The sequence below is a fragment of the Caloenas nicobarica genome, chromosome 10 (genome assembly GCF_036013445.1).
Source record: "Caloenas nicobarica isolate bCalNic1 chromosome 10, bCalNic1.hap1, whole genome shotgun sequence".
NCBI classification, from domain to species: Eukaryota; Metazoa; Chordata; class Aves; order Columbiformes; family Columbidae; genus Caloenas; species Caloenas nicobarica.
The window spans coordinates 14,448,101-14,592,279 of NC_088254.1; the positions used below are offsets into that span (position 1 = coordinate 14,448,101).

The following is a 144,179-nucleotide window of genomic DNA, read 5'->3' on the forward strand; positions in this document are numbered from 1 at the left end:
AGAGTTTTTTTTTTTGAATTGGTGAAAGGTTCTATGTAAAGATCGAATAGCAATTGTGGATACTCTTTTAAATTGGTTATCAAATTCACTTGCTTTTCAGCAAAACCCAGTACAGTACTGTCTGTTTTAATAGCTTCTTGTAAAGTCATGGTCCTTCCAACTACAAATTGTCTTCAAGTAGTAGTGAGATTTCTGAGATGTCAGGACTCAGAAGAGAGAGCCTCTTTTGGGATAGTACTTTCAGATCTCTTTGTGGAAAAATTCTGCTCTAGAGGTAGATGCCATCGTGAATTTTCAGCCCTGGACAGTGTACAAAAGACTTCTTTCAGTTTTAGATAAGGTTTTCAGCTGCAATCACCAGCCTACCAAAATGCTTCTTATTTAAATTTTCTGCACTTTTCCTGACTAAACAGTGTACGTGAATGTTTTGCTGTAGTGTTCTGTACTCTAGGCTTCCAAATTCTTATGCTGTTTTCTTTTTTTCAGGAATATATAGTGTGATGACATACTTAGAGATTGTGAAAAGAACATTTCAGGACTAACTTGTTGCTGCTACACAACCAACATTAAGAGTACTAATCCTCTCATTGAACATACAGATGGTTCACCATGCAGGGCATGTGCAAGGAAAAAGCACAAGTCAGTCTATGTTTGCAGACTAGCTCTATCTTTTGTAGCATGTTCAGCTTTGACACTGTTCTCTGATGATTTGGTTCTAGGGAATGAAAACTCTACAGAGCTAGCTACATGCTCAAACTATCACTGAAATTTCCTGCTCTATCTGGAATGTCATAGAGTCTTTTTGAAGCCTTTGTGTTAGAAAGTTAGACATGTTTCCTGATAGCTGATATCCTGTGTTTTGGACAAAGTCATGGAAGAAGTGTCACACTGAGAAATTGCCCAATGGATATTTACACCCATTTAATCATCCATTGGAGAAGTGAGGTGATATGAATGCTGTGTGTTGGCTTTCCAGCTCTACTGGATGTAGCATAATTGTATATCTAGGTTAATAAAACCAAAATATAAACTGCTCTGTTCTCTGGAAGAGGTTTCTTTTTTCCCCCCTCTACTTCTCTTTTTCTTTCCACCCTGTTTTTTGATTTCTCTGGCTCTGATAAAATGATAAAATAGAATGGAAGCCAGTTAAATCACTTTATTAGGGAATGCTGTATCTGACTGTCTTTGGGTTATGATTGCAAACAGAAGCATCTTGTCTAGAAGCATGGATTTCACTAAAATTTTGTGTAAAATCTATTCATTTAAACCAATGTAACCTGTTTAAATGTATGTTCTTGTAGATGCAGTAAAGCCAGCTGATAAATATTTTAGGACAAATCATGCGGTTACTAGATCAAAGTAAATTGCTAAAAGAAGTTTTACCATAGTTTACAGTTTTGTGATTGACCAGCACAAGCTGCATGCCTGTAAGCCATCTAAACACAATCTGCACCTTCAACATTTTTGAGGCTCTCTTCCATCGAAACCAAGCTATATAACAGTATTCTTTGTGGTGCACTCTGTACATAAATAATACTGTTGCTGCTGAAGCAGTCCATTAGACTGATTTTGTGAGCACACAAAAGATATAAGCACTTTCTAGTTAGTAATTGTATATTGGACGTAATTGCACTATGTTTGCAATCCTTTCAATTAATGTCACTTGAAACTAAAGTCTAATTCCTCTTTCTCAGTCGTCGAGATCAGCTGATCGGGACCAGCTCGGCCGGAGCCGTTCAGAGCGATCTCGAGGTAAGGAGAAGCGTGGGGGTGGGTTTCGGTTTCGGGACCCGGCAGCCCCCGGCAGCCCTTGCGAGAGCGGCTGACGTGGCGTGGGCGTTACCACGGGGACGGCGATCACACCCCCGCCCCTCGCCTTGAAAAAGCCTCAGGGAGGGCAGCGACGCGTCGCTGCCCACCAGGCGCTGGGAGAGGCAACCAGCTTGTGACGCGGTGAGTATCACCCACACTGTGCTGCAGCGGCAGGTGGAGCAGCTCGTGCAGTAGGGCGCAGAGACTATCACTACTCGCTTGTTAGACCTTCTTACCTACTGCCAGTGTCCCTGACTGTTGCCAAACATGGTCTCCTCCAGGAAGAGGGCTTGCTTAAAGAAGGCTGTGTCGACTCAGACGGAGCTACTGCCTCGAACCGTGGCTGTCCAGGTGTCCGGCTGCAGGGAGTGCCAGAGCCTGCTGCTGCCGGGGGAGGGAGATGAGCATTCAGCCTGTGTGAGGTGCGAGCAGGTGCAAGATCTGCTCGTCATGGTTGCAAAGCTTAAGGAGGAGATCGAGACACTGAGGTCCATCAGGGAGTGTGAAAGGGAGATCGACTGGTGGAGTAACTCCCTGGCGTGCCAGGCAGAAAGGCCCCAAGGAGGTACCCCCCAAAAGGTGATGGACCCCCTGCCCTGTCGGGCAGAGAGGGAGGATTTGAGAGAGCCCCTGCCCTGTCGCTGTCGGGCAGAAGTAGGGGGCCAAACAGCTGAGGAGGGTTGGAAGCGAGTTCCAGTTAGGCGTCGCGGGCAACCCCCCTCCCTACCTGCTTTGCTTCCCCGGGTGCCCCTCCGTAATAGGTTTGAGGCCCTGGATATTGAAGATGTAGGTGGGGATGTGGTGCAAGGGCCACCTACGAAGTCACTTAGGAAGAGGCGATCGACTCCACGCCTCAAGACTGCCTCCGATAAAAAAGAAAGAAGGGTAATTGTGGTAGGCAATTCCCTTCTGAGAGGGACGGAGGGCCCGATATGCAGAGCTGACCCTCAGCATCGGGAAGTTTGTAGCCTACCTGGAGCTCGGATCAGGGACATCGCCAAGGCGCTCCCCAAACTGGTGCGCCCAACGGACTATTACCCCCTACTGATCTTTCAGACAGATGGGGAGGAAGCGGCATCCCGTAGTCTGAGGGGAATGAAGAGAGACTTCAAGGCCTTGGGACAAATGGTGAAAGAGTCTGGGGCTCAAGTTATCTTCTCTTCCCTCCTTCCATTTTCGGATGATGATGTGGGACGGAATAGAAAAATTGAGTCCGTAAATGATTGGCTTCGGGACTGGTGCTACAGGCAGGGCTTTGGGTTCTTTGATAACGGCTGGTTTTATAAGACACCAGTCCGGTCAGTGATATGTGGGAAAGGTTTATCCCACAGGGGTAAAAAGATGCTGGGACAGGAATTAGCAGGGCTCATTTGCAGGGCTTTAAACTAGATTTGAAGGGGGGTGGGGTTGTAGCTGGGCTTGCATCAGTGGGGCAGCACGCTGGAATCAATAAAGACCGGGAGGCCCCTCAGGCCCCCAGGGTGAAATCGGTGTACTCGGCTCGCTCCCTGAAATGCCTGTACACCAATGCACGCAGCATGGGGAATAAGCAGGAGGAGTTAGAAACCTGCGTTCGGTCAGGAGATTATGATCTGGTGGCAATTACAGAGACATGGTGGGACAGCTCACATGACTGGAATGTGGTCATGGATGGCTATGCCCTTTTCAGGAAAGACAGGCCAGCCAGGCGAGGTGGTGGAGTTGCTCTTTATGTGAGAGAGCAACTGCAATGTATAGAGTACTGTCCAGGTGCGGTTGAGGAGCGAGTTGAGAGTCTGTGGGTGAGAATTAAGGGGCAGGCTGGCAGGGGTGACACTGTTGTGGGAGTCTATTACAGGCCACCAGATCAGGGTGAGGAAGTTGATGAGGCCTTCTATGGGCAGCTGAGCGTGGCCTCACAGTCACAGGCTCTGGTTGTTATGGGGGATTTTAACTACCCTGATGTTTGCTGGAAGGACTACTCAGCCAGCCAGCCTCAGTCTAGGAGGTTCCTCCAGTGCATTGACGATAACTTTCTGATGCAAATGGTGGAGGAGCCGACTAGAAGAGGTGCGCTGCTGGATCTCGTCCTCGCTAACAAGGAGGGTCTGGTCGAAGCAGTAAAGGTGGGGGGCTGCCTTGGTTGCAGTGACCATGAGATGGTGGAGTTCAGGATCTCCTGTGGTGGGAGCAGAATACCGAGCAGAATTGCAACCCTGGACTTCAGCAGGGCCGACTTTGGCCTTTTCAAACAGTTGCTGGAGGAAATCCCGTGGGCAAGGCTGCTTGAAGGTAAAGGCGCCCAAGATAGTTGGTTAACATTCAGGGACTGCTTCTACCAAGCTCAAGATCAGTGCATCCCGACGCGCAGGAAGTCAAGGAAGGGAGCCAGGAGACCTGCGTGGTTAAACAGGGAACTGCTGGGCAAACTCAAGTGGAAGAGGAGGGTTTACAAATCATGGAAGGAGGGGCTGGCCACTTGGGAAGAATATAAGGCTGTTGTCAGAGGATGTAGGGAGGCAACTAGGAAAGCTAAGGCCTCCTTAGAGTTAAACCTGGCGAGAGGGGTCAAGGACAACAGGAAGAGCTTCTTCAAATACATGGCAGATAAAACTAACACCAGAGGCAACGTAGGCCCACTGATGAATGGGGTGGGTGCCCTGGTGACAGAAGATACAGAGAAGGCAGAATTACTGAATGCCTTCTTTGTCTCTGTCTACTCTGCCAGAGGCTGTCCTGAGGAGCCCCGTACCCCTGAGGCCCCAGAGGAAGGCAGGGCAATGGAGGAGTCTGCCTCAGTTGATGAGGACTGGGTTAGGGAGCAATTAAGCAATCTGGACATCCATAAATCCATGGGTCCAGATGGGATGCACCCGCGGGTGCTGAGGGAGCTGGCTGAAGTCATTGCTGGACCGCTCTCCATCATCTTTGCCAAGTCTTGGGAAACGGGAGAGGTGCCTGAGGACTGGAGGAAAGCAAATGTCACTCCGGTCTTCAAAAAGGGCAAGAAGGAGGACCCGGGCAACTATAGACCGGTCAGCCTCACCTCCATCCCTGGGAAAGTGATGGAACACCTTATCCTTGGTGCCATCTTAAGACATATCAAGGATAAGAGGGTCATCAGGGACAGTCAGCATGGCTTCACCAAGGGGAAGTCGTGTTTGACCAACCTCATAGCCTTTTATGAAGACGTAACAAGGTGGATTGACGATGGCAGAACAGTGGATGTGGTCTACCTTGACTTCAGCAAAGCATTTGACACCGTCTCCCACAGCATCCTCACGGCAAAACTGAGGAAGTGTGGACTGGATGATCGGGTAGTGAGGTGGACTGCAAACTGGCTGAAGGAGAGAAGCCAGAGAGTTGTGATCAATGGGGCGGAGTCTGGTTGGAGGCCTGTATCTAGTGGAGTGCCTCAAGGGTCAGTTCTGGGACCAATACTGTTCAATATATTCATCAATGACTTGGATGAGGGAATTGAGTGTACTATCAGCAAGTTTGCTGATGACACCAAGCTGGGAGGAGTGGCTGACACGCCAGAAGGCTGTGCTGCCATCCAGCGAGATCTGGACAGGCTAGAGAGTTGGGCGGGGAAAAATTTAATGAAATATAACAAAGGGAAATGTAGAGTCTTGCATCTGGGCAGGAACAACCCCAGGTTCCAGTACAGGTTGGGGAATGACCTATTAGAGAGCAGTGTAGGGGAAAGAGACCTGGGGGTCCTGGTGGACAGCAGGATGACCATGAGCCAGCACTGTGCCCTTGTGGCCAAGAAGGCCAATGGCATCCTGGGGTGTATTAGAAGGGGGGTGGTTAGTAGGTCGAGAGAGGTTCTCCTTCCCCTCTACTCTGCCCTGGTGAGACCTCATCTGGAATATTGTGTCCAGTTCTGGGCCCCTCAGTTCAAGAAGGACAGGGAACTGCTGGAGAGAGTCCAGCGCAGGGCCACAAAGATGATTAAGGGAGTGGAGCATCTCCCTTATGAGGAAAGGCTGAGGGAGCTGGGTCTCTTTAGCTTGCAGAAGAGGAGACTGAGGGGTGACCTCATTAATGTTTATAAATATATAAAGGGTGGGTGTCACAAGGATGGAGCTAGGCTCTTCTCAGTGACAACCAACAGTAAGACAAGGGGTAATGGGTTCAAGCTGGAACACAAGAGGTTCCACTTAAATGTGAGAAGAAACTTCTTCTCAGTGAGGGTGACAGAGCACTGGAACAGGCTGCCCAGGGGGGTTGTGGATTCTCCTTCTCTGGAGACATTCAAAACCCGCCTGGACGCCTTCCTGTGTAACCTCACCTAAGTTTTCCTGCTCTGGCAGGGGGATTGGACTAGATGATCTTTTGAGGTCCCTTCCAATCCCTAACATTCTGTGATTCTGTGATTCCCCTCACTCAGTGCAGGATAATTGTAAAGCAAAACCCCTGTAACTGTGATTTCATCTTAATACGTGTTATGCCACTGAGTAGCCTGGTTTAATGTTGCTAATCAGTAGCCAGCTTGTCTGCAGAGAAACAATAAAGGAAGAAAATAATTTGCTGTTTGTGCACAGGAGTGCAACACTGGGGATTTCAGCAGGGTTACTGTAAATAAAAAACTCATTACACAAATAACCGCTTCTGAGGTACCTAAGGACATTTCATTCTCAAGCATGAGTTAAGTTTGCTTCTAGTAATTCATGAAAGTTAAGATGTCTATAACTATGTAAGTTGGTTCGGTTTCTGTGATGTGCACAAGTTCACAAAGTCAATTTAGAAGTTGCTTTGGGGGCAAGCAAGAGTCAATAGATGAGAGCAAAGAGGGTGGTTGGCAGTGCAGAGGAGACCTTCAGCTCTATTTTCTGAGAGGTGTTTGTATGTAGACATGGATTTGTCTATCTGTGCTTCAGAGGCAGGTTGGGCTAAATGGGTACGGCCAAGTACAGGGACTGAGGCGATACAAGATTGGTGAGGAACAAAGCAAAAAAATAAGTAAAAAGACTCAGAACTGGATCTAGACCAGCCTTCTTTTGTAGTTTGCTGGGGGAATTAACTCTCTCCAGTACATTTCATTTTACATCATCTCTGTCTTTTCAGAAGTCTGCCTCTGTCACCCACCTTGGGTATTAAAATAGCCTTTCTTAGTTGTTCCTCATCTTGGCAGTTTTCAGCAGGGCTGTCAGGAAAGCTAAAGACCTCTTCTTTAGTCTTCGAAAGCATAATCAGGGAGCTAAGAGGCCAGGATTACTCTTGTTAATAAATGTGTGCAAGAGAATTCCTTTTGGGGTTTCTGTTTTTCTAGCTATTTGCTTTGAAGGATTATGAGTTTCTACTGTCCTCATGTGAGTCAGTTGGAGTGTGCTTCATCCTCCGGTGTATTGTGAAGGGGAAGAGAAATTACCCAACCAGTCTGCTCCTGGATTTTCTGAAAGACCTTTTTTCCACTATTTTGGCTGTTGCAATTTTTTCTTTCTATGGGCACTACTGAGACACCCACCATCCCCTGAGGAACTGTGGTCAGTACTATTCGTTTTCTCCTAGGAATAACAACAGGGACGGTAGCTCTGGTCAAATTAATGTGGGTTAGGGTCACCATCCCTTGGGCTGGCTGGCTTGCCTTGAAGAAAGGGTGAGGTTCCCTAGGTAAACAAAAATCCCTTGTGATATTGAACTGACATTCACACACATCCAGAAACCTAATTTTAAGTTGCTTTATGCCATGTAAGAACATGTCTCAACATATCTTTGTCCAGTCTCAGCTAGTACACTGGAAAATGAGCAGACACTTGAGCAGGTCTGGAATTTCCGCCCAGGGAGAGAGAAGCTGCACACCAGCCCATCGTGAAGGACATTAGCCTCTGCTAAAACCAGAGGACTGGATTCAGGCTGATCAATGACTTCGTGGTGGCTGAAGTCACTGATTACTCTGAGACCATTCATAAATTATGGTTTAAACAGTAACCTTTTTCAAGAGCTTGAAGTAATTAGGTGCGTAGATTAAAATAAAGCACTGTCATGGTAGTTTTACCTTGCATATCTTGAGTATATGATATTTTGTCTTTGCTGGTAGAAGCCTCCATCTGTACAAACATTACAACTGATACCGTTCTGAAAGAAATTTGATGAGTGGCGGAAGAGAAATTAGTTATTTAATTAGTGATTTGGTTGCACATATGGACATGTAATCCCTAGCCAGATGCATTTGGACATTTTTTAATTTAAGCAGCATGGTAGGTTTTTAGATATCCAGTTACAGGCCTCCACAATAAAGTTAGTATTGCCAAGACCCTATTTCAAAGGTCTTTTTATTTGTTGTTGTTTGTTTGTTTGTTAGGGGGTTTTTTTGTTTGTTTATCTGTATGTACAGCATCCCTCTCCTCCTCTTGTGTCTCCGTTTTTGTGTTTTCATTTTAGTAACAATCACTTCAGCAAAGGCCTTTTGGTTTGCTTTGATAAAAACATTCAAAAACATCAAAGAGAAAGTGAGACTCAGCTGGTGGCCTTTCCCTTTAAAGCAGTGGCTTTTAGGCCACATCTACACTACAGATGTTTGCTGGCAGGGCTGTGTCAAGCCGGGTGGGATAAGGAGTTTGATCCCTGTCAGGCAGATTTGTGTAAGGAGAAGCCCTCAAAGCAGATCCAATTTTTCTGGCTGTGCTATGTGTACTTGCTTGGCAGGAGCGAGCAATAAATGGACCTGAATATGCTCAGAGGCGCAAGCGCGGTTTTGCCGGGTTAAAAGGCATTGGCACACAGGAGGCCTTGACTCGCCCCTGCAGCGCGTCGCTACCACTACGTTAGCCTGTGCTTAAAAGTTCTCACCAATGTGCCTGTGCTGGACTGGAAGCAAAACAACTATGCCTAAAACTGAGATAGTTCTATTGGCAAAGACCCTGAAAGAAATGTGGTAAAATAACTCTCTGGTGTTGAACTATCTTCTGTTTTAGCAACTGGTTTAGCCTATACTGGCACAGAAACTCTTGCTGAGGCAGGCCTTTTTTTCAGCTGTAATGGGTTTGTCATCCATAGTTTAATTCTATCTCATTTACTAGAAAATCTTTATATAAAAGCAAGACATCAGTTTCTCCCCCATAGTTGAGATGTAGTCAGTAGAAACCCTTCTGTGGAGATCAAGAGAGATGGACCTCTAAAATGTGCCTGGCCTTGGAGGACTTTCCATTTTCGGTGGAAATTCAGCACTTTAGTGTTTGCCAAAATGAATCGTAATTCCACTGTTCAAAGGAACGTTTCCTCTTGGTAATGACTTGAGCATGGCAGTAATTTAGGCACTTAAGAAAAGGAGAATTCCTTTCATTGTCAGGATGTTGTGTTTGTAGTGCCAAGGAGGAGACGTATTTTGGGGAAAGCAGCCTCCAGCTTAAACCCTAAAACACTGAAATGGAATTATGGGCTGCTGAGACTGTATTTGACAGTGGTACTGGTCAGGATGCGCATCTGCAGCTGGAATCAATATTCAGAACTACGCCCTCTGGAACAGAGAAAGAAATGGCTCTAATTTTTGCAATGAGAGCTGCTCTAGGCTTGCTTATTTTAAATGAAATTTAGGGCATAACGTTCTCTCTTGCCACAATCTAGACTAAATTTGTTTTCCTTTAAATTAATTTCTTACTGCGTTTGTTTTTTTCTTGTATAGGCACTAAAGATAGCATGGAATCAACATTCTGTACCATCTTTAATGCATGTTACGGAACTCTAGTATTGTGAAATCAGTTAAGTGTTCTTTAAGCACAGGGTTGGTTTGGGATGTTTCATAAGAAAAATTACCTTTATTGAAAACCAATCATTTATGAATGTTATTGCCTAATGCCTGCATCTATTTGAATGAATCTGGAATTTACCCCTTTCTTGGACTTTTTCCTTTGTTTTGTTTTTATTTTACCTGAGGTTTTAAGGCTTACAATGTTGCTAGGTTTACTAGGCTTCCAGTAAAGGATCTTTTTTTTAAACAATGATTTGAAGGTGTGCAGGTTTTTTTCTCATGTTATAGTTCTACTTTCTTTTTTTAAGTATGATCTTCAAGCCTGTTTTTGCAACAACCTACTCACTTAGGAGACTGATCCAAAGCTCTCTGAAATCAATGGAAAACATCCAGCAGGCTTCATGAGCTTTGGTTAAGGCCTTTTTTGAGAGCCTAAGAACGAAGGCTTTTTCAGTTTTCACTGTTGCATTCTTAAATCTGAGTAAGTAGAAAATTGGATTTATTATCCATAGAAGTGGCTCTACAGTAACAAAGGACCCGTAGTTCTCTACTGTAAAGGATATAGTTTGGAAAGATGTACAGCAGGTAACTCTTGTGATGTGAAAAATGTAGACAACCGGAATTAACTGTAACCAAATGTACCCTGGAACCAAGGCTGTAATTTATAATACAGTCAAGAATGCATTGCAGACTCCTCAATCGATAAGCTAATGAGAAAAAGGTCTGAAATTAATTACAAATCAACAGGGTCAATATCCTGTAGATGAAATATATGAAATTACTAACATTTGGATGAAACCTCTTTGCCAAGTATATTTATAAACCTCATATAAAATATGATATTTATAAAAAGAATAAAAGCTGCTTTCACCATTCAAAGGCAACACCACAAATGCTTGATTTTCTTTTGCTGTGAAAATTCAACTGACTTTATTTCAACAAGTTTCCTTCTCTGTATAAAATAACTGAAATAATCTTTTACTTTTAATTTGAGACCTTACAATGAAGCATAAGAGCTATAAATAGGACTCTCATGGTGCTGCTACCTATGACTTAATGGTCAAAACATCTAAAAATATTGAAAGTTTGCAGCCAAATGATTCTCCTAGTAGACTGCAGGACCTGAAGCATTCTAATTGGTGAACTTGGCCATCTAACACCTTGTCATGTTGATAGAAATAGTCCCAAAAAGGGCAGCTGGGGAGTAAGGACGTGGGCTAATGCTGGTGCTTCAAAGCAACACGTTGTCTGCATGGGTCTCCAACTACAAACAACTCTGTGCCTTTATAACTTGCAAAACTGGGAGTGCCACTCACCCTAAATCCTTTTCATCTGGCAGTGATGATTTTTTTCATATACATTTTATAATACTTCTGGTTTTTATTAAAAAGTCAGAGGATAGTCAATTCAAAGGAGGAAACAGTAGTGTTAAACATGTGAATCTGCTTTTTTGTAAGAGAAGTTTTATTACCTTGCCGCACACTTTTTACTGTCCTTTTTGTGGAGGCAATGAAAATCAGAGGAATATATTGTAATTATATGCAACATTAAGAAGACTTCAACTGAATAATAACTATTCTTAAACCGTAACACATTCACTGATATTGGAAATTTTTTTTCGAGCAGATGGACAAAATGCCCTAAAGGACATTGAGAATAAACAAAAAGGTTAGGGCTTTATGACTTAGTTTCCTCCCTGTATCTTCACTTTAGATGCTGCTGGATTGAATTTTTGTCATCACAGGATTTCCCAGAAATGTTACTAGGCTTCTCGGGTTGTCTGAGTTTCCTAGAGTTGCTTGTTCACATTAAAAATGTACCAGTCCTGTTTGTTGTTGTAGAGAACAACAATTTATTTGGATACACAAACAAGGAAATCAAACTCTGCCCACACAATGTTCCTGGTTTTGTCATGGAAATCCAAACCACAGTAGCCATGGGAGTTGCTGAGACATGATGTGTGAACAGGATCTCTTTGTTTTCTTCATCTTTCAGGGCAGACTGAGGCTGCACTTTTCAAGTTAGTGGAAGAAAATATGAAAATGTGGAAAGAGAGAATCTGGAAGAGCATGTGGAAGTCACTGAGCACTGACCCACTGAAAGAGGGTCTTTTCTCTACAAGGGGCAAGCGTCTGCAATAACTCTTAGAAGCAGGTACAGGAATAAGAGTCTTTACTAACTTTTTTAGGCTTTCCAAGTTCAAAAGTGTGTTGTTGCTCAATTTTTCTTTGCCACTGCTTTATTAACTTTTATTTTTTTTTAAGAAAGCCCCTGCAGCCCCTTTTTATTGAATGATAAAATACTAATAAATCAAGGTCTTTTCATTTATATTAAAATTCTGGTATTCATCATATAGACTATTGACTGCAGGTTTAGAACACCAGAATGTTTGATACAAAAATGTACTAAGTCTTGAGAATTTTCTTATACATTGGGAAGGATATGTAGTAAGAAAATATATCTAAGGTATGTAGTGTCACGTGGTTTTAGAGAAAAATGTCTGTTTGACAGCTTGCATCATAAGAAATGACGGGGCAATATTTGACTCCTGTTACTGTCTTCAATTGCAGCTCTAGCTTAGTGCTTTTTCTCTCTGACTTCAATGCAACTATCATCACACCTGAAGTCAAGAATTTTGCGCCTACATTTGAGGAGCACTGAGTTGTTTCTTTTCCACCTCATGTATCTTGAGGTTTAAAACATCTTTCTTTTTTCCTCTCCTTTCCAGGTTGTAATGGTTAAGGCACAGCGTCCCCACCTCCCCAAGCCTTCGAAGCCATATGAGTAGTCCCATGAGGGCAGCAGTGAAGGAACCCTTCTTGGAGTCTTGGCTGCTGTGTGGGTTTCCTAAGACTTCCATGAAACCTCTTCAATCTCAGCTGTGGTTTTCTTTTCAAGTAGCACATTGCTGAGCTAGGCTAGCTCTGTTGAGGCTGGAAGTATTAAATCATGACCAACGTTGGAAGTTCTTAGGTGAGGGAAGCACGGTCTGTCTCTACGTGAACGATGTCCTCGGCTCAAAAAACACGGTCGTTACTTGGAACAAGACTGGGATCTGTTTCCAGTGGTCTTTGCTCTTTCTTGCTAGCCTCTTCCAACAAAATCTTGGGGGTTTTTGTAATGTATAATAAAATGTAGGTATGATAGTGTATTGTAATGTGTCCATTAGCCTAAAGGTAGGAAGAAAACCATAATGACTGTTCATGATTACATCAAAGAAAACCCTTTTTGGAGTGGAAAATGTGTGTCATGATGGTTGTGTGTTATCAGATCAACTAGAATTTCCTGTATGATTTAACTGTCTCAGTATATGTTATTAATATATACAGCCAAGAAGTTGTCCTGCCATATATTTTTCACTTGCAGACTTCTAGTACTTCTGTCTTGGTCATTTCCTCTCTCTAAAGATTCAGTTCTGATTTGAGTTGCTATTTCTCACTTGCAGTGAGAAATATAGTCACTCGCACTTGGAAGAGCGATTTATTATATAAATGTCCAAGCATCAGCTGTTTAAAAAAAAAACATGCAGAAAAGTAAAAGAAACATTCCCATTTGAGCAACAAATAAATGAATGAATTATTCTATTTTAATAAAAGAGATAATATTAACACAACACTGGCAAATATATTATTGTTTAGTCAAAATGTGAATGGCATCACTGGTGGTGATAGACACCTGCAGATTACCAGAGAAATTACCTACATTTCACATGTATAGAATTAGCACTGCAGAGCTGAGACTGCTTGTATTTCAAACACATTCCACCTGTGCAGGATGTTGCAGAGAGATTAGAAATGTCTATGAAATCTGTCCAGCAAGAAATTCTGTTACAGTACCACTAGCTGATTTCCATTCAAGCTGGAGAAGCACAATCATTTTTTTGTCGGCATTTTCCTCATTAGATATTCAAATGAAATTTAAACACATGAAATCTGCATTACTGTGAATATATTTTTTCATTAAGCTACAGAAACTAATTGGCACTGAAATTAGATTTCACATACAATTCATGAAGTCTTTTGAAAAACTGAAACCTAAACCAACACAAGAAAGCACAATCAAACAAAACCTGCTAGCATTTTTACATAGAGATATCTGCATTTTTAGTCAACTAAAGAATGCTGCCTCCGCAACTCCATTGTAGGCCACATTCCATTTCTTTTGACTTTCTCCTCCATTAGTCATTGCGTTTCCTAAGTGTAAATGCATTATGATAATAATAAGGTTTCAATTTAAATGCATTCCTTAGTTTATCAATTGAAGCCGTCTTCCATCTTTCTGATATGTTTTTTTGAGGAAAGTAAGGGTAACATCATAGATTTTTTTTTTCTGTCTTTGTCATTGTTTATTTAATTATTCTGTTAGGGACAGACTGTAAAACTTTTACATTCATCAGCATGATAAGTCTTTTGGCATTGATTGGTCTCGTGGTGCAAATGGGAGAAGAAAAGGGTCTCAGTATCACCTTTATAACAAATTTTTAAGTGAGGCAGCACAGATGAGTTGAGAGACCTGGAACGGGGAGACATCTTGAAATATGAAGCTAGAGGTAATTTTTTGTCTTATATACTGCTATTTCTAGAGTTGGCAGTGGTCAGTTGTTATTTTCTTTTTTTAAATTTTTTTTTTTAAGAAAAAGGAAAAAAAATACAGCAGTATTATAGGTTTCTTGTACTTTTTTGTTTTAACGACTAACATTCTGAGACATACTACAGTGTGACCATTTAATAGCTGAACAGATGACAGAAAAACAGTCAAAGCAGCCTCCTTAGTGGGGTTCTCTCTCACCATATAGGCATATTCTTCCATCTAAATTTCAGAAGTAATGCAACATTTTCTTCTTTTAAAAATGAAAAAAAAAAAAAAAAGGAAAAAGAAAAAAAGCTCTGTGGTATATATTGCCCCTTTGCAGTTGCATGTTCATCATTTCCAGCAAGGGCGGTGACTTTTGTGTTGGCAGATGATGTTAAGCAATAAGTAACGCTCTGGACAGCAATGAGCTCTAAGGAACATCTGCTGTATGGGAAAGGCATCCAGCAAAGAGTGTGTCATATGTGTGCTGCTTATATCCGGTGGGCTTAGTTAAAATAAATAGTGAGATAAGATTTCTTGCTTTGATTTTCAAGTCTGCTGTTATTTTTTTTCCCCTCGCCTTGGTCAATTCAGTTCAGTTTACCTAGTTGTAAAATGTGTTCCATAATATTTACTTGACTTACTGTGATTAAATTTTCTGTTATTAGTTTAGGTCCCCTTTGTTCTGGTTATTGTATACATTTATAAAAAATCAAAGTCTCTGCTTCAGGGAAAGTATTACGTTCATAAATAACGTAGGCAGAGGTAGCAAGAAATTCTAGGATGTATAAAGGGAAGTTGGGCAGCTGGGAACACAGCTATAAAAATCACCATTTTTGCAAAGAAAGTCAGGAGGTGTTTGGTATTTAACCAACATCTAGTAATTCATGAATAAGTATGCTATCTGCTCTTTCTTATAAAGGGGTTAATTTAAATTTTTTGACAATTCGTTAAAGGATTTTCTGAAATCCTTGAAAGCTTCCCAAAGTAATTATATAAACCAAATATGTTTTTAATGTGGACCATGCAAAGTAAGCCGTATAAAACAATATCTGTTAGAAGTGGGCTTTTTTAAGCATGTATTTTATCAAATTGACAAATGGAGAAATGTGTACTTTTAAAATTGAAGCAACTACGAATTTTTCACTAATTTTAATATAAACTAACTTTTTCCTCCTTTCATGCCTCATGGAATTTCTGGAACTGGTGTCAGCAGCTATGTAGGTTTATTTAAATTCTGTATCTGGAGTCAAATACTCCTTCTGATATAGTTTTTAAGTTAAAAATACACATTTGTGGCTCATACAGAAATCAGCCTATAACAAAGCTCAGCTTTGTTACTTAGTTCTTAGGAGGTAACAGTGTAACAATGTTATACGTGGGTTACTTGAAACTAACTAAAAATATAGAGCACTCTCCTGGATTTTTAAAATCTATTTGAGTGTCCTGACACTGTGTCTCTTTGCTATAAAGTGCTGCTAACAGTAAATAAAAATTAAGTGTGTCCCCAGCCTGTTTTGTGAAATTATGGCACAACATTTTGAAATTATGCCAGTTTAAGATACAAGCAAAAGTGCTGCTGGCTCTGGCTTGCTACTGTAAATGTAAAACACTAAAATGATGACTAATAAGAAATTGATGGAAATTCAAAGACCTAACAGGAAAAGGAGATAGTAATATGTGCCATGGCTCTGGGACCTGGTTTGTTTTCTTGAAACTTGATTCTCCTCTGCCTGAAATCTGCTGGAATTTAGCGAAGATCAATAGAATTTGATGGCGTGCCCTAGGAAGGAAGGGATTGCTCTAGATGGTGGTGAGTGGTAATTTGATTTTGGCACTGGTTTTCCTCCCCTCTCTTTTCCCATCTGCCAAATTCACTTTACTTTGGCATTGTTTGGTCTGTGACCTTTTGATCTAACTTGCTTCTGGAGGTTGTTAGTTATTTTCCTTCATTACCCTCATCATCTAATCTGAGTGCTTGCCACTGCTTATACACCCTTCTCCAAAAGTAGGGATCATTATCCAAATCCATGAGAAAATGCTTGGCCAGCATAAAGAGCTAAACATTAGCTAGTGGGTTAAAATTAAGTAGACTGAAGAGTTGATCAACACCAGCTTTTTTCCAGATTTTGAACATGGTTAAGTGACAGTTTGGAGAGCCCTCATGTCCCAGGGAAACGTAAGAAGAACAAGAAAAAAAAAAAAAAAGTCGTCTGTTGGGAGTTTCATTTCACTGTCTGAAAAACTGTGCTTATTCTTTTCTTGTACTGATTTCATCCTTCTTCTAAAGGTTTCTGTGGCTGCCTCTCACCTTCTTCAGCTGTAAAATAGCACTAGCAAGCATGCCTAGCTGCTGCTCAGGTGAGTGAACATGTTTTCAAATTCCATTCAACCCAGAAAGAGTTATTACATATCTGTTGTTATTTTCCTGGTGAGATTCCACTATAGGCATTTGTTTTAATTGCTCAGTATATCCTCTCTTCCCTCTAGTCTGGGAATGTGGATGGATATGAATGATGTACAAGCAAAATCTGACTTGGGATATACTGATATGCATAGAAGATATATTGATATGTTCTTTTAATGCTATATTTATATGACAGGCGAAGTCAAGAGAACAGTCATGTTATTTATGCAGAAGACTCTTAAAAAAAAGGTATTCACTGACACTACTAGAATTATCCACAACTTCTTTCTGATCACATTTAGGTAACTTGGTACTTTTGTAACCAGTACTTTTTGGTTTGTGATTGTGTAGCAAAATTGAAAAGAAATAAGTAATATATTTGAGGTGAATTTCACATTGCTAAGTTGAAATGTATCATTTCCTTAAAAAAGTTAATGTGGCAAGAGATTTAAAATGTTTGTTAATTAATAGATACAAATTACTGTAATCACATTGAGATATAAATTACTGTAATCGTGTCCACTGAAATCTTTCAGTGATTATAATGCCATCATTGCAGTGTCATGCTTCTAACAAGATATTAACTTCATGTTGCAAGTAGTTTTGGAATTGATGTAGCTGTGTATCTTAAAGCCCATTGCTCTTGGGGGAGATGAATGTCACTTTTAGTCAGGAAAAAAAAAAAGAAAATTCATAAAGGCAAGAGAAATTACTGTAGGTGGATGTGCAAATCAGATAACTGAGTCCACACTGACCTAACTGTTGGTGTGCTGTGCCATTGCTACGTCTTCTGGGAAACCAGTTGTGGTGGTTACACAAGGAAACTAGAATCCAAGGAGGAATCCAATGCTAACATTGCTATGACAATGAAAAGGGCTGCTATTTTCTACAAATTTAAGGATGAACTGCTATCCTATCTAGCTCCTGCTTTCATCAAAATTAATACGGACTTTTGTAAGGCAAAACAAGGGAGAGGATTCTGCTTTGTAACATTTTTCCAAGCGTTACTTTTCCCATTGTGGCCACGGGGGAAGGAAGTGTTTTGCACAGGAGGCTTCTGCACTGTAGTCATAGGAGAGGTTTCACAAGTTATAAATGTTTACTGTATCAATGTTTTTGTTTTTTCCTTTTAGGGCAATTTTTTAAAAATAAGTGTTTAAAATATATTTTTTAAAAAGCGCTCCCTTAAGCCTAAACTGATTTCCAAACTTCTGATTTACTTTTAGTGAACTCCGTGCTTGATAACATCTTTGACTATCTGTAATTTAAATAATTGTACTTTTGAGAAATGTATTGTCCAGTGAAAGCTTCTCCTTATTTCCTCTTAATGACTGGCTCTGTTCATTGAGAAGGAACATGTAAACAGTGTTATTACCAGGGAAGAGAACTAATAGCCTTTAGTGGCTTAAATTCTGTGAACAATCATGCCCGTGAGGAACTCCTTACACAAATAGTCCTGGTAAACTCAACAGGATTTTTCATATGGTAAAATTACTTGTACAAGTAAGTGTTTGAGAGCAAAATGTCAGTATTCCTCTCCCACATTCCTCCTGTTCCTCCATGAAAGAAAACCAGCACATGAACATTAGAAGACATTTTTAGTGTAATATGTCCCAAGTAAGGATTTAATCTAGACTAAACAACCGTTTTGAATACTTTCTGTAACTATTAATGGTTGTAAATGTTTTGATTTTTTTCTATTACTTTCCTAGCTTTTACTTCTTGATTTAAATCATTTGTAGTGTTCCTACTTATTGTGTTCACTCAGTATTTAATGTTTCTTATCTGTTTATTACAATTTAACAATCTCTACAGTCAGCTGCATTTTACTTAAACTGAATTGATTACTCTAAAAAGGTTCTGGAATTAGTGATTTATCAAAGAAGTAAAAATAGCTCAAGCTTACGTCCTGCTAACAAGGCACTGCATATTTGTTTAATTGTGAATGCATATTCAAAGCATATACAATAAGCCATCAAAGACATACTGCCTGTAAAAAGCTATTATTTTTGTCTGACATGAGGTTACTCCAAAAGTTGCAATTTCCCTTGCAGGTACTGAAATTATTGTGTTACACTTCTTATTTGTTTATTACAAGTAGTGCATTCTTGGTACAGCTCTTTCATGGATATATTTTTTAATTAATTGATAAAACAGCTATTTTTCTGAACCAGTTAGCAAAACAGATCACAATGGACATGTGAGATTTTGGAAGTAAATATGCAAAATTTCCCATAGTGTAGTGGCTTGTGGGGGTTGTTTGGTTTGGTTTTGGTTGTTTGTTTTTTGGGGGTTTTTTTGTTGGTTTTGGGGGCAGGGGGAGGGCACCTGGTGTTTTGGATTTTTTGTTGTTGTTGTTCACTGTATTATCCTTGACCTAATGGCAAAATTAAAAACTAATTTCATTTAATTTAGGCTGATTGTGAGTCAGCTCTGTATCGGATCTACAGCTGCTGAGGAAGTTAACTCACCCCGTAATTAGGTCTCTGCAGCACCTTACTCCTACATAAATGGGCAGATGGATTCCTGGTTGTTTTCCTGTGGTCACCAATGCAACCAAGGGACCCATTGAAGTGACAGGTACTTAAATTAATTTGGAATTTTTAATCATGGCTTAACACTTGTCAGCTTCAAACTATACACTGTTGGGGAATTAGTGTCACATTATGTGATATAGCAGTTGTAAGTCTGCAAAGAAAACAGATTGTTTGATTTTTTTTTTTAATTTTATTTTTTTTTCCCCCTATTGCCAAGTTTAACTGTCTGGACACCTGTGAGTCAAGCCTTCAAGACACGCTGCTTTAACTGATTGGTCTCAGTCTTGATCTGGCACATGAAAGGACATGTGAGGAAGTTTCAAGCAGAGATCATTTTGCAAGTCCAAAGATGAGGGTAAGGTCAAGTTTGCTTGCATTTTCACAGTATCTCATTTTAAATATAAAGCAAAGTGCCATGCAGACAATATGAGATTTAGTTTCACCCTCAGGAGATACACATTGCTGGAGTATTTTTCATGTTCTGTTTACCAGCATCAAAGAAAAATACCACAATAAAGAAAGAGCAGTTATATTTTTTTAAAGGTGATTCTTCCTTCTAGGGAACAAACATGTGGTGACTCTAAGTTTTGATGTTCAACTTGCACAGGTGTTGCCAACATCTCATGGGGCTGCAGGGTAATGTTAGCATTTACATAAGGAGAAAGTTGTCATTATTCATGTGACATGAACTTAGTCCACAATTTTACTTTCCTTCTGTAGGAAACTACTACTGCTTCCATGCATTCTGTGGAGGTTACTGCAGTGGTCTATGAGATGGAAAACTATTTTTTTTTTTTAACAGTGTACCTTATGGTTATTGTGAGCTATCTGTGAAACTTAAGAATTTTAGCCTGCAGAGTGGAAGGACACCTTTCTAAATCCTTTCGGGATCACTGTTCAGAGAGGTAATCGTAACAGTGCAAACTATAACGTAAAAGTGAAATTAAACTGAAGTGGATGACGTGTTGCTAGAAAAAACTTGAAAAGACAGAGCACTAATCTGTTAGAAGTTAGCTATGGTTTTATTTTATTCTAAATTTGCAAATTCTCCAATGTTTCAGTCTGTTTGGGATTTGGAGAGGGGTGGGTGTGGTGGTTCTTTTGTCTTCAGAAAAGCATGGTTTATAATCAAAAAAGCACAGTTTTGGGATGCTCTGGTCACTTGGGTGGTTATTAGGGAGAGCTGTGCACAAGCTGGAAATAAACTAAACCCTCGGTTCAAATCCCCACTGTGCTCTGAGAGGAGAACAATACTAAAAGGACCATGATATGTCCTCGTATCTCCCTTCCTTGCCTTAATAGATGCAGGGAGGATTCTGTGGGCAATAATACATCCATGTTCAGCTGTCATAGAGAAATCAATACAGATCTGCTCTCATGTTAGGTGAGGGCAGAGTAAGTTTGAAAGTCGTGATGGCTAAACGTGTTATGGCAATTCCTGTATAATTTTTATTCACTTCCTTTACAAGTCCCTTCATTTACAAATACTGAGAGCCCAAAAGAATTCCTCTGCTTTTTCTGTGCTGTTTTGATCATTTTTTCATAATACCATGAAACCATGTTTAACTTAATGTAGCACTTTCTTCCAGGGAGAGCCGATCTTCACACAAATTTATCCTGATCAATCTGTGTTCAATCTGTTACTGGCTTCATCAGATAGAAATGGATGATATCAGTGAAGCTGGCATATTGCTCCTAACCCTTGCGGATGGTATATTCGATATTTGAAAATACCAAAGGTCTAAATTTAAAGGAAGTTCTGTAAAATCATTGTCCCCTTTCCAAGAGAAAGGGGCAAGTGTTGTAGTACATATCTCATCTCTCTGAAAGTCTTAGTTTGAAATCACTTTTTGCTGCTGTTTGTTTTTTATTCCCATTTTACTTCTAGGGTATGCTATAGTCTACTAAGACACAGCCTTGGCTTTCAACTTTTCCTAATTATTTTTCAGGTTTTTATGAGTAAACCTAGAGAGCATCTGCCTTTAAGCAGACCTGTTTTTCCTTCCAAAGCAGTGTCTTTCATTATTAACTTCCAAAGAGCAAATCAATCTCACTAAGCTGCCACACTTTTAATCCTAATTATTTTTCCATTTACTGTGAGTGTTTCTTATTCCACATCTGCATTAATATAATTTTGATCTTCTCCCTTTTAAAAATAATATTAATATTCATTTATGTCACTTCATTTTCCAGTTCTATTAAGATATTATTTACTCTCACCTTTGTGAATGTTTGCCCTTGAAGTTTTTAGTATTTGTGATAAACATGCACTTTTGCTGCTATCATTAGCTGGCATTAGCCATAAATTAACTACTTCAGCTCAAATTCAGCTCCTGGTTCTCCTCAGGTACCATCAAGAATCCTGCTCCTAGCCAGCCTTACACCCAAGGAGCTGGGAGACAAATTTCAACAATTTAAGACCTCTGCCTCAGTACATTCCTGTTTATAGGCAAGAATATCTCCTCCTTAAGTATTTTCTTAGTCTTTCTTGGCTAACGGAAAACCTCTGGATAATTCTGATAGTGTTTTCCCCCTGTACTGTCCGTGCTAAAACATCCAGACATTCCAAGACAGGAGTATTATGAGCCAGAATCATAACTGTAGTAAGTTTTTGTGTGTTACAGCCTTTTTCGTTCTTTGTGGCAGATCATATATTTAATACATGCAGACTCTCCTCTGTTGTCATGTCTGTGACTGTGCATGAAAAGAATAGCTGCCCAGTAACATAATACATTTTAGTGATTTATACTTGTGGCTTTTCTATTTCTGAGGTGTGTTTACTGACTACAAGAGGAATCTGGCAAGGTACAGGTTCTTATTTTTGTCTTTGGAAAAAAATGTCATGCCTTCCATAAGCATGTGATGGACTGTATGAAAGACAATATTGTTTGTGTTTGTCTGATAATCTGTATTTTAGCTTATTCAGTCAATTGTTCAGTTTGAAAAGCAAAGACAAAACCAAAAAAAGATTTGTTTTGGAGAGAAGCGATAGCCAATCTGTGATACTAGTCAAGGAAACTTCAGGGGTCTCATGAGTCAATTGTAAGGAGTTAAAAAAAAATTCTAACAAGGTTGCCCTGTTAACAAAGTTTATATTTTACAAATTCTGTATACTTTGTTGTTGATTTGTAATTGATATTATACACACATACATATATTTTTACCAGGTGAACAACACAGGTTGTTTAGGTCTCCTGGCAAAGCCCATTTGTACACCATGTACAATAACTTGACCTCACTATAGTTCAGCCTTTTCATTCCTCTCCTCTCCAGTTCATCTGGATTCCTTGTGTGCTGATATTTGTGCTCATGATTTGTAACTTTGTCTAAGGTTTTAGAAAACTAGTATTAGCATCTTCTTACTGCAACAGGGAAGACATCTGTCTGGGTAACAACAGGTTGAGAAGACAATCTGAAGACATCTGTCTGGGTAACAACAGGTTGAGAAGACAATCTAAAAGCTGCAGAACTAGATTTTTAAATGTTGAGAGAAGCTAGAGCAGTATCAAGTGATCCTAGAACATTTGACTTCTGCTGCAAAAAGACATGCTAGACTCAAATACATTGGAAAACTACATATTAATATGCTTTTATAGGGTCAGTCTGTGGGGAGTTGCTGCACTGTATAGGCTGGTAGAATCTGTCTCTGAACATAGGCTGCCTAAGAAACCCAAATGTTTTGTTGCCTGATTTTTTTTTTTCATTCTACCCAATGTGTTGATTCCTTTGCTAAAGTTATTCTCTAATTTACTCATAACTCTGCCAGCCCCTTTCTGTTCCTGTCTATCTTAGAAGTATAATGAGAAATTAATTTTTTCCTCACTTTCCAGTAGAACACAATAACAATTAATTTTTAAGTAGAAAATAAACTCCTGCTAGGGGTCTTGCATTTTGATATTCAACATTTAAAAAAACAAAGACTGATGGTCTGTTGTACTCAAAATTCCTTGTTGTTATAATGCAATTTGAATTATTCTCAGTTGGTTTGGAATAACTCTCTTTCTAGGTGTAAGCCAATATTTTTTCCCCCCTAGCTTACATGGAAATACTGACTAGATAATATAATAGCTGAGGCATAATTTTTTGCTTACACTGAGATGACTCTTAAATATACATACCTGTACACGTTGCAAGCTAACAGTAAGAAATCCGAATACAACCTATCCTTGACAGTCATATAGATTCTTCAGGTATCTTTAGTGTATAAAATTAAATTACCCTTATACAATTAATAATGATGACAGGAAAAGTTCTTAGGATGCAACTTTCCTAGCAAATACCTCCTCCAATATTTCAATATATGCTACAGTTAATGCCATTAGGAAGGTTGCAGTAAAGTTCTCCCTACACTGACTGTAGGAAAAGAGATGTCTGTGGTGTGAGGGCTGCTACGCATACATATCTGTTCTCCTGGAAACTTAAAAGTAAATGCTTCTCTTAGGCTCATTTAGGTGTATGTGGACTTTCAGGAGGAACATTCACATGCGTTTCATATTCATTGGTAAGGAATGGACATAATGAGTGGAGAGGTGTTAGGAGAAAATGCTTACCATATGCCTCTAAGCCAGTTAAGCAGTAGGTGGTACTTCAGCAGCCTTGGGCAGGACTGCTTTCTGTGTGGGGTGAGGATGTCTTCAGTGACAACATAAATGAATGTCAGGAAAATGAATTCACTGTATTGTCGTCTAAGGCTTTGTTTCATCTCTGGAGGAACACGGAGGAAATGCATGGAGGAAAAACCCACCAAGGGATATTTAACAAAAAGACAACGTCTGACTTGAAGTCCATGAGCCAGAAATTGCTGGAAGCTGAGAGGGGACCCCTGGGAAAGTATTGCTTATTCTCCTATTACAGTCTTCTGCATTGTGTCATCTATGACACAGGATAATTTGGCTTAATGTAGTGCAGCTGTGCTTATGTCTTGCACTCAGATTTCTATGGATTTATTGATACATATTGGATATTTACATGTCCATTTTGGCTAATATGTGGTAGAGTTCTTCCTAAATCCCCTGTAGAGCCAATAGGAGGTGCAAAATATTCCTGCAGAAAGTGTTTCAGAGAAAAAGCCTAGCTTGTATTCTCTTTTTCCAGGTAATCCCCTATCCAGTGATAGCGGAGGGAGATAAAACAGCTGAGCTACACTGAATGTACCTGCTTAATATAGAACATGCATAAACTGTGGCAAGTCCTGTGTAACCAAAATCTGTGTTGTGCCGTATCAAAATACCACATCAGATTTAACAGAGAATAACAATCATCATGCAATTACTCCATTTCATAGCCACAAGGAGAACAAGGCACAAAGGGACTTTTTGTTGGGTGTGTGTGTTTTTTTATCGCTATTAAGCTGCAGTGTAAAACCGCCTGTATCTCTCAAGCCCCCAGGGGACATCTCTTGACCCTTCTGACTGCTGCTCAGCATGGTGGATTGGGCAGCTCAGTGTCTCTCTGAATAGCTGTCATTCTGCTGGTGTTCTGTTTGCTGCCAGCACAGCTGCAAGCCGGGAGCTCGACAGAGAACCAGCCTGCAAAGATTTGCCCTTGCAGAGGGGAACTGTGGTACACGGGGTGACACTACCTCAGTTTGGAGTCACTCGTGTGTTGGTGATGGAACTTGCCCCTTTCGCTGTGCTGGAGCTGCTTTGGCTTCTTGTTCCACCGGCCTCCAGCCCTGCCTGTGTTTTCTCACTTTGCATGAGAGAACCAGCAGAATAACAAGACTGTTCCTAGCACACTTCACTGAGGTTTGGTTGGTGTTTTGGGGGATGTTTGTTTGTTGGTTTGGTTTGAGTTTGTTTGGGTTTTTTTTGGGGGGGGGCGGAATTGATTTTTTGTTTGTTTTGGTTGTTTGGTTTGGGGGTTTTTCCACTTCTTTGTCTTGGATTATTCTGAAAATAGCTTAAACCTTAGTGCCCTGTTCTGATCTGGAAATAGGTGTCTGATCTTGGCACAACTGTCCCTGCAGCTCCAGCTCAGCAGACATTGGAGGCCAATTGCTTGATGTTAGAAAATCATTTGAGAACACAGATATTTTAATTTGTAATCAGCTTTAAAGCCTTCAGCATTTGCTCTGATCAGAAACAGGAGTTTAGGCAGAAATTAGTCTGCCTTATTTATAAAAAACATTTTTTTTTCTCCCTTGGCAGAAACGGTAGGCTTGATCTTAAGTCCACTGAAATTAAAGGGATAAACTCTTATCAGCTCTGGCCCAGCCCTCCACACAGTAAGTCCTTGGGCCAGTAGAGCTGCTGAAGCTGAAAGAGGCATAATACTACCAGATCTTCAAGGGACAAATACTAATTAAGGATAATTTGTAGAAAATGTTACTTTTTGGGGCATAATTAACATAGGTAATACTGGTAAGATATAATTCTACAATTCCTTTCTATTGGGAGGCTTTTTGATGCTACTAAACCAAATTTGGTTAGTGTACATACCTCTAGACAGATGTATGTAATGCATATTAGGTATATCTCTTACACTTGCATAGCTGCATGAATAAGTTCATTCATTGCTTATAGGCTGCCACCTCTGGGCTGGAAGGCAGCAGTTGTCCTGGAGCATGCAGCAGCCTCAAGGTGTATTCAGAAACTCTGCATCCAGTCTGCATTGTAGGGTGATTCCATCCAAAGGGAGATAGGAACCCCTTCTTTATAAAAATGTTGCGGGTTTTTTTAATTTCTAAAATCATCTTAAAATCGTATTTTTTACTGAGCACCATTCAAAAAAATTCTAATAAATTATTTGATTTTAAGGCACTGATACACCCAAAGTATTTTAAATGTTACTAGATCTTGTAACACTAAATGTAGTGAAAAAAAGGTTATGAATTAGTTTTCACAGTACTGGCTTTTCTAAACTGTGGCTGTTTGGTTATGTTTCAAGCAGTTAATATTCTGCAAACTGAGAGTCGTGCAACTGCAAATAAACATTCTCTACTGACAAAACTATTTGTTGATAAATTTAGATGGGAATTGTTGAGAGACTGATGGGCAGATTAACACTAGAGGCCTTTCTAGCAAAAGGTTTATCAACACATTAAGCAACAAAAGAGGTATGTATAGTATTTTCCTGGAATATGCTTTTTCCAGCTCTCTATTGCCATCTTGAGTCTCATGCCTTCTTCAGCAGAAAATCCAAGTTGTGGCATAACACATATAAAGACAAAGGAAAAATAGCTTTCCAATCCCGATGACTAGAGCCTTTTCCAGACATCAGGTGCAAGTCACCAAGTACAAGAGAAACAACATTATTTAGTTAAATTGAGGTTATACAGATCGTGACAAACTATAGCAGGAGTTGAAGTGGAATGCCAGGGCAGTGTGATGTTAGTGGAAATTTGTTGTAAGGGGTGGCAGAATAAGGTTCCTGGAAAGCACCTGAGATCAGGTCCAATGTGGAATTCTTGGATATGTGTATCATGCAGACACCACCACCAGCAGCTGTCAGAGGAACTAATGAGAGTTCAGAATATATTTCCAGGGGGACAGAGAAATACTGAAAGCACTCTTTCCTGTTATGCAGATGTTTCAATACCATTCGCTTTGTCCTAGGATTGCCCTTCACAATTTTTTCACCTTCCTCTGAAAATCAATAAGAGAGGACAGATTGTGTACTGTCATTTCTATGATCCTACCTACCTGCTAAAGAAAATCTACAAATTTCCGAGTCCCTTGGGATAGATGGCATTAAAAGTAGAAGCCTGAGGCCTGGGCATTTCTCCAACACCTTCTGCTTTCTACTTTGTAATGTTAAGATTTCTTTTTATAGCTTTATAACTTTAATAAGTCTTTTTCTTATTATTCTCTCTCACTGCCTTATTTCACACTTGATGACGGTATTTTCAGTCAGTATTCAGAACTCAGTATTTTATGAGTAATCAGTGTTCCAGGCAGCAGGAATATGATTGTGAGATCATTGTTACTAATTGAATACTTGGTGGGGGATCTTTTCCCCGCCACTGGGTGCTTGACATATGCTAAAAATAAATTGCTAAAATTTGATTCTAATGAAATCTACTGTCCATTGCCCATTTTAGAGTCTGAGCATATTTGGGCATAATATTAGCAATCCCAAGTACTTTCCTCTTCCAAACAGAGGGTAGTGGTTTAAGGTACCATTTACACTCCTTTCTAATAAATCTTGTAGTAGTAGCTGACACTAACACATTTTAAACTGTGCTAGCACAGGGTTAAATTAAACCCCGATGGAAACAGCCTAAGCTGGATTTTCCACCCTGCTTTCTGCTGCTGCTCTACTGCAGCAAATATTGATCCTCTCTCTTAGCTTGTTGACCTGGGAATTTCCGCAGTGTGTGCCAAGCCAGTACAACCAGCTTCTAGACCCTCCCGACCAGTGCAGGGGACATGCTGCGCTGAGTTGCAGAGAGGTCATTCATTAATGTCCAAATGCAAGTAAAACTTTGAAAGTGTTAGGCCTGAAGAACATTACTTTGTAGAATAACTGGCACAAAGGAAAAATGTATGCTCTGCGGCCGCCACAGCTGAACAAATAGGTGTTTCCCCAGTCCTCTAGAAACCTAAATACATACTTTTTTCTTTTTTTTTTTTTTGTGGTTTCGTACTCATTTCTGTACTCATCTTGCCTTCCTAGGATTTGGGTGGTTCTTCAGATGCTGGTTATGTATCAACCTTAGCATTTCTTTAAAAGAATAGGCTAATTTATTGAATCCTACCTTCCTTAATATGAAGGCTGGTAATGGTCTTCCAAAGAGCTACTCAGGTATGTGTTAGATGCACCCATCTTAGGCTCTCAGAATTCATAGAGCTGATTATTTTTAATAACGTTCCTGGGAATAATCTTTGCATGGTGAGTATTTATATTTGATGTTACCACACTGCTGTAGTGCTGCCTTCAATGCTGCTTTTTTGGTATTTCCTGCAAGTGCCACATTAAATGATCACTGGATTCTTGGAAAAACAACAGGAAATGATATAATCGTGCCCACAAGTTCTGTGTATTGACTTTTCCACAGACCTGGTAGTCTCTGAGCCTAAAAATTGTTGGCAAAATAAAGGTATTTGAGCTTATTCTCTATTCTTGATTCTTGTTGCTAGAAGCCCTGACCTTTTGCTGCTTTATTGGGGAGGGAAGGCAGTGCGGGGAGAGAGAAAAACAGCTAATTATAGGTATTATTGCATTTTTTTATTACGGGGAGAGTTTAATTTTGTTGCTTTGCATTCCCAAGGAAATATTACCAGGAATTCATATGGACACACTCTGTTACCTGCAAGTAAGTTACAGGTTGCATTGAGATGCAGAAGAAACATCTGTATAATGGAATCAGAGCACTGCTATAAAATTGGTATGACATGGAATAAGTCATTGCTTTTTAAGCCTACCTCAGTGCATTCAAACCTTAAAGGATAACACATAAAAATGGAGGAAAGCTACAGGGGAAGCTGTTGTTGGTGGCATTGTTCCTTGGTAGCCTTACAGGGGTCATGAGCTGTGGAGAACAAGACAAAGATTTCAGTGGAAAATTATAGAAAATCACTCGATGCCAACATCACAGAAACAAGAATAGCTGGAAGGTCTGTGCTTTTGGCCATGTCTAATGGTATCTCAAAGTGCTTCTTGGAAGGTTTTGAATATTTATAGCTGAGAATTCAAAATCCTTGTCTTTCTGTTGGCCTGAAAATAGCTTTGCTTTTGAAGATATGATGACTCTTTCTGGTTTATTGTGGTGAATTTAACAAATAACTTTCTTATGGGTTTAGTTTCCATCTGAGGGATAATTTATCCCCTCGATGCTAGCAATAAACAGACCTATTACACAGCTTAGAGCCTTCCAGCCTCATTTGGATAATTCCTTCAGTAAATTCCCTCCTCATCCGGGATGATTCCTCAATAAATTCCCCAGGCCAACTTGGGTTTTCACCACATTCTCTTAAAGTCTCGTCACTGGATGAGTCCCAGTAGATGTATTAGTCTGGCAAAGTATCGAGCTGGTGAAACTGCACCCTTGCCTGCCAGGCAAAGTGCTGTCTCTTCCCTTGTGCCCTGCTCTTGGCAGTGGCTTGCTGGGGGCCTTTGTCAATGCTCCTACCTTGTGCATTCCCCATATATGTTTCTTTAGAAGATATGAATATAGTTTAAACCAATAGTCACAAAACTCAGGAAATGAAAAGACCAGTCTGACTTCTCTGAAACCTGCAATGAAGTCCTTCATTGTGTTAAAATGACTCTGGTACCAGGAACAGCCTAACCTCACCAGGATGAGGTCCAAAAGTGCTATTTTACCCTAAAGCAGGATATTTTACGCAAGCAGTAGATGAAATAAATCTTTCCAGATCTCTCCGTTGTGACTGCTGGATGGCTTCCAAGACTCAAGCAGGCCTGTGTAGCATTAGCTTGAGGACTTCAGGATGCCTGTTGTCCAAAAAAAGACATATCCTATATAAACGCTGCTTTGGCTCTTCATTCATGGCACAGGCAGCTCTGTAATGAGGCAGAGGACAGAACGCAGTGGCAGATCTCGGCAGTGGCATTTTCTGAGCCTCTCAGAAGGGCTCAAACCAAGAGCAATTGCCCTGGTTATAGTTCTATCAGTCCCAGACTTTACCCTCTCTAGAACAGAGACCCTGACAGTTGTCCTAAATTGTTAAGTACCTTCATGATGACTTAAAAAAAACAAAACAAAACAAACAAACCTATAATTAAAAAAAAAAATTAAAACACCCCCCCACACACGAAACCACAACCACTTGGGGTGCAAGTACTATGCTTTGCCTTCACTTTCCTGTAAAAGATGTAAGCTCTGGCCTACAAATATTAACATTTTTTTTTCCCTTTGAAAAATCTAGTCTTCTTCCCCCACCCCTCTCTTTATTTTTTTCTTTCCCCTTGAGAATTGTCCTATTGATGGTGACTGACTGATTATGTAAAGGTCATCCTGGATTACTGGTGTTTTACATACAAAGTAGTAACAGTAACAGTGGGGTCACAATTCACTGCAGAATTTATCCCCACCTTTGACTTGTTTTTTTTATAATTTCAGTTGTACAGGCTTCTCATCACATATTTTATTTTGAGGGGACACTGATGTCACTTAGATGGTTTAGCTATTTAATTACTACCATTGCCATACTATATCATTTCCTTACTAGGCTGATTTTACTATATTGCAATGATAAAAATTAAAACACATCTTTGGTTTTTGTAGGACATTTTAACTCCACCAGCACATCATTCTCAGACCCACTGTGATTCCCAGGTTTCTACTTCACAACTAACTGAAACAGAATATGGATTTGTATTTTCTGAATGAGAATAGCCCCTCCTCAGCATTTATTTTGTTAAGATAGACAACGTGCAACATAAATTCTGACTAAAACTGACATCAGCTCAATGTTGTAATACACTGAACAGAAAGTTTACAGAAAAATTATTTTTTCCCTCTCCAGAAAAACAAATGCTGTATAACTGTGCTACATAAGCTATTTGCTTTCTACTGCTTGAGAGTTTAGACTGTTTGGAAAGTCTGCAAATGAAAACAAAAAGTATTTGAAACCTAAAAAAAATATCGCTCTTATTTAGATGTTCACTTAAAACTTTTGTCGCAGCAGATTTTTGTAGCCATGTTATATTACTATCAAAAAGATTTGACATAACCGAGAAGGTAAAGGAGACCAATGTGTTTGTCAAAATTGAGAATGAAGAAAAATGAAGCCCCTTTCCATTGTGAATACTTGTTGGGTAGTGCAAAAATTTGCTTTGGGATAAGTGTTTACAGTGGAAACACTGACTATTCTTTAAGTAGTCGTAAAGTTCTAAATGTTGTTGCTAAAACTTAGTTACTCTTCTTTGTTTTCTGACAGACTGTACGAAATGACAGATAATATGCATGAACCATCATGACACTTTATTATTTTAACCAGTGTGAAAGGAATTATTTAGTTCACTATCCAATTACGTTTCTGAGTATTCTTATTTTAATAGGCTGAGTACCTGAGAACAAGTAGGGCTGATTGTATGCTGAATGTTGTGTGTACTAATCTACACATGCACCCATAAAGGTCAGGATTTTCACTGGTTAATGCAACTTCCTTAGCAGGACTTAAATACCAGAAATAAAAATAAATGCAATGATAATAAAGTCAGTTTATCATGTAATTAAATTGTTCTTGCGCTGTTTTAGAGAGATATTCTTGAGCAAGGTGAATAATTGTATGTATTTTCATTGTAGTGGCTGTTACTGTAAATGGATTCATGTATCTTGCCTGGAATGGAACATGGTTTTCTGAAAATTTACCACCTGGCAGGATGCAGGAAAGGTGAGATTAACTTATAGCACTATCACAAATTTGTTCAGCAAATATCTGCAAATTTTATATCTAAATCAAGGATTAGTTTTGTTAGGATCCATTCCCTGCACCATATTAAATGCCTGAAAAACATTGCTCATCATTCTTATCTAACATAAAATAATCCTTATTATTCATTTATGGGAATTTTGGATATTATTGACTTCTACAGCATTATCTCTCTAGCTAAATATTTATTAGAAATAAGCCTGAGCTATTAAATGAAGGAGGGGGTTTTTTATATGTCTAAAATTTGTTGATGTTTTTATTTGAACCTGCCATTAAGATAGTACTAAGAAGGAGGTTTCTAATTAGCCTCCGATCGTACTGCTAAATAGAACTAGTCTCAAAACTAATCTGTTTTGCTATATGATTAGGTGCTTTCATAAAACCTTGAATATTAATTTCACTACAAATGGCCGTGCTTGGACATGACAATAATGTTCTGTTTCCTGTCGGGCTATTCTTAGATGTAGAAAACTAAGCTTCCCAGACCTCCCTGGAAATAGACTTATTCCCAAAAAGAAAAGCTAACAAGAAGGATTATTAACATACCGAAAAGCTAACTCCTACTCTGCAAGATAAATAGAAATATTTCAACCATCTGCAATAGCGTCAGTAGAGTTAAACAGCTTATATAATAACTGGAGTCAAGAAGAAAAGATAAAGAAATAATTAAAAGTCATCCTATAGGCAATATAATACTTTGGCAGCTACAATATTTAGGAAGGTACATATAGACTAAACATAGTTTTGATGTCACTACAGGACACCTCCGAGAGAAATTATATAATTTTAACAGAACTCTTTTAACTGTGATGAAATGTCTGGTTTGATCCCCTCTCAGAGAACCACATCTTCGTGTTCCAGGATGATATACTTGTTGCTCAGCGCTTTTTTTTTCTTGTTCCCAGTTATGCAGTGAGACTTGACTGACAAACAGCAAATGTCATATGCCTCCTCCTCACCCTGCAACCAGAAGGTTGGGGTTAAAAGTGGGAAGGAAGAACAGGAGAGGAATAAATGAGAGCACAAGAAATTTGGCAGCATCAGAAATCTGTATGTACAGTGAAGTGCTGAATGACGCATTAAGGCGAACCACCTTAATTATAAATTACATGCGGTAAATTACAAAATGAAAGTATTTTAGAAACTAAATCCATCCCATACTGGTATGTTCCTTATCCTGAAGTGATCCTGGGCAGCCAAATGTTCTTGCAGTGTGTCCTTGGCTCCTTTTATGTTATACGGGTTACTTAGACAAATTTGCTAAGTTACACATCTGAGCTGTAAATAAAGATTCCCAAAGCCTACTGTGTTCTCCTTGTTCTAAGATTGCGTTCACAGTGTGGCCCCAATTGAATTAAGTACTTATTAAGTACTTAAGTCCCACTTAAATCAATGAGATTTAAACATTTGCTTAAATGCTTTGCTAAATCATGGCCTATTAAACTGTGTTGGAGATCACATTGCAATTTATATTACTATGATTTTTTTTTTTCCTAGTGTTAACATGAGACCCCAAACTAGATATTTCCGTAGTTTTGCTTGAACCAAAGCTGGAACTGCTTACTGGGAATGTGTGCAAGACCTGTATTCATCAAGTGCAAGAAATAGGTTTTAATTATTTTGGGCGTCGACTACTGTGAACTCGTATTCCTGATAAACTATACCAAATGTTTTTAAAGCACCATCATTTTCAAGATTAGTAATGTGAAATTTTCCTTTTTGAGTAATGATTGCACCCCCTGGTAAATGTGGGAGCACATAGTTTTTATAGGATACAGATACATGAAAATATTTGAGGATGAAGCGAGTTAAGTTTTTTTATTTGGCTGATTTGTTGGCAATCTTGTCTCCACTGTTTTTTTCCGCAAATGCAACTAGGATTGACAGGAAATCAGCCTTTTGTAGCAGAGGAGTTGGCAAGAGAAGAAGTTGCCAAAAGGGCCATCAAGAATCCCCAAGTAATTTGATGTGTACAGAAAAATATATCTAAAATATTGCAACTGTATATGCTATACATTTTTTAGAAGAGAGTCACAAGTCCCACGCTGCCTAGGGTGCCCAAAGATATTATTCTGGCCTTATCACTGTTTCTTTGGAAAAGAGTGAGGAGAGACAGTGGGAAAGTGAGGACTCTTCTTGACTTCTATAATGCAGGCTCTCTGCTTGTAGTGGCAATCAGCCAAAAGAAGACAGCTCGTATGCCAAGAAAGCCCAAGTTAAGAGATGAGTCAAAAATACCAAATGCTTAAATTTGTCTTGGATTTTCTCAAAGCTGCTAATACAGTTTTTTTTGCTTAATTAGCCAAAAAAAGGATGGTCTGTGCTTCTTTCATGTACGGCTATTTCTTGGATGATATAATAACAAGTTAGCCACCTCTAGGGCACTGCTGTCCATGTAAGAGGAAGAGCTAGATGTTGGTTAGTTAAATAACACTAATAGGAGATAATTGCTGCAGAGTGCATCCCATTCTCCTCACACCCACAACACAGCTGCCCTGCCAGAATTGCCCCAAGACTGGAATTCCTGAGACAACTCGTTGTCTAGAAGTTAGTTTAGGTTTCTATCCTGGGAAGAAACTACTCTCAATGGATACATTTTTCCCAACTAGACAAGATTTATTTCTAGTCAGTGTTGAGTCTTTTGTTCATAGCTTAGTTTTCTTTCAAGCAGCTAGGCTTTCCCGAGGGATCTTAGTATTTTGGCTATAACCTCCAGGGTGTGGATGGAAAAATAACTCTACCTCTCTTGGACGTGAAGCCACCTTTCCATAAGGGATGTTTTTCGTTGACATCTGTAAGCGTTCCTGAGTGGTTTCATACCTCCTGAAAGGTGAGAATAAGTCAAACATACATTAAGGTTGTTTAAACGTGCAGAATCATTAATTTAATCCTACTTCAGAATGTAAAACATTCAAAATATTAGAGTTCATCTCTGATTGACAATGCTTTTTATGTATTAATTGATATATGTTATTAAAGTGTTTCTTAACAGGATTTTTTAACATTTCTAGTGAGCTATAACAGCACTTCTGTGAAAGGAGGAAAATAGTAATCTGTTGAGCAGCGAAAGTAAATCTTTTCTCATACTTCATCTGATTATCTGATTTCTTCATCTTTATGTGTTCATGAGGAATCTTCCTTTTATAACTTCCTTTGTTCCCAAGCCTAGATAAAAATTATCACTTCTTGAAAAAATTTTATAATATTGCAGTGCACTTTATTTCACCTCAAAGGCTGATTTGTGAATTGTACACAGAAGTGTTCCATGTTTTCATGTTGTTTTTGAAGATTTAATATTTCCCCAAATATTTACTGCTACCCACTCTTTCCTCACAACTATGACGTCTGGATACAAAAAAGATGTCCCTTCCCAATTTCACACCCTTTATCACATATCAAAGTAAATTAGAAGGGAAAATGGAAAAGCAATTAAATTGCAATTATATTATTATCTTCAAATTATCATAATTTGATTGAATTTCAAATAAAATATTAATAAAATATTAATTTTTCTTGGTGGGAAATTCCATTAATGGAACAATTTCCCAGAGAAACAGAAACAAAGTGAGTAACTGTCCTTTCTGCTTTAATAATGAGATATTTCTAAAATAAATTGTTTTGGCTGGTTTAGTATTTGTCTCTCATGTATTTATGCAGAGCCCTAAGACCTCAGCCTACACATGGCACGTTGTGGACCTTATTTTGAGTGTCTCTCAACTCTCCGTCTGTTGTAATTCTCACACCTTTTAGAGGTTGTAAATTGCAAAAAGGCTACAAGAGAGTCTCCTTCAGAATCTACAACAAGAAATACAGAAAAATCATACACATCTAATTACAGTGACACAATGACTGAAAGTGTTTTTAAATACAAATGAGAAATATGTCCAAATGCAAATTCTCATGAAAAGCTTCAGAGTTTCAAAATTAGGTAATTTTCATGTGCTCTTATGGTTGTTTTTCAGTTAGAAAATTAAACTCCAGAAATGTCCCCCTAGCTAGATGAGGTTTCTGAAATGTTGAGATTAATCAATCAACTCTTCAATAAGAGTCAAGCCTCAAATCCACAAGCATGAAACAACAGCTAGTAATGGCTATGTAAATTGATTTCAGAAGGTTAAACATTCAGGGTTCAGAGAACAAAGTCTATATGGCCTTATCCAAATGGTATCTGTGTGACTCACATTACTTTGCATGCACTGTAATCAGGAAAATTAGGGACTGGGTTTAGCTGGGGCGATCAAGATTGATTCATGTTGGCAAGTTGGATCAGGGTTTTTTTCTGATGAACTTGGTCCATGGAGGTCTGACATTGAATCAGTTAGTTTGCTGCTGGGACAGGAATAGGTATTTTAAAAAATATATATATTAAAAAATTAACTATGTGTGTAAGGGTAGAAATTTTTGGCTGATGGTTGGGCACATTTAAAGGATAACAATAGGATTTCTCATTAGACCTAGATGACAATGAAATTTGGCAACTGTAGCTGGCTTCCATGCTAAGGTTGTACCTGAGTTTGGCATCAGTGCTTTGACTAAACTTTAGAAGAACAGTCTGAAAAATGGGTGTATGATAAGAAGGGCTTGTTAATCTGTAAGTAGTCATTCCTAAAGTCTGATTAGGTAAAAATAGGTTTTTGATTTAATGTTTAGCCAAAAATTTGCTCCAATATAACAATTTTAAACGGATTTGAATAAGCATAAGAATTTTGAATTGCAGAGAAACCCGATAAGAACTAGATTTCAACTATGAAAGGGAAAGAGATGCATTTTGGAGAAGTCTTCTGTAGGTTTTCTCTGTGGGACTTTCCAAACTAAGGCTTAAATTGAATACAGGATAAAAAAGGGACCTTTGGCTGTGGTGACATTTAGTATCTGTTACGGAAGAGGTTCCCAGGCTAAAATCAATGTTATGTCCTTCAGACCTCAGAAAATTACAATTAGGGTGGATAAGGGCATGCAGATCTCCCTGGACTAAAGTTTTAGTGTTACCCATGCTAAAAATGTTCAGGGTAAGACGAGGTAGGATTTGGATTGCAGCTGTTCACAGGAAGACAGAATGAGTTGAGTCCTCAGCTTGGATTTCTGTTTAGGTGGTGTTGATCTTTTCAGGGCAAGGTTTCCAGGGCTGGATAACTGGCCGAGATTTTCTTAACCTTATGTTAGGCTTTGTGCTTTACTTGTGTTCCTTGTCTGAATTTAGAGCTTAAGACCCGCAGTCAGTGTCAAGCTAGGGCACGGAATGGGCAATTATCACAATACAAAATGCAAATGGATAGGTGGGTATAGTGACCAGGCATGGTGAACAGTAATAAGAACAGCTGAATGACAGCTGAACACAAGAAGAAAGACGACAAGTTTGACAATCAGAGTAATCAACACAAAAAGCCTCATTGCAAAGGACAGAAAAGTAATGACTTCAAAAGATCTTCCAGAAAACATTTATTTCAAAAAAAGCAGAAAGAAAAAAATAATCTGATTTTGATGATTTGAAACATGTGCTTATGTAGCATATAATAACTTAAAACTGAACGAGAAGAACAAAAAGAAAAACAGGAAGGAAAAAACACAAACTCATAACAGGGGGAATTGTTTAATTTTAAAAGTTCATCCTTTTTAATAAGGTTTTGAAAAAATCTCACAAGGACTTTCATTTTTGAAAGAAGCAACTTTCTGGAGCGCCCATGTGCATTCGAGGCACTTAGAGCCCCGTGACTGAGGTTCTGCGCTGTCAGCGATCACGCCACAGCCTCGGCAGCCACCTCGCGGGGACTCGGTGCGTGTTGCAGCAGAGCCCGGGACGCTCCTGCACTCAGCAGCACGCAGCCTTGTGGGGAAGGCTGAACTCTAAGCTTTACTTTCTTGTCACAGCGATTTTTTTACTGGGTCAGAGGGAGCAGAGTCCTGTGGCATTAGCCAGTGAGTAGTGGCTGTAGATAGTGGCAGACAATTTCTTCTCTACATTTAAATTGCGTTTTGTGTGTGTGTCCTCCCCACCCCACCCCCGGTCTCCTTAGACTTACTATAAGAGTAAATATGCAGAGTTTGGGGCACTGGCTGCTGAAGCTAAATCTGTCGTGTCATGGCACAGCAATCGTCAGCATTGCTGTTGACTTCCCGAAGGAGCCTTGGAAGGATTCACTGTGTTTGACAGCAGTACCCATAGGCTCAAAGTCTGAATGGGCCATTTTCTGTTTCCTCCTGCCATCTTACTGTTTTCCCACTTATACCCTTATTGATCCCATCCTGCCAACTCAACCAGTCAAATTCAACTTGGGGACAGCGTTTCCTTTCTTTCCATAACTGCTTTACTGTCTCCCCCTCTGTGTCTTCTTGGCAGTTCTTTGTGCATCAGTGAAACGAAGGGTGTTCACTTCACTAGAAACAGTCATTATTTTCCTGAGGGTTTCGTGGGTTCAGCTTATAGGAAGGCAGAGACCTTCAGAAACAGATTAGTTCTGACAGGAGCAAGTGATGGAGGTACAAGTCACAGGTTCACTAATTCTTCTCTAAGGACTCCTGGTGCCTTTTCACGATGCTTATCCCTGTGTCCTGCTGTACTGCTGCCAGCACTCAGCCTTGTGCCACAGCATGTGCTGTTAGGGATTCCAGTCGAAGGTTCTCTTTTTGCAGTTCATTGGTGGTTTGGGTCAGAAAGGCTGTTAACACAGTCAGGTAGAAATACATTCATAACACTGAATATAATTTTTCTTTGAATTCCATAGGGGAAATTCCTGAAGATCTCTAGCAAGCTGGGCTACCACCACCATCCCCCTGCCATGTGAGCTGGCCGTGTTTAACTGTTCACTTGCCGATAGGAGGATTCCAGGCCTCAGGTTTGTCTCCTAGTGAACTTGTTTCCTTGATATGGTGGGCAGTATAGAAATAATTTATTGTTGATGGCTCCTGCCTTTGTTCGAAGCATATACATGGTTTATCATGGGTAAATTTCTGAACTGTAAACCAAGATTATCTGTGCACCGTTTTGGGAGGCCATGGCAAAAGGCTGCCATGAGAAGCTCATGTCAAAGCTTTGTGAAGAGCAGAGAAGTTGGAGAGGCTGTGGCCTCTGCTTCCTCCTGAGGTTCCTCTGGTTTTGGTCCACTGTCCACCACTGAAGGTAGCTCTGTCAACTGTGCTCTCGAAATGTGTACACAGAAAATTATTAAAAAGAAAATAAATTTTCTTGCTGTTTAATCAGGGAGTTGCAGTTCATTGCAGCACTCATTTAAATGCTCGCAGACTATGATTACCAACAGATGAACTTGCAACGAAAAGGATTAAACAGCCAAATCATCTACATTTGGGTAAAAAAAAGCAACATAAATTGATTAAGCCATTGTCAACCAGATCTGAGATGTGAGAGCTAAATCAAAGTGTAATCACCAATAGTGTAATAATTATTGACATGGCGATCCAGGTTTTGAAAGATGTTTGTTACTAAAGGAAAATCTTCAGACGTCTCAGCATTTCCCCTGTAAGTTCTGTTCCTAGGAATCTCTAAAGAATTTGTCCTAACCTGATAATGCATTCCCATGTCACTCTATGTATGTGCTGAAGCATGGATAGTTCATGAACTATCAGTGAAACCCATTGTGAATTGATCATTTACATATTCTGAGATCCAGACTTTGTGGCATGTTTAGAGATGACAACATGCTGTTTATCACACCAGTCTCACAGAGGAATTCCTTTGGGATTGGGTTTGGGTGTGGTACGAGTCACAGCATCCTGAATAACTAGGCTCCAGCATCAGGCCTGATGCAACCTGTTCCCCTCCAATTTTTCCTGTTGTTGTCTGGTACCTGCTGCATTGCTACATTTCTCACTTCTATAAAATTGTGTCTTGCGGACACTTCCCCTAATCAGGAGACAAACGCTTTAGGCATTGCTTTTAAGCCTTTTCTATCCATTATGGAATTTCCTGCTAGGTGCTGCAATGGCTAGAGTGAAAATATTACCACCAAGAATGGTGCATGAGAATTTTCACTTTTTAAAACACATATTTGTGATCCAGTGACTTGAACCTTTCCCTTTCAGGTATTCTCAGTTCCTAATTGGTCTATCGCAAGTCACAAGAGTGTTAAATGTTCCAGGAAATTGGTCCATGTCATCTCAAATGGTAGAATCTTGTTTAGCTATGTTCATCTCAGTTTACAGTTGTTTGGTCTCTGTGTCTGTGGATTTATTCTGTTGTTTTGGTTTTGGTTTTTTTTTCTCCTCAGAGAAGTGCAGTTTCCAAATCTCATTGATCTGGTCTCTTCATATTAGATCATGTTACAAATTTCAAATCAGGTTACAAGAAAATCAGATTAGTTTCTCCTTCTTAAACAGAACAGCTTAAATGTCTGGACCTGGTACTTAAAAGCTTGTATTTTGGAGAATTTGTCTACTTTGAGTGTGCAGAAGTAGTAGAGCATTCAGTATTGAATGCATCATCCCCTTAATTTTATTTCAAGGAATCTTTCTGTAGTTAGTAAGCAGCAGACTAAACTAATAGCCTGAGAAAGCGTTTTTCAGGAGAACACTCTGGCAGTTGAAATGTCACTGCTGTTACCACTGTAAGTTTCCTTTACCTTCTTCAAAAACTCCTGTGAACAGGGTCTATGACATGGTCGGCACTCCAAGCTCGTTTTATGATCTGGCACTTGCAATATATTGATTTTATTATTCATCATTACAAGAAGAAAGAAATTTCATCTATGAAAGTTAGACAATAGAGTCACATTTCTAGGAAGCACATTACTCATCTGAATCAGACGTGTCTCTCTTTTGTATCGAAACATTCAATTACTTGGGAGAGCTTCACCTTTCAGTGGAAGGTGTTGTTTCTGTAAATGCATGAATTTGTTCTAGGCCAGAGAATGTTGGGATCAGAAGAAAGCTGTATTGCATACTCATATTTTCAGCTGCTAAATGGTGGGCAATTAATTGAAGGTGCAGTCCTGATACCGAAGAAAGGATATTTTCAAGGTCTTTATGGGTGGAATCCTTGGTCCCACTAAAGCATTTTCAAAGCCCTCGGAAAGCACTGGAATTGAATCAGAGCTAAATATTCCTTCATTTAGTTTTCCTGTTGATAAATGTTAATAATAATAATACTCATTTCTCTAGTTATCTGCAGATATTAAGCATTTAACGTGGCATTGAATATTTACTCTATACTGAAGAAGTAGTGCTTAAAAATTTCACTGAAGACTTAAGCAAAAAGGATAAAGTAAAAATATGCTGTTCTTAATATTTCTGATATTAAAATTAACAAAAAAAAAAAAAACCCAAACCCCAAAACAACAGCAAAATGACAAGCCTAGATGAAGAAGCCATACAGTCCATACATCTCAGAGTGGAAAAAAGGAGGATAATAAAAGTACCTTGCTGTTACATAGGTTCTCTTTTTGTTCCTAATTAATTGCTCACTATTTCTTAATAACAAATGCAAAGAACTGTTTTTGAGTTTTAAACTCTGCTCTGGATTTCAAATGGGGATTTAATTGTTTCTAGAGTTCCATATCGATTTCCTGTGACTTTAGTATTCTTGCACTTATCTCAGCTTCCTAGTGCCATCTTATGCTGTGTAATTAAACTGGATACACACAACTGTATCCAGAGTTGGTTTTCAGCTAGACGTGTCTTGTCACAAGTGTACTGCAAGTAAGTTAGTGGAAAGAACAAGAAAGGGGAATAATAATAATAGGTTTTTTTAAATGGTATGGGTCAGCATTATTGATATTTGAATGGACCATACATTACAAGTCCAAAATTGTACCAATTACTAGTTTAAGTACTGTCATGGTGGCAGAGTTGTTAATCAAACGGCCAAGGAAAACATTTCAAGTCTTCTAAATGAAACCGTGATTGGTGAAAATAAATATTTGGGTCAGAATATGTCCTAATAAACTATCTAACCTTTTTCTTGTTTAGCTGAAAACATCTTCTTTTCAGTGTTTTGTTTGCTTTTGCAAGAGTCAGTCTGGATTTTATTGAAGATAAAACACTTTTACCAAAGGAACCTGTTAATTCTGACAGCAAGCAATAGACAAGGAGGCAACTTGGCCACACGGTGGAGCTTTCTGCTTTCTGCAGGACAAAACGTTCAAAAGGAGTCTGACTGCTAGAGTCCTCCAGCAAAGGGAGAGCTGTGAAGTCCTGCAAGTTCTCCTAGAAATGGTGATTTATGCTTCTATGTGTAACAAGGGATGTGGATGGCTTGTTTTCTGTTGTGGTTTTGTTGTTGTTTGTTTGTCTTGTAGGGTGTGTTTTTTTGCTTGGTGGGCAGAGGGTGCTGTGGGGTGTTTTCTTTGTTTGTTTGGGGTTTTTGTTTGTCTGGGGTTTGTTTGTTTGTTTTTCCCCAGGCCTGGAAGTTGCATCTAATGGTGAAATTAATTATCAATGCATTTAATTCAGGCCAGCAAACTCCAGTTTACTTCCAGCATTACGGTTGCACTCTTAACCTACTGTCACAGGTATACAGAGGGGTCCTCAGCCCTCAGCCCCATCATCCCTAGGTGCATCAAATTCATCATACATACACATTTCTTTTACAAATAAAAACAGTAACCTATCCTCACTCTCTTTCCTCACTGGATTTCTGCCTACAAGAAGTTCATTGTATGTTTTGCCTTGCTCCAGGTTCGTCTTGTGTCGTACTTGACTTGGATCAAGTTGAAAGGAAAAGCTAAGGACCAGCAGCAGATGCAGGAACGTTACTTAATAAATTGCTAATCTATCCTCATTAACAAAGAAGTCCTTCCAGAGTGGGTATTAAGAGAAAAAGGTTTTGGCATTTGTGCAGATTTAAGAGAACATTTGTGTTTGTGATGGCAGCGGATTCATTGTGTGATAATAGAAATGAAGCCTCAAAGAAAAATCCTTTTGCTTATAAAAGTAAGACTTTTTACAAGAACTATCTTTTTCTTTTTGCTGATTTTTTACTTGTTCTCTTTTCTTTCCTATTGGTAGACATGTTATCCCTTTAGAAATGAGTGTTCATCTTGAAAGAACTAATTAGATCATACACTAATACTTTTCGGTGGTTCTGTTCTCTCACTAACTTTTCTGTGCTTTGAATTAGAATACGAACTTAAAGGTCTGTCTGTACATACAAATGCTTAGGCTGAATTAAATAATTTCCTAACTTGGAGCTGGTTCAGTTTAATTCTTTAGGCATTTAAACCAGTTACCCAATTAAACAAATCAGTATTAGTTACGGCTAAGATGATTTGCGAGTATACAAAGGGAGTGCGCTCGTTTAATTAAACCTACAAAAAAACTGTTTAATTCCATTGATATAATTTCTGCATTTAGGTTTCACCTCAGAAACATTTTTTAAATTGTGAAAAGAGCCACACATCTTAAAAGTTTGAGAACATATGTTTTTAAAAAAATATGTGAAAATTATATTTTGGGACTAGAAAATAACTCCGCGATTACACCACAGGCAGGAAAAGACAAAAAAGGGGTCAAAATGAAGCTGATCAGTCTAATTTTGTTGTGCAATGTTAATGAAAAACTAAATACTAATGACAGGTCGTGAGCCACAATCCTATTATCAAGACTGAAACTGCTGTGCATGAGCTGAGCTGAGCTGTAGAGGCTGTCCATATGCATCTTCGTAGCACATCTCAGATCTTAGAGGAGTTAATTTGGCTAAGCCCATGCTGTCTACTATAGTGCTTTTTCAAAGCATTCCACCTATGCAGCATATAAAAAAAAAAATCATGAGACTAGTGAACACAATAGAGGAACTTAGAAAAAGTAGCATGTGTTTAATGTGTGCTGGCAGGAAGGAGAAGATCATTTCCACAGTATCTGCTTACATAATATGAGGTTTTTCTTCTAACTTCCGGGCTCAAACACTTGACCTCCATGGCTTCAATGATAACATTTAATTCTGCAGCAGAATAAGGCTTATGTATTTGCAGCATATGAGGCCCTTGGAGCTAAGGATTGTTTTAAATATATATAATATTACGATTTTGTTAGCATTTACTTGATGTTTGTAAGCCATATTTTGCATTTTTTGCATTGTTTTTATGATCCTTTTGCACTGAGGATAGCACACACAAAAGCCCCAAAATCCAAACAAGCAAAAAATCCAAGATCTTTACTCTGCACAAATGGGTTAAGAAACGATCTTCCCTTGAAGATGTGTGTTTTGTGCTCTCTTCTAAAAACTAGGCTAGAAACATTTAATGGAAAGACTATGGGTCTGACTTACCATCCACTGAAGTCAGGGGTAAAAAAGTGATTTTATTCATCACTGTAGTGCTCCTTCTGTTCAGCTGAATCACATCAATTCAGAATGCTCAAAAGCTCTATAACTTTCTCTTTTCTTTTTGAGACTAAAAAGCTATTATGAGAAAATTTGTTATGTTGAAAAAGTGAGGGTGCTAATGGATTATTAAACATCTGGACCAACCTTACTAGAGAGGTTTTCCTTGGGATAAATCAATTTAATAGAGTATAATAGAATTTTCTAGTATATGTTGAAGTCCAAGTGTTGATGTGTAAAAGCAAAGAATGAAAGTCCCTTTGAGAAATCTACTTGATTATTTGAAATTGCTGTAACCTTATAACTCCTTATTCCACTGATGAGATAGTGATATAATTTCGAAGTGAGTGGCTTAGTGTGATATATGTTTCATTTAGATTCTTCCTAATAGGTGACATTTATTGAAAGATGACTTTTGAACTGTGTTCTGTGCCTTGTGCTATCTATCTGCCTTGGAGCTGTTGGACATTGTAATTACATTTTGCTTCATTTCTTGTATAATTTATGTGGAAACCCTTCCATGGTAGGAAAGTACAAAGTCCGGATAATGAGAACATGCCAACATATAAGATTTAAGACGGTTTTTTAGACTGCAGCTTGAACTGCCCATGGCTCATGCACTTCCAAGGTCATCCAGCACGTGGTGCGCTTAGGCAGCACAGCACTTCCGAGAGTGTGTAAAATAAAAACATTTTGCTATTTTTAATAAACATCAATCTTAACATCATTATTTATAGAAACAGAGGTGTGTCTTATGGGTAGAGTAAGAAGAAATGCCAAATCTTATTGTGTTGAGTTACTGTGGCATTTAGCCACTAGCACACCGTGTGACGAATATTAAGAATAGTTTTGTGCCAGGGCATAATGTTTTGAAGTCTCCAAAGCTTTGCTGATTTGTTTTGTTACACTTTCCAAGTTTCTCCCTTGGCAGTTTCTTGATAGTACTCGATGGGGGTTTTTAATTAATGTGTTTCTTAATGCCTTTCCACGCCGCCCCCCTCGCCTCCCCCGCCTTTAGAAAACTCTTGTAGCTAAATCATGATGCTGCCAGTTCCTCTCATCACCAGTCTGGTCTAAATTACATCCAGAGATAATAAGCTGGATTTGTTTTCCATGGTAAGGATATTGTATATCTTCATTATGCATTGTTGGCTCCAAGAGTTTGTGGAATTTGTCTAGGCAGAATTTCTGAATCCTGTTTTAATACTGCAAACTCCGTGTATGCTTGGATGACTTTTTTTGCATTCTTACCATATATTTCATGTGCTAAGAAACAGAAATGGGCCACAAGACAACTGCCAGTGAGCATGTTGGCCACTGAAAGTGACGTTTCGTTCGCTTTGCCTCCTTGGTCTACTGAGAAAGTTTGCTCCAAATTCCCTGTAGGAAAACTAAAGAGAGCAACTTTCCCCAGAGAACAGAGGGTTGGATTTGAGTAGAGCCTTTAAAGTCTGATCTTGAGAAGACTAAAGGAGTTTTAGAGCCAAATAAGGAAATGAGAAGTTAAGTTTAACCAAGGAAGCAGATACATTTCCAGGGAAGGGAGGAGGGGACCAGCCAGAGCTTGAAGGAAATATCCTGTAAAAGGTACAAGCGGTAAATGAAAACTAATCTGGGAACTGGGGAGAGGCAGGTCATTGCCAGAAGTATTACACAGAGGTTCTGAATTCTACTGATCCTGTAGCCACAGCCTGGTATGTGTAGCTTTTCTAAGTACTGTGGTGATGCAGTTCTGGAGAGCAAGTGAAACAAGTGCATCTCTTTGCAGACAATAATTTGAATAGCTGTGTTTGGGGTTTTTCCTTGGACAAATGATGATTGTTATTTGCTAATAAGTTAACTGTTGTGTATCTAAACAATCTCCTAGGTGATGTAGTAATAGAATTAATAACATTCCTTATGCAATGAATTAAGATGATTGGCATTTCCTGTCCATTTGTTGAGAATATCTGGTTTGCGAAGAAGGTAGACAATAAACACAGATGAACTAATGTTTGTATTTCAATGCAGAAGGCCCTCTAAAATTGGGATGCAATTTCAGGCTGCAAAATTGAGTGGATGTTACAGAAAGCAAAACTAGAACGTAGATTTTTATGGCTATCTGCTCCAGCCACACCCCATCTCTCCTAGGCGTTTGACTTGTAAGACTTTCCCAAGTATCATCACTCCGGAAATTCGTAGTCCATCAGAACTGTTTCTTGTATTTGAAATATGCTTTACATTAAGTGAGAGCGTCACTTCTTTATTTTCACTCTTTACCTTTAACTAGTTGATATAGCCAAAGCATTCTTCTAGAAGAGGAAAAGCATGATTTTCTGAACCCCTTTAGTTTGAGGCACAGACAGAATTCAGGTCTTACACTTCCTCAGTGTATGCTTTCAAGACTAGGATACTGGACAAAATTATCATCATCTTTTTCATATTCCTTTAAATGAAGGTGGTTGTGGTAACTCTGTGTGTGGAGCTCAATCATATTGTTCCATGCTAGGCATATGGGAGAAAACCCTGCAGGGACTTAGGCATGGCATAAACGTGTAGCACCTCAACTCTCACAGATGGTAGAAGACCTGGGGAAGAGCGAGGACTGACTGAAGGGCTTGACCAATGCAAAATCAAGCTCTCAGAGGTCAGGAGGAAGTTTAGAACCTTGACTGTCAGTGCTCAGAAGCCCTTGCCGTGGCTGAAAAACCTGCTGACTGCTCCGTTTCAGTTCTCCTTAGCTGAAGAACTTTATCACATACATTTCAAAGTGGCTCTAGGCTCTCACTGAAGGTATGTTTTTGGTGGATATTAGAAAAGGTGCAAAACAACATTCTAATGTTTGGAGGACAATGAAAACAAACTTGAATTGAAGCAGAGTCAAACTTTTTGCATTTCAAATGTTGACAGTTCTTTGCTTTCTCATCCTGGGACAAAATGAGACAATCTTATGGAAGAATGTGTTCCCAAAAGACCCCTAAAAGCAGTTGTACAAATTCAAGGTTTTCATCTCTGGCAAAAATTCAAAACCAAGCCTTGACTATATTCATTTACTTTCTGCGATTGTAAATTCCTTGAACTCTTCTTCTTTTCTTCTAAAATATGAAATTTCTTTTTATTATTATTTATTTGTGAAATGTTCTAAAATTACCTTCTTCATTTTCACTGAATCCTAGGTCTGGCTTGTAATGACTCACATAAGTCTGGAAAATAATTTGGTTACAGTGCCTTCAGAAAGGTCTCTGGTGAATTGAGTATGTCTGTGGGATGCACGTCATACTGCTGGATAGAAAAAGCAGCACAAAATACAGATTCTCTTGTAGGGGAAGTAGCTACAGCCTATGATACCTGAAAAATAAGTTTTCTTATGGTGCCTAATTACTTTCTTGCCACCTGAAAGTAAAGAGCTGCAAGTCCCAGGGACAGTATGTCACAGCAAACCAGGGCAGTGCTGCAAACCGGGTGCATCAGTGTTGTAAGAGCTGTTGGGGCCTCTTCTGCCCCACTGTGGATACCTGGTTTGGCATGCGGCTGCTTCTGTTTGTCCCTAGCCTCTCTCTGCTCCCCTTTTTTTTTGTCCTTAGTCACTGTCTTAGCATCAGACTTTAAAACGCTCTTGACAATCTTCTGAATTTGAAAGATTCTGTTGTGAATTGTATTGTCACAGAAATGTATATTTTAATAGTCATGATACTCATCTATGAATAAAAATAGTCAGAATGATCTAAGATCAGTTAACTGCACAGGAGGAGCTTTTTAATGGAATATTTTTTATATGGAATGTGAATTCGCAAAGAAAATTGAACCACAATGGGAGTATTCCCCTTGATGCAAGTCTGATAAATGTCAGCAAGAATTATGAACGTGCTGAAATTGAAGAGCAAAACGTAGTGTATGAAATTAAACTGTCCAAACAGTCTTGTGGGGAGACAATGATTTAACAGAGATCAGTAGATCAATTTTACTCTCAGTTAAGTGAAGACAATGGCTTTGGCATTGTTACCCTGGAAATTCCCTAACTGCTCTTACCTCCAGCTGCACATCTATGATATCTCTGGGGACTAAACAGGTGAACTGAGGTTGTAATTTGAGAATGGAATGTCTTTCAAGTCCAACTGGGTTGTCTTTGATCCTAGTTCTTTCAGCTCGAAAAGTAAATGTCCTCAAACTAAGAGGAGTTTCAGTGTTTTCACATGAACTTGGATGCTATACAGCATCATTACCTATCACTGGTTTCTATGGGGTTGAATGTTTTTAGCACTACTGATAATTAGTTCACTTAAAGATGCACAAGTCTCCTTTTTCAGTGCTTCCAAATACTTTATTTCTCACCTGTTTTATGTACTTAAGGATCTGGAAGAATAATATTCCCTTGTTACAGAAATGACTGGAAAACTTGGTCCTTTCTGAATTTTTACCTTGGAATTGGGATCAGCAGTGTAGTGAACCTCCCAAGCAGGGAGATTTTGAAAAGGTCCCAGAGTTTAACTGCAGTGCTGGAAAAATGGGTAAAATTTAAACTGAAAGTCCATGGGAATGGACCAGCATGGAGAATATAGCCTGCTGTTTGCCTGAATTTTCACTAAGCAGAGTTCACCAACCCAGCTTTTTACTGGATAAGTGTTTGAAAATGCAAAATGATCCTATGGATTAAATTTGAGGCTTCCTGTTACACACAGAGAGCTGCCACTAAGTTTTGCAATAAAAGGTTAATGTCCTGGTTTACATTCGGTTAATGGCAATTGAAATCAAATCTATAACCCTTGTTGTATTCATTCAGAGTGAAACAAACCCCAGTAGGTTTCTGGATTCAATAGAGCATATTGAAATGGGCAGCTGGGTGTTCTGGCTGCTAAACTGCTGAGCTGAAAGGCAAAACCAAAACCCTCTTTGTGATTCGAGTGAACGCTTCAGTTCTTTAAAGAGGGGTCATGGGCGACGGAGGATGGCACCAACTTCAGGGATGAGCTCTTGAAGGCTGCTTTTTGTTTTCTCTTGAAAAACGCTGTGCATCCTTCTGTCAGGTGGGCTCTGAATCCATGAGTCTCTTGCTGCTCGTTGTGCTTTTAGTGTTTGGTAGTAACTTCAGATTATGTATGTGGTTCCAGTACTGGCAGTATTAGAGCTATATAAATATCAGGCTCAAATTGTCACTTTGTTTTTTAGACTTCAGGCTTCCTTCTAACAAATGGAAACAAAATTCATCTTCCTTGTTGACATGTTAAGATATACTCTCTTAATTAAATCTATGTAAATCATAAATGTTAGCATTTTAATGGGTTTGGTAGTGCTATGGTACCATCATATTAAAGGATACTGCTTTATCTGTGAAATGTAGTAATCTGTGGGAGCTACCAATGATGATAAGTCTTAATCTCTCCAGTGTGGTTCCTTCGAAAGAAAACTAAGGTATCCAAAAGCCCAGGAGGAAGTAGGAATGGTAATACAGAGGCAGAAATAGCTGAGTTTCTCTCCTGTAGTTTTAAGAGATCTAGCTTATGTTCTCTGAGGGATTCAGGATGTTACTCTGTCAAAACCTACCTTCCGGGTGTACAGAAGTTTTCCTTAGATGTCTATCTGCAGCGTGAGTTCAACATTTCTGCGCGTAGCTGGAATAAGCAGGCAGCTAATGGACTTTAGTAGATTGGCCTGACTAGAGGAGCTCTTATTCTCACGAGTTAAGGCAGCAGAATCTGGCCCCAAGTGCTTTGCCGCTGGCTGAGGTGCCAAGGAACAATTACAATCAAGGAAATATATCTGAACTGACGTTGTTGTTTCTCAATTGTAAAATGGAAAGCATATCTTGCAGCAGGTCAAAAAAAATGGTGATGTGGGCATATTTGCAGTACGCTCTGAGCATCAAAACTCTAAGGGGCATTTCTGGCATTCGGAATAGCTGCTCTGTTGGTTTTTTTTTTTCCAGCTGGAAAGAGATGATAAGCCTTTTTAGTGGAGACATGTTTCTGCGCTGATACCTATTCCTTTTGGCTGTTTGCTTTTACTTGATGAAGGGTCTGACGCCCTGAGAGGACGGTAGGATGCTTCTTCCATCCTGTGATCTAGAAGCCAAACAGGAAAACCTTTCCAATGCTGGTGGATTTACGTATGGTGCAGACAGTTTGATCAGTTTGATATGTCAAAGCTCTAACAGCCTCTATTTTACAGATTTCACTATGAAAAATAACAAAATGCATCACAGAAAAAAAGTAAAATTTATTATGGCCCATCCTTCTTGGGAAGCTGGAAATTGGAGCCCAAACCCTTTAGTCTCTGTTGTGGCTAAAGGAGCTGTGTACAAGAGATGCTCAGAATGGAGCTGAGACTAGCAAGTTCGGTTTCTGGAAGAACCCATGTAGTAAGTAGAACGTGGCTAATTGGTATTTCCACCAATGGCTTTTATTAGGTTTAAAAGTCATGCACATGTGACAAAAGGAGGGGTGAAACGGGTGGTGCAGAATACAGCTGCCTGGTTTTACTGAATGCTGAATAGGGGCATTAGGGGCATTTCTTTACCATTTTGATGCTCCTCTGCCTTGTGCTAATGGAACTCCCAGATTTCTGGGGAAGCCTCAAACAAGATACACCTGGGGCTCTGGGATTTACTGTTGGCTACATTTTGGAAATGCACAGTAATTTTTATATGGTCCTTCCTTGTCACCTAAAAAGTGTGGAGTGAATTACATGAAATGGACTTACTCTTTCAAAACTGTAAAACTATGTAAGCGACTCTCAGACTATAAATAATGAGGCTTGTTACTACTTAGTCCTGTAGTTATTTAAATAAGTATGCTACAACGGGAAGAACCATGATTATGGAGGAGTAACATTTCTCACTAAGTGGCAATATTTTACACTAACTCAAGGCAGAGGGAAAAAGCAGCCTGTGCTATTCTCTACAGGAAATTTAGCAGAGAGAACTTAATGTTCTTTCTTGTCAGAGGCTGCAAATAAAAGTTAACTACAACAGACCGTTGATTTATGTAACTGAAACCCTTGCTGCATTGTGCACAGAGCTATTAAGGAGAGAAAATACCAAGTTAGGAACAAGTAAAGACTCTCTGTAAAATTTTCCTTTCTCTCCCATGTTCTGAGAGTCAAATTATGGCCAGAGAAACTATTCATATCAAGTTTTCTTGGTCTGTTTTAACAATGCGACCCAGAATACCCACAACAGAATGGGAAATGAGGCCTGAAAGTGCAAGAATTTGCCCCACAACATGCAGAGAGGCAGAGCAGTTATTTAAGATAGGGTTCTCAAGCTCAAAGCACTGTCCATTTGTTGTCTTTTAAAGTGATTCTCTGTTAAATACACTTTTAGTATCTATTAAATTAATTTTGTAATAAAATTAATTAAGTAATAGAGCTGAAGAAATGGAAAATGCGCATCGGATGGTAATGTTTTCCAGTGTTTTAGCTCTAGGAATTGCCATTAGTATGATCAATAATCCAGGCAATGCTTATTTTAAGTGTTAAAGATGATACAGTAATTAATGGAATCGAGCATAATTAAGATATAGCTATTGGAAAAAAGTGAATTGCTTGGCAATCCGTAGTCGTCTGACTAGCAGGTATTTTGATACTTCCAAAATAAAAGCCGTAAATTTAGGTACAACAAATGGAGGTTGTGGAGAGGTTGGAGCCGGGGCCCAGGAAAGCAGCAGCCGCATGTTCTGTCAGGGTTGTTCCCTGGGAGAGGATCTGGAAGTCCTGCAAGAGAAGGACATTGCATTTTTTCTGTTAGTAAAGGGCAAAATGCAAACTATCTTGCTTTACCCAAACAAGAACGTTCTTCTCGAGCACATGAAGTGAAGACATCAACAGTATATCCAGTGCATTCATAGGAAACACCACCCAGAGCAGTCCAGCGCGATACAGGGGGATGGCGCTTTGAGGGAAAACACCTCATCTATGGCAAGGCAAATTTGGCTGTGAATTATAACTCACAGCTGGCCAACCCTTGGACTCTGCTCCCTACCTCACTTCTGGGCATCTCACCCCAAAGTTGCCTGGCAGGGGCTGCTGTGCACTGCAGCTTGAAGGCAGTGCCAGGCAGCAGGTCCTGTCTGTCTGCTGGGGCAGCAGCTCCTGTCTGCTGGAGCAGCAGGCAGCGATGCAGGCAGCAAACCTCTGCTCCGCAGGACTCGCCGTTGCTCGCTGCTGTCAACTTAATAACATTTGGCTGCTAGCGAGACATCTGACCGGCGAGCTAAAGGCTTCCTTCTAGCGCGGCAGAGCTCCACCTGCTGCGGGCGGCAGCTGCCAGCATGGCAGCAGCGACGGGCTCTCCTGCCGCAAAAACGGCCAAGACCTGCAAAAAGTATCGCACGATGAAGCGGCACGCTGGCATCTACACCTACCAGGAGCCACCCCACAGGTAAGAGACCCTTCTCTCTCCTGAAGGGCAAATCTGCCTTACCCAGCACAGAAGGGGGGTCTTGTCTTTGCACTTTGATTTAGACAGAGCGTGGTAAACACGGAGTGTGAGAAACGTCACTCTTCTCTCCATATTTAGATGTATTTCAAACCTCTTTTTTTGTGTTTTGTTTGTGGTTTTTTGTTTGTTTGTGGGGGTTTTGTTGTTTTTGTTTTCATAAAAGCCGTGTTTCATACTGCAACATAAACACTGAACTTAAACAGTGTAACTCCAGTGAGGTCAAGGGTATAGCAGAGTAAGAAATCTCTCTATACTTTTCCTGTGTAATTACATGTTTCCCTTGGATGTCCCCTGTGACTGAGGGGACAGGACTGTGGACCGATGGATCAGTGGTCTGATGAAGTATGTCCTTTGAATGTTATCACAAGGCATGGTTTAGATTATGATTTATTTCTAAATGATTAAAAGGTGTTGCTCTTTCAGTGAAGTTGCAGGGAACTTTCCCAACAAGTACATAGCAATATAATTAGAAAACTTCCTAGCTGGTGGTTGCTGCAGTACATCAGATCCCTTCATTTAATTCAGGGGGAAACAGTCACCACAGGTTTTAGACCTAAGCCTCTACAAGAGTGAATATTGCTGCTGTTTCTTATACAGTACCCTGTTTCAAACGAGGAATTGCAAGAGCTGTAGCTTAGCAAATGTGCTGACAGCATCAGAAAAGATGATTTAATAATCATTCACAGAAATTTGCATCAAAGCACATTAATCTTTTTCAAGGACAAGTAATTCTTGGTGTGCGAAGTCCCATGCTCCTGTCTCTCTCAGAAAGGAACAGGAACAAAGAGCGACCACAATCTGAGCATCTGGTCCCCCCATTCTTGCAAGAAAATATTTTATCATTACTACAATCAAAATAAAAGGCCAACAATATGTGGTGAATAAATGAATGTTAAGTGCACTTGCTGGAAATGTTTAGATAGTACTTTGCTCCAGAAAATATACAGAGTGTCTTGCTAGCATGATGTACAAGTTGTATGGCTGGAAATGCTCAGAGAAGAAAGACTGAGATTTGTCATGGGGAGTGGTGATGATTTATGACTGAGCAGCAAGCAGGGGAGAGGAAAAGAGGCACATTCTGGAGACGAGGAAATCATCAGAATTACTCGTCAACTTTTAAACGATAAGGTCATGTGTGCTCCCAAGCTCACTGCTGTTACATTGCTCTAATAGGCTGGACCCTGTGCAAGTCAACAGTTTGCTGGGGATCTGAATGGGAATAATTTGTCTTGGTTTTCTTCTCGTGGGCTGTGTGCTGGGCTGCCAGCAACTCAGACGATGATACCGGTGAAGAAAAGGCTGAGAGCCATGACCCAGAGCAGATCTTTCAGAACATCCAGTACCAGAAGGAGATTATATCCAACATCCGCTGCCGGCCGTGGCCGATGAGGCAGAAGCTGAGGGCGCTCAGGTAAAGGTGTTTGCGTGAAAGTTTTCAGGCTCAGTGACTGTGACGCTGCTTCCAGCCAGAGAGGTTTTTCAGTGTAAACTGGAAGGGCTCATGCACAGAAATGATGAAGAGCTGCTGGGAAAGCATGCCGTGAGGATGCTCCGACGTGATCTCAGAGCTGGCTGCAGGCAGCAACCTCAGGGTGGAAAGTCTGCAGGTGAAGTTGTCTGCTGAAATCACACTGTGGCTATTACCTATTGAAACAGTGTGTCAGCTATTAAGTGATCTAAGGAAAAGCTGTTGATAATGCTTAGTGATAAGTTTTTTAGATAAATTGTTTCACTCTGTCCCAAAAAGGAAAAAATATCTGTCCTTTGCAAGATAATTGCACGTGGCGATTACATGGTATGAGAACAGAAGCTGGTCACAATCTTCAGGTAATATATTATAAATGGCAGTAAATACTGGAAACTTGTAGGTTTAAAAGATACATCCAGTGTAGTAATAACATGTTTCACAGCTTGAGGCTGCAAATATTATATTAATCCAAATTTACAATGAGAGAGTGCGTGCTTTTTGGGCCACCTGCCTAATTTGTGTCAGGTCTTTCACAGCATGATCTGTTTGGGGCTTGCTTTATTTTGCTTTTTGTCTGGCATCCTTCCTGTCTGATGCTAGGATGGCATTTGAATCATGAGGATCCTTACCAGCAGTAGAACTTTTGTGTAATCTTGGAAGCAAAGAGAGATTTCTCTCTTGTAGGCAGATGCTGTGACTTGCTGCCTGTTGATGCGATTTTGGTGGACCCCATCCACCTTCTGCCAAGGTCAAAGACTGTGTATGACCAGATGAATATGCACCTCTCTGCATCTTACAAGAGCGTTACAACCGATTTGCAGAAGAGGTGTTAGCATCCACTTGAGACTAACTAGGCTGTAATGAGGATCTTTTTATATTATGCATTTGGGTTGCAGCATTTTAAAAGACTTTGAACCAAAAGGACAGAGGAAACAAACAAACAAACCCAAACAAACAAAAAACCAAAACCAAACAGAGGAATAGAAAACTCTCCCTGCAGTCAGACTTTCAAATGCAGTCTTCTCAGACAAAATGCTCAGTGATTTTAAGGTGTCAGTAAAAACTTCAATAGGAAAAGAAAAAGGCTTTGCCTGGGAAAGGATTTTATGGTGAGACAGTCCACAATTGTATTTCAGAGCTTTTCACAACTTTGCTAGTCGCTACTTGTGCAGAATGAGGGGCTCTGAGTAACATGATCAATGTAGAACAAACTTCTCCCTTCTTGTGCAGACAGGCAAAGGAGATTGTGCTGAAGTATGAAGGGAGGCTCACGAGAACAAGAGGTTATCAAGCTGCTGGTGCAGAGGTACAGCTATGTTTTCTTAAACTATAGCTCTTTTCTATACCAACAGTCATCTGCAGTTTTTCATTCCCAGAAGCACAGGTTTGCTATGCAGTCTTGCTCTCCAACTCGAGAACTTTGTAGAGGGAGGAAAATGCAGTTAAAGGCATCTATTTTTTTTTCTATTGTGAATTTAGTAATTGCATTTTTGCAGACTAATTTGATGTGTTGAGGGATGGATGTTCCTCTACCAACGCAGTATAAGCTTCCTTCTCAAATAATCTACAAATATTGGTGCCTGCTAGAGAAGGTGATGGGAATGGGATACCAACAGCATGATGCCAGTATTCTCTGAAGGACTATTTCAGCAGACTCTGGGGCCACAGTTCAATAGTTCAGTATGAAAAATGTGTCTAGCTTTTAGTTTGGAAGACAATCCTACAATAGCTTATGGTAAATACATTATTAGAAAAGGTTTTAGCTTGCATAATACTCAAAGAATTTGAATCTAATCTTAGCAAATCTATTTACACCACTGAAAACAGACCTTGGCCCTCATTTCTGGAAATTAATAACATGTAGGAAATTTCATAGATATTATTGATATTTCATCGAATGTCCTGAGTTGGAAGGGACCCACAAGGATCATCGAGTCCAAGTCCTGTCCCTGCATATGACAACTCCACAGTCCCTAATATGCAACCAACAGCGAAAAAATCTTCAGTCATCTAAGCAGTCAACAATATTTTTGTCATCATAATGAGTAGACCTTTAATGACTAACTTATCTTAATTAAAAAGACAAGATTGTAACAGTAAAATAGAAGACCATTAATTTTATCTACATGAACAAGCGAAAGGCTGCATATTTATCTGTTGTTATGTTATGCTGGCCCACAGCAAAGGTTAAAATTACTGATTTCCAAGGTAGGAAAGAGTAATTTTTTCCTGTTCTGCCTTTGCATGTGTGGCAAATGCAGTGGAAGTAAAAAAATCTTGTTAAAATAAATACTGGGTTTTGCCTTTGAGTGGAACTAGGATGTTACTTAGAAAGACGAGTGCTAAGGGTCTGCAATATATCAGTAAATCAGAGACTGGGCTCATTACTTGTTCATATTCCCCTTCCCATAAAAAACCTGAGGCTTTCATCTTAGAGCTCACAATGAATAAAAGTTGGTATCTAATCTAATTGCCTCTATTGTGTATATTTGCTGGAAGACATTCAGCACAGGGATATAATTCAGCAGTTAATTAGCAGTACTCATTATGAGTAGGGGAACTGTATTCTTTTTTCCTAGCACAAATTAGGGAATATAGCCTTTACATCAGGCTAAATTCAGCAAATGCAACAGTATGAGCTGCTTTTTTTTTTTTTTTAATCAGAAGGGCTTCATTTTCATGTATTTTCTCAGAAAATAGTATGGTGACCAAGAAGATAAAAACTGTAGCACAGCAAAACAAGCACTACATCATTAATACTGCTCCCACAGGGATACCTTTGTATGCTTTATAAATCTCCAGCACAAGCTGCTCAATTCCTTCCTTACCTTCGTGAACCCTGTTTTCAGCTGAAAGTATCAATCCCAGCAACTCCCATGCAATTCACAGCATACTTCCAGTTCATGCTATAAAATACCTATACCACCATAAATATTAATTAACTTCAGCCAAAGAGATTGATGATACATTCAGTAATTAAAATGTTATTTACTTCTCTTTGGTTTTTAGGAAATTACATTATATAATATTGACACTGCTGCTGCCTAAAATATAGGGTTTTAAAAAATATCTAGCCTTACTAAAAATGCGTTATATAATGCATGACATACAAGTATTATTGTTCTGTTGATACTGTAAAGTTATAGATCTAATTCAACACATCAAAAACTGCATTCAATTTTGCACATGCAGATTTTTTTCTTATCTCCCCTGCACACCACACTGTGTGCAGGAAGATGCTTTCCTCTGACCATGCAAAAAATGGAGGTTGAATAAAGAATCTACAAAATATAACCACAGGTTTCTGCAGGTGTCAGCTGTAATACACAGAGCTGAGAATATAGTAGTTGAATTTGTTGCTGTTGAATACAAAAGCTTACTTTTTCTCTCTGAAAATGTCCCCTAAGATATCATGTTTCTCTTAAACTTCAGGTTAGTTGTCTGTTCATTTGCTTGTCCTAGAAATCAAATTTATTGCATGTAGTGTAGCGGGATTCCCTCATAAATTACACAGAAGCCAGGTGTCCTGGCAATGCCCAACTTGGATGGCTTCTGCTGCCGGGAGCTGCTGCCCAGCCCTTCTCCACAGCCCCGGCCATGAAGAAGGTGACAGGGAATGGTGCCCGTTGGCTTCTTCTGCTGGTTCCTTACAGTCTTTATGTGTAAAAGATGTAGATTGGTGGCTCCTGACTGTACACTCAGAGGTGTATAAAAGGTGCTCTCTTTCATCTTTGTTGGCAATTGAATGGTAAACAGAGTCAAGGACTCCTGTGTCCATCCCCACCAGCATTTTGTGTGTTTCTAAAACCTACCGTGGTTTGCTTTACCCACAGACATGCTCTAAGATCTTAGTAATTAATGCTCGTAATATTTCTTGTGATACAAGATGAAAGAGATGAGAAAAATACTCTGCATTTCTATTTTTCCTTTTTTTTTTTTTTTTTTTTAAATGTACAGAAGTGTCATATTTCTCACTTCTCTGCTTTTTTCTCCTCAGCTTTGGAGGAAGTTTATTCGACTTGCATATAATTTTGTGGTAATCTTTATTCCTTGGGAAATGAGAATTAAGAAAATCGAGAGTAAGTATAAAGATTTAGTGGTATTAAGCAGTAAAGCACATGCTACGTCTTAGGGTTTATTTTTGAATTTACTGAATTCAATAGATAATATCTGGGAAAAAGAGTTAGATGTAAACTTTCAGCAGTGATGTTTTCATTGAAAATTTTGCTTTTTCTTCTTTTCCTGTTGCCTTAGACACAGTTCTCATCTATGGTCCTAGTGGCAGGTAACTTTTCAAAAGTCAAATTTGTGCCATCATGGTTCTGAAAATGCAGCAAGATTTCATTACAGTTTATTACAGTTCATAGGGCAGCATCCTTGGGCTGACCTCCCCAGATCTGCCCAGGGCTGTTAAATGTGGTTGTAACCTGCGTCACCAGCCTTTGAGTCTTTGAATGGAATTAAAGCTGCCCTTAACATCACATCAGCAGCGAGGTTGTACCTCTGTGCTTGAATGGTAAAGAAAAGCAGATGCATCATGTCACCCAGCTCAGCAGCTTCTTGTGTAAATGCTGCTGGTAATCATGAGACTTCCCCAACAGAGTCTGTGTTGGAATTATGTTTTCCTCAACGACATGTTAATATTTTGTCGACTTTATGCCCTGCATGAATAAGAAACGGTTTTCTTTTGTTTTATTATTCAAATAATACTTCATGAATAAATGACGTGAGCTTTTATAGACTGCGTAGCTCAGATAACTATTTTCTGTGGTTTAAGGTCATTTTGGGTCTGGAGTTGCCTCTTACTTCATCTTCTTGAGATGGCTATTTGGAATCAATATCGTACTTACCATAATGACAGGGGCATTTGTAGTTTTACCAGAGGTAAGGATATGTTGTTAATAGTGACAGAAAAATGCCTACTGTTGCACTTTCCTCTCTGAATTAAACAGATGCCACACTTAAAGGCATACATCAATTTCAAATGTACAATTTAAAATGAATTATTTAAAATAAAATCCACTAGTAAGAGGTTTTTTCTGCCAAAGGATAAGAGATTTTTGCTATTAGTGTTAGAGATTGTATTTTGTCCACATAGTACTAATGCTTTTACAGAATATGTTTGTATCCAATTACTAAAATGGAGAACCAAATCCTAAAAGCTGTAGTTGGTGTTGAGTATGCTCTGGTCCTCTAAGTGTCATTTACAGGCAGGAAATCCCTCTCTAGACTCTGGATCGTTGTCCATTAGAAATAATTTTCTAGAAGTTCTGAACAGCCACAACTTGGTTTATTTCTTGCGTGCAAGTAAGGCTATTCGTGAACTTTGTTAAATTATTCATAAAAATTATTTTGCTTCCCCTAACCTGTGCTTTAGTAATGTTATCAAAAAACATGGGAATATCGGATTTTTCTTCTCATTGGCTAAACTAAAAAAGTAAATATCCCCAAAACAAACAAAAAAGTAAACTGAAATTAAAAAGCGGTTCACTTCAATTTTTTATGTTTTTCAGGAAAAGCAGATTTAATCTTGAGATACCATTTTGAGATCAAACGCTGTCATAATTTAAAAATACTTAAATTAAAACAAACATAACTTTTAAAGCTATTTTGTTAATGGTTTCAGCTGGTCTCTCTTTTCATCTCTTAACCATTTTGAAGATGTCTACATGGCCCTGAATTTCCTCATAGGTAGACCACAGATAGCAAGAAGAAAAAAAAAATCTCGTTTAGTGGAAAATGAATGCAGGATTTCTCATGGAGTTTCTAGTTCAGGATGAGGAATGACCCCAAACCCCCTATCCTGAGAGCATCCTCCATGCGGCAGCTCTCGGTGGTTCTGCCCGGCAGCTGCGCGGCAGCCAGGGTTGGGCAGCTCCTCAGACCTTCTCTCTCTTTCCCAGCTCCTGGCCGGAGCCCCGTTTGGCAGCACCGTCAGCAAGACCATTCCCAAGGAGCATATTGAATCTGCTCAAGACCTGGACACCATCTGGTCACTTGGGGCAAGACTAAAACCACTCTTTATTGTTTTGCTATCGCTGTTCTGTTGTAACCATTAGTTACTGCTCTTACTTACGGGCTCTGGTCTCTGCAGGGCTACCTCCAGTACTCTGTTTTGTTTTATGGCTACTACGGTCATGACAGAAAGATTGGGAAAGCTGGATATCGGCTGCCTCTTGCCTACTTCCTTGTTGGAATGGCAGTGTTTGCCTACAGCTTTATCATTCTCTTAAAAAAGTAAGGCTTCCTGTTTATTGCTGTTCATGACCTTGTGTGTTCAGGCAATTTTAGTGGTGTATTTATCTTATTTCCTCTATTAATCCTGCATAATTCTCTGTTAATCTCTTCAAGTCTGCTAATATGAGGGAGTCAGATTGAGTTTAATTATAGCTTGCCTCTTTATCTTGCTATCATTTGACTTTGTTCTTTCCTTAGTTTCACAGTCTATAAAAGGAGGGCAGAACAATCTTTGTGTTTGTATAGTGTAAGATGCAACACCCATGGAAGTCCTTTCTGTTTTCCTCTCTTCTGGTATAAATATTGCTACAACAAAAATTTATATTTTAAGTATAATGTTTTCAACATTATTATTCCAATCTATTGAAAGACAAATACAAAAATTCCATCCTGGATGTAATGTTTGTGGTTTTTTAGCCGGCACATGGCATCTCATTCAAGGGTCAGGAGTAGGAGTTACTCAGCAGAGAGAGCAAGACTACTAGAGCTGACCATAAATCCAGGAACGTGCAATGCTTGGAGAGGGGCAGGTCACTCGGTTTTTAGCACTGCCTGTAATAACTCTCTGATTTGAAGCTGAACCTCCCCTTTTTATTTTCATTCTGCCTGCTGGTTTGTGACAAGGGTCACTGATATGTTTGACACTAATCTATACATCTGCAGTTTCTGAATATGATTAGCTCTTCCTCTGACTTAGCTCACTGACTCTTTGCTTAGCTGCTTACAGTTCCCCTTTTAACCTTGTCCCTTTGGATGCCCTTTCTTTCATAAGCTATTAATCTTAATTTCATTTCTTACACTTTGTCATATTCTGCCATCTTGCCTATCTGAGATGAGCAGGTAGGGTTTTTTCTGTTTCCCAAGGTCTGTAAAATGGCACTGAGTTTCTATTTGACAATAACGTACATTATGAGGGTGAAAACGATACGGAAAACAAACAGATCTTGTGCACGATAACTAGTTTCGCCAAGCTAGCTTGTAATGGCAGTAAGAGTGATCTTAGCGATAGTATCCTCCAGCTGGATCCTACCCAGAGATTGTAAAACTGGAAAATGTTTAAGTCCACAGTTCTAGTGAGATTTGCTTTATTTTTCAGCTATAAACAATGTAAATATCAAAATGCCTTTCTGCAGTGAGTCACTTCTGCAAAAGAGCAAAAGTGAACTTCATACTCTGAACCTCACCCAGTTTTATTTTTTCTTCATAAAGTTGCCAACAATGACCACAATTGTTGCAAACATCTTGTATTTCTAAAGGTGTAGACATCTGAAAACTATGAACCAAACCACTGATTTCCTTCATATTGATCTTCACACATTAACAACAATTGAATATTTGTTATTTTTTTACAGAATGGCAAAGAACTCAAGAATGAGTTTAGCAAGTGCCTCTGATGAAAATTACACTTTCTGTTGGAGACTGTTCTGCGCTTGGGACTATTTAATAGGAAACCCAGAGGCTGCAGAGAGCAAAGCTGCTGCCATAGTTAATAGCATTAGGGTGAGTAACTGACCTTCAAATTATTTAGAGTTGATTTGTTTGTTCATTTGTATATTATGTATATCTTTCTTCTCATTCCTTTGCATTTCCTGTTGTTTTTTAGTATTCATTTACCGATCTATTTGCCTAGGGGAGGGCTGGGATTGCAGTGACATCATACTTGCTGGCACTGTCATTCTGTCCCAGCGAGGCCATTGTGTTCTTCGAGAGTTTTATTTAATGGCACTGTAAGTGGGACAAGAAATTAGACAACTAGAAACAAATTTCCTTCTGATGCAATTTCATTGAGTAACAGAATCAAATTCATGTTAACAATGTGAAAATGCTCATTTATTTCATCTCTTCATAACAAATGGTCCAGGGACATCTTACAGGTTTCTCAGTATTAGAAAATTGCTTTAAATACAGGTGTTTTCCATTTGGAATTTAAGAACAGATGTTGTTTTCATCCAAAGTAATTTATTTCCCAAATTTGGTGTATTCTCATTAAGTCATTGCACCAAATTTCTTCAAATTGTGTCAAGGATAAATTAACAAGCTATAATATTTAGTTATTTCAATGACTGAGGATAACACTTGACAGTTCTGTATTGTATTACTGACACATGGATTCTATAGGCACATTCTGCAAAAAGATCTGGAAGTGTAACCCTCTGGTTGTAGCCCATTGAATGTGCATGACTAAAAGCACACAAGTATTTGATTACTATGTATTTGTTTCTCAGAAAGTTCCTTTGCTATGTAAGCTCACTTATCACTCTAAAAAGGTATGCAGGACAAAAAGGTATTTATCTCGTTTCACTTCCAGATTGTAAACTCTTTTATTAGTATACTTCATATTTTCTGTGAAAGATATGTGCATTATTTTTGCTGAACACTATTAAAATGATAATGCTGTGTTTCTTTCAAGGAAGCTATATTGGAAGAGCAGGAAAAGAAGAAAAGCAAAAACTTGTATGTATATAAGACCAGAGATACTTTTCAAAGCACTGTTTCAATGCAGATAGCAATGCTAATCTGCTTCTGTCATACTTCTAAAAACAATATTAGAAAAGACCTCTGGTGTCATAAGACAACCTAGACTTTTTTTTTTTTTCTCCAGGGCAGTGACTATAAGCTTAAGAATTATTGCAAACATCCTTGTGCTTCTTTCACTTGCTGGTAGCATTTACATCATATACTTTGTTGTGGATCGATCCCAAAGGTTAGAGCGCACCAAAAAGGAATTGACTCTTTGGGAAAAAAATGAGGTACGCTGTCTTTCTGCTGGTTTCATATTTCCTACATTTTAAGTTTTTATCTTAATTAATAAAGTAATAACTTCAAAGCTAGAATGTCTGGAGTAAAGATTCCTGAGTGGTATTCCCGACCTATAATTTTGGATCACAACTATTGTTATTACCAATGTCAATAATAACCTTTCAAAGCATCTTCTCCAAGAAAAGCAACCACGAATGCATGTACATCAGCAGTATTTCAGTCAGCACTCAAAGTTCCACAGATCTACATGAAAAGCTACAAAAATGCTGCGTCTTTCTGTTTTTCAGGTAAGTGTAGTTGTGTCACTGATTACAATGATTGCGCCCTCTGCTTTTGAACTTGTGGCGGCTCTGGAGATGTATCACCCAAGGACGACTCTTCGCTTCCAGCTTGCCAGGTATGGGCATTAATCAGTGTAGAAAACACGTGGGGAGAAAGGGAGGAGGAGGAGAGGTGTGTTCTGGTCATATATTTTAGTCCAACCAAGCCAGAGAATGAATGGGAAGTCGATGGGATGACAATGCCAATAACCCGTATCTTATTCTTGGTGGTTTTAGGGTTCTTGTCCTATACCTTGGAAACCTCTACAGTTTAATTATTGCTCTCCTGGATAAAGTGGACAGTATGAGTGTCACTGTAAGTTTAACTTGTTTTCTGATGTGTAAAGCTAGTAGACTTTATAGAGAGTTTTGTTGATCGTGATACATGTGAAGTCAGATGAAAATTTGTCTGAAATTGATGAAAACATATTACAGTTTGATAGGATTGTGAAGTTTAGTTTGTAGTGTTCATTCACAACTACTTGCAGGTTTTTAGGATAACTGGATCTATTTGCTAATATATCACAATAAGTAGATTTCTGTGCATTGCTTAATGACTAAAAAAAAAAAAAAAAAAGGCAAGCCACCACTTTGTGCCAAGTATTTCCAGCTACCTAAATTCAGCTGTCAGTACTGTCCTTACAGGTTTCATTTGTATTTGTACGTTGGCAGCTACTTAACAGTCACCTAACTGCTGCTTGAAAATACATGAAGAAATGCCTGTATGTGTGTATGTTTTAGAAGGGGCAGACATCTGCATTTATGTACAGTTGAAAAAGTAGCTTTTGGGACATGTATGATTTCAGGACTCTGACGTTAACAACAATGCAAGTAATTCAACCAACTTCTTGGCAACTAAAAATTTTTCTAAAGAATACAATTTATCTACAACTATTCCTGATGTACAAATTAAGAGAAACGGCATCGTCACATTGGAAGGGAGTCACGGTCAAGGCTTGGCAGTCTCTGTCTCACTGGTTAACAAAACAGTTTCCTCCAACACCCAGAACCCACAGGATCAGTGCTGGGAGACGTATGTTGGTCAAGTATGTAACCGTTTTATTATGTCATCAACTTATTCCTAATCCATATTTGACAAAAAATAAAAGTCATGTTGTACTGTGTTCAATTTTAGAGCTTTTCTTTGTATAAATTCCAGAATTTAGCTAAGGATTGTGTAGAAAGGGTAAAGACTATGCAAAGTCATACGGCCACAGATAAAAGCTTTGGTTTTTTGTTCAGTATCTATAATGTGTTCAGTGTTGCACAAATGTTCTTTTGCCAGGCTTTGGCCTCTGTCTTCAACTCTGCACAGGCAGATCTTTGCAGATGTGTGATACAGATCCTATTTTAGAGGATACATCCTATTAAACTCATACAAAGAGACACGACCATAAACATGTATAAGCAGTAACATGCACCCTGTGCAGATTCGGTTTGCAGCCTGGATAGACAGGGATGCAGACCTGAGCCAAATGTGAGATTGTGCTCTTGGTCATTTGTACGATATCTCTGAAGTCCCTGTTCATTCTGCCTTACTAAATCACTGGAGAATCAAATGTTCTTCATTTCCTCTGGGAGAAAGAGGACAGCAACAAAAGGTTTCAAAATCCTCTCAGTTCATAAGATTGGAGCCAGCTGGGTGGCAGCACCATGTATGCATGTTCCCACAGTTAGGTTGCAGAAAATCTGTGGACTTAACATGACACTCGTTGCTTTCCTACATGTGAAGCTTTCATTATTTGTGACCTTTACTTCGGGTGACTAGCAGTGGCAGTAACACGTACAGAGAGAAATTTTAACACAAAATTCAAAAGATGCCATTTAATGCCAACGTATTCTGGTTTCTGTCAGTGTTGCACTTCTGTCCAGGCCACTAGATTAAGAATGATGCTCATGGGCTTCTGCCTTGCTCTCAGCTCCTTTAATATTGTAAGCAATATTAAAGGCCATGTCTGATCATCTGGAGCAAAAGTCTCCTCCTAGGCTTATTAGCCTGACTCCTGTTCTCGTATGTAACTCTCCTGTGCACAGGCATCAGCGAATTTTTAGAATTAGTGTTCATGGGGTTTTCTTGATTGTTCGATTTTTCTCCCAGAATGGGCTAGAGAATATAATCTTTTCTATTTGATTGTACATTTTTAAAGCCCAATTAAATACAGGATAACTCCATTCATTTCTAAGCGCTAAAAAGGTTTCTTTTACGGTGTGATGATCCTACTGCCATTGGGTTTTGGTTTTGCACAAATAACAAGCGTTTCTCACTGTGAAGCACTTATCATATTGACTGTTGTAAACATACCTGCTAAAGGATTGGGTACGATAGCAAAACCAATCCATTTTAGTTTATCTAGATAAATTTTCAGAACAGTCATTAAAAAGAAAGCTTGAAGCCATCATGACTGGAGTTTTATTGCTGCAAACAACAGAAGGCACAATGGAAGCCTGGTTATATTTATTCTATGTGCTAGAACAAAGACAATAAGGGAAAAGTCAAACAGGAAAAGCTTAAAAGGGAATAATTTATATATTCAAATAATATTTTATTAGGATACTAAGCTTGAGCCAAAATACAGGTGCAAATGCAAAAGAGCCATGTGCAGTCCATTTGCTTCCAGAACAACTCAGTACGTGTGAACAATATGTATTTCAGGAGATGCTAAAGCTTTCAATTATCGACATGATTTTCACAGTCGCAAGCATCCTGCTGATTGATTTTTTTCGTGGACTGTGTGTCCGATATTTAAGTGATTGCTGGTGCTGGGATCTAGAAAGCAAGTTTGTAAGTACAAACTATTTTATCAAACTAAAATCCTAAACATGGGTAGTCTCCTTTTCTTAGTACTGAACATCCTTAAAGCCTTTCAACAGAGAAATAATTTCTTGGTAGCACACGTGTATAAATGCACGGTTCAGACTGAGTTTAAATTGGAGGGTAAATGCTGCAACTGGATGTTTTTCTCAAAGCTCCTCCCATGGCCGTGGTGCAAAAATCTTTGTCTTTCCCAAAATGAGATCATGGAGCAGTCCCAGAATGAAAGATGAGACAGAGGGCATGGAATTACTCCCCATATTTTGTCTTTTCTGTAGGTGTGTAACTTATCCGTAATGTATATAGTGGTCCAAGAAACAATAAACAAAAAGCATAAGGCTCTTTAAGAAAATTACAGTGACTAATATTTGGTTAGAAAGGAGCCTGAAAGGCTGAGGACTGTTCTTTGTCCTTAACTAAAGACGTGAAGTAAACTAGAGAGAAATTAGTTTATTTAATCCTCTGCTGCAGAATAGGTTTTACTCTATATTCCCACTGCCTGCCAAAAGTTGGTATTTGATCTGGATGTTTCAGGCTGTGTGCTGTCTGCAAACTGATTCAGTCAAATGCTTCTAATAAAATATATGAGGAAAAAAAAAAAAAAGATTAAGACAAGTTATTCATCCTATGCTGTGTTTCTCGTAGCCAGAATATGGAGAATTCAAAATTGCAGAGAATGTCTTGCATTTGGTCTACAACCAAGGAATGATCTGGTATGTAGTCCATAAGTGATTTTTCTTGTCCTTTGTTGGCTGATTACTAAGTCAATCTGATGATTTCCAGTGAAACCTATTCAAGTAGGATATTGGTAATGCAAGCTTTTATACTTTATTATAATGAGATCGTCTCTTGATAGTGAGCTGTTGTTTACCTGTTTTGTTTTGGTGGGGGTTTTTTTGTATGTTGTGCTATTAAAATTGCTTCTCGCAACACCGAGCACTGACACGATATTATTTTTCCAGGATGGGAGCTTTTTTTTCACCTTGCTTGCCAGCATTCAATGTTCTCAAGTTGATTGGACTCATGTACCTGAGGAGCTGGGCAGTGTTAACATGTAATGTCCCACATCAGCAGGTTTTCAGAGCATCTCGGTTAGTCAAAATAAGAACAAAAGATAAAGAACAAATCAAATGCAGACAATGGAAATGTCTTTTGTGCATAGGAACAAAATTACAGGAGATTTTAGCTCTTAAAATTGACAATCAAATTTGACAGTAATACTGATAGCAAAGGTCTGTGGAAAAAACATAGCTACTAAGAAACAGAAGGGTTCGTAAAGCAAGGTAGTTAAAGGTATGCAAGAACTGAAAAATGTCAGGGAATATTACTAGACCAATATATGTGGCCTAACATATATGCTTTATTTCCATACAGATCTGACTGAACACAATAATCTGCATGTCTTAACTGTTGCAAGTCCTATTTCTTAATGTTTCTTTCTTCGAAAGCTATGAAGCATCCGCTTTTTCCTGTTGTATTGCACAACAGATATCCCCATATTTCTATCACAGTTAAGATCTTAATTGTTTACTCAAAATGGAAATAATTTAGAGCATCTTTGATTCTTAAGAATCAGTTGTTTCTAACACGTTTTGAAGATGAATCAACTTCTGCCACTGTTCTTTTTCTCCCCCAACACAACCAGGCAGGAAGATCAGGTTTGATATTACAGACGGGTGCTATGAACCATCCTCTGCCTGCAGCAGTGGTATCTGGAAAGCAGCGCAAATAGGATTTTGATCATTAAGAGTCTGTTCAAACTGGCTCTGTTCAGACTTGCTAATCAGAGCAGAATGATTTAGATCTTTCAGAAATGTAGATCTTGAACTTGTCAGGTAGATACAGACTTGCACCTTTTTATGTTGCCTCTGTTTTTCTCTCTGATTAGTATAATCTGAAACATGTTTACACCTTCTTGCAGATCCAATAATTTCTACTTGGCTATGTTGCTGTTCATGTTGTTCTTATGCATGTTACCAACAATTTTTGCTATTGCCCGATATAAGCCATCTTCAAGCTGTGGTCCCTTCAGGTGAGTTATAATGGACTAATGAAAATTGCAAAGATTTTATTTCACCTTAGAATAAGTTGATCAGGTTCAATAATACCAAAATTACCAATTAAAAAAAAAAAAGTTGATAGACAGGACAGTGTTTTTCTGCTGCCAGTGTTTTCCAGTTTAAGATTTAAAGAGGTGAATATGTTAACATTCTGAATGAGGCTCAACATTTTGCTTAATACACAGGGTTCAGTTATTTTATATTTACAAGTTTTGGATGAAACTCTTCGTTTATTCAGTGCAACAGTGCTTAACAAACTGATGTACCTAGGATCCCTTACAACTTAATTTTACATTTTTTGGGGGGGTGGGGCGGAGAGGGATGTAGGTAGCTTTTGAGGGGGGTGGTTTTGTTTTCTTTTAATCATTCATATTTTTTAATTTTTTTTTCTCCTCTTGTAGTGGACAAGAAAAAATATATGATATTGTTTCTGAAACAATTCAAAATGATTTTCCAGCATGGTTCAACACAGTGATTACTTACATCAGCAGTCCTGTGGTTGTCCTCCCTGCACTACTACTTTTATTGTAAGTACTGTGGTTTTCACAGGTAGCTTAAATTGATTGTAGCAATACTGGCCTTATCTCTGGAGACTCAAATGCTGATACTGAGAAACAAACACTGTGTTATTGTAATAAGCATATCTGAAAAAAAATATATGGTATATGGATCAGACAGGAATGAGAGTATGTTAAAAAGACTATCACCACGTTTTCAAAAGACATCTCTTGTTCTGGGATAGTGTTAAAGTTCACTATATGGTGTCAAGGCTTGCAGTGCTGCTGGTTCCAGGAACTTTTCAGATCCTTCTTCCCTCTCAAGAGCTCCTCAGAAATTAATTTTCCATTTCCTCATGGTCATTAGTTCAGTTTGACTGTGAGCAGGGCTCAGTCTGTCATTTAAAGAAGCTACTGAGTCATCCTGATTTCTGACAAATCAATTATGAAGGTCTGTTATTAAGTGTTAATGTAATACAACTTGCTGCAGACTGCCCAGTGGAAGTCCTTTCTTACTCTAGTGTCCAAATAATTGTTCACCGGGAATTAATATTTACTTTGACCTGTTTGAAACTCACTTTGTTTCTATGAAGCATCATTTGTCTTGCATGTATTTTTGTGTGATTCTTTTTCCCTGTAAACTACAGATAACACAAGAGTTCCTCCCACCAGTGAGCTTTTAGACAAATCAAAAAGACCGAAGCAATACTTCCTATTTGTAACTTTTTTCTCTAAGGCCCCAGCCATATAAATATGAACGTATTTACAAATTTAAGTAGATCTCTTGACTCCTTCAACCCAATGGCTAAGCACATATGTAAATGTTTGTGATACGGAGTCTAGCTATTACATAAGACTTTACCTCATCTGAAAGCCAGTGTAATCCATTATGTCAGGCCAGATCTGACCTCAGTTGTGCCACTGTAAACAAGGTGTTATTCCAGTCAGTCAACAAAATTACATTGGTATAAGTATGCAAACTCAGCCGTATTTCTGGTATCTCTGTTCCATAACTTTGGACTGGTAAAAAAAAAAAGATGAGAAAATATTATTCAAAATTTTTATTTTCAGCATGTCCAGAATTTAAACAACAACAACAAAAGCTAGCAATGCACTCAGGGTTACATGCATAATGACAAGACCTGCAAAAAACACAGACACAATTAGAACTGCTGTTAAATCTGTTTTCAGTCTCATTTCTTTCTTTCATGTATGTTTGCCATACCATTATCACGGTATAAAGGAAATGCTACAAAGCAGCAACTGAACCTGTACATCATTTTGATGACCTATAAACCCCCAAAGAGAAAACTGCCAAGGCTGTTTGAAGTGACTCGTAATCACCTCTTTCACTTCTAGCATGCTAATCTATTACCTACAAAGTATTGCAAGATCATTAAAATTCACCAACAATCAGCTGAGAATGAAGATCCAAACAGTAAGTACAGCACAAAGCACTTTTACATGCAATTTGGTGGGTCTTCAGTAAAGTACTAGCCTAGTTATTAATAAATCTATAAAGTTACTTTCAGTGTTTTGCAATGTAAAACCAATCCACAGCAGTAGATTTACTTTCTAATCCATAATTATTTACTGCTTCTCATTGTTCCAAATGTATTTTAGGAAAGAACTGAAGATAAGAAAAAGGTGGTACAGATGGCAGTAGGTAAGTTGGTGAAATTCCACTACTGAGACAGTGTTTGGATGCAAACCCATTTTGATTTCTCATACACACAGAGAAATTCAACTACATTTTAAGAACTGCGCTTGCTTTAGAGTCCTCCTTTTAGATTAGATGGGTTTTGAGCTCAGCTTGACCTAATCTTGGTGTCACTGAAAGACAAGGTGTGTAGTTTATACCTAAAGTCTGCTGGGATCTTTGGACTGGGTATTTTCCTGCTTTTACCACCAATAGAGCAGAACCTGGGAGGCATCTCTGATGATTCGAATCCTGACAGACCTTGCATAAAATTCAGAGGGAAGTAGTCCAAAGAGGAAGAAAGGAATGGCCCCTGTTGTTGACCTGAGCAGGTCGAATATTTCGTCAGCAATGAAAGTATTTCAGACTTAATTGTCTACTGTGTCTAAGGGAATTTGCACCTGCACCTTCCACTTCTCAGATTTTAGTGATGAGAAACCCCCAAAAAAGGGTGCCATCCTTCTGATACCTCCCAGTGAAAGGAACAAGTAAAAATTTGTGAAGCCAAAGAGAAGACATGACTCAGTAGCCTTGTGGCCAGATCTTAATGCTACTGCAACCACTTGATAGCTCGCCAGTGGAGATTTAATGGTGAAATACCTGATGTATAACAATATAGTGACCAGGAGTAACTCGTGAGACCAGTGGGGTATGGGTCCTAGTTCGATTTCCTTTGTTACAAAAATGAAATTCAACTTCTGGCTGTGACCAGCACAGTCACTGGAGCCAGTTTGCTGAATTTGGCCACCTTCATATTGGAAGTGGTGTCCATTGTGAACTAAAATGGAGCTCTTGAAAAGAGTCATTGGCTTGTTGCCTGTTTTGGAATCCTACAGTGCGATGTCCAGTGTTTTTTCTATTCTCCTCAATATTATGTCTGCCATATACCCTAGTGCACTGACGCACTCCTTTATCATCATGTCTCCCCGTGTGACACCAGCTTCTCTTCTCTGAACGTAGTGGGGTTCTGTCAGCACTGCCTCCCCTGACTGAAGGGTGAATCTGAGCCACTGCATTTACACAGCAGTTTTGAAATTTAGAGGCCTGGACGGTTCCTGTAATCATTTCTGTTTTCTAGCCAGAATCCAAAATCTGGACGGGAATGACAAGAGACCAGAGCAAGAAACTGATATTATCAGCCAGGAGTCTTCTGTTCGGTCCTCAACTCCCCGAAAGAATGGCAGTGTCTTGAACTTTGAATCACCTGTGAGCAAAGGCACCAGCATACAAACCATTTCCCAGTCTGTGCCCCAAACTGTGCCCTCGACTGATGTTGCAAGACCTGTCAACGCAACTCCCGCGACTTCAACCTCTTTAACACCAGCTCCCTCAGTATCAAGTGTACAGAAACCAAGGAACAACCATATCACAAACAGGTAAGACTGCTTTGGTTTTGAAATGGCATTTCTTCCAGCAGCTCCGTGACATACCTGTGTTTATTTACAAAATAGCAGTGTATTCAGACTGCCTGGAGTAGTAAAACAGCTGAGGAATTTCTAAAAGCAGATTCATGCACGAGTACTATTCAGAGTAGTTAATGGAGTTTGCACACACCTCAAGCAAAGATAAATACTAAGTTTCCCCTCAGGCATATAACTGGAAGAGTTTGTGCAGGATACTGTTTCCATGAACAAGACAAACCCATTAAGAGTGAAGGAACCTGCATGCAGAATGTCTGTGCAGGTGTAGTTGTAGGATAATCAGATTGGGACATCTGCAGGCTGATGCTTTAAGCTACCTGTTGGGTTTTTTCGTAAGTGATCAAAGAACAGTTCTCAGAATAATAAGAAAACAGCATGGGAACATAACTTGAGAGGTCAATTGTCTTCTGCATTTTCACAGGGAAAAACAAATATATGTCCTAATTTCTAGGGTATGTTTCTCAAACTGGTTCTAAAAATTTGGAGCAATGGAGATTCTGTAAACTCCTCCCATTTAAAAAATCTAGTGTTTTACTTCCAGAGCAATATTTTTGATACATTTTAATTACATTAGATAGATAAGTCTGTATCTCAATAGTTTGTTCATTTTTTTTTCTTCCTAAAGGTACCCAAGCGTTGCGCATGGGAGTGCAAGTGAGCTCTGTAAAACAAAGTCCTACACACCAGTGACTTTCAAGAAGCACACTGAAGATGTTCATTCTGAGCCTCTCTTTAGAAAGGGCATTCGGCAGGTAAATCCAGATACTCTTGGGGCAGGGGCTCCTGTTTTTGTGGGACGTAGACCATACACTACCAGATATTTTGTTGTTAATGAAAATGAGTCCCACAAAAAATCACTCCGTTCTGCCTCCCGACTCCAAAGGCACTTCAGAAAAAATGAATCAGGAGACATTATTGAGTTGTATCCACGCAATGTCAGAAGATATGTGGTTCGAACAGCACATCAGATGTATTCCCCTCATCCCAGTGAAGACGAGGAGGATGAAGAGGAACTTGAGAGAGAATTCATTAACAGATCCCATCGCCCTCACTCACTGTCTGATCTTCGCCCAGCACCACGATTTTACATTGGGGAACGTGCTGATGGCCACGTTCTTATGAGCAAAGATCTAGCCAGAGTGCATTACAAATCCTGGGACGATGGTTTCGAGCTGGACCTGGAAAGGCCTCCATATGCTTACAAAAAAGTGCACCTGAACTATCCCGAGCCACGCGCGAAACCAAAATCAAAGCAAAAGCTGGAGCAATCTCTAACAGAATCTGATTCCATTTCCATTGAATCCAGCAGTGATCCGCAGAACAGCAGCAATGACCAGTATATTCAAGTCATTCATAACAAGGAAAAGTATCCAAAACCTGGGGCAAAACCCACCAAAAAGAAATCAAAAACCAGTGTTGATCTAAATATGTCTGAGCCTAGTGAACTGGTATGTTCAAATGTCTGAGAAAGTGCCCCAGCGTCTTTGTGTTTTGAACAGGTATGCATGCATTTGTTGTACTTGCTGTTTGAGGTTTATCAGAATAACTACAACATAGTCTTTGCAGCAACAGTGTATGCAGCCGCTTGCGGTGGGAAAAGCATAGAATAGCCTTGTGGTTTACTGTTAACTGTACCTTGCTTTGCTGTCACGACAGATACGTTGAATAATTTGGAAGAGAAAATTATTGCAATTTTTTTACTTACTGTTATGCTGTTAAAAACCAAAAACTCCACATAGTGGAAAATCAAAAGCTATGTACTTGGGGCACTTTAATTAAACCAGTACAAAAATATGTTAAATGAGCCTTTCTTTGATATGGTCACAGCTGAAGATGTTTCCACTGAATAAATTCAGCAGGTAGTCAGTTTCCTACAAACAGAGTTGCTGTTTAAAGTGTAATTGATGACAACATGCCTAGTTTGACTGCGGTATAGCTGAAACAAATCAGCAATAGGTTAATTACAGAGAATAGTGAGTTTCTTTAGAGTGTACTGCATGGGCAATGGAGTTATTTGACTGTAGCAATGCATGCCAGCCTTCCGCGTGAAATAATGGATCTTCTATTAATTTGCTGGCGAGACTCCTCAGCACAGCTTCACTGTGGAAATCTTTCTTTCCATGGCCTTTAAAAACTTGCTTCGTTACTCCTAATTTAATTTTATCCTGCTTTTCACACGTCTGCAATTTTACACCTTCTTTAGATGCTGAAGATCTGTTTTCTTTTTCACGTCATTCGGATTACACCGGGATAAAAGAACTGTTTGCTTTAGCCGGAACCGAGCTGTCTCGTTTCCTCGCAGCCGGCGAGGCTCTTTTCCCCTGCGGAGGCCGCCGGAGGGGGTGCCCGGCTGTCCGGGAGAGCCAGGCCACGGCCACCCGCGGCTCCGCGCTGCCGGGGACGGCCGCCCCCAGCCCCGCCGCCTTCTCCCCTCCGCCGCGCTCCCCGGGTCAGGCGGGCTGTAGCCGCGGCCCCCTCAGGTGAGGAGGCGGCGCTGCCGTCGTCCCACGGGGGCGGTGCGAGTCGGCGACCTCATAGCTGCCAGCCGAGCGGCTCCGCTCCGCCCGGCCATGGACTACGGGGGGCTCGCCGAGGCCGCGGCCGAGAAGGTGTGGCGTTACCGGCGGGACCCCGACGGCTGGCGGAGCAGCCGGAGCACGGTGAGCGGGCGGGGGCGGCTGGTTCGGGGCGGGGGGCTGGCCCGGGCCGGCGGCTGAAAGCTTCCCGTCCCGCAGAGAGAGGTTTCGGTTTCTTGGAGACCGTCTGAGGAGTTCGCTGGCAACTTGTGAGTACGCCCGGCGCCCCGCCTGCGCTGCCCGAGATGCCGGCGTGGGGCTCGCCCCCCGCCGTCCTGCCGCGGAGTGTCGGGCCCGGGCGGGGCGAAGCAGCGGGTTTGGTTTTCGTTTCGTCCCGCCGCAGGTACCGGGGCGAGGGGATCCTGCCCGCCAGCCCCCAGCGCGTCTGGGACTGCATCAAGCCGGAGGTCGGCGGGCTCAGGACCAAGTGGGACAAAACCGTGAAGGATTTTGAGGTTATCGAGGCCATCAACGATGTAAGTTCCTTTAAAAACTGTTCCGGTGCGATTGATGCAGCATTGTGTTCGGAAGTACTGGGCTCTGCACTGACTTCCTGGTTGTAGTGCATCGTGAAATGGCTCGTATGCTATGTGGAGGGAGGTATTAAGTAATAATAATAATATAGAGATCTCAAGAAGTTGTATAGCCTCTGTCTGGATCAGTCTGACAGTGCTGGGATCGAGCACCTTTTTTTCTTTTCCATAAATTGTATATATTTTCTTATCAGTGGTTTATCTCTCTGAAAGAACTACTAATACATTCTTGGCTAAATACCGCATACTTAAAATACGCAAATGCATAACATTAAAGATTCCTGTACTATGTTGTCGCTAATGCCGCGAATCAAGCTAAGCATGATTTTTTTTTAACAATCTATTTGTGAGAGAAGAGGAGGTTTAGAGAATACATAGACTGAGTTAGGCAGTGGAGCGTTCATGTCATCAGCTGTTAATTCAGGCCCTGAATTTCACCATGGCAGCACACGATGCTCTTGTTGCACTCTGCCTTTAACAGACTGACGGACCCTGGGACCCAGCGCTTTGTCTCAGTATCTCTGTCTTTAAAACGAAGATGCTGCACTTGGTGCATTGCATGTGAAAAGGGCTATGTATGAGCAGTAGTTTCTGCTGCTGTGGTTATACAGTCTAATTTCTTTGTCTGTTTGTTTTTTGTTTTAAGCGTGTCAGAACCTTAAAAGGGCATTTGATTTAGATCCCCAAATCTGAAGTGCATGTAGATGCTCAGAAGCAGCCAGGGTGCAAACACAACCAGTCCCGAGAATGTTTGTGGAAGTCCTGAGAAGATGATTTTGGGGGCTGAACCTTACAGCTATTTAGTATTTATTATAAACTTGAACTTTAGGAATGCTGCAACATGCCACTTGAAATTCACAAAATATATCAGACTTGCCAGCACTTAGCACTCTGTTTTGGGGAGTATGTCAACACAGAGCCCCCACAGAAGAGGATGGTAGTGTTAAGCTTCCTGCAGTGTAACAAATCTGGTTATCGAGTTGTATCCTATGTGATATGATACAAAGAAGTTACCTTTGTTAGCTTGCTAGAAATGAGATTCATTTTGACTCTTCTATGAAGGTAGATGTGCCAGATTTGCTTTTCAGTATCCCTTGTGGTATCTGTCCTTAAATAACCTGCGAGCAACACATTATATGTTCTTTTTCTCTATTAAACTGTCCTTCATCAACATAAGGTAGTGTATTTTGACTGTGCTGGTTTGCATTTTGTTCAACAAAGGATGAATAGAACTCCTTGATACAGTTTATAAGGTGTACCTGAAAGTACAGAGATTTTTTTTTTTCTGGTGTACTTTTGAAAGCATCAACTGATACTACTCTGTTTTGTGATTTCCAGAATGTCTCTGTATGCAGAACCACAACCTCTTCAGCCTGGATGGGGGCTATTTCACCAAGAGAATTTGTGGATACGCTATTCATAAAGCAGTATGAAGATGGGACGATGCTATCTGCTGGTAAGAATGCTTGTGTTCTCAACATGTTCACGTTGTGTTAAGAGATAATCAGCAGCTACCAGAAATAAATATAAAATTAAAAAGTAATATACTGTTTAGTAATTGTTGGTCTTGTTTCAGCTGTCTCATTTTCCCATCCTGTTCAGGAATACTTTGCCAGGAATTTATATACTCACTAGAGTGCAGCTTCTCAGCAGTCAAGCAGCATATACCTCTGTGGCATGGATTCGTTGGAAGTAACTTGAGTGACCTCTCAAGAAAAGCAGTGCCCTCACACAACATGGGTTCAGTGAAGCCTCCTCAAAGTGTCTTGAGGCTTAGTTCAGAGCTCAGTAGCAGTTGCTTCTAAATTTAACACTTCTTTGATTTCTCTGTTACATGACCAGAGTGGTTCCTTTTAATGGTCTTTTCTGACCACTGGTATGGCACAGCCCCACATTTAAAAGGTTATACTGCCATTCTTCTTAAATATTTTCTCTTCTCAGCCGGTGCTTTGAGTACCAAGGACTTTTTTCCATCTCCTGTGAAAATGACCTTTTTCTTGAATGCTTTTCTTTATAGGCACCAATGTGGAACATCCACTGTGTCCTCCTCGGCCAAATATCGTGAGAGGTTTTAATTATGCCTGTGGTTGTTTCTGTATACCTCTACCAGGGTAAGAAGTGATCTTTTTGATGTTATGTGTTCTAAAGCCCTTCTTATCCATTGTGCAGTGTGTTTGTATGTGCATGGCCACATGTGATCTGTAGCCTCTTGGCAGTAACATGTTTCTGTCTTCCTTTGACTGGTAATGATTATGACTGAGAGCCCTTTTTGTTCTCTTTTTTTTTTTTTTTTTTTTGGCAATGAATTAGTCTCTCTTCATTTCGTAGAGGAAAGTCTTTAATGTTACAGGAACCATCATCATGGTGGGATTCTTGCTGACCTCTTAAGAGATTCAGCAGAACGTACAAATATGGTCTTAATTTTTGGTAAATGAGTATCTAGTTGTTTGTTACATTGCCATAATTCACAAACAGAATCGTGTACCTAATTAGGGTTTAGTTTAACTGTAATTTGACTTGTGGGGATAACCACATTTATTGAAATTTGGAATTTATGTCTCTTGTTTGTTTTTTTTAAAAAAAGTACTTAGAAATATTTATCATTGGACAATACATATAAGAGTAATCGTAAAGTTCTTAATGTTTTTAAACCACTGGCTATAAAATCATTTTCATTGTCTTTGCAGGGAGCCAGACAGGACTCAACTCCTCGGTTTTTTTCAGTCTGACGTTGGTGGCTATCTTCCCCAGACAGTGGTGGAATCCTTCATTCCAACTGCCATAACTGGGTTTTACAGCAACCTGACTAAAGCTGTTAAGTCATTAAAAATGTGACAAAAATTGCTGACATCAGTAGCTGAGGGTAGGAAAAAAACCGTCAGCTTGAGGGTAGAAATAGGAAGTTGACCTTATGGGACTTTACTGCCAGCAAAGATACTTTTGAAAGGTGGAGCAGGGGCAATGGATTGAATGAAGTAAATTTTTAAACCAGCATTTCCTACCTGTCCCTACACAAAGCAATGTTTTCTTTTCCAATACAATATCCTTCATTTGCATTAGAAAAATATCAGACTGGAGGCTGGAAAAATCCTGGAGACAGCCCTGGTGGCTGTCTGTGGGGAGAAGATACACAAATGACATTGTTCTGGGCCACACTTTGTCAGTGTCTGCGAGGAGGAGCATTGCTAAAACCCACTTAGCACTACAGCATCAGCCAGGTGCAGGTCAGCCCTGTTTCATCTCTGAAGCTCCCCGCAGTCTCTTGTGGAACAATGTTCCTTCCCCAAAAGAAGAGGTAGCTCTTGTGCTCCTTGCACTTGTAGAGCTGCTAAGATGCTTCAGTGGGTCCAAGCCAGCAAGTGGTAAAAGCCAGAACAAATTGGATAGTGTGGAAGACCCCACTTGTTTGTTCCAGCAGACTTCAGTACTAAAGGTAAATACGCCTTAAGTGATTTTTTTTCCTAAATCAAGGTCTAGCAGTGCAAATCAATTCATAGGTCTGTGGGTTGGCAAATAGACATTCTTCCTTTCTCCCCACTGTTCCAAAACCAGTGATTTTCATGTCGTGAAACAAACTGCACTGACATATTAGCAATAAATAAAGAAGATTAAGCACTTTACCTGCCTTTTTAAAAACTGCACTTGAAATGACCATTTTTACCTGCGTTTTTGAACCTTTTTCACTCTCTTGTGGTGAGAGGTTTAAATGGGTAAATAATCTGTTCTGTAGCTTAGTCTTGGCTTGACAGGCCCTAAAGACATGCTTTTTCTCTAAGACTGGTTTGCCTCATAGCACTATGTTGGGAATTGGCTCCTGATTTTGTGTGCAGTGATGTGTCCAGTTTTAGAAGATACTTACAGTGCTGGTTACTGCAAGAGTATCAGACATTACTATGGATTACATATAATTACAAAAGGAAAACTAATTGCTGAATTAGGAATTTAAATGCAGGTTGTGATTTTAATGCTGTAACTTGATTATTTGACAAGGTTAATATGCTCTGCTTTCTATCCCTGTATTTTATATTTAGTATAGGGCATGGACCTGCACACAATTTCCCACTGTGAATCCTACCCTATGGAATAGATTTTTCAAGGAATCGACTTTTAATCTAGTCTCCTTTGTGTACAAAGATTTAAAAACTTGCATGCGTGTGATGAAATAAATATTTTTTTGCTACATTTTGCTGTTTTTCGTGGATCATACTTTAAAATGGTTCCTCATGCACCTGCTTTGCCAGGAAGGAAATAAAAGAGCCACTTGGACCTCCAGGATCTCTCTGAATTCAAGGCAACAAGAGAGGGAAAAGCCTTCACTCCTGTTCACACTCCCTTCTAACTGGGGATAACGGTGTTTTGGTGAGAGCACTCACCCTCCCAACTTCTTTGCTCTTGATTTGTTCTTATTTCCAATTTAGGTTGCTGCTTTCTGTACTTAAGAAGAGTAATAAATTAATTGAGGAGACGTTTGGACCCTGATATTACAGGGACTCATTTCTCTAAACATACTGAAGTTGTTAGACATGAAGGTCAATATCTCGACACTTCTTTGCAAGATTATGATTCGCTTAATTTGTAAAAAGTTCAAGGTGCAGAGCTCAGGTCACCACTTGTTATTCCTGCAAGTAAACCTTTTGCAGACAGCGGGGCCTTTTTTCTTTTATTGCTCTGAGCAATAAAGGTGTTAGGTGAGGCTCTTCCTTGGAATAACTTAAGGATCGCTTTTCGAAGTGCTCAACATGTTCTATTCAGAAAGAATTAAGAGCCCTTAATATTCAGCCTTCTGCCCTGCAAAATTGGAGATGGAAATATCTTGGTAAAGATCATCTTGTAAGATTTTGAAGGACTCCCCAGTGAGACTCGCTGCCTGCCACACAGTGTGTTTTGATGCAGATTCCAGGAAAAGCAGAAGCATGCAAAAGCTGAAAAACTTTGGAAGCAAAGTGAGAAGAACCCTTCTGGAAAAAAATGAGATCAAACCTGTCTTAGTGGTTCTATGTCAGTTCTTAAATTGATGACATTAAAGAGCTGTTTCAGGTGAGGACACCTTCAGCAGATGTTAAATACAAGAAATTCTACCAAAAAAAGAGAAATATTCAGAGGGTTTCAGGTAGGTACCAGTTAAATGTACGAAAAGGTTCCCCCTCACATTTTTTTCCTATCCTGGTTCCTACTCAATCTGTAGAAATTTTGTTTTGAGGATGATTTTGTTGATTTGTGGAAAAAACAACTCAACTGGGAAGGGGTTTGGAAGTGTGGGGGCAGACGGCTTGTCAAGAATATTCTTTCCAGGATTGACATAGAACTAACTTGTGAGGAAAGGCCAAAGCAAGTTCTATGCCTGTATTCAGTTAATACCTTCTGCTGTCTGTCCTACTTCCCTTTCTCTCAGTTGCTGTTTCTGTGACATTGTGTTAAGTGCATGGAAAATAGCTTCTGAACTCCTGCAGTTTATGGTTTGGTGAAATTAAGTATTTGAAGAAGGATGCAGCAATTCCAGGCTCTGAGAAGGTGAATGGCCAAGGACAATAACCAGTGCAGCCTTCTGGCTTTCAGCTGGTGAGTCACCACTTCCATCCTGATGTTGCATCTCTCCCTTCAGTGAAATAGGTCAGAGAAGACCAAATGGGTCCACAAGACCATCTTGCCATAGATGCACGTGCTGCTGTTGGTAGAAATCCATACGTTGCTTAGAGAGCACTGACAAAATGCCAATAGCAGCATCTGAAGCATAGATTTATCTCCAGGTTATTTAGTGTTTGCAGAATAAATATTTGGATTCAGAACTTTTAATTCCTAAATGCTCTCAGTGGTACATTTCCTTACAAAAATAACAAAAAGACATTTCATAAAATGCATGTGGTGAGAAGGTAAGAGTTGGTTTTAAATGGCCTTATTACTCTCCTGCTGTAGTTCTCTGAGACCTTTGGCCAGAGAAAAGTTAGAAAAACCTCTGCTATACTACCTTCAGCATCCTGCCTCACCCTTGCAATACCATGGGACACTCCTTCCCCCTGCCCTGGTGTCTGCCTGCAGGAGCTGAGATGGTTTTGTCAGCTGCTCCTAGAAAGTTATTCTGGACAGGTTCTGGCTGTTCTGTGGTTTGAATAGAAAAGCTGGAGTTTTTCAGGGCAGGTTGTCACTTTGACACACAAAGCTGCATCCACCTTTCTCTGCCCTTTCCGCCTTGTCTAAGGCTTTTCCTTTGCTGTAACATTCAGGCTTGTAGACACATTGCTTCCTCCTGGGAAGGTAAGGCATGAAGCAAGGCTTGTACAGTAGGACTGAAAACTTAGCACAGAATGTGCTTCTGATATCTGTTAATGGCTTGAAACAGGAGAATGCTATAGTTGTCACATATTTTATTACAACCAGTATATTATTAATAGTCTTTATTTTATAATTCTACACTTTGGAACATCTGTTTCTGAATGTCGAAATAAGAATCATGCACATTTCGTGCACATCTTATTTTATCCCAGACAGCTTGCTCCGTAACTGGCAGTAAGATCATGCGTACTTTTCATATGTGCTTTCTGAGTATCTTGCTGTGCTAGCCAAATGGCTGCAATTAATAAAATCTTTTTTTAATTCATAATATTGGCAGTAGTCTAATTCCTTTTCTTACAAAGTTTCAGATGGTTTGATGGTAACAGAGCTTGGATTCTTCCTCTTGATGACAGCTGTGATGGGCCCATCAGGTAATGCCTTGATTATATTCCACGCTTCAAAACGAGTGAGTCCTTGCATGACAGTTGTGTGCACTTGTAATAGCTCATCACCAGGCTGAACAGGGCTGCTTTGTTCTAATGCAGTCCCTGGAGAAAGAAAAAGCATTTCCTTTAATTCATTGTTTGGAGGAGTCTTTAACAGCTCTTTCACTTCTTAAGAATCACCAGCATGTTTGGTATAAACCACCTGGGCTCAGCAAAAAACAAATTACTAGCACTGCACAGGGTAATGCTGCATTTACAAAAAATATTATTTTCTTTGTATAAACCAGCAGTTGGTTATGAACTGCACAAGTTTGCATCAGCTAAGAACCTGCTGTGTATGCATTTATGTGTGTTTACCTTTAAATATTCTGTTGATGATGATGGGTTTATCTCCGTGAACGGAGCCCTTCCCTCCTTCCAGACTGAATCCTAAACCAGCAGGTGTTTTCTCTAGGGTTACAGTGTAGATTGTATCTTCATTTGCTGGAAACAAATGGAAAGTTAGCAGATGGGCACCACATAGTCTGGAAAGCTAAAAGATCTGTTACAAAAGATGAACTTCCATTTTGCTTGTAAAGGCACCATGAACTGCCAAATGAAAGAGAAAGCTATAATTTTTAATTCCTCATTTTGTCATTGTAAGGCCCTCTGGGAAGCTGGGGAGAACGAGTTGAGTTAGAATTCATGACAAAGAGGAAATATAGAAATGAAAGCTGGTGACATTTACTAGAATTAGAAAAATCTGTTCAATGAACAGAATTTAAGGTAAACATATTTGTCTTGATGCTAGTTATGAAATTGTTATCAACTACAAAGCTGCTAATGTTTGTTTGCAGTATGAAAATAAAGCTACAGATCTCTAGATTATGCTTTAGAAAAACAAAAAAAGCACAAAAATGTTTTCAGAATGTGACAGGTTCTGTAAAAATCTGACCTTGCTGTGTTTCAGATGTAGCCATCTGCTATATCAAACAATAGCACATTGTTTGTTCAAACAGAAATTCTCTTTCACACAGAAACAGTCTTGTAAACTAGTATCTAATAATACTAGAATAAAGAATCACTGTTCACTGAGTTGTCATTATATCTTCAATTAGATGTGTTATTACAATAATAAACCTTGTATGTCTACAGAAATTTATACAGAGGATCACATGTTTTTTTCAGAGGGTTCCTTGATTTTAGAAATCTGTTAAGTCTTTCCCTTTCCAACAAAGTTATTCCAAACGTCTGCTTCAGGAATGTTTCATTAACTGTGCTGTCTTTAATCGTGGTTCTCAGATTTACACGGCCAACGCCGAGCTGCTTTATGAACACCCAGGATTTCAGGAGATGAGTAAACACTTAACAGGTGGGGGCTGCAAGGTAACACCACTGAACTTACCAGACTCTTGTGAGGCATCACTTGCTACTGAAGATGTACTGGAGTCAATCAAAACATTGAGATTTTTTTCTCCATCTTTAGCTTTTCTGGTGACAACAACAGCTTGTCTGGGTTGTCGAGCCTGTCGCATGATTGCTGAGGCATCATTGTGAGTCGCACCTTTCAGAGACTTTCCATTAATGGATAGCACTTCATCACCTTTCTGAATAGTTCCTTCCTGAGATGCTAGTCCATTGGGAAACACTTTGTGAACCTATTGAAGAGCCCAGTCAGCGCGCACACACACGAGGAAAGAGAGAAAAAAAGAACGAATCAATAGATCACTCAGTTACTACTTTTTACCCTGTGCATTTTCCATTCTTTGCGAGGAACAAGTTGCTTTTAGTGTGTTTCAGGACTAAGGGCTGAACAAATTTGTACAGAGAAGTTCTCCTGGGCACAGCCCTCCTCGAGCAGCTTGACAGTCTCCTTTGCCCCAGTATCAGATGGCCAAGGCCTCGCTGCCCGTGGTGTGTCCTTTCCCTGTGCTGCCTCCTGACCTCTCACTGCTCTGCTAGTGGGAGGAAGACGGCATGAAGCTGGTCTCTAGCTTCCAGGTGTCTTACGTGTCTACACGTTCACCTCATTCCTCCTGACCACCCTGCATGGTCTTCTAGAAGCATGTAAATAAGGTGTTGGTTACTTTCTGCTGAGGGCTACATGTTGTTCTGCCGGGGCTTGCAGAGCTGGTGGGGGCCACCACTGCCTATCACCTGGAGAGGGCGGCTCCGTGCACAAGAATCCTGTTTTCACCCATTAAGACCATGATTCTTCTGACTCTCAGTACAGCTGTCTACTTTGATTATGTCAAAACCCTCTGGGGGTTTTCTACTCCTCTCTGGAGTAGAAAAGCAGTAAGTTATAGATTTTTAGATAGAATAGTTGCCTTTGGAGTATTTTTAAGAAAGCAGCTACTTACTGTTATCACTTTGTTTTCTAGGTCAATGCCCCCTGCCAGGCTGAATCCAAGCCCAGTATCTTCTTCTTTATGCAAAATTGTAACATGAATGTCATCAAATTCCTAGGCAGAGAAAGAAATAATGTCAAGAACTTCCCAAGAGATATGTCAAGATGGTTGGAAAATCATCATCTTTTCTTTTGTGTATTTTATAATGATACTTAGTGGCATAAGCATAATACTGAGACACGTTTAGTAATTGGTTTTGATAAAATTTACCTCTCAGTTACCCACTTTATAAAATGCTAGTTTGTGTCTAAAATTGTTCTGGTTTGGTAAACAGGTTATCAGTTGGATCTGGAGCAGGAATCGAATGATATTAAAGAGTATAGATATCAGGTACTGTAGAAACAGAAAATATTGCTGAGTCATATTAGAGGACCTTTTCATTGAAAAAGTGGAAAAATAATTTGGCATACAACTCACGCGGATATGTGTCACAGCTTAAAAATTGCTTTTCAGTCTTAATTTTATTTTTTAGCTATGTTCTAGTAGTGGGTAAACTGTCTCTGACAGTGTTATACTCAAGACAAGTTTATATAGGGTAACAACTCCTGTTTAACCAAGTTTCCTAAGGAAATTCTTGACCACAATTTTGCAATCATGTTCAGTATGTGAGCAACTGTAGTTGCATCTCTTGACAGGGTGTTATTTCCTTCCACAATTGAATCTACTGGCCAGCTGCAGCCAGGCAGAGGGTGCATGTTGCTCAGAGATTGCCCTGAAAGTTCCATGAAAACAGGTAACTTAGCATGAGACTAATGTCCCATTGAAGGCAACATTGCAACGGAGCTTTTACTGCTAATCAGACCAAAAACATCAACTTGGGATGTTAACAAGAGACACAAATTGATACAAAACTCAGCTTTCTTAAATCCTGCTTGTCAAACTGTTTTTGTTTGCAACATACTGGCCAAGTTTGATGTAGTCTGTAAGAATTTGTCTGACATGAGAATATGTCCAGCCAGCATTCTGAAAGGCAGAGATGAATTCACTGCTCATGCTCTGTGCAGTACAGACACCAGGACTAACCGGAGACATGTGCCACTGCAGTCAGCTAAGGGGCAAAAACTATATTAGCTCAGGTTTGTTGGTGCATTAATGAAGTTATGCTGCTATTTCACAGCTTGGCATGTCTTAACACCACAAGCATGCAGCTGCTAGTAGAAGCTGAACTGTTTTCAATGCAGAGCTCTGGATGTTATCTGCTTTTTCTTTTAGTGTGAGCAGTCTTAAAGTCTTTACAGTTCCAGAATGCACATATTTAACCTTGATTTTGACTTATTCTGAGCTTTATCACAATTTTAGATGAATCCAGTAAGACCAAATGTTGCTCAGTATCCCAAAAATGAGGCATTGAGTATCTCAGACTGGCAACTCAAATAAAAAGAAAGGCCTCCAAAATATCAATACCTACTACTGCATGCACTGACCTCACCTGCTGAATAACTGTTATCCCCTTAGATAAATGGATATTACTCTTGCTCAGTTATCTTTTGAAGACTTCTTTGAGATTTTTGAGCTAACCATTACTACTGGTACATATTGAGATGACTGTTTCGTTTCTTGTAATATCAAGTTGCAAAGATCAACCAAGCACATCCACTCCGCAGCTTTCTGAAACCCTTGCACAAAAAGGAAAAGCAGATTTACCTTTAAGGTTGCTTCATCTAGTGATTTGACTTCCTCTATAAGCTTCGCTAACTCTTCAGGGGACAGCAGAGAGATGACAGACTGCCCTGACGCGCCGGATGCTTGAGGTGAGCCATGTTCCTGTTCCTCTCTCTCGCTGTCTGCCAGGCTCACAGTATATTCTCTCAACTCAGAGAGGCTGTCCCGTGGTGACAAGAATAAAAAAGAAACGTCGAGTTATGAAAGAACATACCCACAAAAGCATAGCACAATTTTCGAGCAGTCCTCTTTTGATCTTATCAGCATTTAATTGGGGTGGTAGCTCCTATAATAAGTATTGTAATACATACACATGTAAATTAATCACGTTAGCCTAACAGAAGAAGGATCCATCACATAAAAGAATAGGAATAATCTCTTGGCCCCAGGCAAAACCAGACTTAAATCTCCTTTATCATGGAGATGCTAGAAATATTCCTCCTTAAGTAGGAGGAAGCTTGAAATACACATGCACTTATATAGTACAAATTAAAAATTAGCATAAGAGTCATGTGAGTCATCCAACCTTTGTGCTTTAAAAAGTTCTTAACTTAGTCTGTGCTTTATTACTGTCTGCTACTACCTTAGAATGTTAATCTGTCCGTGCATCAGCACAGATGCTCAACAGTGCTGATCTGCAAATCTGATTTTTAAATATGGTATCTTACTTCAGTGAAAATCCAGTGTCCAGGTGGTGATTCTCACTTGGGGGTGAGAGAGAAGTCCCATCCTCCTCCACAGAGGACTGAGACAATGTGTCCAGAGTCTCCCATGCATTGTTTCCAGAAGAGACTGGAGACTGAGGAAGGCAAAGCAAAGATTTCATTAGAGCAGATGACACCTGGCTACTGATGGAATAGATTTTGCTACACTTTTCATCGTATGGCTTCATCATCTCACAAGACTGGGACGCAGTAAGTGGGAAGCTTCGTGATCTTAGGCTGTGTGCTTTTGCTACTGATACAAGATGAGAAGTCGCAACAGCTTCTGTAGTTAAGAGACCCGAGGAATTTTCAGTGTTGGCATCTTTGCTTTTCTCTGAGCCAGCTGCAGGGACCTCCCTGGGAGAGGAAGATCTGTCCAGGCTCTTGGTACCCATGACCGCAGGTGACTTTGACTGTGGGCTGGTTTCACAATGCTGGAGAAAGGCTTGGCTTAAATGGGCTGGAGCCACTTCTGACCCTGTTGCAGTGGGAGAGGGTTCTTTCTGGGCTGATGGTTTCAGGCTAAACCTTCGGTGTATTTTTTCAGGTGACTGCGGAGCACTCAAGGATTCAAATGAGCTTATTCTTTGTTTTATTGATGATCCCGTAGGAGAGACGCGGGATAAGCTGGATTGTCGTTCTTTGCTGGAAATACTTTCAAGGTCAGGTGGACTTTGATCTGACTGTGTTTTCAGGTCTGAATTTGCTTTCCTCAGTCCCTTCAGACTTTGGCGAAACCAGGCTGGCTTAGGTGCAACAGGAGGTCCCTTTTTCACACTGTCATTTTCGTCAGATTTTAGCACTTTTGAACTGACTATTTCTGATTCTGATTTCTTCAAAACTGTCTCTGAGCTGCTTTGATTTTGATTCTCTTTATTTGTGTTGATGCCAGGTTGCAAATCTAAGTGGACGTTGTCTTCACTCATGGTAGGATTAAATAAGCTTTTTGTGCAGTCAGAAATTTTAACCCAAGGGTCTTCTGTTGTCGTATCGAGACTATAATCTACCCGTGCTTGTCTTTTAAGTATAGGCCTTTGTACTGATGGAAGTGGACACCCTGTATTAGGAAAACATGGATTATAAAAAAAGTCTCCTCCTCTGTCCCTTATCTATGCATTGGTATTAATTCATTACATTTGAATTTCGTTCAAGTGTCCAATAGGTATTTTTTAAAGCTTCTGAAAAGTTTAAACTTTTCCAAAATTCACATCTCTTGATCCACAAGTTCCAATTTTTGACACTGAAATTAACTGAAAAACAAGGCTCTTCCGTGCTTATATGCAAAATCCCTTTTATAAAGGGCCTGCAGTTTCTAAAGGTAACCCAAAGTTCCGGAATGCTGAAGTCGCAATATAAAATATAACAGTTAAAATAGAAGACTAAAATTACAATGTTGTTCACAGCCTAGTGAAAAAGTTGGTGTTACAGTAAATTCTTTTTAAAAGTTTTTTTTTTCTTTCCTGCCTCTATGAGTATATGCCACTCTAAGAAGACTCTCCCCTGAAGATCTTTGATCAATATTTATGCTTCCTTAAATTTGTGCAGGCATTTCACGTTGCATTTTCTAGCAAGTAAAAACCTAATTGTAGAGTAGGAATATTTTTACATCACTGACTAAGCATTTTAATGTTAGCCATGATAGAGCTGAAGGGCAGCAAACTTTTATTTGTGCAGATACACAGCTACTGTTATCTGCTTCAGTGTGAATAAAAATATTTTTTTAAGGCAACATTTGTTTTTTAATGATCTGAGCCAGAAATTACAGAATTACTTAACAGTTTAGGTTGTAAGAGTTGTCTAGTTCCCTTAACACTAAGTTTCCTTAATTCTAACTAGCACAACAAGATACTATCTTATTATCAGCAGTTTATACCATTGCAAAAATTGAGCCTTGAAACTATGCATAAAAATGTACTTTAGAAATGCTAAAAGTAACCTTTAATATAACATTTTCAATATAATTAAGGAGTTTCACCTGGAGAAATACAGCAATAATATACCTATCCATTAACATAAATCATATATGATGCTACTTCTTATATATTTTCCCCTTTTTCTCAAAGATTAATCAATAGTTTGAAATTTCATCTGCTCAGCATAAAATTTACAGATGGGGGTTGAAGTCTACATTTAAAGAGGAAGGTGAAGTCAGCTTGATACCCATTTTGGAATCCTGCAAAAAAAATTCCATGGAATTAAACGTACCTAAGTTTGCTTTTCTTTCTTGATCTCTGCCCGCTGGAACAGCAGTAATGTGGCCGGTATCACGAGCTGTGGGAGAAGCGATGAAGACACTCTGGGTTACATCAGTTTGATGTCTCTCTAGCGCTGGTTCTCCAGCTTCCTGCTGAACAAACAGGAAATAGAAATGTGACAGAATGTAATCATGCAAACCACACCATGTATGAATCTGAAAAAAAAAAATCATTTGTTTTTAATCTGAAAAGAAATATTGAATAGAAGTCAAGCTTTCACTTCTGCTTGGGAAGTAATCCTTATAGGACTTGATTTATTCTGTGTTTGAAGAGTGCTGGCATGATACTTTATGGTTACGCTTGTAAACAGACTGTGGAAAAAATGCAATTACCATCTCAAAAAATTAGTAATAAGCTTTATAATAAGCTAAAAGACTGCCTACTATTATAAATCAGCTATTCAGTAGACTTTTGCAAACCAGTCATGTAAATTTCCTCTAACTTCATATTAAACTATCTTTTCTGTTGAAGCTTTTTGCCCTTAAGCACCAGCTAAATTGTTACTGTAGTTTCAGAGCTCTCCTTTCCTTGTTTTTGGCTGGAAACAGGGTGAGAGGATTAGTTTGAGGGTGCAGTAAATGCCACTCTCAAAATCATTAAAATGTACTGTGGAATTTGCCTTCGTAACCAATGATACCGAGTTACCACCTGCTCTGCTCTGCCACTGGATGTGCTCTCTGCTATGTAGTTAAGCTCCTCAATTACTAACAGGAACCAAAACCAAACAGGAGAGTGAAGGTCTAGAAACAAACAAGGTTGTCCTGAAAAAAATTAGTAATTGAACAAGTTCTTAGATTGTTTTTTGGTTGCTTTGGTTTAGTTTTTTGTTTGGTTGGGTTTTTTTCTGGGTTTGGGGATGTGTTTGTTTGGTTTGGGGGTTGGTTTGCTTTTGTAATATGGTGGTGTTTGTTATGCAGTTTTCATATTCGAGGAAAAGCTTTCTCCATCCCCCCCTGCTTACTGGGGTCTTTCTTGAAAGTTGTGTTCTGTTGCTGTTGGATATGGATAGCAGACAGTCAATAAGTAAAGTAGCTAATTTGGAAGCACTAGTAACAGACAGTTTGGTCTTTACTCTTCGCTGATGGCAGTTATACCTACCTTTTTATTGATGCAGTTTAAAGCATAGTTGAAAATATCAATTAAGCATTCTTGGTTATGTAAAAACAACCTTACTGTCTGCAGAACCCCCACATACTGTGGCATGCAGGCCTTCAACTGACTAATACAAAATGTTTCTGGAATAAAGGTGGGGGGAAAAAAAAAAAAGGCAAGCAGGTAATAAAATCTTCTCTTAATGACCTGAAATACGTTCTGACAAGAAACGCTCTCTCCTGGGGACTTAAATGAACTGTTGCCCTGGGATATACAGACTTACTAGAAGAAGTTATCTGCATTAACAGAGCTTGACTTTTCATAGACTTCATTGATCTTTATTTATTTTTTTCTCCTTATCATTTAGGATAAGTGAGTACTGAAGAATAATAAGTTGCATGCAGTGATAAGTTGAACAAGTACTTATTTGCCAGAATTTTACTTCAGAAAGTTGATTTTCTAGTAGCTGTTCCTGAATATGTTTGTATTGCTCTCTTCTTAGGGGATGGTAAAAGTGTGACCTTGCCTGAGGTGCTGAACCAAAACTTTCTTGGATGTTAACATTATACTTGGACTTCGGTCTGAGCTATATCATTTTATTTTGCTCTCTGCAGCTTGGGAACTGTGGGGGGTTTTGTTTGCATTGCATTGAGATCTGCTTGTCTCTGCTGCTGTATTACTAAATCCAGGGGAAAGAGGTTTCATTTTTAACCAAACCACAACTTCGTTTCAACGTGCAGATCTCACAATCCCTCACACTCATGCAAATGCGAAACACCCTTTCTGTTCTATCTTAGATGAGAGGGAACTGAAATTTAGTAATGCACAAGTACGTACTTAGTTTTGAAATACTGTATCTTATCAACAAATCGACAAATATGTATATGCCTCGCAATTTAAATGAGTTTATTTACTACCTCGTGGTCTCCAGAAATGTACATGAGCCCAAGACTACCTGCTGCGCATAATGTTAGTGCTTTCCTCCAACAGAAATCCACCACTGTAATAAACAAATTGTTTCGTGGCTTCTCAGCTTCATAAATGATTTGCCTCTCTGAGTGTTGAGGTTGGGATCAACCACCCCGAGCTGGCGTCAGAGGCTGTGCAACCCCCTCCAGTCCCAGCCCAGAGTCAAACTGGAACCAGAAAGAGTCCGATGCCACCGGTGACACTTGTTCATTAGGAACGACAGAGAGGGACTCAAGTTCATTCTCGCTGCTGCTCTCACTGGGATTTTAAATCAGATTCCTTGATATGGAAGAAAATTTCCTTCAGGCACTTTTCTGCATTCTGACCTTATTTTGAACATCGTATTTGGACCTAAACTGGCTTCACTAAGACACATACTTGAGCCTCATCCCCTTCACCCAGTTCTCATATAAGTATGCATACTTTCTCTTTCTTCCCTGCTTTTCTTCCTGCCATCAGACAAAGTCACTTTGCCTTCTTCTGTCCCCCCCTCACAAATATGCAAACACAAGAGAAATGTTTCTTCACCTGAACACTTGCAGAAGGTGATACAGCCGCTTCAGATACAAGCTTTTCTCTTCTGTCTGCATTACACTGGTCATTACATGTACAGTCCTGCTTAAAATATTTCCTTGGTGGAGGTTTGGGCTTTGATGATTTAGGTTTTCTAACGAGGATCTCTGATGACTTCTTAGCATTTTGCAAGGGCTGACCTCTCTCGCTACAAGTAGGAGGGGAATTTCTCTCTGAGTTTTTCCCAGACAATGAGTACAGCAGGCCAGGCTGTCTGGTAATTGGTACATCAAGGCTATGTACTCTTGCTTTCAAGTCAGTCAGTTGGTACCCAGCGCTGTTACTACATGAGGACCTGGGGTTGTAGCTGCTGTCACTGCTGGAGCGGGTCATTAGCTTCTGAGTCCTGCGGTTGCAATAAGCAGCATTCCTTTCAATATGTTTTTCACACGGATGTCTTCCATGCCAGCTCACTTCTAGTTTTTTAACACCTGTATCAGGAATATGTTCAAAGCATCTGTTCAGATACATGCAAAGTGCTCACTGCTAAGATTCAGCTGATTAAATTTGCAGCTAATACCATAATCAGTTGATTCAAAGGTATGATCTATGCACTAAAGGCTTGTAGATTGAAGAGTCAACAGTTACATTCTCGGACAGCAAAATAATGCTACATTTTTCCCATGTATATATATATCTCAGCAGTATAGTTTTGCTGATGAGGATTCCATTACCTTTGGTCCTTTAGAAGAAATGACGCTAAAAGGAATATCATTGCAATATGTTACTGTGAGAGGATGTCACAGCTGAACTAGGCAAATAGCTCCAAACATGACTGCATATGCCTTTCCGCACAAGGGGATTAACAAGCTGTTTGTCCCCAGGACATCACCTGCACTGTGCAGTTCCTTGCTATCATGGTCCTGTCACCTGCTGGCAATTGTTTGAAAAGCTTTAAGCAGAAGTTATGAACTGGAAAGGATGAGGAAGAGCAAGAGGCAGCTTGCACAAAAATTTTTGCTGGCGATCAGACAGATGTGATCTTTTCTTATCACTGTGGTAATGTATCTTAGGAGGCATGTTAGGAGCACTGTCCTGTGAGGTTTCCTCCCCTTCCTTTCTGCTCTGGGTTACGTGACTGTTACTAAGGATTCTAACACAGCGCATACTCATCCTATCTGTCTTTTAAGTCAAAATTACCATGTCTCAATGAATGCATTTCTTCCCTTACCTTCAGTACTCCATTGATGCCTCTCCTTTCCAAATCTGTTGTTTTCTACAGCTTGTGCAACAGCTTCTTTTAGCTGTTGCTCAGACACCTAGGAAATATTGTGCCATTATACTCTCAGGAGATTACTGTGGGGTGAGTAACAGTTAAACATTTATTCCTTTCACAAAGATTTCCAAGTCCTGCAAGTTCTCTAATGGAAATGAGTGGACCTAGCTATACCACACATCAGCTAATTTTAAAGCTAAGTGCACACCATTCGATTTGTATATATTCCAGTATAGCCAAAGTATATCTATGGATGTGCTGTTTATATTGGTTTTTAGATGAAATGGGATCTCTCAAAGATAAATGTTCTTTTGCATATTTCACTGTAAATGGAGTTCTGTAAATGGAGACCAGTATAAGATCATTTAATACTATGTTTTTATGATCATTTATGCAACAATTTAAACTTGATAATCATTTATACAGTATTTGGTGTTAGGAAGCATTTTGTAGAAAAATCTTGCAAGAATAAAATATTATAATATTATAATAATATTAATTTAACTACAAATATTGGCTGGGCAAGACCTAAATTTTAGTTACTGAAAGATGGGTATTTAAACATTTATTTGTTCGGGTGGGGTTTTGGTTTGGTTTTGTTTTGGTTTTTTGTTTGGTTGTTTGTTGTTTGTTTGAGGTTTTTTGAGGGGGGTATATTTCCCCCTTTCAAATTATTTTCTTATTATTGGGAATTCTTTCTTGAATAAGATATGTATTTTCATTTATTCCTTAAATGTTATTTCTGTAGCTTCCTTATTCACAGCATATGAAACTCATGCAAGACTGTCCGCAATGATCTTTAAATTTTACACGATCTTATTTAAGATTTTTTCAAGTTTGTTTGTGTGCAGCACTGCTTATAAAGAGATCAGCATCTTTTGTTATCAACATTTTTCCACCTCTTTTAGATTAGTACCTGCTCTGTTACTGAGTCTTAGTTCTCAACATATGCTTTATCAAAAGTCAGAAAGAACAAAGAGTCTGCTACCTGTGGTTCAGGGTGTCTGCTGATGATAATCTGCACTGCACCAGGATCACAATGGCTTAGCACAGCATAAACTTCATTAAGAGTTGTATTTTGGACTGAAGTTTCGTTAATTTCAATAATTTCATCTCCACACCTACAGAGATGTTAAAAAAGAGAGAGAGGATGTAAACAGATTTTCTTTTCCTCTCAACCTTGCCTCACCCATGTGCAAATACACAACAAGCAAATTCGTGTGGTTGACCTTTAATTCAATCACAGTTTAAATCATTATACTTCTCTGTTCCTGTTAGAGAAAATGAAATGAGAATGAGCTGGATGTCAAGGGTTGTTGATACAACTGCCTTGTTGCATGCAACCTTTGAGCTTTCTTCATCTTCAGCTACACTCACTTGGTGTCTGATCTTTCTGCTGTACGTGGCTCAGCTGCTGCTTCCACCTACATCTTCCTTCCTTCCTTTCAAGTCAACACTTCACTTTTCATGTCTTTATGGTCTGCTAGATTTATTTAAGGTCAGAAAGAATGTTGTGTTTCTGCTACATATGAATAGCTTGTTAATAGAAAAATTCTACTGACATGCCATAGTAATCCTGCTGACTGCTAGAGTGAATCTTTCTAGATGAAATCCAAATTTGGCCCACATGGAAACTGAGGCTGCCCTTCTCTTCTCTACTGCAAATACCCACATGCATTAAGATCATGTGATTCACATCATGCAAACTTTCTCATAGCTAAGACCGCAGTTCTTTCGGCTAAGGTGTTAGGCGTGTAGAAAGGGCTGTTACAGAGCACCTAATATTAATCAAAAAGCCTTCACTGAAAATGCTGTGTTCTGTTCAATTCTAAATATGTTCAGCAGTACTCATTGGTCATAAATCTTACTAAGTTAATTTCTACATTTCCAGTAAAAGTAATTTCAGCAAATCTGTATTTCTATTGGGCAAGAAGTGACAGAATTTGAGCTGCTTGTGTCAGGAAAAAAGGGCACTCAAACAAGCCATAATATGCCATATGTTTGGGTTTTTCCAGATACTTTCTCATTTGGAAATCTCCTCCAGGAAGCATTTTATATGCTTGTCTGAGACCCTCAAAGCTTGCCCAGCCTGGACAAGAGGCAATAATTGCACTGGGTTGTGATATATTTGGAAACCCCATGTATCCTAAATACGCATGTGCTCAAACCCTCCGAATAGCACGTATGTGTTAAACCCAAAATCCCCAGAAAGCACAAACAGGTCAAAAATAAACCCATAAAAGAGAGCAAAGAAAACCTTGTGGTGTAAGACAGACACTCTTTCTCATCCTACCTGAGTCTCCCGTCCATATGTGCCACTGAGCCTGGTGAGAGGGTGTGAATAAAAATCCCCGAAATACACTGGAAGTAGGGAATGCTACATAACCCAATTCCAAGGCCAACACCTGGCTCTGAAAGAATAATTTTTTTTAAAAAAGGGCAGTCAAAAAAACCATTGGAATATTGGAGAGAACTTTTTAAGAACTGTCTTCAATTTAATTAGTTTTTTCTATGCAAACTAGTTATTCAATATTAGATTGCTCAATATTAGCTGCTACTCCTACTGCTTTTTTCTTTTTTTTTTCTTTTTGTTTTCTATTTTTTTTCCACCTATGATTAAATTGAGTGCACACCAACACTGCTTGTGGACTTCCAAAATCTGATTTGCAATTCATTAGTGGTGTGTCACAGACATAATGCAAAGCAGGTTTATTTTGCAAAATATCTGTCATTACAGAAGAATTCAAATGACTTTACAAGGAGACAGAATAAAGGAGGAAAAAAAATTAAGGAGGGACAAAAATTAAGGAGAGAAAAAGAAAGTTAAGCATGTGTGGCTATTGTTTGCTATATCATCTGAATCCTCTTTCTGTTTTGTATAATGCAGTTTAAGATTTTTGTGAATTTGCCCTTTTTGCCCCGGACAATCACTCTGTCAGATCCCACACTATGTTGGGTAAGTCACACTGTTACTTCATAGAGACTTTGCTTTGTTCGTTGCTTTGATGTTCCCACATTGAAAAGTTTATTTCATTCTGCCAGTGGTTGTTTATAAATAGAAGATGATGACAATTGAAGAGGAGGTAGAAGAACTACCAGAAGATACAGATACATATTTTGTTTCGAGCCTTTTCAATAATGAAATGGACTGCTTGCATAATTATTGGTGAGCTGCATAATTAATAACTGGTAGTTGTTGCCAAGAAATATACTTTTTCGCATGAAGGATATGAATGTGACTCTAATGCTTGAGTGAAAAAAAAGAAAAAATTATTCGCTCTTGAAGACAGTGTTCAAAATCCTGCTGCTGTTAGCACTGACAGGCACCAAGATCTGATTTAGGGTATTATAAAAACTTAGTTCAGGAAAGGAATCAGGTTAGTGGGGAAAGACATTCAGAGAGCAAACAAACAGTGCCTCGTTTGCCAGTGCTCAGTTAATTTTATCACTTACCTTTGTTTAGGGTAACTTCCATTATGACCCTGTCATTGGGCTTTGTAGCGCTTAATGAGAACGCTGCCCTTTCTGAACTGAAAGAGCTGTTTTCTTTGGTTATGCATGTACTAGAGCTCAGTGAGTGACACAAGTGGGGTGACAGACAACTGGAAGCAGAATGAGGTGGGCTGAAGCTTGTCCTGACTGTAAGTGTCAGAAGACCCTTTTTGGCCTGCTAGAGAGAAAAGGGAATGAATGAATAGGTTGAGTTCACGTGCACATTGTGTGTAGACAGCAATTGTTCTGGAAGAACAGCACGTAACCTTGAATTTTTGTAAAGCATCATAATGTGTTAATCCATGCATGGATTCTCCATTCAGTTCCAGGATTTCATCACCTGTTTTTAAAGAGAAAAAATGTGCCGTGTTACTATTACTGTATTGTGCAGTAAGGTACATGATACATACATGTACACAAAAAGAGTCTTATAAATGCAATAATGGATGCAGGTGTAAAAGTCACTTATGGCTCATTTCAGCTTCACTTTAATCTGCCTTCAGGTATCGTTCTTTGGGAATCTGGAGTGAGAAAAGGGAGAGAAGAAGGATTTCCCACCTTCTTGTAGCCTTCCATCGGCAGCAGCAGCTCCACCAGGAAAGATGGTTTTGACATAGATGCCTATTGGTCCATAAATGCTATCTTTTCCTCCAACAATACTGAAGCCCAAACCCTAATTTATGAAGAAAAACAGCGCGTGAGAGCCCATGTTCAGTTCTCATAATGGTTCGTTTGCAGTTTCTTTTGCCTTACCTGCATGGGCAGCACTAACAAATGGAATAGCATAATCCAGGAAAAAAAGAGTTAACTACATGCCAGTAGTAAAAGCAATTTAGAATTTCAGCAGAATACCCTCATGATTTCCTTTTTGTTTGCTGCAATCGATTAATTATTATAAACACGCAGGAAGGTGTCTAATTTTTTTTTTTTCCCCCTTGATCCAACAGCAGCCTTGAGAGATTAATTTATCTGTTCTTCTCCTTAATTTTCTCTACCATAAATGAGACTGATAAAAAACACCACATAAGATTTTGATATTTCTACTAATTTCAGACGCACAAGTGGAGATGTCATGGAGATCTCTCTCTCTTACCCTTTACCAAACAGAGTTAATGCATGTTGTAAATTTAAGCAGCACCAGCAGACCTTCATAGGTAGATACTTATCTACTTTTTCTTTGACCTTTTTTCCCTTATATAAAAGTAAAACACTACCTGCTACCCTTAGAAGGATGTTACAAGACTAATTCACACCTCTGAAGCCATTTAATGTCCCTCAAACGTAAAGTGAAAGTACTGTGCTGATAACATCCTAATAAACAAATACAAATACAGAAAACAAATAATTATTTTGTAAATTATGATGATGATCCTACTTCATGGAATGATTTCTGAGGTTCATCTCACAGCTTAAATAGTTATAAATAAAATATTAAATATTTTCACTGGAACGGTTATTAATGAACAAATTCAGAACCTTATCCAACAAGTTCAAAAGCTATGTGTTTATGTTCATAGCTTCTGTATTGTCATTTTAAGAATATTATTCTGTCTTTCTCCAGGCTTTGTGGTCATTTGGTTGGTTGGTTCTTCTTGTTTGGGTTTGTTTTGTTTTGTTTTGTTTCAAATGTTTATTGTTTTTTATTGAGATCATGTGCATTCCTGGTGGTTCTTGTTTTCCTTCTCGACAGAACTGTCTTTATGGCTCAGCTCTGACTTGAAGAAAGCTTTAGGGTTGCTGCGTGAGTGCAATTTACAGATGGCATAGAATTTATGATTTCAAGCCTACCTCCAGCTGCCGAAATAGGATAGCAGTGAACGTCAGTGGTGTTGTTGGTAGCTTGATGTGCAGGTGTTATTAGAACCTGAAAACTGTGCTTCAGCAAAGAGACTTCAGAACGTTAACAAAAGCAAGTGAATGATAACTAATCACTCCTGGGCAAGCCTGGGTACGAACTTGCAACCCAGAAGTAGCAACCTGAATACTTGAAGTCACTTCCCTGCACTTTGCAGTTTACATTTGTGAAATGGAGTAAAACTCTCTGGTAAATCAACAGAACCAGTCTTACCTTCCCTTGTCCTTTCATCAATACAATGTTTGAGATTACTGATGCCTGTGAGCCGCAGGATGTGTGTACTAGTTGTGCAGTGCTTAGTGATCTAGATGACCTTGAAATTGCCTGTGAACATTTAAAAAAAAAAAATCATTTTAAAACAGAACCAGAAATTCATGGACATGTATTAGGACAACTTGTTTACTTCAAATTTTCATCTTTATAACTAATGGTACTAAATATTTCTTCAAAAAAAATCAATTCTCTCTAATTTTCAGAAGCCACTTGTTCAGGCAATCACTCACTGCTCACTGAAAGTGTCCTGCAGTGACTAAACTAGAGCAAAACTAGAATGTTGGCCCTTGAAGTGGTGTGACGGTGTAGAAAGATGTATTTGTGCTTTCACTTGATTCTCCATGTCAAAAATCCCATTTGTGGCCTTTAGGCATCCTAAACAAATATTATCGTATTTGCCCCTAAGAACTGAACTAAGGAACAAGAAATTCTAACCCCTTCCCTCATCTTGCCACTACATAACTTTATCTTGGGACAAACAGAACCTGTTTTCAGCATTTCCCCCAAAATATGAATTAGTGCTCACAAAAGTTCTTCAGACTGTGAACTACCCTTCGCTGCCTCCGTTAAGCCACAACGTAGGCTTCTTTCTACATCTGGAAGACGTGAAGCACATCTTCTTTGCTTGATATCCTAGGTAAGCAATTTCTTAGTGCTATTCCTACCTCCATTCCACAGATAGTGGATTTCTCAACTCCAGCCTCTAGATTTGACCTATTTTAATGAACATTTAATGAAATATTTAATGAAAATCTCCTATTTCAACATGGAATTTGGTATTACAAACTAATTTAAGCACTAACAGAAGTTGTTACCGAAAGCTAACTGTGCATGAAGTTCATTGGGGCCGGAGTTAATTGTACTCATTACAAACCTAAGAGAGCTCAACACTTTTTTTTAAATGCAGCAGAGTGAAACTAACAGATGTTTAAGTGTGTGGAACAGCAGCCAAGATTTCAGTTTTGAGGGAGTTTTGAGGGAGTTTTCAGGTGATTTCCTGCAGCACTTACAGGGACTCTCCCTCCAGAGCACTCCAGCTGTTGGGAAAGAGATTTGCGGCTGGTGTGGAGGGCGTGGGGCTGCCTGTCCCTGAAGGGCACAGCTGTCTGGGGTGCCGTGCAGTCCATCTCCCCCATCCAGTATGAGTTTACACCTGCTCGGTGTGGAGAGAGAGGCTGCGTTATTTCTCAAGCGTTGGACATTTCTGCACATTCGTTTTGTCAGGTAAATGCTCCTTAGAGATGCTTTTCCTCCTGCAAATCTCTCGGTGAAGGAAGTGATCTTTTCAATCCACACTGGGCAGATAGCCATTAATGTTAAGTATAGTAAAAAGCAAACGTTCCCTACTGAAAAAGCATTGTCCTTTGAGAACATAACTTTAAAAAAACCCACAAAAACCAACCAAACAAAAAACACCAAAAATCCCAGACAAACAAACAAACAACAAAATCACACACCAAAAAACCCCCAAACAAACAAAAAACCCCCACATAAAACAGAATGCTTATGCACAAAACCCTGATTGTAGGATACTGCGAATATAAAAGCTGATGCTTTTATGTATCAGCAATTCTTAGCTGAGAACTCCAGAGTAAATGTGGACAATAGCTGCAATTTCTTTCAACGCTGCAGTAACGTCACAGGATGAAGTGCTGTGCTGTGCACTCCCTGAATATTACGAGAGAAAAGATTACTTCTTTGCAACTTACTGGTTGAGTTACTGCGAGTCCGTTGAAAAGGAGCTTTACTGTGCAGAAAGCCATTTAGTGCTTCCAAAGGCCTTTCCTTACAGGTTGGTGTTTCCTAAAATAAACAAATAAAGAAGAATAAGGCTGCTGCTGTGCAAGAAATTCTCAAAAGTGATTTAAACTAAAAAACCAAAATTTCTCCTAATTTGACTTGCACAAATTTCAGCCTGAATTTAAAAAAAAAAATGGAGCAAAATCAATTATTTTAAATAAATGCATTTGTAAAGACAAATGCAGCTCAAAACTTTGTTATAAACATGATTATAACTTGCCAAAGTAAAAAGAGATGAATAGGTTCTTTAGTCAAAATGGACAGAAAATTAATTGGGTACCCCTAGTTGGTTCAGACAAACTAATATTTTGATGTACAAGTAAACTGTAGCCATGCTTGTCTAATCTCTGGAGATAACCGGCACTTTGGGCTATTCAGTTTCCATCACCTTAGAAGGGTATTATTTTCAAAAGGAAAATTCTTAGGCCCGGCTTTGCAATAGTGGATAGGTGCCTAACTTCTGCTGATTTCAGAGGGATGGGTTTTAGTCAAAATATGATCTGCGTGTTTAAAAACCTTTGAGGACTAGACTTGAGTTTTTTCCAAAAATTGAGCCCTTTCTGCTTGAAAAATTTTAGTTGCTTTTGAGAATATGGCCTCTAATTCTAGTATTTCAAAACTTGTAGATAAAATGTTTGGTTTCTAAATGCAAATTTTTAGAACAGTTTGAAAATACATAAATGATCACATCGAGCAACAAATGATGTTAGGAATAATTTCTGGATGTGTATGGTTCCTGACAGTCCTGCTTCTGTTGTGACGCAGGGAATGCCATTGATCTTGAGGGAATCACAGTTAAAAGAAAAACATTTCTAAATGCAGACATCATACAGAAACTGATCGAAATATAGTAAACCTCCAAATATAAAAGGATTTTGTTCTGCGGGGCTAGGAAGGCCACAAGAGCAGCATCAGAGCAGGATCTATGTGTTCTAATCTGTCTGGAGCCAAACAAGACACTTTCTTCCCACAGCCCGATTTTAGTAATGCTGTTTGGAGATTCTTCAGCTAATGAATGATAATTTTCCTCTTTGACAGCAGGTGGAGCCATTGCCAAGTAGCAAAATCCTACTAGGGCTTTCCAGTCCCGTTCCCCTGTGGAGCTCTTCAGAATAAAAAATGCAGAGAACATCCTTAAAGAGGCATTTTGAAAATGATTTTGCGATCTGTCTCTTATCAAGCTAGCTGGTTTAAAAAGCCTTTGCTATGAACCCTAAATTAATATGGTGCAGGCTTTCTTTAAATGCACAGTTCACCTGGCTGCCTCTTGGGTGGTATTGTGCTTCAAGAGTTTAATATAGTTCCTTTCTGGCCACTTAGGTGTTTAAAGGAGAGAAAATAAAAATCTTGGCAGAATCCAGCAGACATCTGGGTAAGACAGTTGTTCTCTGCCATGCTGGTAAGAGGTGCGTTCTATTCAGACCTGATAGTAGCTACGGCCAGGGGTGTTTTCTCAGTCTAGGATTATATCAGAGCTTTCTGTATGACCCTACTGCAGAGACCAAGAAAAAAGTGCATTTTTTTCCTTGAATATAAAGATCTGAAGTCTACAACAAATCTCCGGCTGAGCTCTGTTGTCTTCAAAGCGGTAAATGTGTGTTAGGGGACTAACCCTGTCCAGTCATCATCCTCAGGTTTGCTCCAGAATTTGCAAGTGAAAAGCCTTTTGTGCTGTCTAGTTTGGGTGGGGATGAGAGGACAAGAAACCTGAAATGAAATGCCTAATCCAATGAAATGGACTCTGGGAAAGAAAGATTAAAAAATCACTGAAAGATTTGGTGAGAATCCAGGATTGCTGACCTGTTAATGCTATCTCGTGTTCCCTTCCCTCTGTAGCACATTCCAGCAACATTGACCACGGCAAGTTCCTAGCTATAGATCCTAGACGCACAAAACTGCTTCAGTACCCTGCTCTCTGGCTTCAGGATTCATGGATCTTCCCTGAAATCCACCTCTCCTTTTGCTCATCTTCCAAATGGAAATTCAACATTGTCAAGCTGTGTGTTTCTAAAATGAAGGGTTGTACAGCCCTTGCTAGAACTTCCCAGGGCCTTGGCCTCCCCGTAGCCTCTGTTTGTCTGGGAAAAAACTATGCTGAAAGTCACCAGTGTCTGACCACAAGAGGTCTGGGGTTTTGACAGGAAGAGCAAAACCATGTTCTTCAGATGTCTGATGCACAAATTCCCCATCTCTCTCAAGTAAATGTTGTCAAATCACCCCACCGTTGTGGAAGGGGACCACAACTTTCATGCTTACTTTGCTAGCCATCATGAAGTTCATCAGCTGTGTTCTTGGGTGAATGAGAGATTCAGTCTCCTTGCTGGACAGATCTTTAAGTGACTGTCCATTTAGCGTTAACAGTTCATCCCCTGGGCTCAGACGACCATTCCTTAAAAAAAAAAAATAAATAAAAAGGAACGTGCATGCCATTTTACAAAGAACAGTCTGGCACGATTGTGCTGCATGTCTCACTAAGTGAGGAGTGGGCTGTAATCCTCCCTTTGCCTTAAGCAGATCTGCCATGAAACATGTTGATGTGTGATGCACCCTATCCCCTGCTAGGGTTTTTTCCTGTCGCTGGTCTCTTCTGCTCGGTCCTGGTGATTGGTTGTTACCTTTCTATATATAGCTTACATCCAAGCTAAGATAGCATAGAATAGAATAGCCCAAGCCAGGCAAAATATTCCTCCTCTCTTGTCATCTTGCATTTGCAAGTTGATCAGAGACCATATGCTTTACTGCCTTTCAGGAACTTTGGCTCACATTGCTTTCCTGTGGCCTTGCTGGGCTGGTGACATCCTACATTGGCCGTTAATAGCGCAAATAGCAAAACGCTGTTTGGAAACTTGATGTTATGTACAAACTTTCATTCTTCCAGGTTTTATTTTTTAATGTAACTGAGAAGCATTAGATCTCTGAATGGTCACAGTTTTATTTTTCCAGAACCTTGACCTGTCCTTTTGACTGGGAGCATTGTAAGAAATTATTCCCAAACATCACCATCTTTCTCTGAAACTGAGCCTCGAAGCATAGCTCATCACAGAAAGCTGGTCATACAAAATCCCTGCAGACAAATGGCTCCCTAACAAGCTTGCTGATTCCACATGTACCGTACCTGTTCGCTGTGCCTCCAGCAGCAGGTGTGTGGCTGCCCGTGAGCCCTTTCCAGAAAGATGCACAATTCGGACTCCTCGGGAGCTTGATTCCTGAGCTGCTGCTCCCTGTGCTTGTACACAGCCTGCAGATGCAGCTGTCCTGATTCAGAAGATGAAAGGCTTCGTGAAAGAAAAATGCACCGAGGACATTAAAAGTTACTTACAGTTATCTTGAGCCTTTTTAAGAAATGCAGAAAATGTTCTTGTTCCTAGAACCAGATTGCCTCCAAGTCGAACAGGAATGGGCCTTTACCACTGTGCAGTTGTGAAAGAATCATTGTTTTATAGAGTCAGTGTTTTAAAAAAAGTTGTTTTCCTTAGGACTTCAGTGGCTCCTGGCTACAACAAGGAAGTATTGGAATAGAGTGCCCCTTTGCATGTAGGGGAAGAGCAGATAATAGACTTTTCACAGTAAGTGGATAAATTTTGCCTATGCCAACTATTATAAGAAAAGACAGGGAGGAAAATAAACGTATGCCAGAAAAGGAGGTACTCTGGAAAACAGAAAAGGTCTGAATGGAAAATAAGCGTATACAAAGCACTAGAAGCTCCACCACAGATGCAGGCTTGTTAAGCGGGGGCAGGGGAGCAGAGAGGACTGCAACAAGAGAAGATTCTTTGTCCACTCCAGACTGGTTGAGGTTGCTGTAGTCTGTGTGTTGCATCTGGAGGACTAATTGTAAGCACATTTTTAACAGTTATGAATCATTAACATATGGCCATACAGAAAGAGAAATAGTGTCTCAAGTCATATGAGTAAGTAAAGCAAAGAATGGATTGACTAAGCACATGAAGATCAACACATTTGTCTAGGACATATGCTCCTGCAGCACAAATGCATGAACACTTAAGAATTCTAAAGAGACATGGAAAGCTGGAAAGTTAGCACACCATTTGTTTTCCATTTGCTTAGTAAATCTCCTAATTCAAGTATTCGCTTGTTCCGCTCCCAGCTGAAGGCACCTCCTCTGCCCTGGCCAGCCTCTCCATACTCCACATAGTGAGGGGGACTCTCAGTGTATCCTGGATCCAGGCTTGTTCCCAAGAGATTTGTATGACTGAGGTATAGATTTCTGAAGGGGAGACAAATTTCATATGTTAGGACAGGCCACAAAATATAGCAGTGGTCAACCGTCTGTATTGCTCCCAGGTCCCTTGCTCAGAGTGGCATGAACTATTTCCAGTAATCCATAGTTCTCTGACAGCACGAGGAAAACTGTATAACGACTTTCTTCACCATCAGTAGGATTTCCTTTCTGCCCTAAGCAGAGCTCATCCAGCCCTGAGGGTTAGAGTCATTATGCCCTTTCACCACAAATCAATAGGAATCACATTGTACTTGACTGATGGCAAACACAAACTTCACATTTATGGCAATGTCCATAAAGGTCATTATCTTCCAGGCTGATTGTTGAAGCCTGGCTGCCATTCTGAGACCTACCAGAGTAAATCTAAGGCTGTGAATGAATGAGAGAAGTATTTAACTCGGAGCCCCAGGCTCACTGCAGGCTGAATTCAGTAGGTAATGGGTAAGGACTATACTTGTATTGACTGACTGGTTAACTCTATGGTTGACTTGCATTCCAGATTGTCTGCCGTTAGTGAGGAGCGTCTGAATTTTACGAAGCCTCTTTTGTTCATGAAGAGTTCTCCAAGAGAGTAACCGGTAAGAGTGTGAGCATGGACAGAATTCTATTATAAACCAGTTTTTTGAACTCTGATATTAGTTTTGGAGCTTCCATATTTACTTTTCACCCAAGGTAAATATCTTGGGAAATACGTACTTTAAACCACGGCTACTTTATGTTCCTTTTTATCTCATGTCAGTGCTTTGAAGTCTTTGGCATGGTAACATGATAAAGGTTAGAATTCTTATGTCTCAAAGTTTCAGATCCTGAGTAGCAAAAAATGTGAGCTATCTTTTCTGTTTGTTTGCACTGGTCCTTCAGGCATCAGTAAGAAACTAGAGGCCAGATTCTGCATACATGAAGCATCCGTTAGACTCACAGGATTTTCAATAGAGTAATGTACTTGTTTTAAAATATGAGAAATGTAAGACAGAGAAGAAAGGTAGGAAATTATTCTGCTGGTTAGCTAAGTGTTTTGAGATGTCAGCTGATCATGAATTGGGGCTGTTGTGAAAGGATAATTGTATAACAGAGTCAGTGTTTAAAAAAAGCTGTTTCCCATTTTTTTTGTACTCAGAATTAAAGTTTGAAATTGCCAGCTTTTCTTCTTGGGAGTCCTTACTCTTGCGTATTGCTCCCTTAAAAAAAAATCTTTATATCCTCTCACAGACACTGGTCAGACACACACACAGAACTTTGCATAGCTGTTGTCCGCACTTCATTTTGTTCTTGATTTTAAATTAACAGTGGGCCTTTTCAGACTGTCCCCAACTCATCTTTGTTAAGAGCACAGCATGCTTATCCCCTTCCTATAACTTGCTTGCAGTGTGCAGCTGCTGCGATCATAGCGTTTATAAAAATCTTCATAGTTAGTTGTCCAAAAGTCATTTGGCTCTCACCAGTTTCACAGGACATCACAGAGTGCAGTGGATTTGGCTCTGAGGTTTTTCATTGCAGCACCATGTAAGTCCTTTGGGGAAGATATTGTATTTTGTACAATGGGACACATGCCAGGCTGGAAATTCTGGGTCGTTTGGGACATACATGTGAAATTACACCAAATAAAAATGTATGTGTATTTTGTTTCCAAGAGCAGTAAGTTACATGCACTTAGTCAGAAGGAAAGTGGAGGTTAAATCCATTGTACACTGCAGAAAAATCTCAGGAACAATTTTTGTTCAAATCTGTAGTCATCTTACCAAGTTGGGCTGCATTTCAAATAAGCAACGCGTGTCAGTTAGTTCTGCAATTCATTTATGTGTATTACTTAAGAAAAAAAAAGAGTTTTTATAGGGCCGAAGGGACATGTGGCAAATATCTGTATGTTGTCAGCATCTGCACTTTTTTGGATCCAGGATATAGATCGCTATATCCACATCCAAGTTATTGCAACATGACAGAAAATTAATAAAAGCTGTTCTTTAGAAAAATAAACATTTGACCCATTCATGTGCCAGTAGTCAATTTACTTTGGGTTTTGTTCTTCAATATCTTTTATTTCCTATCTCACTTATTATTTTATGCATAGAAATACTGCTGATTGTTCCAAGAGTAAAGACTATTTATTTTGCATCCTCCTCCTCTTTAAAGTGTCCTGATCATTTTGAAAGGTGATTTATAGTGCTGAATGTAGTGAATGCAGAAAATTTGCTAATGTAAGGTTGGCAGGTTTGCTGTTGTGTGAGCAGGTGGATTCTAGGTCAACTTTGACTGGTCATTATTAGAACTTACATTTAAATGTATATTTGCTGCCAGTGAATAAAATCTCTCTACTTATAAGGGGCTTTGCCACCAAGCACTTCAAGACTCTGGGGAAAAACTGTGTTATAACTTCCACTCATCGCTGTGAAAACAAAATGAAGAAAGTCTGTGGGAGTGCATTATGAGCAAAAAAATCTTTAAACTGGATCTACTTGGTCAAAAGATAAAAGTCAAAGGTGGAGTTCAAGAGCCTTCTTGAATGCATGTTTGTCACAGGTGAGACTAGATTAATTTTTTGTGTTTGGTTCTGCAAAAGTTATTTGCACATCCAGGCCAAGTCTCTCCTCTTGCCCCCCTTTTTTTGTGATACAAAATGCAAAGCTTCTGAGTACGTTTTCTATCTGCCACTTAAAGAATTTCTTTTTCCTTCAAGCTCTTATTAGACATTTCTAGCCCAGAGTCCTGCGTCAAAACATCTAATTCCAGATGTTGTTTAGAAATAAGGGTAACCATGGCATCTGTGGAAAACTGAAAACTTTTGTGCGGTCTTAACAGAAGACACAGTAGTGAGATTGTCTGAAACGAAGTGTTATACAAGGCTAGTTCAAGTAAGGTCTTTGACTCAGTTAACCAAGCGTGTGACAATGAGCTGATTGACTGCTGGTTTAAAAAAAAAAAAAAAAAAAAGAAAAAAGAAAAAAATCTAAAACCAGCACAATAATGAATTTAAATATTTAGCTTTTTTGCCCCCCTGTCTGTGCAATGGCTGGGATTTCCAAGTGTAAGATTAAGAGAATACTATCTTTGAGGATTTTCTTCAAGAAGCATTTTCTTCTGCATCAGTTCTAATAGAGAAAGGGCCAAAGTCTCTCTGGCATAAAATGACGTGACTCCACCAATTCTGATGTGCCCTAGCCAATGCCTTGGTCTTTTCAAAATATTTATAGGAGATGTAATTCATTTTCCCAGCAACATATTCCCATTGCGATTAATAAAATGGCAGAAGCTAGAAAGCCTTTGAATGGTGCAAGAGACAGGGCATGGGATTAAGGTTCTGCCCTAGACAACCATTCAGCACATTGGATGTTACAGATGTTTCCACCCATTATCTGGCTTTTGGTTTGTTTTTCTGGGAGCCTTTGCCCTGGCTCGCGTTTTGCAGCACACACTGTCTTAATGTAACAGCCCCTTTCTCAACTTGCTCTGGGGATAACATGGCCCTGAAGTCACAAAAGCTGCCGGGATGACAGAAACAGAGAACAAGTAGGAAAAGGGAGGAGAACATACAAATGTCTAAATAAATGCAATCTTCTCTTTTGGCTTTGTTTTTCTATCCTGCCCATAGGCTCATGTTTGAGACATTACAGTCTGTTGCCATAACATTTGTCCTGGTACCAATGGGCCAGCTAACCAGTGCTTGCATAAAAGCGAGTTAATAAAAACATATTCTAGTGATGACCAAGGGAGAAAAATGACCTTTTTACTTTTTCCTCCTTCAAGCAGAAGGTTGGGGACCAAAGGAAGGAAGGAAGGATAGAGAAATTTCTAGATCTGAGTGGAGCCATGCAGTCAGATCAGCTTGGATCCAGTGTTTGCATAAAGAGTCAGCTCTTCCCTGTTATAGTTTGTTTTAGATGCTACTTCAACCCTGCTACCAGCACCTCTGGCTGGTAACTCTTGGTGCTTCCCAGGGTGTTGGTGGTGCAGGAAAGAGGTAATGGGAAGTTCTTGAAGCAGCTTTCAAACCCAGCAGAGACTGCTGTTCTGTGAAGAATAGGAATTGATATTGTCTAGCCCTCTCCATTCTTCCTACAACTGGCATCGTTTCAGACTTTGTTATGATATGAGCAGACAGGGTCATCTTCTGCAGCACATGCTGTGTCAGTGTGCAAGGTATCAGACACCACTTACAGTTTTCGTGTTTTCCGTTCAGGCTGAATGCTGTTGACTTTCTGAGAAGTGAACTATAAAGCATATCTGCTTGTTTATAGATGGGCAAGATGGCTTTGCACCTCTTTCCATACCACCCCATCTTGGAAGCTAAGTGGTCCAGAAGCTGGCTGAACAGATGACACGCAGGTAATCATGGGCGCTATAGACACAACGAGCGATAGTCAATATGAGTGAATATTGGAACGCAGAAATGAAATTAAAGACCGTTCATCTGTTCTCATCATTTCTGACAGTACATTAGAGAAGGGAATAAAAAAATCTTTGCTATTTAGAATATTCAATGATAGGAGACACTTTGAAGGGGATGTAGAGATTAATGGATCAGACTGAGACATTCTTTCACAGGTACTATCTCACAAAGCATAAGTTTTTATGTGCTATAAGATTTTGATACAGCTTTTCTTTGCCGAGGTGTGCATGATGATGTATCATTTGCTTCTGCTGCTTTCCTGTACAATCAGCCAAGCAGGAGACAGGTGGCTGAAAAGTGTGGGAAAGCAAGATGTGCGGTTCCAGCCACCTGGATGATGAAGCGAGATCTGGATGGTCAAAGAAATAGTACTAACATAATTAGATCATAGCAAAATATAAAGGGCCTTGGACAGATTGTGCTGAAGTACGTTTCTCATAATTGTAAAGAGTGATAGCCCAGACTCGTGAGAATGGTATCTCAGGCTGGATGACCGCCCCCAAGTGCATGGGATGTGTGAATGTCCTTGAGGCTGGTCTGTGAATGAGTGGGAACGTAACTGAAACAAATATAACATGAGTGTGGTATGTTTTTAATTACAATTATTGGGAAAACATCTTAAGTAACATCTTAGTCCAGGCCCGTATCTGTAAATCCTATAAATAGTCAATGGATAATAAAGAGGGCCTCAGCCTGGCTCAGCTCTCTGTTCTGCCCGGCTCTGCACTCCTTCCTGAACAAGATTTCTGCCTGAGTGTGCATTTTTCTGTGCGTCCTGGTGTGCATCGTTCCCCATCACCACAGAAAAGTTCACAAAGTGATGTTCCTTAGTGGGGCACCTCTACTTGCCTTTCTGCTGACCAACACTATTGCAACGCACAAAATGTGCTGAGGACACAGAGAAGAAAAGAAGGAAGAATGTGGCATTTGATAGGAAGTGGGGCGTAGTTACATGATGCTCTTTGCTGTAGATATGATTTCTTCACTGCTCCTGACTGTTGCTTTCTCCTCCTCTCACTTTACTTGCTTTGAAGTATTCCATGGTCTTCCTCTTTTCCTGTCTTTGCAATTCCATGCTCTTCCCTCTCCATTTCCCTTTTTCCAGATTATCTCCTGTTTTCTTCCAGTCCCTGTATGTCATGGCAGCAGCTTTTCTGTGACAAAAAATGACTGGAAATAGAACTCCAGCAGGGAAGTGAGATATCTGTGGCAGTAGGGTAGTCTGAGGTCAAAGAAGGATATAACTGCTAAGGACTGTTACACAGGGCACTATGTGATGTATAGTGGCCACGTCTTGGCAGGATGTGAATGACCATCTGGTCATTCAAACGTCTGAGGTAACTGTATCATTCACCCAGACATAGCACTGACTGGGGTTTTTGCCATGAATGTAATGAACCACCAAATAGCTTTTCATGGGCTCCTCTCCGAGTCTTGTCTCAACCCTGTTTGAGTGTGCCACTATGCCGCATACTGCTGGACAAAAGTTGCCTAGAATATGCAGTTATGAACTGAAACCCCTGTCACCTGGTACTGCCCACATATTGTCACAGTAAAAGTAGCAGGCAGCATCACAGTTAAACAATGTTCACCCTCTGCCCTTTTTGTGTACTAGTGGTATTAATGCAAACTATGGATGCTTCACTTATAAACAAAAAGATATTGTGCACAAATACTTGCACAAGTCAGTTTTTTGCATCTGCGTGCCAGCATTTGCAATACTCCCCACAAGAGCAACATTGACCCAAGATACAGGGTTGTGGTCCCTTCACAGACACACGCTGGCACTGCTCTGTGAGTCGGATGACAGAGGAGCAGTGACATCAATTTGCAGTCCCATCCCAATCAGCATAGTACTATTGGCACCAAAACCTGTGCATATTTTGTTGAATAGAATAATGAACAGAACCTGGTATCATCAGAATTTCACCCTTCTGAAATTCTCTGGCGTATAATAAGACCTGAGTCCTAGCTCAAAGTCTTTTCTACAGGTAGTGCAATAAGAACAAAGTGTTTCTGTGGGGATTCTCTGGAGTCTAATAGAGGTTGTGCTCATGCTGTTGTGCTTCTCTCAATAGCTACAGCAAAGTTTTCTATTGAAAACTGAAGTGAAAGGAACTGATGTCATGATGTATAGATGCCCACTCTTCAAAAATCCTCCTCTTACCTCTCATTTCCTTGTCGTAAGTAGCATATAGTTTCTCAGACTGTTAGTAGCCATAGGACTACTCTTTGGGATCCTAAATATTTTGGTATCAAGAAAATGTGCCTCTAATATATATGCAGTAGTCCTGAAACACTGTTTGATTTGCTGATGGTTTATAAAATAATGAATCCCGTATAATCAGCAGAGTGTGGCTCAGAGAGATACTTAAGATTTTGAACAGAAGAGAGGAACTAGTATTTGGGATACTGATGTTCCAGGTTCACCTTTAGCTCTGAAGAAGAGATGCACAGGGAGCATTAAAAGATGCAGCACTTTTAAACATTCTTCTTTCCTTCCAAAAATTAAGCTGTTCAGTTTTGTATGAGTTATTAGCACCTTCAGAGTCATGCTTAAGGCTGCAGGCACTGGAAAGGAGAAGAACAGTGGAATATCCTCAGCAACACCACAGAAAGAATGGAATCAATTTTCTTGAACAAAGACAGGGATCCTTCAGCTCTGAGTCACACAGCATGAATTTCTGAAGTGTCACATGGAAATGGAGAGAGTGAGTATTACACTGGAACTTGAAAAACGCCGGTTGATTCCTTTCTTAAAGAGAGAGGTTTTAAGCTCTCTAAGACACGTGGTACAGGAAGATGGTTCTGACAGGTTTGTGCTATATGAAAGAGAGGTCACCGCTTTCATAATATCGAGCAAAGCCTCAGCAACAGTAGTACAGGACAACGTCAGTGTTGCTGTTACCAAATTTCATCCTATTTAGCATGCAAAGACTTTTTAGAATCACTCGCTGATCCATGACTCTGAACGGTATGGAAGATTAGCAAGTAGCATCTGAAGAGGTTTATATTGCTTTGAGAGTTCTGGAGAGGGCATTTAATGTACCCATTGTCTACTACGGCACTAAGCAGCCCAAATGCTACTGTAAGGGACTGGGCTGCTAATTAATATGTGTCACCATCCATCCAGGCTCCTGACCCATCCTGTTTAGTGAAACTAACACTCCAGCCTAAGAGTGGATTTGTACCATCAGCAGGTATATTTTGTCAGTGCAATGGCATTAGTTATGAGACTTTCTCTGTTCCCCAGATCCCTATTTGAGCTACTTGCCAGATCTAAAAGCAAATTATCCAAATTTACAGCCTGCAATAAGATACTGAGTAGTTTCATGTGGGTGTGGATCACAACAGTTATTGGAGCCTTCCATATTTTGGAGGTACACAAGCAAGTAGACTGTGGCAGCTGATACACACCTAAGAAAGTGCTTCAGGTTTGTTAAAAGAGCAGAGGAGGATGTCCACAGAGACCAGCTCCTTCACTCACAGAAGGAAATCATCAGACTGCATGTGGACTGTTTCCAAAAGGGAGATGGAGGTACAGTTTTGCAGGTGACTGAGTGTATTTTGGGACTTGGGTCGGTGTCACCTATTTATGTTTTCTGTCAGAATGTAATAGATAGTTGGCTTGGTTTTGTCCTGATGCTGGGGCTTTGCCAGGGGCTGGAACATGTCACATCCAGAACTCTATGCTGCTGCAGTTCCTTGCGATACTGGGCTGCATGCTGTGATTATAAGCAAGAAACTCAAGGAGTAAGGAGAGAGTGATTTTCTGTGCTACCATATCTTTAGATGTAGAGGTCTAGTTTTAGCCAATTTCTATTGAAGGTATGTAAAACAAAATAGAGTATCTAAGAAAGAAATGTTATAGGTGAAAGAAGCAGTTCTTTTACGTAAGCCACTATTTGCATAGGTAAAAGACATAATAATAAGGGAGGTGCCAGGAGGACACAAACTGTATTTAAGACATGCCTTACTTGCAGGGAAGTCCCTTTTACACATGACACCAACACACAGAGAGAAAGTGGAAAAACTAGGGTGTGTCACTGAAGAGGAAATTTCTAATGGCATCTAAAATATATTGCTCAGACTGAAAAATTCTTCAGACCTTTAGGGTTAACGTAGTTACTTCTTGATTAAAGAATAATGTTATAATGTGAGGCTGTTAAGAGTTTTACACCTCTAGGAAAAAGTGACATCTCTGGTGGTTCTAGAGTCATCAATACCTCCTTCCTGAATCAGAGAGAAAGAACATCAGCCTGCTGAATCTCCCATGTCTTTCATAGTAATAATGTAATTCTCACTTCCGTGGCTTGTGAGATCTCCTGGTATCACACTTTACAAATGCACTTTACTACAGCTACAGTTTTATCTTTTGAGATGAATACTGTATTTCAGGTAGAAAGCACCAGCTGTGCTAGTTCAGATACATCGAGAGTGGCTCAGCAGTCACCGATTTCAGGAGAACATCAGTCAGCAGAGTGCAACATCCCAGCAGGGAAGCTAATATCTTTTCATGCTGCTTATGCAGAGCAGGAACACTGCAGGCTCACGGGGTCTGAAAAAGCCAAGTACAACCCTGTGTTCCTGAGAAACAATTAATTCATTTAGAAACTACAACAATAGGAAACATTACAATATACCGCACTGAGTTGCCTACCTTGGTGAGTAACTTTCCTCTCGGGTTGTTGCAGTTCTCATTTGCGGCAGCTTTGGACTGGACCATGCTGATGATCACACGTGGAGGGTCAGGTGAGCTGTCTTCTGTCTCTGATGTGCACGGCAGTTGTGTTCTAGGACAACAGTCAAAATCATCTTGACCCCAGCTGGTAGAAATCTCAAAGGGATCAGGGTATTTCTCATCGGGACTTGACCCATCATCGCTGTTTTTGGCATTGCAAAGCATAAGTGATCTTGAAATGGAGCGAAACTTCCTCGACCTCCTGTTCCCAGCATCGCTCTTTCGATCCATCTTCAGAGAGCTGGTGGTGCTGCTCTTTTTCCTATCGTTCTCCCATTTATGTGGCATGATACTTTCAATAACTTTCTCCACTTCTCTGGTGCTAAATATCCTTCAGGAAAGGAAATATAAAAAGTAAGTTGTAATATACCCCACTTTCTCCCACTTAATAACCTACACTACTGGAAAGCCCTAATGAATAAATCAAATCAACAGAGCCTTTCAGTCTGCTAACAGCCACGTGATATCTCATGACTTGCTAATTCTGTTTCTGTGCAGTGCTCTACTAAATTCTCCTTCACCTTTTCATTCTCTTCCCTTGCTTCCCAAGCACAATGGAGTGCTTTTAATAAATGTTTCTGGTGCTTCCATTGTGCTGCTTACTTTGGGCTTCTGCTGAATTTGCATGTTGTAATCCCAAACTGAAAAGGAAGATACTTTAAAAGCATCACTCTATCCTCCTTACATTATTTGGAAAGAGGAAGCTCCTTCTGAAGTTTGATTCATGAAACCACTATAATTCAAAGAAGATTAATCAAATTGTCGAGGTTAAGTTCTCCGCCTGGCACATCTGATTTGTAAGTGGTTTAGCAAAAGTAGATCTTAGCCATGAGAGAGTGAGGAATGTCAGGCTGCTATAAAGCTCCTACCTTTGCAGACCGGAGCTCACTTAAGACCGTGCATTTAACAGCAACAGAGAGATCCAGTGAAGCACTTAAGATGTGAATATCTGATTAGGAATTGAACTCTATAAAGGAATACAGCTCCAATACATCAATCAAAAAGTATCCCATTACAGAAATGTTTTGTTTCAGCATATGATTCAGCATATGAAATTAAGAGGAAATGGAAGAAATGCTACACAATCAGATATGGCAAAAGTTGGAACTTTTGTAAAATGAGTAATGAGCATGTTAACATAACAAAGGGAAGATTTGTTAAACTGTTTACTTTTTCTCTCAGAAAAAAAGATTTGAAGAAATATTTTGGTAGGTATGTGTCAGTGCTGAAAATTCAACAAACTTTTCTATTCTCTGCACAGCACCTGTTTGATACTGCATACTGCCATTCCCAAGAAAATAGCTATTGAAACAAGAGGATTTGCATAAATCAAAGATCCTATAGGTATCACATGCAAAATTCAAAATCAATGTAATTCAAAAAGCACTTTTCAAATGTATCATTGAGAGAAAAATTTGGTACATTGTGTTCTGAGCTGGGTGGTTGTGTTTGGTTTGTTTGTTTTGGGTTTTTTTGGGGGGGGCTGTTTGTTGGGTTTTGTTTGTTTGTTTCCCCTCCTATGCAGAATTAGGTAGGTATGTATGTACTTTGTACCTGAAATGCTGCTGGTGATGCAGAAACAGAAGAGGCAGATCTTCTAAAAGCTTCTTACAGCCACAATAAACACAGACCTGCGAGTTCTGACCAAGCCAGATCCGTATAATAAACACAAGCCAGCCTTTTAATAAATCTGCAGGATTATTTTTCTTTTTATTTTTTTTCCCCCCTTTCATACGAATAACCAGGCAAACCAAAACCAGATGGTAAACACTATGCCATTGAGTACCTGTCTAAAGGAGCTATATGGTGTTGCTGGAGAAATACACAATTCAGCCTGAATCTGAGTTTGTGCTTGTAAAAGAAAAAAAAATGTACACATAGCTTTTTCAGGAGGAGCGAAGAGGTCCCTTCATCTCCCAGGGAGAAGGATGTTTATTTGAGCAGTTTTTTCGGTTATTTTTTGATAGGTAACGTTCCTACAGCCTTCAACTTATAACTTATTTTCCACCATAGCAGTCCTAATATTGCTCTGCTCCCTGATGTCTCTTTTCCAAAACAAAATCCCCAACATTTCAGAAACTCGTCCCCTGAGTATTGGAACTTGTCAGGGTGCTATTCCAGGGCAAAGCTGAAGTTTAAAAGTATCCAGAGAACATGTCAAATTCCACAAACCTGCTGTGTTTTCTGCTCCTCTCCCGTGGGTCTCTGGGATCCACTTGGCTCCCCTGGGAGTGTCTGACCCCACTGGATGGGAACATTGGAACTGGAGTCACCGGGCTCCCAGCCTGCCCCGCACCGGCACAAGAGAAGCTTTCAAGGTCACACTGAACTGGCATATTCTCCATTCCCTTCTGTACACAAAATGTTCTACTTTTTTCTTTTTTCACAGTGGCCTCTCTTCTTACGAATGACAAGATTTGCAGCCACGGTGAGGATGGAGGACGCCGAGCGGCACAGCCACGCTCCCTTCCTGTGACACCGAGCACATGCCGAATATAGGGACATCTGAGCTGTTGTGTAAGGACACAGAGGCCAGAGGGGATGGAGAAAGGTATGACATAGGTGGAGCTCATCTTTAATACATAGACTTTGTGGCTGACGTGGGGTCTTAGTCTCTAGGATTAATCTCCCTTGCTGCACTACTGAGAGAAGGTACTTTTCAGAACCTCTATGCGGTAATTTATTTTGAAGTACAGAGACGAAAAGTGCTATGAATTATATTAGAACAATAATTTTGAGAACTAAGTAGTTGTTGGTGTCATTCGGCATTACAAGTTTGCAATTTTTTGTATGCTTTTTTGTTGATTACATTAGTTAAAAGCTGACTGACACTTATCTCTGTTAATATTAAAAGACATTCAAGGTTTGAAGATTTTTAGAAAAAGACACTTTTTAGTGTTAATCCTAAAGCTTTAGTCTGCCATAATATGTAGGTACCCATTATAACTGCAAATTTTGAGTTGTGAAATCCCTGTTAGCATCCCTCATGCATTAGGAAATTAAACTTGTAAAGCTTGATGCTGCTTTTCCTGCATGTCTGAAGGTAGGTAAAAATGTGATCTGGCCCATTAGACCAGAATGCGGAATTTAAAAAGCAATAGGATAGCTAGGATGAGGGGAACTTCTGCAGGCACCTCCCCTCAGCAGCTGGGTAGGAAGCAACAGAGCTATTAATACTTGCTGAGGGTGTGTGAAATGTGCATCACTTGAAAGTCTGCAGCAGGGGTTGGTGCTCCTTCTGTGATTCTGGCAATTGCTATTAGACACTAGCAACAAGAACATCAGAAATGAGCCCAAATTGCATGCAGACCTAAATAATCTTACCTATGGGAGAAAATTAGAAGACATAGCACTTTTCTTTCAAGGATTTCAGTGCACTCTTACTTCCTCAAAGGATGAGAAAAAAAAGAGCTATTAAGCACATGGGTCAGCGGAGGACTTGATAGCTTAATGGTCAAAATGCAGCTCTCTGGAGACCGGCGTGCTAGAGTGAAGGATGGAGAGATGCAGGAGCCCTTTCTCGCTCTGCCTGAAGCTGCTGAGCTTCAGAAGGGAGCATTTCCATCAGTATAAATGCTCCAAGAGGTGCCTCCGTGACTATGCTAAGCAGCTGGGATGCAGGGAACACACAGAAGCACCTGTTGAAAACGTCGTTTTAAGTGCATTCTGCCATTCCACCCCTCTGCAACGCTCCTGAGAAATGTTACTTTATGCAGAGAAAACACCCCTTTAGCACCACTGCATCAGCTATTTCCTCCTCCCCAGCCCCCACCAGAGTTCCATTGGCTCAAAGACCAAGTTTAACCCTGAATAACTTACCTAGTATCTCAAAGCAAGCCAGGGGCTGAGGTGACAATAAACTCAGTAGACCTGAAGACTTCCAGTTAAATACTTGCTCTGAGATTAGATCACAGTCCAAGTCTTAACTAAAGCAACATCCCTTCCAGAGCTGCTGATTCAGGGTTGCGTAAGTGACAGAAATATAGGAGGTACCAAAACCATAGTCTATAAGTTTTCCAATAAAAATATCCAGATATGTTATTTTACACAGAAAACAATATCACAAGTACCAGAGAAGCTTTATGATTCATTGCCATTTTCCACCAAATTTAATTCAAGGTATTGTGGGGAAGGACAATTACTTCAAAGACAATGCTCCAAACTATTCGTCTTTCCCTCCAGTGCACTCACTGCTTGTCATTTTCTCTTGCCATTCTTATACCTCCAGCATGCCTGATGGAAGTTGTCTGTGGTTTGTAATGCAAACCAAATGTTCCTTCTCTGTTTCTTTTTTTTTTTTTTTCCCAAGCTTTATTTTTCCAGTTTTAAGTCTAAAAAGTCCTAACACAGTCTGCCTTCTGCAAACAAAATACATGATTTGAGCTGTGCCCATTTGGTTCAAATTTTTGGTTGGATATTAAACCCAGCATTTACAAGATGCAATAATTTGATGTAGCTTCCAGACTGAATGCAAATGCTCTGCTGTTAACCAGACAGTAGGAAAGACAGAATTTTTCTTTACTAGCAAGAACAAGATGAGTTTTACATTACTAAGTGCCAACAGCGTGATATCTTGCATGCCATTTTAATCTAAATCTTGTGGTCTTTATCACATTCGTTACTGAGCAATACTATTAGCACTGAACTATTGCAGATGTCTAGAATTTCCAGGTAGCAGGAAGAGCTAGACATTTGGAAGTTTTCTAATAAAGAGAAAGAAACTCTTCAAGAGTTGAATTTAGTGTTAAAAAAATAATAAAAAACCCCTAATTGTAAAATGAAAATTCAAAAGGAGGAACTTAAAACAGCGAGGCAGACAAACCTGACTCCTGCAGAAGGCTGTTCCTCTTCATAGGCCTGGCAGAAAAAGACAGAGTGAATAATTGAAAACACACTCTCATGGTGTCACGTGGCTTGGTTTCAGTAATTCTGCTCAGTACATTGGAACGGAGCTATTGTTTCCTAATTGAAGAAAATGTCAGCAAGGATAGACAAACAAAAGCAATGGGATGCAGTATTGGGGAAACTGTTTCCAGGAGGCTCCCAGCTACCTAGAAAAGGCAGGACCATTTAAGGAGTTGGTGTCACTGGTTTTTACCCATCAATCTCTGGTCCTAGGATTGATGAGGTTCAGGCACGTTGAACCTACTTAGGGGGAGCGGGACGGCGGGGGAGCAGACAGAATCCGTGCTAATCAAATGCAGGTTTTTCTGCAGGAGGCTGAGATGGCAAGGATGTTTCTTGTAATTTTTAGCAGATATTTTAAGTATTAAGCTAGCCAGAATTTCATAGGCTGCTTCTGCTCCAGGAGCAAAACATCCTAGGAGACACTTCTGAATGCCAAGACTTAGTATTGTGCACCGCAGCCCCTTTAACCTACCAGTTCTTAAAATACTCTCCCATTTATGGGCTAGGCTACAAATTTGTGATCCAACCTGATCAAGGACTCAGAAAATGGTTGCTTTTTCCATAGAGTATCTGGGAGATGACAACTATGCCATGAATTCCCAGTTGGCTCAGTTACACCTTCCATTCGCTGCAAAGTAACTGGTTCAGTCTATTCTACTGTTGTGGTGAGTGCCACCACAAAACACTACTGGAGTTGCATCTACCATCCATTGTGGGAGCAGGAGCCGTCTTTCTGCTATGGCCCAGGGCACACGTAGCTGTTTTTCATCCATCACACGGGTCAGTGTGTCAGTGCCCAACTGCCAATCCTCAGTTCTGCTCACACTGGCAAATAACAATCTTGCTGCGGAAGCCTACTTTATCTCGATGAGTTTGAGCGATAAGATACATAGGGAGTTTGTAAATTTAAAAAAAAATCTTCCCTAACAAAAATAATTCTCTGGAACAGTTGGTGTTAGTTTATTAAAATAGTGAGGCCTCTTTGGAATGAACTCACAAACTTTAAATCCTATACTTTTCAGGAAAATGTAAACAGAAACTTGAATTTTACACCTGACCCTGTCTGGTCATGGAAATGGTCAACAAGAGAGTGCTTAGACACCTGCTGCCCTCAGTGTTCTGTGGCTTGAAGGTCCTGGTTTTATTGGTCTGTCAGAAAACTCACAAAAGAGAGACATTATAAAATAGGTTTAAAACATTGTACTGATATATTCTTATGTTCAGTGGTCCTGTGACTTCTAGATAAAACATGGACTGTGAAGACAAGCATCTGCCCCATAAGAATGATGTATGTACTGGGAGAAAAAGTGAAGGTGAAATCTCTATTCGGTGCAGTGTCTACAAGAGCCTCAAAACACTCTGTTCCTGATAATAAAATTGTGGGTAATTTATATTTTAAGTGCTTAAAAACAGAAAATAATTTTACGTTATTTTCCCAACAATTAAGTTTTCAGGATATTAGTTCCCCAAAGGAAATCTTTTGTAAAGGAAATGGGTTTAACCTGGATCACTGGATGACAGTAAACATGGAATATTACCCAACTCTTTTAAATTCTCATCTTGTAGAAGAAACATAATTTGTCACTGAGTAGTGTACAATAGTTATCCAGTAGCTTTCCTGGAAAGGAGGAGAAATAGGAAGCTGATTTTGTGTTTTTGGAAAGAGTTCCTCACTGTATTTGAATAGAGAGGACAGTGGCCTTGTACATAAAATGGGGTTTTATAGTGCTAGTGCTGTAAAAATGAAATATCAACGAGGAAGCAAAGCCGCATACTGTTTACCACTTAAGTGCCTTACACTGTAACACACACATGTTTTTGTTTAGCAATAGAGAACTCATTCACACAAAACCTCAACAGCCCCTGAGTTTTGGTCCAAACTGATTGAGCTGGAAGCTCAAAAGCATTGGAAAGCTCTTTTTACTTCTTCCTATTGTCACATGCTATTGCGTTTCCTGACTGTGGGCTGAATGCTGCAGTCCCTAGGCCACTGGGAGTTTTGTTCATTCAGAATCTGGACTTCTGCCAGGGCCAGCAGCAGAAACATAAATATCACAAGGAGGGGCTGTATTTTCATGTTGTTTCACTCCTAACCTTTTGCAGTTTTTTCCATCCTCTCTGTACAGTAATTGTTCAGTGCCCAGTGGTGAACAGAAAAGCACATTTTTAGAAGCCTTAAGGAAAATGAGAGAGAGAAGCTCTGTTGTGCCTGCCATGTTGCACTAATGGTATGCTTTGATATTGGATACTGTGGTCAGTCTTCATTACTTAGCTCAAAGGTATCGTACCAGGAAAAGGGCAATGAACACTGGTCAGAGGCTGGAATTTTGTATTAAAAGATTGAAATTATGTGAACTCTCCTTTGCAGACAGGATCTGCAGTGATAAAGGTTGATGAGATAATAGGTACTATAGGGCAAATCAGCTGCGTTTCTTTACTGCCTCCTCATGCAAGGGGCAGGAAAAGAAGAATGCAATAAAACAAAGAGAGTTGAAAAAATAGGAGGAAATACTAAAACATAATAATGTGTGGAACAAGAAGATAGCAGGAATCATGAGCACTTTGAAGTTAGCTGGTTTGCGTTTGATTTCAGTGGGACAGAAATTTCACCCCAAGAGGCGAGTTGATGAAAATAAAATCTGTAGTCAAAGGGAATAGGATGCAGAAGGGGCAGCAGATCTTGCTTCAAAATGAAAGTCAAACAGTATCATCAACAGGTAGAATGATACTTCTGCCCTGGGACAGGGTCCTAGTTACCATAAAATGGAGGAACTTTTCTGATGTCTGGATTTAGTGTCTATTGGAGATGGGAAAAGGAAATAGAGGAACCATTGAATTTATTTTTTATGACAGTTCTTCTCTTTTGCCTGACTAAAATCAGGTGGTGTGTGGAACCATAGCAGATATAGGAGCTGATCCCTCTTTTCCCCAAATTATTTTCCATATCCAAAGGTCTGGATTCTAGAGGACAAATACGCAGACTACTCAGTACTAAATATTTTGCCTGTTGCTACTGGTGATAACCTTTTCCAAAAAGAAGCATATAAATTTAAGCAGAACATTAGTACTGGACAAAGCAAATCTAAGTAATGATGGAACTTAGCCTCAGTCCTGATCTCCACCCAGCTCCAAATACTACTTGTGTTAATAGGAAATACAATAGTTTGGAGTAATCTAGATTTTGTCTTTCCTTACATTGCTCAGTAAACAGATTAATTACTTTTCCCTTAAACACAGTCACAATTTTCACGTTTTGCCATATTCCAGTCAACAGTGATGTTGCACAGGACAATCCTGCTAAGCCAGGACTGGATTAGTCATCTTGGTCTTGGTTTTGCAATTTTCACTCTGCCCTTCCATCCATCAAAACATAGTAACATGGCATGTTGAGTCACCCTATAAGCACAGTAAATCCAACATCCTTCTCCAGCAATTACTTCAAAGGAATTACCTTGTAAAAAAAAAAAAAAAAATATATATATATATATATATATATATGTATGTATAATCAAGAGAGAGCTTGCTTTTAGGAAGAGTTTCTTCTGAGTACCTTAGAGTATGCTGGCACTCCAGGGTTTTGTATGTATTCCAAATTTGTTGGAGCTTTTTACATTATGATAGGATAGTCTTGTTTTAGCAGAAGCTACAGCTGTCCCGTAATGGATAAATATTGCATTATGTCAAGTTAGGCAAATCTCTTTTTAATTCCTTTCGTCACTTAGTACCTAACTTTTGCCAGGAAGCACAAAGATTTTTTTTTTTTTTTCTACAGATGAAATTAATCTTGTCTAATGTAACTGTAATTTAGCCTTTTCTGTCTCTTATTAAGCTTTTGATTTCAAGAGTATCCAGAGGCAATGAGTTTCATGTGTTACATAAAAATATACTTCCTTGTGATTGTTTTAAATTCACTGCCTCTAAGATTTGTTCAGTTCTTGTACTAGGAAAAACATCCTGATCTTCGAGTCTCTGTAGAATCCTTTTCTCATTGATCTCTGTGCTGATGTCATCCTCTGTCTTCTACATACTTTTATCTCTTCTTCTGCTGCCCCTCCTTTCTTTCAGCTTCATGCTGCTTTCATATGTTTGGATCTCCTCCTTTTTCTTCAGATCCTTTTTTACAAATCCACTTCCTTTTTTGTACCTGACTCTTTCATAACAGTATCTAGCTCTGCAGCCTTCTAGCCTCTTTTCCAGTGAATTGCCTTTCTGGGAGTTAATAAAAGTTTCTAGACCTTGTCTTCTCAAATACTTTTGTGTTGCATGACATGTGCTCACGCTCTGCGTAATTACAAACCTTCTGGTGTCCTTACTTGTTGCAGTGCCTTAGAGATAAGCTGTAAAATAGTGCTTATATGGTTCCACAGAAGGCGGTCTAATACTAAGTGTACACCCTTCAAAAAGTGTTTTTACCTCATCTTGAGAAAATATCCTGGAAGTCTATGAAGAATATCTTACTGTACACATACAATGTTTACAGAAGTAGCCCATGTGATGTTGATAAGCATGGTGTAAGAGTGTGTGACTGAAAAACTACAGCACGATCAGCGTAAAGAGCATTGACTGTAGCCATGGCGTGGTATATGAGGTAAAGCAAGAATGGTGCCCTTTTAACAAAGGGTTCTGGGTAGTGTTCTGTTATCTAAATATTTTTGTACAGGATATCTAGACTATATGTAAGCAATTTTGTTGGTTTTAGAGAAACGCCACGGAATATTTGTGTCAGCTGTGAAGTTTTTAAATATCTGGTATTGAAGAAAAGGTCCATCAATATTTTTAAAGCCATTGACCAATACACAGTTCATAACTTACTGCAGCACCAGAATAGTAAAAACATGTGAGCTCCCCTGTGTGGTGTCATTCTAATTTAAAACAAATATTTTAAAAAGTTTTGACTTTACCTCTTCTTTCCACATTTCCAGTCACATAACGTTCCTTTTTCATGTGACTTTGCATTCCTTTTGATTTATATGCCCCTGAGCTGTAGGCTGACATAAGGGGCCATTTAGATGAATGAAAGGAGAATTATCAACTGCCAAAACTATGATTTATCAGGAAAAAAAGTAAAGGGCAAAAGAAAAATGAACTTAGTCTACATACAAAAATCATGAATTTTTTCTCTGTATTTTTCATGAGTTCAATGTGAAAAATGTATTTTGACCTGTCGAGTTTTACATTTTATTGTGAGTCCATGTTGGATTCTGTCGTATTCATTGTAATCTTTATTCCTTGAACAGACAGATATGAATGAATAAATGGAAGAACTGAAAAGGTCAATAGATTTAGTTCATCTGAGTTACCAGTGGCAGAATTTGCTCCACGTTTTACACGTTGGCACGAGCACCACTTTCTGCAGCAGCCTGATCTCAGTCTCACTGAACTGCGGGGCTCGTTGTCCTTCAGCATGTCACAGAGAGCAGTATGGTCCTGTCTCGGCTGCTGGGTTTGTTGGTTTGGGTTGGTTTGGTTGTTTGGGATTTTGTTGTTGTTGGTTCTTGTTTGTTTGAGGGGAGATGTTGTGGAGTTTTTGGAGTTTTGTTTGTTTTTCTTGTTGTTTGTTTTAATTAGCATTGTCAGTGATCGATGTGCGATTGTGTAATCTCTTGGATATCTATGACTGAATAAGGTCACTTTACCATATTTATAAGTACAGTTGTCATTTCAACTGCAAGGCTTTAGCAGGAGCTACTTCTGAGGATTTGTAATTCCTGGTGTCTGGCACATGCAAAGCTACTTACACAGGCTGCAGCTTAACTCTGTACTAAACAAGTCTTGAGGACTCCTCACATTTCTGCTGCTTTTCTTTGTCTCTAAGGCTGCGACATTCAGAATGAAGCTGAGTGAATAGTTTTTATTGGTGGTGTTGAAGATAACAGTAAAAAATTCCAGTGGCAGCTCTCTTGCTCTTAACTTCTGCAATAGTGTAACTTTTAACACTAACATTGGTCGTAATGCACACCACAGATGTTACTCACTAGCATTATTGTTGACAGCAAGATGAGACTAGATCATTTTACAGGTTTCTCATGAGTACAACAGTATGACCTGTCACGTAAATTTCTCCCTGGTAAGACACAAAATACAACGTTCTGGTGCTTCGTGGGATCTCGTGACACCCTGTTTGTAGGTGTGACAGATGGTACTGGAATCAGCGGTAGCAGCCTAAAGAGTCTAGGATCTGGTGTCTTTGGGAGATGACTCTTCTTCCATGTTTAGAAATCAGCCTGCACCCTCAGAGCAGTATCTAATATTAAATAGCTCGGAGATAGTGACTGAGAGATCTCAGCCGAGGACTCTTGACCTTGGTCTTTGTTTTTTCCTACAGAATCGCAGGTTTTAAACCCAGAAGAATTTGTTCTAATCAGCTAGTCTAATTGACCTGTCAAAGAGAAAAAATTAACCTATAGTTCTTGTACTGATGGCAATAACTTCTGCTCCAGGTAAAGAATATCTTTTAAAATAAGCTCAAAATCTAAATGTAAAGATATTATTCCACCAGTCTTGAAAACTTGCTATACCTTCAGATAGATTGTTACTCTGGTTAGTTACCATGTCTTTTAAATATTGCTGTGTCCTTATATTCGTATGCTTGTGTATATGTATTTGTCCAGGAGAGCTTGACTATTACTGTTTTGGCACAGTAAAGGCCTGTGATCAATTCACCAGCACTTTATGTGAAGATAAGTAAAGGGAGACCATGGGGTGGGAGGTGTCATGGAACTTTGTTGCATGACCTAGTATTTGATTGTGTCGGGGTTTTATGATGACCTTAGTTTAAACACTGGAAAAATAACTGTTAGTTACAGTACAGTACAGTGTCTGTAGTACAGGGCTCCCAGATAGTAGCTAATTAAGCTCCATAGCATTAGGGACATGAAAGGGATGCCTTAATCCATAAGAAACTGGTATAACTCATATCGCAGGTACTATATTTGTTTTAGAGCTGATGGAGGGGACAAGAGCAGCTATACGATTGGATTGTGTGACACTTTGCCTCCTGACCCCATGGCTGTCTTGTAAATAGACTGTCCAGAAAGGCTGTCTGGATATGCACAAAAAGCCGGTATTCCTGTGAATGTGTAAAACAGCATGTTGAGGCTCACACAGTCCAGGTATCGCAGAAGGCTTGGTCCTGAGGGCACCCACTGAATTACCCTGACTCTGGAGCAGAGATGTGCTCAGGGAGGTCAAATTTTCCAGTGTCCATTCCTCACATATGCTCATTTTTGATCGAGATAACACTTACTCATCTCTCCAGAAGAATTAATACTATACCCTTTGTCCCAGTTTGGATTTAACCAGAAGAAACAGCCTTTTCTGGAATTTAAGTCCCAAATAATTGTCCAAAATCATGTTGAAAGACAACCATACCACCACCAGCATAACTCAGGATTTCCATTCTGATCGTTTCCTTTTTCTTCAACATCTTTTAAACTGATTAGAAATTTTGTCTTTAAATTCATGGAGTGAATCTTAGAAGACTTGACTCAAACGTTCAAGAGGTAAGAATTCCCAGACCTTTGAGCGTTGCATACAAAACTGGGAGTTTTTAAGCTGTTGTTTTCATATTTCTGGCTGAAACAAGGGACCCTAAGTGAATAAAATGAGTAGAGCAAAAATGTTAAGGTTTTGACAATATCAGTTTAGGCTCAGCATTAATCTTTGGCAAAGATGTAAACTACCTATAACTGAACCTTACCAGCCACGTCTAATACACATCATGCACTGGAAAGCAGTAACAATCTGCTCCAGCTCATTTTTTGACAGATCACTTTATTGAGTCTGGAGATCTCCTTACAGCTCTGATAGTGACCTGCTATTTTGACCTTAGATAGCTTTACTTTCCTTCACTTCTGAATCCTTGTCCTCATCACTGAAATTGTGCTGTGGCTGTTACCTTCTTTCTTGGATGTGTGGGCTGGGGGTTTCTCCGATGCAAATTACTATAAGATATATATATTTTTTAATGGGACAATGAACAGAATTATTAACAAATACTCTTAGAAAACAAGAAGAATTTGCTGGTGTCGAGTACACCAACCCGTGTTGTATTATGCAGAATCTACCACATACAAAGTTTATTCTATATGATAAAGTAGGCAAATTATTTTACAGTGTACAGTACGTGTCATACTGTAACATAGACAGCATAAATGTTACAACAGCACTGGGCAAATAAAAGCCGCGGAACACATCACTGGCACTCTCTAACAGGAAAGAGCTGTAAAAGTGATGGAGGCAGCATCATCTGTTGGGTTAGTCCTTCAGCAAAAATTGAAGCAATGTGACAGCCCCACGGCTCTGTGTCACCCATCCACAGCCACAGGCTGGTGGAGTGCGGGAGGAGGAGGGTGTTTGTCCCCCCCCACACTGAGAGCCCCCCCTGCAGAGGAGCAGCAGGGGCTGCTCCTGGAACCTCCCGTGTGCTCAGCTCAGAGCAAACGCAACAACCGAGGTTACACTGGCAGTGTGGATAATAAATCATCCGTATCTGTGTGCTGTACTAGCCTGCACGGTTTTTTTCTATAGGCTCACACTGTATGAATCAGTCACTAATGAGGCTCATAATAGAGGGTGCTATTAAGTGAACACTGCATTAATGATGCTGGCAAGGTTTCAAGTCTACAGATGTTATTTATAGCATATGACTAAACAAATACGTATCCCCTTTGAGGCTGAGACTCTGGAGCAATTTACTGATTTCCTGTATAGGCTGGTTCATACAGAGATTCAAAGAAATAATGCATTTGGATGTCTTGCTTGGAACTGTGATCTGAAACTGTAGTAGATAATCATATTAATGCTTAATTTTAAAATGGTTTGGAAATGTGTGTGTGTTTTCACAGGGTTAGATACTACCCCTGTGCAGTTCTCATGGAGAAATGCTTTTTTTTTTTTTTTGCATTGCTTCTTCAAATAAAAATATTTAAAGGATAAAGCCTGCAGTTATACAGAAGACTTGAAATGAGTAGAAAGGTTAGAAACAATTCTGGGGGAAAAAAACCTAAAAAAATAAATCCCATATCCTCTCCTTTTCATCTGGTTTTCAAATTAGTTAATTTATTTTATTTATGAAGATAAATTGCAATGAAACAGATTTTCTAGATTTAAAATGCTTTTGAGTAATAAATCATTTGATTTGTGATCTTGTTTCTTTTCTGTCTCTTACAGTATTGCAGGTTTACAGAGGCCTTTGAAACTGAAGAAAGCTATGAACTCACAAAAGCCTGTGGTCCACTCTGCTGGCTTTTATATGTGTCAGGAGAAATATTATACAGCAAAATATAAGTGCCCTAAATTAAGGTACTTCCATGTAGACTGTCTCTGGTTTGTCATAATGTTGAAAACTGAACAAGAATAATTGACTTCAAATTTCTCAGATAATTTAAAAACAGAGCAACAATGACAGTGAACAGACAGACACACAGTTTGTGAAACACCTCTGGTTTTACCTCCTTTCTGTTTACCCTTCTCTTTTAAAATCTCAAAACAGTTGAAAATTATACATACTGACATGTAAAAACAGCTGACTCTATGATGCCTAAATAATTGTCTATAAAAATATCACTTACCATTGCCAAGTATCTTCTTATTTAAGTCCACTGTTATCATGCCTTCTTGGATGTGAAACATGCAGCAGAGTCAGTTCCAGTGTGTTAAATACTTGACAAAATAATAAACGCAGTGGAACTCCACAGTGTTTGGATATTTGACTGTAACTCCTAAGCATGCGAAGAGACGACTCAATATAACAACTTTTCCTCTGCAGAAAATGCCTTGCTATTTGCCAGCAAATCCTTAATGCTTTAGATTGGGTATTTCCAACTACCGCCCTACTTGCTAGGCAGATGTGTATAAAAGAGATGTTATTTCACTGAATCAACCACTGAGATCGTAACCCTTTTCCTGTACCACAAACAGAAATGCAAAACCTCAGACTTTCCTTTTGGACTTTTACTGACTTGTGTCTGTTGTAAGAAAGCAAAACACAACTGGTCCGAGGGCTAATATATGGAAAATGTGCTAAAATGTTTTAGATCATCTCATTGCTTCTCATTCCTGCAATTCATTGGTTAACTGGCTCGTGCTGTGTTTATGTAGTTGCGTGGTACAAATACAACACCTAAACTTCTTGCCCAAAGTTGAAATGATTCGTTTATGACTTTTTACGCCCCCCTCTAAAAAAAAAAAAAGAAGAAAGAAAACACACAGTGCTCATTTAACCCAAGTGAGTGAAAACGCCTTTCATAAGGTCTGCAAGGACTTTGGGAGGTTTTTCTTCGGTGAATAAAGTCTGTGTACTTGAGGGAAGAGTTTTGTCTGAGGATGGCAGAAATCAAGCTAAAGCAAACAGACACAAACTGGGATCCTTTTGCTGTATGAAAATAAGATAGCAGCAAAGGAGGTGCAAATCTTATATCAGTTCACTTGAGAGGGATTCATTGTTTTGGGGAATGGAGTGAAGGCAGAAGGAGAGAGGAGGTGTTTTTTGCAAGGGTTTGTAAGACTCTGGTAGTGCTTTGCTCTCTGAAATTACATCACTGGTCTAAGTTTATTTATGTCTTTTTGTGAGGTAATTACTCACCTTAAATAGATAATATGTAGGCTTTCCATCTTCTGGATGCTTACAAATATTACTTAATTAAATGTTATGGCCACAGTGGAGAAAGCACAAAGGAAATCACAAGTGCGTGCCATACTAAGAAGTGGAAAACAGGACTGAGTAAAGACATTTCCTCTGCTCCTTTTCCTAGATTGGAGAGAACAGGGCTACATGATAAATCACTATTCCATAGGATGTACCACCCTGGTTTCTGATACCAGCTGTGGATCCAGTTACTGTCAGAAGGAGGAGATCATCATGGGCAACGCTTGTTCTCCTGCCTGAGTCCCAGCCATAATGAAACCACCTCAGCACAACCCTGATGGGACAGTGTTATTCTGCCTTCGCTCATCATCCTCTACAGATGGGTATTAGAATTAGTCAAAATCTAGCACTAGCAGCTTTTTTCAGAACCACAGCTGGAATCAGCATGTCTAGACTAACACTGATTTATTCCTGGCTTTCAGACCTATGTGCATGCTACTATTCCATATGCTTCCTGTTAGAGAGGTAATAATGCCATTTCACAGCATAACTTTAATTTTTCTTTTTTTTCCCCTCCCCTTTTTATTGTGATTAGAATTTATTTTGCTTATGTGGGAAAATGCCCTGCCTTTGCTCTGGACAGGACTACCGCCAGTTCTGCTGGAACAGAGCAAACTTCCAGACAAACAAAATAAAGTTCACAACGGAAACAGTTAAATTTTCTGACTGCTTTCGCTGTCACAAAAAATGCTAAACACATTTGAAAGTTATATAAAACTGCATCAGTTCATATTTTCCCCTTCTGGTTTCACAGCCCAGTACAGCAAAAGGACCTTGTGACATCTCTAGGCTCTCAAGAGCTTAGTAATAAAAATAAAAATCCTTAGCAGAAAACAACACTCCGCAGCCTCCCACTGCTGGGCAAATGAGTTTCCCATTTTCCTCACTTATTCTCAGACTAAACAATGTTAAATTTACAAATCTGACATCTATTTACAGCAAGCATTCTACCCTAGGAACCACAGAGGTTGGTGTATATCATTGTCCATAATCCACAGGACAGCTTTCAACCTGGCGTGTCAAGTAGTCAGGACAGAAACCTCCTGCCTTAATTAACATCTAAGCAATATATGCACTGAGGCATGCTATAGCCCTCAGCTGGGTGGTATGCATGTGTGGGGCGGTGTTCCTCGGCTGTAAATTAATCTCTGATTTTACTTTTTCTCGTTTGCCATCAGTAGTAATTGATAATGTCAACAGCATCATGCGCTTCTGTCAGTGGTCTGCAGAACATGGGGAAGCAACCCGCGGCATGGGTGCTGCAGGGGAGGCAAATTAGCGGGTGTCCAACAGCACTGATAATCCCGACATCAGATGCTGAATAGCTAAGCTGGTGAGCTGTGCCTGCCCTGGGAGGAAATTGGGCTACGAACCGTGTGGGGAGCAGTGGGCTGACTGGTGTGAGACTCTGGAAGCAGCAGAGGGAAGTTCAGATGTATAGGTGCAGGGCACAAGGCGAAGAATGGGATTAAAGGAGGAAAGATCCCAAGTTCAGGCGTTAGGCTGGATTTGAGGAAGTTGGTAAAGACCGAGTAGAAGGTGCTGCGTATAGGCTGAGCCTAAGCTGGGTAAGATGTGCTGGGTTGGGCCCCGCAGGCTGGGCTCAGGGGAGAGCAGAGAAGAGGTTCAGTGAGGAGCTGATCCTTTCCCTTTTCTCTGGAGCAGCAGGGAAATGACATTCAGCCCATCCACAGTGTGTGTGCCACCTGTCATCTGTTCATCTCCACAGACACAAAAAAAGGTCAGTGGATCCCACCATCCTGTTTACAAACAGGGGAGCAGAGAAGTTGTTCAGGGAAAAAAACCCGTTAATTTGAAGGGTGTTACAATTCTGACACCCTTTAAAAATCTTTCACTTTATAGAAGTTTATCTATATCCCTAAATCCTTTTTAATTCTCTTTTCCAGGTGATTTCTGTTTCTTTTCAGATAGGAAAGCAAAATAAACTAATCTTAAAATGAAAAATACTTTATTAATGTATTTGAAGGTATTATTATCTCCGGTGTTATTCTCCAATACATCTTTAACATAGCCTGACATCTTGTTTGCTTTTTTGACCACGACTGTGCACTGAGCAGAAGTTTCCATTAAGCTGTCCACAGTAACGCCTAGATCTTTTTCTTGAGTGATTTTGCAAACCATCAGTGTATATGAATAGTTCAAATTGTTCCTTTCAAACACATTACTTCACACTTAACCTACGCTAAATTTCAGTTGCCGCCTTGTTGCCCAGTCCTTTCCTTTAGGGCTGGTTTAAAAAAAAAAAAAAAAAAAAAAAGAAAAGAAAAGAAACGAGAAGCTGTGGCTTTTCTAAACAATGACATATAATTTCCCAATTATATTGTCTCTGCTATTGCATGCTTGCTTTCCAGATGAGTAGTAAATATATTAAATTAACACCAGTTTTAGTGTGGGTCTTGGGATCTCATCTTCTTAATATCCTTCCTCGCTGAAAGTATCACTTAACCTGTATTTTTTATTTGATCTTCACTACTTTCTGAGTCATAATATTTTTATTAGACCTCAGCTATTCTTTACCTTTAAACACCTTATGTCTTTCAAAATATACAGCTAGTTTATACTTCTAAAATTACACTTTTATCTATTATTCTGATGTCTTTATCAAATAATTTAGTGGCAATCAGCTGTTAAAATTCTGTATGAACATGTAGAGCCAGAATAGCTATAGGCAAAGTCAGCATTTACCCAAAGCAGCAGAATGGTGGGAGAGAGAAAATCGTAATCTCAATGGGCAAGAGTCCCTTCCACTGCCCCAGGAGCACTGTGGAGTAAAACTAATGAACAGCTGAATTCAGTAAAGCTGCTCCCAGGTGATCTCAGCCTAACTACTGAACTCAAGTACCTTCCTCTGTGCATCCAATCTCACTTCTCCATCTTCCCTTCCTGGCTTCCTTGACCCTGGGAGAACAGCATGTGCTGGCTCAGGCTGCTCAAGCAAAGAGCGATGAGAACAGGAGGGGGTTGGAGGAGGCAGCTCTTTCCTCCAGCCAGCCCTAGGCCACCCACCCTCACGGTGGCCTTGGATGCAGCCTTGAAAATGAATGTACGTGCCAAAAAACATCAAGGAGAAGCAGCATCCTTACTACCGAATAAAACTTTAAACGAGCCACTCTGTGATCAATTCTGGCATCCACTTTTTTTAGCACAGATGTTAACAAGGTGGGAAGAGTTCAAAAAACAATTATAAGAAGTCTGAGGAGCATGTTTTGCAGTACGAGACTAAAGAATTTGTTTTATTTTCTTCCAGCAGATGGTTGCAATGTGATTTCTTTACTGTGTGTGTATATACCTTCATGAGACGGAATGCAGAACACTGGGATATGAAGGCAGATGCATTTGAATCAGAAATGTGGTTAAATGAAAGTTCATCAATAAGGTAATTATGACTTCCTGGAATGTTTATTCTTCTCTATGCAATTTCCCACACTAGTGATCTACTGGTATGGACATAGTGGCTAGTCTCATTTCAACAGTTAATACTGTCACAGCCAATTCAGGGAGCTACATTTCTGTCTAGTTCTTTTTTCAAAAGCCTGCCCAGCCATTCATATTTTGCATTAATGTTCTTCTGGCTTAGAAGAAAATAAGGTAGTAATTGGCGAAATCAGGTAAAATAGATTCACCTCACTAATGGTTTGTTTTCTTTACCTAAGTGCAACTATTAATTATAACTTATTAGGTGTTGCCCTGATTGTAGTCAGCATGCAAACATTACATAGATTAATGCATTTTGACATGTAAACCCAATACATTTCTTATTCCATAACCAGTGGTTTTATCATACCAGGATCTTTTTGCAGTAACAGGAACTATATGAGGCAAGCTATTTTTAATTGTGGCAAAGATTTTTTTTTTTAATCTCTAAAACACTCTTTCAGGCGAATTTTTAAAATTTTGATCAACAAGAGAGAAAAATATCAATTAAAAACTTCATAGGCTGTTATTGAAGAATATAACTATGGCTATATTTGACTACTAAATTGTAAAGATGATCATTGTTTGTTTCTGTGAGGAAAATAACCTATGTTCACTTGCAGAAGCTTAATATCATGTTGGATTCTCCCCAGGGACAGATAGCTCTGCAAGTTTAAATGTATTTCAAGTAGCTTTAGTTTGTGTTCTTCTTTTTCCTCTGTAATTTCATTTCCATGGATGTGTTTTCCGAACTCTTTAAGAGCCCCTTTCATTGCCTATCGGTTCAGTTTTGACTTCATTGTCCCACCCTCAGGAAGCCTGTCTGGGCCAGCGATGCTGCTACGGGGCAGGCACAGGAGCTCTAGGTGGTGAATACTCCCTTCATGACGGTTACGCTGGAGGATTGTGCTTGCTTAATTACACTGGTCATTTGGAAAAATTGCTGCCCTACCCCGGCATGTTAATAAGTTCTCTTTCATAGAATAACTTCAAATACATTTGAAAAATCGTTATTGTGTATTTATACCGGTTCCGACAACAACTTTCTTTACAATATGAATCTTGCGTTATTGCAGAAAACCTGAAATTGCTATAGGTTACATGGGCTGACCAAGAAACCTTCACCACTTGCTGGCTTATATGTAATGCTTAACTTCTAAATCCAAACAGCTGATGGTTGTGTCGTGTAACAGACCAAATATGTGGTATAAACCAACTTGGCCTCAATTTTTCTGTGATGAATGAACATTCTGTTCTCAGAAATAATTGCTTAGATGAAAAGGTTGCACAAATCAACCATATAGTGCAAATGGTTACTCCCCAAATCCTTGTTAAGCTAATTTCATAGGAAGCAGGAATTTGTGTTGGTGTTTCTGAATGTTGTATAATGCCCAGTGTTCAGTAGAAACCATTCACTAATCCAAAAGTGTGACACTGTTTAAAATCATTTCGCACTTAAGGACAAAATTCCGCAACCGCCCAACATGGCACAATCAGTTGATATGTATGAATTAGCATGGGGCAGAGGAAAATGTTGAATTACAAGTAGTTCTGGAAGCATCAAAATTTTCCATGAGCAGTGAGAACGCTAAGCTATGTTGTATCCAAGGTCATACATTGTAATTGTTGAGATAGCTACATGGATCCCTTTAAACAAATTCTCATTTGTGTCTGGAAAAGGAATGTGGGGAAAAGAAAATATATCGAGAGAATTTTTAAATTGATAACTTAATCAAACTTAATAGCTTTATTAATTCCATCTGTGAACTTTGGTGCCATTTGAGACCAAATATATGCAGAAAAATTTTATGGTAAATTTTAGAATGCCAAGACACTTAAGAACAACGGTAACATATTCTTTGTAATGTTTCTGTGTTGTTCTTATGAGCACTTATGTTATTCTGGATTACCATGTGGTGCCTTGGAGTCATTTATAATCAGACCTGAATATGTCCCTGAGCACTTAAGATTACACCAAAAGAACTAGGTAGTTCAAAAGGTAGTTTCAAAATAAACCCATTAATATTTTTAGATGAAGAAAGATTGTTCTCCTGCAAATGCTGAACTACATGCATGTTTTTTCTATGTCAGCATTAAAGTACCTGGTGCGTGTATGTGTATACAGTGCTAATTCATTTCTATTTCTTTATATACATGTATACATACATACATATGTATATTTATATGGCAAAATATGCCTCTTTTCATGGTCAGTTAAATTCACTGGTTATTTGCGAGACTATAATACATCTTGGGTGTTCTGTCTAAATTATTGCTGCCAAAATTGTCAGCAAAAAGACCAGAAAATCTGACAAACCTTAAACTTCTCCCCAAACAACTGTTCACTTGTTTCTTCAGGATATAGAAGAGACAGAAAGCCCAAGCAAGAGGAGCAGTAGGAAAGCAGGGAGGAAGGATAGAACCTGCTGTCTGATGTGGATTTCACAAACTGTTGTGTTTAATCTTTTAGAGACCCTATAACAATAATCAATGCTAATTAGCATTTTAGGGGTTTTAAGAGGCTTTGCCCATAAAGGAAAGATAACTCATACTTTAATTCAGTACTTTGCCTATTCACTAGTTTCTTGCTTTCATTTTTCTTAGGGATTTAAGGTTTTTGAGAATTTTACAGGTAACATATTCAGAAAGAGCTAACTGCATTTTCTAAAGTGATTTTCTTAGGTTGCACAGACCTTCAGAGATCTTAGTCTATTTCTGAACAGTTTTAACTTGAACAAGCTCCAGAAACAGTTCTTCAATTTCTCAAGACCGATGTCACCTCTGCAAATTGGACTTACGCTAACAGTTGGTTAGATATTTTTAACTAGCATGCCATATAATTAAATAACTAAATATATACCAAAAAAAAAATACTGCCATGTATAATTCTTATTCCTCTCCACGGGTTTGTCAGACCCACAGGGACAGCACTGTGGTTTGTGGGCTCTTCTCCTAGCAACTCCTATCAACGTCAGAATTACTTACCCCTCACTAAGAGTTTACTATTTGTTGCTGGTGTGTGTGTAGAATTCATACGCCTGTATCTCTGGTTATTTGCACCAGGTCTACTTCAGTTCCTTGTAATCTTACAACCACTTTTAAAAACAACTTTATGCTATTACTTACTGAATTTCTCTGCTGTAGTTGTGCATATTTGGAAAAAAAGGTGAAGATATGGTCCTGGCTCCAAGGAGACTATAATTAAAACAAGACCAGCATTATAGAAACATATATACTAGCGGGCCTGTAACTGGATGGTCTGTTTAGTTTTGCTTTGACGTACTGCATGAAGTAGCATTTACCAGATGTTGGGAAATTAGCTCTCTGAGCTTCTCATATAAACATACAGTAGAGATGCATGTGTATGAATTAATTTCATCATCATACGTGGGTATTAACGTCATCAGGTATTTTTTTATGTTTGTGCCTATTCTACTGCAAGTTGAGCTCTCCTTGCAAAAAAATACAGAAACTTCTTGAGAGAAAGCTAAATGACTCTGTTCTAGGAATGCTTTCTAGTGTAGTACTGACGATTCTGTTCTCTGGTATAAAATAACCTTGTTTTGTACGAGATCAGCAAAGATGGGTCTCCCTTGGTCTTTCTGGCAAGCTGTCCCTCTCGTTACAGGTACCACTAACCTATGATGCAAATCACGTAGTTGGCATTATTATGACTGCTCATATCCCTGCTGAAACAGCACAGCAGACGTCCACCAAGGTGACAGGTCTTTCCACTTCTTCTCTTACCCAGGGGAATGCAGTATTGAGCATTAGATTCCCTTTTACAGCTTCCAGAACAAAGTCACACCAGCACAAAGAGGGGAGCTGGCAAACTGTGGCTTGCGCCTCTCTGTGCTATGTACAGCAGGGAAATAAGGCAGGTCAGGCAGAGAATGGAGGTGAGACCTGGGACAAAGCCTAACACAGAAGACAAGAGAGGTGTAGCTGACAAAATGACATAGAGATTTCCTGATTTCCACTTGTATTTGATGTATTTTGCATTTTACATCTGCATTTTTATTTTTTGGCCCCCCTAGCTGAGTTGTCGTACATTAAAAAGTCTTAAGTGTTTCTAAAGCAACAACTATGGCTTTAAAAGAACTCTCCTTCCACCCAGATTACAACAGACATGCAATATTAATTTAGGGTGAGTGGGCACAGATGTTATCAAAATCACCCTCTTACCTCTCAACTCCACCAAATTTCCCAATGTTTGTTATTTTCTTCCACCGCTGTATGGAATTTCTTATTGTAATGTTCTCTGTGAGTTGTGGGGGGTTTCTTTTTTTTTTTTTTTTTCTCTCAAATGTTTTATGCCATTACCAAACCTGTATATGGCCTTCTCCTCTGATTAGCTGTTTGTGCTAAAACAATACTTCATGACAACCACTGAAAAGCAGCCTCTGAAGATACTGATGTGATTAGGGTGAAGGGCCAGGGACTTGCACTGAGTGCTAGAAGAGCCCTTTATAACCATGGATAGAAGACATGGCAGAGAAGTGATGTGATGTGAAATATGAGTTGGGGAAACATGCAAAAGACAGGAAGTGAGTGAAAAGCCAGATTTAAAGCTGGATTTTCATTTTCCAGTGTTACCAATGTGTGAGTTTACTAGGAGAAGGATGCTTTTCCTTGCTGACTCTGAATTCTCTGTACCTCTTCCTTACTTTCAATATTGTGCTGCTAACACACATCTGCACAGTCAAACATGTGCAGATGTGAGTTCTCTCTGCCTCAGACCTATGAAAAGCTATATTAGCACAGCACTAAATCTGAACTAATGCACCCTGTCCCTCAGCAAGGACTAATAGCTCAGGATCATCTTCATACTAACAGCTTTTGAGCAGCCTGGAATGGAGGCAGAGTTTTATCTTCCCCAAATGTATTTTATAGAGCCATCTATATTAGACCTAATTTGAAAGAAGCATTAAAAGCTTTCTTAATATATTATTTTGCTCTTCACTGGTATATGTAAAAGTGCTTTGCAGAAGAGTCAAGTATCACCGTCCATATTTCCTGACGCGCAATACTAGGACATGCAAAATACTGCGCCTGTCCTTAGCTACCCAATGGTCAGGTCTTCACCACCCTGACCGCTATTGTGTCTCTAACTGGCAGTTGCAGGATTCTTCAGATCCTCGACTACTATTAAATCCCATAATTCTTTATATTCAATCCTGTGTTCCTCAGTAAATGTCCAGAATGGCCAAATTAGAAACACTGCAGTGCATTTTACGCAGCCTAAGTTTTTCTAGTTTAATACCTACAAAATCAAAGCATAATTATGTCAACCTATTGTGAAAATAGGCAGAATTTTAATCTCTCAAATTGGAGTAAGTAATAACGGTGCTCTTGTAAAAGCATGCATCACTTATCACACATCAGGTTTCTTATCTTTACACAGAACGTGAAAGAGAAAGCTCCTAAAGCTCATTTCCTCTAAGTGTGTTTTGCTTAAAAATTAATATTCTAATTAGCTTTAAGAAGTTGGTTGTATGCAATACGCAATGTTCTACATTCTTCTCTCTACCTTTGTTGCGCATTTATTTTCCAAAAATATAATAAAACATTTAATGACATCTCCTAGCCCAGAATTCAAGCCTGATTTAACTTGGTTAGCTTTGCTGGCATTGTATCAGGGACTCATTTGGATTTAAACAGTTGAGGTTGTTTTACATATATAGCAGTAGTTGTGTCGTTTAGAAAAATGTGGCGCCATCGTGTGGACAAAACTAGGAAGTGTAAAAAAAAAGTTTTTAAAAAGCTGGTTACAGAGAGTATCTGTATTCGATATCACAAATCAGCTGAATAATAAATAGGTACGATATAAGAAGTTATGCGCAAATCTGTGGTTTTAAAACTGTATTGAGAAAGAAGAAAAACTGATGATTGAATCAGGAATTGTTTATTTTCCAACCGCTCAGGAAGTCCTTTTCCATGAGCAGAGTCTGATCAAAACTCTTTATCAGCGTCTGACTCTGACATTACTTACTTCTGTGCTCATTTCTATATCTGTTTATGTCTTGTGTTTTCCTCTAAGACTTTACAAAACTTGGTTTTGTACAGCCTGCATTGCTCTTCTCCCACACAAACACACACGCACAAACGCTTCAGTCCCTACTGTCAGCCAGCCAGGGCTCTGCCCACGCAGTTCTCATTCCTGTGGGAGCTCACGCAGAGCTTTGTTTTAGCAATGGTTTTGGTTTAAGGCCTCTTCTTGTTCCTTATGTTTAACCGAGAGGAAAGAAACTTCGCAAGGTTCTAAATAGCAGCTCCTAATACCGATAAATGTCCACAGTGCTCAAATTAGAAACACTGTAGTGCACTCACACAGCCTTAGTATTTCTACTTTAATGACTACAAAATCAAAGCAGAATTACATCAATCTATTGTGACAATGTGCAGAATTTTAATTTCTGTAAGTTGGAGCAATAGCAGTGCTTCTATAAAAATGTACATCATTTGCCACACCTTAGGTTTTGTATCTTTACATAGAAAGTGAAAGAAAAAGTTCCTAAAGATAATTTTCTCTACAATAACAGATCAGTGAAGGTTTGCACATGAGGAGTGTGACTCAAAATCTGTCCTTGGTGATACGCTCCCCCAAAGCAAACCTGCGTGTCTCCTGCTCTGAATTCCTGTATGCCAAGTGCTAGTGAGCCTGGTCTGCAGGCTGCTGGTTTAATTCATGTTGAATAAGGGCAAGAGCTTTTAAAGCCTTGCCAGTGGGTTTGAAACAGATAGTCTGTCTGGGATAGAGCTTGAAGACACAGCATGTTTGCATTGGTTCCTTCTGTGAAAGTTCAGTGATTTCGTTGTGCTAAAACTTGAAAAGTTTTATTTGACCTTTAGGAAGATCGAAGATCTTTGGAATCCTTTTTAAGAACGGACCTTTATGGAGTGCTTTACTCAGAAATTCACTCACTTTGTGCAGAAAGAGCCCGCTCTTGTGGTACAGCAAAAAATGGAATAGGTACAGTCGTAGCTTTACTAAATGGATGTAATGAAAGGTCATACATCAAGAAGATTCTCTGTGGTGCTGTTTCAGCTTCCTTATAAAGCCAGGTAACTCTATGAAGTAATGACATCTGTTTTCCATATATTTGCATCTCATGCTTGGTTGATTTGGGGCAATAAGACAATGTGAGTTCCAGCTGAAATTTTTACCATTCTCGGGCCATTTTTTTTAATGTGGATTTTCTGGTGTCTAATTAGGTATGAACATAGACTCCAATCTTTTTCTTATTGGACAAACTTACAGTGTCTCTTACTCTTTTTCTACTTTGGCATTTATTTTCATTTAAGTGTTTGGAGCTTAACGTTCTTTGACAATTTCACCTTGTCATAAATCTGAAGCCAATCTCAAGATAAAGAGATCCCACTTGTGATTTTTTTAATAGTTGACAACTTTGTGCTACACAGATTGTGGAACAAGCTCAGCAATCAGCTTCCTTTCAGATGAACTTTAAATGTCAAAGTATCCCATGATAGCTTGTGTGAGTTTGGGTTTCAGTGTTTTGGAAACTGTACACTCCTCCTTTTAAAAACTATGACACTGGCTTGGAAGAATTGGTTAAATGCACTCTGAAGGCCAATAAGGTAGTGAAAATATATTCGATTTCCTGGATTCTGACATCTTTTGCCATCAGTGAATGTGAAAATGGGAAAATGAAACCTTCCTGATTCAAGAACTTTTGATGTTGTGCATCATTCATCAAATTTTATTAGTTTTTGCCCACCGTATAATCTGAATGAGTTATGATGAGACTATGCAATATTACTAATGGTAGACTTTAATTTCAATTTTTAAAACAAACACCTTTAAAACTGAAATCTGAACAGAAAAAACAAGAATCAGAATCTCATCAACCTCTGTAGGCTGTAGTCTGGGATTTTTATATTCTATGTTTCTTCATGACACTCGTTCTTTGTGATCCCACCTGGCTGAGGCTCAGGTCTATCAATCATCAAACCATTCTCAGGGCTGGGATTTCTTGTAACTATTACCCAGTAATTCTTATCTTCTTCAGCTTTATGGGAGTCCAAATAAGTGTGACAAACTACTTCATATTCTTTTCCAAAATAAGACCTGCAAAGTCAAAGTGGACGGGTGGGGAGAATAAATACATACCCAAATTCAGCAAATCTGCATTATTTGTAAGTTGTTCAAGGTTTTCTCATGTTTCTCTTCACTTAGTCAGAAATATTACCATGCACTTGCAAATATCAGACCCTTACAAGAAACATAATAGCCCACTTTATGTCCTATAAATAATTTAGGAATTTGAAATAGAAGGGAAATGCCATCTTCCAAGCTTAAGAACTAAAGCAGCCCCGTCAGTACCAGGCTCTGATACACCGACTCAGTACCTACAAGCTGGTTACGTTCTTCCCATCGCCGGTCACATCACCATTTCTTTCTGACTGAGGAAGACTCTGGATGCTTGAGGTTCTGGCCTCAAACTTCGAGACCTAGTTTCGTCCTCAAAAACCTGATTCAAATCCTCAGTCAGATCTTGCTCAGAATGTAATGGGAAATGATTGGTATACTCCTTAACAATGCTTAATTAATATTAATTTAATTCATGCATATTAACTTGAATTGTTAGATTAATTTGTTGAGAGAGTGATTCATATGGACATAAGCAATATACACTTTTATGCAGTGTGTTTTTATCTAGTTCTCTTACTTCTTACACTTCTTAGTATAACATTTTTTTCTTAAAAAACCACAAACAAACAAATGAAACAAACAAAAAACCAAACCAAAACCAAACAAACAAACCAAACCAGGCGTACTTGCTTAGGATATTCAAAGGGAGAACCACCAAGAAGCTAGAGAAGGCTGGAAGAATGATATGATATGATATGAATTTAAAAAGACAGAGCTGATTGTCTGCAGCATCAAAGTGGCACATATTACAGCTCAGAACTAAAATGTGGGAAAAGAGAATGTGCATTCTGCGTTTGTTTCCATTCCTCAGTGCGTTCCTAAAGCAACTATCTTGCTTCTTACAGTAATTCTTGATGTTGGCACATCATCATGTTAATCCCTGCCAGCTACAAATTATTCTTACCTTGTCCAAAAGTTCCTTGGAATGGCTAAGCTCCGATTAGTATGGCAATGAGTAATAATAATTTTAGAATTTGCCTGGAAAAAAAAAGGGGGGGTGGGGGGGAGACACTTGACATTTTTTACACAAATTTTAACTATTCTTACTCAAATTAAATGCTTTTATTTACTGCTTAGTGTAAGCCCACATTGCACTATGTCACTCTGAGACTGCTGTACATTGATAGTGAGATATTTTACACCCTATCAGTTCTCAACACAACCGTCTTAACAGTTCAGACCAGCCAAATGCTCAGTCCTCAGGTCAGACACATTCTCCTGTCCAATACATTCCATTCCACTCACTTGTGCTGGACACTTAAAAAAAAAAAAAAAAAAGGTCAAGCAAGTAGCAGAGAGTTATTGCAGTGGCCTGTGATTGTTCCATTTATTATTCCATTCCAGGATTATTCCATTTACAATTGATATTTGCCATACGAGAGATCCAGATAGTTTGGGGACACAGCCTAGAAATGGACCTTAATCTTTTACCAATTTGCAATTTTTTATATATAATAGAATTAATTTTTAGTCACTCCCATTTACTAATACTGTGAATAACAAGTGTTTTCTTTGACAATTACATAATTTTGTCTGTCTTTATTACTGAGCTGATTCATGTAAATGGTTCACAGTTCAAGGCTGTAAAGGAACAATTATATTTGTGATGTCTTGCTACACACCCAGAGCTTCAGGAAGCCTAGTAGTGATGTGGAACAGGAAAATACTGCATCTGCTTAATGTATTTCCAAAAGGTTAAAATCCACATGTGGAAAAGCATCGGTTTATTCAGATGCCTTGGTTTTTTGTGGGTTTTTTACACTTTTTATATTTAATGTACAGGAGTTCTTTATTAATCACAGCTCCTAATATTGGAAATGGAATTTAGTGGTCAGAAGTCTTAAAAAGCAGATTCCAAGTGCTACATCATCACAACATGATAATGTTGGCTTTTAAAAAATTCTGATGAGAAAAACTGAGCAAGTCAACCTCAAAATGAACACCGAACCTAACAGCTGTATATGTAGACTCCCTGGTTAAAGATATCGTTCCTTCCCTCTCCCTCTTCCTAAAATTACAGGTCAGAACTTACATAAGGGTGTAAATATGTGAATGAAACGGACACAGCTTTTTCCTAAGTACTCCATCTACTGTTTCAATTAAATCTTCGCAACATTTTCTACAGTTTTAATTTCTTACAGGAACTGGAAATCCTTCAGATTCAAGACGCAGCTGGGGATCCAAGAAGGCAGCTTGCCAGCAAGTCAGATAGGAACGATCACTTGTCAAAAATACTTGCTGAAGGTAAGATTTTTTAGCAAATCTTATAAACGATTTATGGTCACTTGCTAGATATAGCTGTAAATAAAAGATATATATATATTAAGGATTGTATAGAGATAAATGAAACAAGATATGTAATTTTAAAAATAGCTTTCAACACAAAATATTTTCCCTCAGCTCCTGAAAAATTCTGCCAAGCTGAAGCTACACATACAAAACCCATAATGTAGGTTCGATATTGTTGATAAACTCATTAAGTAGCTATTCTATAGGCAGACCAGTGAATACTAATTTAAAATTGAATTTACATTCCAAAGATTCTCTCTCACCAAAGTAGTTATTGAGAGGGAATTTTTTTTCAAAGTTGTGGTGATTTATTTTGAGCGCATTTGTACTATGTAATGTCTTATTTGCTTCTCAGTTGCAGAGGGAAACGACATTAATATTTAATAGAAATCTGCTCCCTCAGAATGATAGAATAGTATGTTACTTTATATACTTAATATAGATTTATCTCCACAAGAAATTAAAACTTCTAATTTTTGATCTAAAGAAAATGCAAAAAAATGTCCCTCTAAATCATGAATCCTTTCATGATTCAGAAGCTAATTTTATTTTTTTTTAATCTCCTTTATCCAGTCGTTCTGGCTGACAGCCCCCTTGGCCAGCATACCTGATCTCAGGTAAGTCGCATAAACTTTCTAAATAGCTATTTCTTGTCTTGATCTACATGTGATTCGGAATCTGTTCTGTAAAGCTAAGATGTTGAACTACTGTACAGCTTCATATATACAGTAACTAAATGCACAGTACCAGTATATGCTACCGCTGCCATTTGCAACTTGATTGCCTTACCATTTGGTCAGGAAACCCTCCTGTTGTCCCAAGACCAAACTTTTGCCCAAATCTAATTGGTTCATCCACTGCGCTTCCATCAACACTGTTAAAATTGTAAAGAGGAAGAAAGAGACATCCAAATAATCATCTTTACTATTCTCTTTTGTTTGATTGTTTGTTTTGGTCTATAGTTAAGCTTTGTGGCAACGCTTTGTATTAGGTTTACCTTTAAAAATAGGTAAAATAACTGAAAAGACATTTCATACTTGACTTACTGGTTAAAGTATTTGACAGAATAGAAACAGACTATGTTGTTTCCTTTTTATGACATATTCATTAACATGCAGGGTGGAAAGATAACATACAATGAAAAATCAATGAGAATTCAGCACCGAGGACCTCTTTAAAATATACTTTAATACAAGCATCTGAAAAATCACAGACTAAAAGCAGAACAGTGTGTGTGTGTATTTGCCTGTAATTTAACATTAGCTGCTAATAATAGATGTAACTGATGTTCAATAATTTGTTTCATTACACATATGTTGGTATATCTCTATTTCCAGAATGATTGTACGATGTATTTTATATTAAAGAATCACTAAACTAAGTGCTAGGCTTTCTAAGTATATTCAGCTTAAAAAACCTATGTAGCTGATGAACTTAGTCTGTTAATGAGGGATTTGCTAGCGTTCAGTGCCAGCCACTCTAAGATCAGACAGCAGCTAAGCAAAATTATTTGATTGCAGTTCTAGAAGGCCTAAGCTATGCTCTTGGCATCAAAATTCTTCCTTCGGTCTAATTCGAAGTGTTTTGCTCAATCAGGATTACATGGGTTAGTTTGTACTCTTATGCATTATTATTATTATTGTAAAGTACATGCACTCAAGCAGAATCTTGCACTGCTGAGCAAGACCCTGCTTTTCTGTTCCTTCTCCCGCAAATAGCTGGAATTAAGTATGTCTTTGAGAGAGAATATGCTGTTTGCTTAGGTTTGGTTTGGGGTTTTTTTTTAGGACAACAGAAACACTGTCCACTTCATGCACAACAAAAGCATTGACACAAATCTCTGCTTCAGACCTTATTTGCAGGAGAACGAAAAATAAAACTAAGTGCTTTTTGGACATATTTTGTATTCTACAGCTGACATATGACCGCACTAAAAACAGCTGCAGAGTTTACAAA

The 144,179-nt window shown here is 39.3% G+C and overlaps 4 protein-coding genes across 6 annotated transcripts in view; 2 read left to right on the top strand and 2 right to left on the bottom strand.

Moving 5' to 3' along the window:
- Nucleotides 1-51,852: 51,852 nt before the first annotated feature.
- On the top strand, nucleotides 51,853-72,762 carry TMC3 (transmembrane channel like 3). Its single transcript, XM_065641991.1, has 22 exons — nucleotides 51,853-51,962; nucleotides 53,290-53,433; nucleotides 54,721-54,796; nucleotides 57,488-57,569; nucleotides 58,268-58,374; nucleotides 59,394-59,492; nucleotides 59,585-59,727; nucleotides 61,080-61,227; nucleotides 62,138-62,181; nucleotides 62,330-62,477; nucleotides 62,775-62,884; nucleotides 63,045-63,123; nucleotides 63,614-63,853; nucleotides 65,461-65,589; nucleotides 66,265-66,332; nucleotides 66,582-66,710; nucleotides 67,541-67,651; nucleotides 68,081-68,206; nucleotides 69,536-69,614; nucleotides 69,800-69,842; nucleotides 70,954-71,251; nucleotides 71,922-72,762. Exons 1-22 carry the CDS (start codon nucleotides 51,853-51,855, stop codon nucleotides 72,760-72,762), a joined length of 3,354 nt encoding a protein of 1,117 aa, XP_065498063.1.
- A 1,086-nt stretch (nucleotides 72,763-73,848) lies between these two features.
- On the top strand, nucleotides 73,849-78,481 carry STARD5 (StAR related lipid transfer domain containing 5). Its single transcript, XM_065641932.1, has 6 exons — nucleotides 73,849-73,956; nucleotides 74,032-74,081; nucleotides 74,216-74,348; nucleotides 75,744-75,861; nucleotides 76,423-76,516; nucleotides 77,093-78,481. Exons 1-6 carry the CDS (start codon nucleotides 73,867-73,869, stop codon nucleotides 77,238-77,240), a joined length of 633 nt encoding a protein of 210 aa, XP_065498004.1. The 5' UTR covers nucleotides 73,849-73,866; the 3' UTR covers nucleotides 77,241-78,481.
- A 2,406-nt stretch (nucleotides 78,482-80,887) lies between these two features.
- Nucleotides 80,888-113,095, bottom strand: IL16 (interleukin 16). 3 transcript variants are annotated; one of them, XM_065641611.1, is made up of 20 exons: nucleotides 112,690-113,095; nucleotides 102,518-102,657; nucleotides 101,659-101,791; nucleotides 99,312-99,405; nucleotides 98,613-98,755; nucleotides 97,543-97,653; nucleotides 96,033-96,147; nucleotides 95,741-95,814; nucleotides 95,436-95,649; nucleotides 94,276-94,393; nucleotides 92,971-93,103; nucleotides 91,938-92,025; nucleotides 90,722-91,197; nucleotides 88,083-88,221; nucleotides 85,842-86,934; nucleotides 85,156-85,333; nucleotides 83,464-83,565; nucleotides 82,506-82,758; nucleotides 81,479-81,604; nucleotides 80,888-81,223 (listed from the first exon to the last, which is right to left on the bottom strand). In XM_065641611.1, exons 1-20 carry the CDS (start codon nucleotides 113,056-113,058, stop codon nucleotides 81,030-81,032), a joined length of 4,293 nt encoding a protein of 1,430 aa, XP_065497683.1. In that variant the 5' UTR covers nucleotides 113,059-113,095; the 3' UTR covers nucleotides 80,888-81,029. The 3 variants fall into 3 exon arrangements, with proteins under 3 accessions (XP_065497683.1, XP_065497682.1, XP_065497681.1); XM_065641610.1 differs by having other exon boundaries at nucleotides 88,083-88,224; XM_065641609.1 differs by lacking the exons at nucleotides 91,938-92,025; nucleotides 92,971-93,103; nucleotides 94,276-94,393; ... (7 more) ...; nucleotides 102,518-102,657; nucleotides 112,690-113,095 and having other exon boundaries at nucleotides 88,083-88,224; nucleotides 90,722-91,180.
- Nucleotides 113,096-139,663: 26,568 nt separating this feature from the next.
- CFAP161 (cilia and flagella associated protein 161) overlaps nucleotides 139,664-144,179 on the bottom strand; it is a 5,459-nt gene continuing 943 nt past the window's right edge. The window contains exons 4-7 of the mRNA XM_065642078.1: nucleotides 143,013-143,097; nucleotides 142,074-142,232; nucleotides 140,839-140,912; nucleotides 139,664-139,850 (exon numbers count right to left, since the gene is read on the bottom strand). Coding sequence (XP_065498150.1) covers nucleotides 139,664-139,850; nucleotides 140,839-140,912; nucleotides 142,074-142,232; nucleotides 143,013-143,097 — 505 coding nt within the window. The remainder of the gene's footprint in view (nucleotides 139,851-140,838; nucleotides 140,913-142,073; nucleotides 142,233-143,012; nucleotides 143,098-144,179) is intronic.

Coding starts and splice junctions, on each gene's coding strand:
- TMC3 (XM_065641991.1), top strand. CDS start 51,853: ATGGCAGCAGCGACGGGCTCTCCTGCCGCAAAAACGGCCAAGACCTGC. Junction 62,478..62,774: donor CTCTTTGGGAAAAAAATGAG/GTACGCTGTCTT, acceptor TCTGTTTTTCAG/GTAAGTGTAGTTGTGTCACT. Junction 65,590..66,264: donor GGGATCTAGAAAGCAAGTTT/GTAAGTACAAAC, acceptor TGTTTCTCGTAG/CCAGAATATGGAGAATTCAA.
- IL16 (XM_065641610.1), bottom strand. CDS start 113,058: ATGCCACATAAATGGGAGAACGATAGGAAAAAGAGCAGCACCACCAGC. Junction 101,792..102,517: donor GCTGGAGGCACAGCGAACAG/GTACGGTACATG, acceptor TTTTTTTTTAAG/GAATGGTCGTCTGAGCCCAG. Junction 83,566..85,155: donor TAGATGAAGCAACCTTAAAG/GTAAATCTGCTT, acceptor TTCTCTGCCTAG/GAATTTGATGACATTCATGT.
- STARD5 (XM_065641932.1), top strand. CDS start 73,867: ATGGACTACGGGGGGCTCGCCGAGGCCGCGGCCGAGAAGGTGTGGCGT. Junction 73,957..74,031: donor GGCGGAGCAGCCGGAGCACG/GTGAGCGGGCGG, acceptor CCCGTCCCGCAG/AGAGAGGTTTCGGTTTCTTG. Junction 74,349..75,743: donor TTATCGAGGCCATCAACGAT/GTAAGTTCCTTT, acceptor TGTGATTTCCAG/AATGTCTCTGTATGCAGAAC.